The sequence below is a fragment of the Vicia villosa genome, linkage group LG5, assembly GCF_029867415.1.
Source record: "Vicia villosa cultivar HV-30 ecotype Madison, WI linkage group LG5, Vvil1.0, whole genome shotgun sequence".
NCBI lineage: Eukaryota > Viridiplantae > Streptophyta > Magnoliopsida > Fabales > Fabaceae > Vicia > Vicia villosa.
Window position 1 is genome coordinate 8,813,528 of NC_081184.1, and position 144,179 is coordinate 8,957,706.

Here is a 144,179-nt window from a genome sequence, read left to right on the forward strand (position 1 = left end):
AGCTTTGAAACAAATCTTTAGAGAATCCAATCTTCAATGTGTTGCTTGATTCACAAATAACAAAACAAATCTTCTAGAACAGTAGTAACTGATCATTTAGAAATAGAAACAATCACAGGTTGCAATGTCGTAGCAACATGTTACGACATCTTGTTGAGCTTTATGTTTTACCAAAATGCGATCAAGAAACCAAAACCTAACAATCTCCCCCTTTGGTAATATTTTGGCCAAAACAATCTCTGCACAAAACATCCAAAAAGCAAACTAGGAGAGATACACAATCAACATTATTTCAAATATTCATCTTCATAATGATAATTCACAATAAAAAGCAATCAGAGTTATACGCAAATAATCAAAGTTATACATAGTTAGCCCATGCAGAGAGACCCAGCCTAACATGTAACACCCCATAATTTCAGTTTATTAATTTAATTTGGATTTAAATTAAATAATTGGAATTTTAGTATTTTATTTGGATTTAATTGGAAAATGATGGAGTAAGAGCTATTGGGCTTATGGTGTGATGTTAGTAAAAGAGGGGTGTTATTGGTTAGGCCTTTTTACTAAGTTGTATTCATTTTATTTTATTTTTCATAAAATAAGAAAAGGAACCATTTGGGGAGAGAAAGGAAGAACACGTGAAAAGGGCAAGAGAAGAGAAAGAGGCAAGAACGTGAAACCGGAAGGAGAGCATTCAAGAAATTCATAGAGCTAAGGGGGGACTCTTCCTTTTAGTATCTATTATGTGGTCTTAGGTAATAGGTAGATTGATGTATGGTTTGATTCAATTAGACATTGGGATTGTTAGGTTAGGGTGTTCTAATTTGGATTGAATTGATGATAATTGTGTGAACTATTTGGTTAATAATGAGTTTAAAAGATGTTTTGTGGTGTATGATTGAATGTATGATGATTATATGCCTGTATGTGATTCTTGGGGTCGATTTTGGTCTGAAACTAGGTGGAATCGCAGGGTCTGTCGCAGACCTGAGAATTGCTGAAATCGCAGGTCTGCTGAGCGGAGGGGGTCCGCTAAGCGGAGGTCCCAATGTAGTTCGCTTCTGTTTGACGTCGCTAGAGGTCCGCTGAGCGGAGTTCCGAAGGAATTCGCTTCTGCCTTGCGTCGCTGAGCGAACCTTGTTGAACGAGAATTTTTCTAAAACTTAAAATAGCGTATCTTTTGATCCGTGAATCCTTTCTTAGTGCCGTTTCGGGCGTTGTGCAAGTAATTAAATGTTTTATATGATGAATGATGAATATGGGCAGTAGCCGACTTTATTTCTTTAAAACTCGATTTAATTTCTTGATGAGAATTGAACATTGTGTGCATATGAGATAGGTGTGACAATGTATTTGATGTGATGATGAATTGGTTGAGATTATTATTATGATTTTGATGAATGCATGATTATTTGAATGATGTTGAAAACATGTACATACTTATTCGGTGATGTGGTGTTGAGATGAATTGTTCATCGTGATTCGGTGATGTTTTTAAGTATGTTATGTGTGTTTCATTCATTCATATGCATTTGATGTTGGATCCCGGTGATGTTTGGATCGTTGGTGGACATATTTCCCATTGTGCGGAAATTGTGTCGGTGGGCCGTATCTCGATGAGGCGTAGATCGGTTAGGTGGATTGATTCCACGGTTTATTGGTACCACATGCATAGTGTCAGTTGTGTCATATGCATTTCGTTATAACATGATTGTGTGAATTTTTGTGTTATGTGTTGTAATCTATCATTGTGTGAACTAATGAATAAAAGATGTGAATCTGAATATGTATAATTGGGTGAACGGTATATTATGATGCTTGTTGCTTATGAATTGCATAATATTTACTAACTGCGAATGAGACTCACCCTTACATGTTGTCATTTTCAGATTGAGGAGTAGCGGCATTAGTGCTCGGTGCGGATGACTCGTAGAGTTTATCCGTTTATGCTGGGTCGTGTCGGTCATGCTCTGATCTGTAACACTGGGGAACGATAGTTTTAGAGTTTTTATGAGATTACTCCATTTTATTTGGTGTTGGATTATATTTCCTTTTGGTTGTATTTGATGATGTTTCGTATTCCGCTGTGATAAACATGATTATGTTTTGGTGAACCGTTTCCTAATGAAGCATGACTTGACCATGGTTGGTTTATTTATTTTAAATAATTGTGGCACCCTTATGTTTATGTTTTTACTCTGATATATTTATTTAATTTGTCGCGGGGTTTAGAATGGTGTTACAATAGTGGTATCAGAGCATAGTCGGTCGTTTGAGTCAGAGTCTTAGTGTCAGTTAATCCCTCGTATGCGAATAGTGTAAGGTTGACACTATCGATACTTCTTGCTCTAATAAATATTGTTTTATATTTAGCAGAACAATGGCCGGAAGAGGAGGAAGAAACGACGATGCAATTGTTGAGGCTCTGAGCATGATTGCTGGTGTACTGGGAGGGAATGCCAATGGAGCTGGTATTGGTGCTGACAGGCAGCTGAACAGTTTTCAGAGGAACAATCCTCCGTTGTTCAAGGGCACGCATGATCCTGAAGGTGCTCAGAAGTGGCTTAAGGAGATCGAGAGGATTTTCAAAGTCATCGATTATGCTGAGAACCTGAAAGTGAGGTATGGTACTCATATGTTGTCTGAAGAGGCTGATGACTGGTGGATGGCTACCAGGGCTGAATTGGATGCTGATGGTGTAGCTATTTCCTGGGCTGTGTTTAAGAGAGTTTCTGAGGAGGTATTTTCCTGAAGACGTTTGGGGCAGGAAAGAAATTGAATTTTTGGAGCTGACACAGGGTAACATGACAGTATCAGAGTATGCTTCGAAATTTGTTTAGTTGGCGAAGTACTACGTTCACTTCAACAATGACGAGGCTAATGAATTCTCAAAGTGTATCAAGTTTGAGAATGGTCTTCGTGATGAGATCAAGCAACGAATCAGGTATCAGAGGATTCAGCGATTTATTGATTTGGTGGACTGTAGTAGGATCTTCGAAGAGGATAACCTTAAGCTGAAGTCATCTCACTCTCGCGAGTTAGTTGACAAGAAAGGTAAGAAGCCTATGGATAGAGGTAAGCCATATGGTAGAGGAAATCCTAGAGCTGGGGATTGGAAGAGGCCTAGTGGGGGAGATTCTGGTGCTCCCGTTAGGTGCTATAATTGTGGTGAGACCGGGCATAGAAGGAATGAGTGCAAGAGTGGAGAGAAGAAGTGCTTCAAGTGTGGTAAGGAGGGTCATATTGCTTCTGATTGTAGGATGAAGATCATGACTTGCTACAATTGCGGCGAAGAGGGTCACATCAGTCCACACTGCACTAAACCGAAGAAGGAACAGACTGGTGGGAAGGTCTTTGCTTTGTCTGGGTCAGAGACTACTCCGGAAGATCGTCTGATTAAAGGTACGTGTTTTATCCATGACACACCTTTAGTTGCCATTATTGATACTGGAGCGACTCATTCGTTCATTTCATTGGATTGTGCTAAACGATTGGGATTAGAAATATTTGTTATTCATGGAAGTATGATTATTGACACTCCTGCGTCGGGTTCAGTAACTACTTCTTCTGCTTGTTTGAATTGTCCTATTGACATATTTGGTAGAAAGTTTGGAATGGACTTAGTGTGCCTTCCTCTTGAACAACTTGACGTCATTTTGGGGATGAACTGATTACAATTTAATCGAGTTCATATCAATTATTTTACGAAGACGATTATCTTTCCTGAAGAGGTTAGTGTTGAGGATTTGACTATGTCGGTCAAACAGATGAATTTGGCTGTCAATGATGGAGAGGTAGTATTTATGTTGTGCTCTTCAATGGAAGTAAAAGGGGCAATAATAATGGTGAACTACGAGTAGTGAATGAGTATCTGAAAATATTTCCAGAAGATTTTAGTGAGTTGCCACCTGAGAGAGAAGTGGAGTTTGCTATAGAATTGATTCCTGGAACTAGTCCTGTGTCGATGGCACCGTATCGCATGTCGGCATCGGAATTGGCTGAACTGAAGAAACAATTAGAGGAATTGTTGGAAAAGAAGTTTATTCGTCCTAGTGTGTCACCGTGGGGTGCGTCGGTACTGTTGGTTAAGAAGAAAGAAGGTTCAATGAGACTATGTGTTGATTATAGACAACTGAACAAGGTGACAATCAAGAATCGATACCCTTTGCCGAGGATTGACGATTTGATGGATCAGTTGGTTGGAGCTTGTGTGTTTAGCAAGATTGATCTGAGGTCTGGATATCACCAAATTCGTGTGAAGACGGAAGATATCAGAAGACGGCATTCCGAACGAGGTATGGACATTATGAATATTCTGTTATGCCATTTGGTGTTGCTAATGCGCTTGGTGTTTTCATGGATTATATGAACAGGATATTTCACCCGTATCTTGACAAGTTCGTGGTAGTGTTCATTGATGACATTCTGATTTACTCGAAGAGTGATGAAGAACATGCAGATCATTTAAGAATGGTATTGAAGTTATTGAAGGAGAAGAAGTTGTATGCAAAATTGTCCAAGTGTGAATTCTTGTTAGAGGAAGTAAGTTTTCTTGGCCATGTAATTTTGAAGAATGGTATCACGGTAGATCCAACGAAGGTGGAGGCGGCATCTCAGTGGGAGACGCTGAAGAATGCTTCAGAGATTCGTAGTTTTCTTGGTTTGGCAGGTTACTATAGAAAGTTCATTGAAGGATTTTCGAAGTTGGCATTACCAATGACTAAGTTAACAAGGAAAGGACAAGTATTTGTATGGGATTCCGAATGTGAAAAAGGTTTTCAAGAATTGAAGAAGAGATTGACAAATGCTCCAATCTTAAATTTGCCTAATCCAGCGAAGTCTTTCAATGTGTACTGTGATGCTTCACTGATAGGTTTAGGTGGTGTTTTGATGCAAGATAAGCAGGTAGTGGCCTATGCTTCAAGACAGTTGAAAATTCATGAAAGGAATTATCCGACTCATGATTTGGAATTGGCGGCTGTGGTGTTTGTGTTGAAGCTGTGGAGACATTATCTTTATGGTTCTCGATTTGAGGTATTCAGCGATCATAAGAGTCTGAAGTATCTCTTCAATCAGAAGGAACTTAATATGAGACAGAGAAGATGGTTAGAATTTTTGAAGGACTATGATATCGGTTTGAATTACCATCCTGGTAAAGCAAATGTTGTTGCTGATGCATTAAGTAGGAAGTCATTGCATATGTCTATGCTAATGGTGCGAGAATTGGATTTAATTGAGCGATTCCGAGACTTGAGTTTAGTATGCGAAAGTACTTCTAATAGTGTTAAGTTGGGGATGTTGAAGTTAACTAATAGTATCCTTGAGGAAATTAGAAACGGACAGAAATCTGACGTTGGCTTGGTAGATAAGTTGACATTGATTAACCAAGGTCGAGGAGGTGAATTCCGAGTCTATGAGAATGGCGTTGTGAGGTTTGGAGACCGAGTGTGTGTGTACCTGATGTTGCTAGGATCAGAAAGAGTATTCTGGAAGAAGGACACCGAAGTGGATTAAGCATTCATCCTGGTGCTACCAAGATGTATCATGATTTGAAGAAGTTATTTTGGTGGCCTGGAATGAAGAAGGAAATTGCTGAGTTTGTTTATGCTTGTTTAATTTGTCAGAAGTCGAAAATTGAGCATCAGAAGCCGTCTGGATTGATGGAACCGTTGTTTGTTCCTAATTGGAAGTGGGATGGAATTTCTATGGACTTTGTATCTGGTTTACCTAGAACGGTCAAGAATTATGATTCTATTTGGGTTATTGTAGACCGGTTGACGAAATCTGCTCACTTTATTCCAATAAGAATGGATTACCCGATGGAGAAGTTGCCTCAGTTGTATGTTGAGAAGATAGTGAGTTTGCATGGTGTTCCGGCTAGTATTGTGTCAGATAGAGACCCAGGGTTTACTTCTAATTTTTGGACAGGATTGCAAGAAGCCTTAGGTACTAAGTTGAGGTTAAGTTCTGCTTATCATCCGCAGACAGATGGTCAGACGGAGAGAACGATTCAATCGTTAAAGGATTTGTTACGAGCTTGTGTATTGGAAAAAGGCGGTGCTTGGGATATTTATTTCCATGTTCCAACAGATTATCAAAGTCCACCATAGTTTTGCATAGAACTTCCAGTTCCTCATGTGGAATAGAAAAAGTCTTCGGGGGATGATATCCATATTTGTGTTGAACAAGATGTGCAGAAGACACTTTTTGTTGAGTATTTGAGGATGAAAGCATGAATATACTCTGAGATTCAGTTTAGAAACTAGGGTTTATGCAACAATGAGAAAGAGAGATGAACGAAAGAGACAATAAATGAAGAGAGAGAATGTAAAGAGATGAATTGTTATGAAGATGAGTTTATATAGAAACGGATTTGAAATGAAATGCAGTATGTGTTTAAACAAATATGATTACAAAAAAAACATAGAATCAATTGCATTTAATGAGAAATGACGTTAGGAGAGATAACATAATATTTGAAATGATTTGCACAGTTACCTAGGGCAGCGTCTCCTCAACTGCACGCATACTTGTCCAAATAGAGTATCTGGAAAGCTGGTGACAGCTGTTTTGCTTTAAAAGAAATTCTGAATCAACTTAGATAATGAAACGTCAGTAATAACAGAATCAGAACTTCTTATAAGAAGATAAAACAAAATCTTTTCAGAACTAATCCATACGTCAGAACTTCTCATCTTCTCATTCTGGGCATAAGTCCATACTGATATTTTCTACATAGTTTGAAATTCTAGAACTTTCAAATAGATGTGAAAAGGGATGTCCCAACACAAAAGAAACACAATGTCAAGACAGATGTTAAGACATTATATGCTGACAGAATACTTTTACCAAAACAATAAATTATGCATAAGTAAATTGCAGAAGGTTAAAGACATAGTCAATTGTTAACCCAGTTCAGTTCAACTCATCTATTCTGGGGGTTACCAAGCCAAGAAGGAAATTCATTATGATACTATTATTTCAAAGCTAAACAACCCTAGTTTACAACTTATCACCTAATCAGTATCTTATACAACTTCTATCTAGGGCACCCCTAGAAATGAGATTTTCCTCTCACTTCCCTCAATCATACCCCTGTGATTGTCAACAACAGTAACAATTGATAAAAGACATACTTCCAATTACACATATTACACTCTTACTTAAAAGCTCAAAGGTAAATCACAATGAACAATGAACAACCAGTCAAACTCTATGCATCAAAACATACATGAGTGACATACAAAAATAATACTCTATAAAGACTCCCAAAACCCTAAGTCTCTTGCAACAATAATTCTTCTTACTTTTCTTCAATGTCTTCTTAGGTTTAGTTTCCTCCTTTTATAAGTTAGTAAAACCATTGGGCTTGAATATTAAATCTGGCTATAACCTTTTGCAGAATCAAATCAGATCTTATCAAATTTAATCAAATATTCAAATACAAGGAAAAAGTTTTTGACATCCAATCAAGCAAATAAAATCTTTTGTTATCTCTTCAGCTTTGAAACAAATCTTCAGAGAATCCAATCTTCAATGTGTTGCTTGATTCACAAATAACAAAACAAATCGTCTAGAACAGTAGTAACTGATCATTTAGAAATAGAAACAATCACAGGTTGCAATGTCGTAGCAACATGTTACGACATCTTGTTGAGCTTTATGTTTTACCAAAATGCAATCAAGAAACCAAAACCTAACAATCTCCCCCTTTGGTAATATTTTGGCCAAAACAATCTCTGCACAAAACATCCAAAAAGCAAACTAGGAGAGATACACAATCAACATTATTTCAAATATTTATCTTCATAATGATAATTCACAATAAAAAGCAATCAGAGTTATACGCAAATAATCAAAGTTATACATAGTTAGCCCACGCAGAGAGACCCAGCCTAACATGTAACACCCCATAATTTCAGTTTATTAATTTAATTTGGATTTAAATTAAATAATTGGAATTTTAGTATTTTATTTGGATTTAATTGGAAAATGATGGAGTAAGAGCTATTGGGCTTATGGTGTGATGTTAGTAAAAGAGGGGTGTTATTGGTTAGGCCTTTTTACTAAGTTGTATTCATTTTATTTTATTTTTCATAAAATAAGAAAAGGAACCATTTGGGGAGAGAAAGGAAGAACACGTGAAAAGGGCAAGAGAAGAGAAAGAGGCAAGAACGTGAAACCGGAAGGAGAGCATTCAAGAAATTCATAGAGGTAAGGGGGGACTCTTCCTTTTAGTATCTATTATGTGGTCTTAGGTAATAGGTAGATTGATGTATGGTTTGATTCAATTAGACATTGGGATTGTTAGGTTAGGGTGTTCTAATTTGGATTGAATTGATGATAATTGTGTGAACTATTTGGTTAATAATGAGTTTAAATGATGTTTTGTGGTGTATTATTGAATGTATGATGATTATATGCCTGTATGTGATTCTTGGGGTCGATTTTGGTCTGAAACTAGGTGGAATCGCAGGGTCTGTCGCAGACCTGAGAATTGCTGAAATCGCAGGTCTGCTGAGCGGAGGGGGTCCGCTGAGCGGAGGTCCCAATGTAGTTCGCTTCTGTTTGACGTCGCTAGAGGTCCGCTGAGCGGAGGTCCGAAGAAATTCGCTTCTGCCTTGCGTCGCTGAGCGAACCTTGTTGAACGAGAATTTTTCTAAAACTTAAAATAGCGTATCTTTTGATCCGTGAATCCTTTCTTAGTGCCGTTTCGGGCGTTGTGCAAGTAATTAAATGTTTTATATGATGAATGATGAATATGGGCAGTAGCCGACTTTATTTCTTTAAAACTCGATTTAATTACTTGATGAGAATTGAACATTGTGTGCATATGAGATAGGTGTGACAATGTATTTGATGTGATGATGAATTGGTTGAGATTATTATTATGATTTTGATGAATGCATGATTATTTGAATGATGTTGAAAACATGTACATACTTATTCGGTGATGTGGTGTTGAGATGAATTGTTCATCGTGATTCGGTGATGTTTTTAAGTATGTTATGTGTGTTTCATTCATTCATATGCATTTGATGTTGGATCCCGGTGATGTTTGGATCGTTGGTGGACATATTTCCCATTGTGCGGAAATTGTGTCGGGGGGCCGTATCTCGATGAGGCGTAGATCGGTTAGGTGGATTGATTCCACGGTTTATTGGTACCACATGCATAGTGTCATATGTGTCATATGCATTTCGTCGTAACATGATTGTGTGAATTTCTGTGTTATGTGTTGTAATCTATCATTGTGTGAACTAATGAATAAAAGATGTGAATCTGAATATGTATAATTGGGTGAACGGTATATTATGATGCTTGTTGCTGATGAATTAAATAATATTTACTAACTGCGAATGAGACTCACCCTTACATGTTGTCATTTTCAGATTGAGGAGTAGCGGCATTAGTGCTCGGTGCGGATGACTCGTAGAGTTTATCCGTTTATGTTGGGTCGTGTCGGTCATGCTCTGATCTGTAACACTGGGGAACGATAGTTTTAGAGTTTTTATGAGATTACTCCATTTTATTTGGTGTTGGATTATATTTCCTTTTGGTTGTATTTGAAGATGTTTCGTATTCCGCTGTGATAAACATGATTATGTTTTGGTGAACCGTTTCCTAATGAAGCATGACTTGACCATGGTTGGTTTATTTATTTTAAATAATTGTGGCACCCTTGTGTTTATGTTTTTACTCTGATATATTTATTTAATTTGCCGCGGGGTTTAGAAGGGTGTTACATCACACACACGTCACCAGAGATTATAACTCCTTCAAACTCCAAAAATTTATAGAGACCAAATGTTAGGTAGGACATCCTGTCTAACATCACAAAACCAGTAACACAAAATACACACACTATGATCCCCCTATCACAGTAATCTCTCTGTCTCATGGAATAAAAACTCCCTCTCAAGGGAACATCCAAATAATCACGAATTTTCCAAGTTCACACATATCAGCAGTAGCAACAGAAGCAGTTCAGATCAAGCATGGCAGACTATCATGCTCCCCCTAAATAGTTGCATATATAGAAAACAACTATAAAGATAACAACCAAAGTCCCGTCAACATGATGACAACACTTTTTACTCCTAAGAGACTAACACTTTACTCTCCTTTTTAGCTAAAAATTAACAAAAATATAGTAAATGTACAGATAACGTTGGAAGCACACATAAATTTATGGAAACACATAATCATTTATGGAAGAACAAATCTCTTGATCATCTTCAGGTGGTCTTCCACCTTTTACCCCTATTAAAAATCCTTATGCCATGATTGATGCTGTCACATGTTTTAGAAGTGTTTACATTGAACTCCCATGCCACCACCTTAGAATATGTCTTCTTTAAATCAACCCTTTTATCTTGCAGAGATCCTTTGTTCCATCTTGTAATAAAAACAACTAACTTATGCTCATCATGCATCATAAAATATATGAAAGATACAGTATTTGTTGTATTCCTCCACACCTATAATTGCTATAATTCCTCAATAGTGTAAGTTCTTACCTCACTACTTATGTTCTCAAATTGAGTTTCCTATAAGGTTTTAGTAAACATAACAGTCAGTCGTTCCTTAGTGTCTACATCCTCTAGAGTAGCAGCCTTTCCTTCAAGAGGATTCTTGGTGAAGGTGATTATGACTGTCAGAGTTATTGTTTCAGCTATGTTTAATGAAATATTTGATCTCATTCAAATTTTCACAGTGTGATGTTATGACATCCTGCTTGAATTTATGTTCCTTCAACATATGTTTCATCCACACTAGTTAAGAGCAACTTCTTCTTGTTTCACCATATTCAGCTTCAACAGTACACCAAGAGACACATATTTTCATCTTATTGAACCACGAAATCAGATTGTTTCTCAAAGAGAAACATCCATCAGCACTACTATCCCACTTTGCATTGCAAAAAAATTTCAACATGAATTTTGTGCTTGGAGAGTAAAGCACACCACAAAAACTTGTTCCAATGATAGCATTCAAGATTTTCTTTTCTTATATGAATTTTATATTTCCTCATTTAATTCAGTGATGTCCCCTTCATTAAAGTGACTTGTAATGATTTCCTTGAATTGTTATGTCTGAACTCTAACAGAGATACCTGAAGTTACTTGAGAGTTATCTGATTCAATACTTATGAATTCACAAATTACATATCTCCCTACCTCATTAGTCTGCACAGAAGATGTTCCAACATTGTCTTTGACCTCTATCTCTTTTTCAATGTTTAAATCATCAATCACCACACTTATGGGTTCCATTGTAACTCTAGTTCTAGAGTTAAACACTATAAGCTTTGTTGTTTAAAGAGTAACCAAGAAATATACCTTTATCACTTATGGGATCCATTTTATCCTTTTTATCTTTTTCAGTCAAGATATAGCATTTACTTCCAAAGATATGAAAGTCTTTGACTATGGGTTTCCTTCCTTTCCATAACTCATAAAGAGTTACCTAAGTACCTACCTTTAAAGTAACCCTATTATGAATATAGCATGCAGTATTCATAGCATCAGCCCAAAAATGTAAAGGCAATTGCTCAAAATGAAGCATGGCTCTAGCTGATTCCTGTATAACCCTAGTCTTTTGCTCAACAATTCCATCTTGCTGAGAATTGATGGAAAAAGAAAATTCATGATCGATATCTTCATAAGCACAAAATTAAAAGAATTTTGTATTCTCAAACTATTTGTCATGGTCACTTCTAACCTTGACAATCACATTATTTTTCTCCTTTTGAATACTTTGCACATATCTTTGAAGACTTCAAATGTGTCTGAATTTTCTCCGAGAAAGTTCACCCATGTAAACCCAGAAAAATCATTTATAACCACATAGACAGACCTCTTTCCACCCAAGCTTTCTATCTGCATTGGTCCCATTAAATCCATATGAAGAAGTTCCAACACTTTGGAAGTAGTCTGATGTTGCAACATTGGATGTGACATATCGGTTTGCTTCCTAATCTTACACTCACCACAGAATTTCTTATCCTCAATCTTGAGTTCTGTAATTCCTCTAATAGCGCCTTCAGATATGACTTCCTTCATTCTTCTGAGATTAAGGTATCCAAGCTTCTTGTATCATGGTTTTACTTCATCCTCTTTGGTTATTAAATATGTGGAAGAATAGGCAGTTATTCGAGGTTCCCGCGGATAACAGTTCTTTAGACCTTATACCCGTCATCAGAATAGCATCTTTATCATCTTTGACTAAACATCCTGACTTTGAGAAACTGAATAACAATCCTTGGTCACATAGTTGACTAATGTTGATAATATTAGCAGTTAGTCCCTTCATAAGAAGAACATCTTCTAGACTAGGAGAGCCAACACACATCAACTTTGCAACTCCTTTAATTTCACCTTTAATTCCATCACCAAATCTGACAGAACCTATGGGCTGAGATCTTATATCCACCAACAATTTATGAAACCATGTCATACGTCTATAGCATCCACTTTTAAATCACCCGTCTTCTTTAGTTGAGGTGCTCAAAGAAATGTGAGCTATAAGGTTAACATCCATATCTTTGACACTTCTCTTTTTACTCACTTGATTAGCCTTGGAATGGTTTGGAGGTTTTTGAGCTCCATACAATTTGTAACAAAAAGGCTTTATATGGCCATACTCACCATATTAATGACATCTCTAAGTTTATGATTCATCTTTGGTTGAAGTTACATCATGTCTGCCAGGATGTTGTAACGTGTGGTTGGACATGGTGATCATCATCTTCTTTTTAGAAGGAAAAAAATTTTCTACAGACCTTTTCTTTTGTTGATTATCAAATGGATAGGTAACTATTGTATCTTCAGCCTCTTTCATCATATCAGTTCTAATTTTCATCCTTCTCAAGGAATTTGTCATGTTGCCAAGCTTGAAATTTAAGAGAGTTACCTCACTTTTAGGGATATCAATGGGGCGGGTCGGGGACGGTTATTACCTTCCCAAACTCAAACCTGAATCCCCAAACAATCTCTGTTCTCCACCCTAAATCTAAACGGGGATGGAGAATTAAAACCCAAACTCGACTCAAATGGGTTGGGGTTGGGTTTGGGTATCCTTCCCCGCCACCATCCATTTAGTGAAATCAATTTTTTAATAGAAATACTTATTTTTTACAAAATTAAATTACTTTATAAATAATAAAATGAAACATTTTCAAAAAAATTCATACAAACATTTCAAATATTTTAAATAATAAATACAAATCAAATTATCAAAACTTTGGCCAGGTATTTAATATTCTAAATTATAAAAAATATATAATAATATACACGATGAAATAAACGGGGTGGGTTTTGGGTGGGTACTAGTATCCCCATTACCCGTTGTAATCGGGGAAAACTCAAACCCAAATCCAAACCCAGTCAAAGCGGGTTTTCCCCCATCAACTTCGGATCGGGTTCGAGTTGGTACTCGCTGGTACGAGTTTTGTTGTCATGCTTACTCACTTTGAAGATGAGAGATAGTACATAGAAATTTCTTCTTTTCATTCTCCAATTCAGCTATGATCTTACTCTGGTTTTCTTTTGTCTTAAGACCTTCTTCACACCTCTCACAAGTATCCTTGTAGAACACATCCAGATCTTTATAGAGGACATTTTCATCACAAGACTGTACTTCATCTGCCTATCTTCCAGATAGATTAGTCACATGTTTGACTGTCTCGGTGTTAGGTTCATCTTTTGACTCATCATCATCATACCAAGATATAGAAAAGCCATTTTCTATTTATTGATGAAGGTGGGATATTTCGTCCTAATGTGACCAAAACCTTCACACTCAAAACATTGAATGTCTTAGCTTTGACTGGACTTCTCTATAGTTCTGGTATCTTTCTGAGAATCATAGCTATTATTGATGTCAAATTAGATGTTCTTGACATTTGATCTTCCCCTCCTGTCCAATCTCTTCAAAATTATATTGAATTGCTTACTGAGTATCACAATGGTATTTGACAATCCTTCCTAAAATATCCAAATCACCCTGACCCTCCTCATCTTTAGTATTGGAGATAAAATCTATGCTTTTGTTCTTCTTTTTAGATTTTTCACTAATAGCCAATTCAAATGTTTGAAGTGACCCAACAAGTTAATCAACTCTCATGTTGTTGATGTCTTGAGCTTCTTCAATAGATGTTCCTAACAATCTTTTCTTTTGACATTTTCTCCCCCAAGGAACCGGGAGAATTTTCTATTTCAAGAACATTCATGTGAAATCCTAAATGCTCTCATCATCTTTCATCTTTAGATTCTCAAATCTGGCAGTGAGAAGTTGAAGTCTTGACATCTTTACTTTAGACGTGCCTTGAGGATTTCCCAAACATCTTTAGAAATAGTACAAGTATTAATAAACCTGAAAACATTCTTGTCCACTCTATTGAATAGAGCATTCAAGGCTTTGGAATTTCCAAGAGCTAATTCATATTCCTCTTTGGACCATTCATCTAGCTTCAAAGACTCATTCACATCTTTGTCCTTCACAACAGGATGATTCCATCCTTTCAAAGTAGCCTTCGAAGATTTGTTGTCCATGGATTTCAAAAAGGATATCATTCTAACCTTACAATAGTCATAGTTTTCACCATCTAACAGAAGTGGTGTGTCATTATATCCTCCTTCCTTGTCCATAGTACCAGAAAGTATCTTCCATAAAGCTCACCCAAAAATAGAACAAGGTTTCTGCTCTGATGCCAATTGAAATTCTGACACTTTCAAATGGATGTCAAAACTGATGTTCCAACACCAAAACACAATGTCAAGACAGAAGTTAAGACATCATCTGCTGACAGAATACTTTGACCAAAACAATAAATTATGCAAAAGTAAATTGCAGAAGATAAAAGATACAATCAATTGTTAACGTAGTTCAGTGCAACTCACCTACTTTAGGGGGCGACCAAGGCATGAAGGAAATTCACTATCATAGTATTAGTTCAAAGCACTACTACAAAAAGCGCTTCTAACGTCGGACGCAAAATGCATTTTACCTCGGCAAAAGAATCAAGATAACGAAGGGTGTCATGAAAAGTAATGATTTAACACCTCAATTTTCAAAACACTGAGATAAAGGTTCATTGTGGCATGAGTTTGAACCCCAATTTATGCACTTTTATTATTTACAAAAACTAGCGTCTTTTTATCTCGGTTTATCATAAAAATTTGATGGGTCATTAGTTTTTGTTTAATAAATTTAGTTACAGAGTTTACTATAATATTACATTTTTTAATAGAACTCGTTACAGTGTTTAAAAATAATGTTAAATTAATTGTCCATAAAGATAATATGTTGGATCTTCAATTCCTTGATATTTTGGGAAACTCTTTCATGTAAGGATTGTGCATGTATTTGTTTCTAGTGAAAAAAAGGGTAAGATAATTAAAATCTAAAAATATTTTTGGTACAAATAAAAATTTAATAGAATAAACCTTGAACCCAAATGATTTTCTACTATTGCAATCCATCGAAGAGAACTTTTCTAAGTTTTCTTAGGATTCATATATTTCATTTAGATTTCTAAATTCGTAAGAGAACTTATATAATAGACGTCCCTTAGGTTTCACGTGGATCACTAATGGTGAATTCTTGACCGCTGATAACCATTCCCGGTGTCCCTGACTTAACTTTCTATCACTTATACTCTCTTTGGTTTTTCCTTTTCCCCCGTTGTTCCTTGATATTCCACAGGGTTTTCACCACCTGATGCTCAAGCCCCACTTTATTCTTCCTTGTTCTTTTAAGTTTTTGGACAACAATCCAATTTCTATTGGCAATTGGAATCCACTTGATCAGGGGAATTGACGATGCCATGATCTTTCTCTCCACCTGGTTCCCTGGTTGTATGCTCCATGCTCACTTGAGAGTATCCCCACAACTAACCACGACATGATCAAACTTGCCACAGGAGAGGCATAGTTGGTGTAAACCTTCGTACTCGACTTTGTAGTATTTTTCTGATATAAAACATGGCTAAGAGGCTTTAGACGCCACAATTTAAATAATTTATTATATAAAATATTGTCTTTTAAGATTTTATGACTTTTATTATATTAAAATATATAAAAATAAAATTTTTATTATTTAATATCAAAATTATTCATATAACTTCTAACAAATAAAGTTTAAAATAAGTTATACTATTTTAAAGAAATTTTCACATAAATTACTTCTAGTGTAGGTGTGTGGTCTAGTAATGAAATGTTTTGGTTCTGAGAGTGTGATCCTTTTAAGGTCTCATGTTCAAATCTTGTTAGGTAAAAATTGCTTATTAAAAACATAAAAATAAATAAAATTATATAAAACAAAACAAAGATCCTTCAAATATCCTTTTTATATTAAAAATTTTAAAGAAATTTTCATATAAATTACTTTTAAAAGCATAGAATAAAATCATTTGTAACAAAATAAAGATACTTTAAATATATTTTTTAATAGTCAAAATTTATCTAAGACTTCACTAACTCTTCTCTCATGTTAAAATCTAAGCATCCCGCTCATGAGAATCTTTGGAACTATTTTTGGCTGGAAACTGATTCTTCGACGATTGTGAAAGCTTTCAAATCTCCCCTTTTGGTTCCTTGGCTTATACGGAATAGATGGATTAATTGTATAAATTTAGTTTCTAATTGGAACTTTTTAGTCTCTCATATATATAGGGAAGGCAACAGCCGTGCTGATGCGTTTGCTAACTTAGGCCTTAGTTTAACTGGTATTACTTACTATTCTTCCATTCCGGCTAGTATTCAAGCCGATTTTGTTAAGAATCGGCTCGGTTTGCCATTCTACAGATTTATTGCCTCTTGATAGGGTTTTGGTTGATGTCCCCCTATCGTTTTGTATCAATTTTCGTTTCTATCAATATAATCTCATTTAAAAAAAAAAAAAATCTAAGCATCCTTTTCAAAATCGACATAATATGTTGAAATTTAAAACTATTTTGATATTGAGTCATGGACAAAACTAGGACACACAAGTGAAAAAAGTTTGGCTTCATAAGTCATATCATACATTAAAATCAAATTTGAAAAAGTTTGACTTCATAATTACAACTGTCACATAGAAGAAGAAATGGCCACTATCTCAAAACTCAAGCATCATGCATATATATCTCTTCTTTAGGATATTTTTCATGAATCATATCTTTAATTCAATGAAAAATAAATTGCCGATTCCATGAATCATATAAAATATTTTCAATACTATCCAAATACTTGCTTTTAATTAGCAGTATTTATTACTTTCTTTTTTTTCTTTTTCTTTTAAGTAAAATTATTTATTTCCAGAAAAAGTATTCTATAAATACTCCCCCCTTTAAATTAGTAAAATTGGGTAATTTTCGACTGAATTGGAAGTTTTTCTTTTTTGAATTTTCCTTGTGCATTTTGTCCCATTATAGGTCTCTATACAATTGTGCCAAAAGTTTTTTGTCCATATACAATGTTATATACAATTTTAATTTTTCCATCGACATAAAAAAAGTGAAAATTACATATATATATATATATATATATATATATATATATATATATATATATATCTTTTAATTCTAAACAATTCTTATTAATTCTCAAATTGATCTTCTTTTATTTTTATGGAAATTTCAAGCCACAAATATATTTTATTTAATAATTGTTATAAAGAAAATTAATCAGATGGTTGAATATAGGTGTGAAGTATTTCAAATTGAATCTATTAAATTTCATCAAATTTACATATCCACATATTCAAATTTCTAATAATAGTTGGAACAAGATCGCATGATTTAATATGTTACACATTTTAATTTTTATATTTTAACTTAAAATATTAAATTTAAATTTAAATTATTTAATCTTGATGGAACGGTGACTATTATCTTAAATATGTGAATGCATGTTTTTTTGACAGAAAAATTCAGTTAAGTATTAATTATAATGGATTTGTTAGCAAATATTGTTTTTAAAATTAGTTTTATTTTTCTAAATATATTCATAATATTATACTTTATTTTATATTTATTATCATGAAATCATTTATATTAATAAACGGAAAAATTTGTTTGAAAATAAAATTAAAAATATCTTTCAATTTCTTATTATAAATAAAATAAATATCTTTCAATTTATTATAAAATAACAAAAACAAAAATCTATATCTTTTCTATGTACTTTCTCCTAGTTTTGTCCATGTTCTCAATTCCACATATTTTCAAAACCCTTTGTTTCTCTCTCTAAATCTTTGGTAAGCCTCAACTTTTCTTGTTCAATATCTGCATTTGCATGTGCCTTTTTCTTGTTTTTGAATCTACAATTATAATGAAATCTGAGTTTTTTTTATGTTCTAATTTGCATGCAGATGGTTTATTCTTACCAATATTATATATTATTTCTCAGCATGTAAGGTCCACAAATTTTTGTGATATTATCACCTTGATATATTTGTTTTTTCTTCAAATTTTGTCCAATTTTTCTTCTTAATATTGATATTATATCTACAAATTGTTGTTGCAACTGCAGTTTTGGTGGCAATGTAAAAAAAATTAGGGTTCTTTGGATTAATTGTTCCCCTTTTTATTTTATTTTTTTGTATATTGTCTTTGTTGTAAATTTAGGGTTCTTTAGGTGATTTATGTAAATTGTAATGTTGGCATTTGGAACTTACATTTTGAAAATATTTTTGATTCATTACTTATTTTTCGACTTCTGGAATCGGATCGAACTTTTGTATATTAACATTTTGATTACCTGTTTGCTAATTTGCAGAAATTTTTGAAGAAGCTTTAAATTTGTTGGTAGCAAATAGGAAATTGTTTCTGCTACTATGGTAGATGTCATTAAAAAACATGATGAGAATGAAGGAGATGACTTATATACGGAAGATGGAACGTTGGACATTCGCAAAAGACCTGCCAACAAGAAAAAGACGGGAAATTGGAAAGCATGCAGCTTTATTCTCGGTATTGATTGATATATCTGAAACACTGACGTGTTGACACTGATAATAATTTGAAAAAGAGTTAGAATGGTTGAATGTAAATGTAATGTAACCACGTGTCTGTGACACCAACCGACTATGAACACTGAACACGTCTTCAATCTGAAGTTTTCTGCTACTACCTAGAATTTGATGATTGCTAAAAGGTTGAAATGAAAAATTGTTGTTGCAGGAAATGAATGTTCTGAAAGATTGGCTTACTATGGCATGAGTACAAACTTGGTGAACTATCTTCATGACCAATTCGGACAAAATAACGCAACTGCTGCAAAAAACGTCAACACATGGTCCGGGACATGTTATATCACACCATTGCTTGGAGCCTTTTTGGCTGATTCGTACTTGGGAAGATACTGGACAATTGCTAGTTTTTCGTGTATCTATGTCATTGTAAGTTCATTTTGAATTTCATTTTTCTTAAAAGTTCATTCGGTTTGAACTGCGTTTGAAATTTTCATTTTGATCATTTGTGTACTTTGCAGGGAATGGCGCTTTTAACGTTTTCTGCAATTGCGCCTGGATTGAAGCCACCATGTGATGCTGATGGTTGCCATCCTACAGGAGGACAAACTGCAGCCCTCTTTATAGCACTCTACTTGATTGCTCTTGGAACCGGCGGCATCAAACCATGTGTTTCATCTTTTGGTGCTGACCAATTTGACGATAACGACGAGGCTGAGAAGAAAAAGAAAAGTTCTTTTTTCAATTGGTTTTACTTCGCAATCAATATTGGCGCGCTCATTGCCTCGTCGGTGTTGGTTTGGATTCAGATGAATGTGGGATGGGGATGGGGCTTCGGAGTACCTGCAGTTGCAATGGTTATCGCGATTATATTTTTCTTCATCGGAAGTCAATGGTATAGACTTCAAATACCTGGTGGAAGTCCCATTACAAGGATTTGTCAAGTTTTAGTTGCGTCATTTAGGAAACACGGGCTAAAAGTTCCAGATGAAAAGTCTCTTTACGAGACTGCGGATGCAGAGTCTAATATCAAAGGCAGCCGCAAACTTGAACATACAGATGAATTGAAGTAAGATATCAAACTATGTTTACATCTATTTTTTGTGATGAGGATTATTAGTGCAGTATAAAAGATGTCTTCAAATTCTATTCAGATTCATTCATCAACTCTAAAGTTTGCTTTACAATCTTAACATATTACACATTGCAGGTGTTTGGATAAGGCAGCGGTAGTGACAGAATCCGACCAGACTAAAGACGTTCCGAGTCCATGGAGGCTTTGCACCGTAACGCAGGTTGAGGAGCTCAAATCGGTTATCCGAATACTTCCCGTTTGGGCATCACTGATAGCCTTCGCAACAGTCTACAGTCAAATGGGAACAATGTTTGTGTTACAAGGCAACACAATGGATCAACACATTGGCCCTAAGTTCGAAATTCCATCGGCATCCCTCTCCCTTTTCGACACTCTAAGTGTCATCTTCTGGGCTCCAGTCTACGACCGCATCATTGTCCCCTTTGCAAGAAAGTACACCGGCCATGAACACGGATTCACACAACTTCAACGTATAGGAATCGGCCTAGTCATCTCCATCTTCTCCATGATTGTGGCCGGCATTCTAGAAGTCGTCCGTCTTGACATAGTTCGAAAAAACAACTACTACGAACTCAAAACCATCCCCATGTCGATCTTCTGGCAAGTACCGCAGTATTTCCTCATTGGTGCAGCCGAAGTCTTCACAAATATCGGTCAAATGGAGTTCTTTTACGGCGAGTCACCTGATGCAATGAGAAGTTTGTTATCTGCGCTTTCACTAACAACTAATGCATTGGGAAATTATGTGAGTACATTGCTTGTTATTATTGTGACTAAAGTTACTACGAGAAATGGAAATGTTGGTTGGATACCAGATAATATGAATAGGGGTCATCTCGATTATTTCTACTGGCTTTTAACCATTCTTAGTATGGCCAACTTCATTGTATATCTATGGATTGCCAAGAGGTATACATACAAAAAAGTGTCAAGAAATACTGATTGAGGAGTTGAAGCTTTGATTGAAAAATAAAGTATTGAGATTTAATAAACAGTACATATGATTAAATCTCAGATGTTTATGATATGGTGTCTCATTTTAGTCTCTTTTAAGCTTAAGGTGGATTTTGTAGTCTATGATTAAGATCCTAACAATTGAACAGTTGAAATATGTTGTGTTGATCTTTTGGTTCATCTGTACAATCCTTGTCAGTCAATCTTAAATTGTATAACTGTTTGGAAAATATTTGTCTAGTTAATGCCTTTAGAGATTTTTATTGATAGCTTAATGAAATTTTCTAAAAATTATTTTGAAAAATGAACACCAAAGTTTAGCATGAAATTTCTAGTGCCTGTTTGTAGAAAAATTGGAGTTTTTAAGATAGTCTTGTTGCTTTGCTTGCTACTGAGATTCATTTTGAGGAAGCATAATGTAAAATTTAATAAAATTTCAAAAACTACATATAAAAACAACAGACATATTAAAAAATCACAACCTGTCTAAAAATATTTCTCTTTTGCTAACTAACAAGTATTTAACATGAATTGGTCCCAAAGGAGAAGACTGCAGTTGGAATTTGGTTTGAGAAGTTCAGTGATCTACGGGGAGGGTCAGTGCTACATGAAAATATTAAGCCTTGCATGTTGGAACTACGGGTAGTAGTTGGGTCAGTTACTTTAGTTTCTGTAAGTGATGTCTTGAGCTGAGCTACGGCACGAAACGGGTCCGGTAGAGCTCTGTAAACAAGATCTGTTATGTGGTGACAAAGTGAAGAGCTCTGTAAACAAGATCTGTTATGTGGTGACAAAGTGAAGAATAATTGAGACCTTCAAGAATTGGACAACAATAATTGAGAATCAAACTGAAAGGAAAATTAAGAGATTTAGTTCAAACAATAGTCTTGAATTCTGTTTTGATTTTTTCAGTGATAATTGCATGAAGGTAGAAATTACTCGGCATAAATCAGTACACTCCAGCATTAATCATGAAAATGCCAGAAGTCTGGTCTTGACATCCTCCCACCTATGACAGACTTAAAGTGTTTGGTTGTGTTGCCTACGCACACATAAGGCAAGACAAGTTGGAACCCAAGGCCTTGAAGTGCACGTTCATAGAGTATCCAGAAGGTGTCAAAGACTATAAGATGTAGTGTTTGGAAGTTGGACATAGGAAATTTCATTGTAACCAAATTTGTTATGAATCTTTGATCAAAGCACAATTGTTCAAACACTTTAATATCAAAACAATTAGAACTTTAACAATAAAGACTTAAAGAACATAAGAGAGACGAGAAATTATAGCCATTTTCTTTTTGTTGATGAATATTTAATTACCACATTACAATCTTGAAACACTATGTATAGTTTTATTTACAAGGTTACAAAGCTAATACAATATGTATAGTTTTATTTACAAGGTGACAAAGCTAATACAATATGATATCGACATTAAAGAATCTATACAAAATATATGCTATTCATCACTAACTAGACTTAACTAACCTTTCTAAGAATAATAAACAATTAAAAGGTTAAAAAACAGAAATTAACAGGTCATCATAATTGACTGAACCAGTCTAAACAAACAGAAACTACAAAAAATCAATGAAAGTGCATGGACAACCTAACTAAACACTTAGCTTGAATATCAATGTCAACTTAACCAAACATCTCCATATGGCTCTATTATTCTTTCCATTAGAATACTAGAACACCCACTCTTAACACTTCTTTTCTTATTTGATAAAATTCAAATAAAAGTGTGTGATAAAAAGAGTTCTAGAGAGAGTGGCTAACTCTTCGCTCCAATTCTATGAATGTGTTCTAGCACATGTCCAATCGCTCCAATTCTATGAACGTGTTCTAGCACATGTCCAATCGCTCCAGTTCTATGAACGTGTTCTAGCACATGTCCAATAGGAGCCTCTCTCGCAGTTTATTGGTTTGTAGACCTGAAAGAAAATTAAAGATCGAATGGCTTAGTAATAGAAAACCACTATGAGGAAAACGAGAAGCTTAGCAAATAATAAAATCATCGGTCAATCTTTAGACAATCTAAAAGCAATTATATAAATCAGTTTAAGAAAAGTTTAAGCAAAAACAAGAGAAACTGCGCAAACATTATAGAAACTGGGAAACTAGTATGTAAGGCTTTAAATTGTGACTGCTGTCACAATTGGTAATTACAAATCTTCGACATTGTAGAAAACTGTGGATAAATGACATTGATGTGGCGCAATTGCGATTGTTGTAATGCAGTAGCAGAAGTCTCAAAACCCTTGACTTCTGTAATGGACAACGGTTCTTTCTCTTCAATATTATTGTTTAGCCAGTTTTAAGAACACAAATTAACTGCAGCTAATAACAAAATTTCAAATAAATAAAAAATCAATAAATAGGTGCATTACCTGGACTTGTAAAACCTGCTGCCAACGAATCCAGTCCAGTTGCAGTAGAGATGAAGTTGATCGAAACAATGTATGCATTAAGCAACATGCTCATATACTCAACATCAAGGGTGCAGGTTTCTCTTAAGCAGTTCTGAGATTGCCAGGATTGTTTGCATTTTGAACGAATTCTCTGAAAACATGGCTGGTCTCCATCTGCAAATTCTGTTGAAGCATACTTTTCATTTTGTTGATCAAGTATCCTGCTTTCTTAATCTTATTCCCCTTAAAGCATTAGGGTTAGGACTTGAAAACGACAATTTTTACCCAGAAAGTCTTTCAAGTTATTCATATCTACTAGTATTTTCTTCTTTTCTCTCTTTGTATGAAATCATCCGTGGGCTCTACTTGAGGAGAGACCTTGACAGCGCATTCATTTTCATGACTGCCAACAACAGCATTCCTATCTGGTGCACGAAATTGGTCTGTTTTTCCACAGAATGGTTCGTCGTATATGAGATAAATCGCTGTCTTCTTCACAGCGAAACCATTCCCGAAAATGACAACAATCTCCACTTTGTCGCCAGGTTTCAAACTTGATACCACTCTCTGCCACTCCTCACTTTCAAAAGAGGATAACCCCTCTCTCTTATAGAACTGAATGGTGGTTTTTGTGTGATTAATCACCAACACATATTTAAGGCCATATGCTGTTATGTCATATGGGCTTGAAGAATAGACAATGCACATAATTGTCTTCAAACTACGTTTTCCACTTGAGGGACTTCAAAAATTACAGAAGAGCCTTTTGAATTGAAAGTTAACCAATCTGGGTAGTTATCATCAGGGAGCAAAAATCTATCACATCCATCGACTGTCGAATTCTGTAAAAAGTGAAAATTGAAAATAGGCTCAAAAGTTTATTTAACAACATATTCATACCACCATATTATTTATCTAAATAATCAAATGTAAAATATCCGTCATTAGATGAATAATTGTAAGTGTCAAAAAAATTATGATCTTTTGACTACCAGAAAAAGTTCCACAGTAGTGATATTTTACAGGGGGAAATCATTTCTCAATTATTTTGAGAGTGAGAGAGAGAGAGTAAAACCTGTAAGATCCTCTCTTTCAGAATGTTGGTAATTAGGCAATTCATTCCTATTTGAATTATAAGAGATTTCATGGAATTTCTTGATGTTGAAACATGCACTTGACCTGGACATTCAATTAACAATGAAGTCTTTAAATCTGATACTTGTGATGTAGTTTCAATTGAGTGTTCCAATTTCATAGAATTTGTTGCACTTAAAGCATTTAAAATTCTTGTTTTGTCTTGTGAAAGTTGAAACTCGGATCCACACTCTAGCCAAAGGGTTTGAAGCTTTGGAATGGAAATGGTAATAGACGATAGATCGTGGGAACTGCTTAATGAACCTTAAGAAATAAGTGATGACATGCCAGTAGTTGTTTGATCCGGCGGTGAGAGATTATTTATTGGTGACGTCCAAGACGGAAGCACATCACGTGAGAATCCTTTGTATCCGCACAAAGAAATATATCCAATGCTTTTTGACCTTACTACTGAAAAAGGCACTTTTGTTATAGTTGTGTTATTTGCCATCAGAGTGGTTAAAGATTCCATCTGTTCAAAATCTTCTTCCAACTTGTCAAGCATTAAACATCCAGATAGAATGAGAGTTTTCAGGGATTTCAGCGTATAGATGTTCCTTGGAAGATTACGAAGGCTAATACAGTCTTTCAAATTTATCAAAAGAACTTTATTGAGATGTTCAACGCTATCAGATACCTCACACAACCTAGGACAATCTAGTACTAGCTTTTCAAGATTAGGCAAGTATGAAAAGTCAGGGGTCTGTGTCAGATAATTAGAATGACTAAGATTGAGGATTTTCAGCTTCTCCATCATCTACAAGTACAGAAATCTTTTAGAGAACTTAAATGGATAAAAAGCATAAAAAGATAAATGGAAGCAATTACAATGTATCACCAATCTTGAGAGAGGCAAGTAAAATATTTATATGGGTGCAGAGACAACTTTTCAATACCAATATACGTTGGTTTAGTATTACTTGTTCTTTCAATATATTCCATGTATGAGCATTTTACATAGAATTTCACAATTCCGAATAGGGCGCACTTTCTCTTAAGTGCACTTTAGATGCAATACTTAGCTTAAATTCCATTCATAATAATGAAAAGTGAAAACAACTTAAAAATAGTACCTGCATCTCTTTCCACACAAATTTGACATCGCTATTTTCTAACTCAAGGGAAATTAAATTTCTTTGATAAAAGTTTGAAGGTATGCATTTTAAAAGAAATCCTTTCCAATACAGCCACCTCAAATTTCTTGAAAGATATTTAAAATCTCCATCAAGTTGTACACCAGAAAGTTGAAGCAATCTGAGTTTCTTCATATTCTCAAATGCCTTGGTACTAAAACATTGCACTAAGACTTGGCAGCTTCAAAATCAGTCCCTCAACATCAACTGTTCCCTGTGAAATATAATGGACCAAAAAGTAAAACATGTTACAGAGAAGCACAATCATTTGTGTAAAACTAAAAGATGCAATACAACGCAGATAAATAAAACTTGAGATGATTAAAATAATTGTTTCTAGGAACTAGGAAGCACAAAACAATCCATAATCAAACTAATATTCAAAGTTTTTGTGCTAGACGGCCACAAATGAATGTTGAGTACAAACTCAAAAATGTTTTTTTTCTTCTCTAAGCTTATGATATTTTAACTTTTTATTTTCTTATTTACCTAAAAAAACAATTTAATCTAGAACTATAAAAAAAGTATATAAAATTCTTACGGTATGTTCGGATAATACATCAAGCACATCCTCGTGAAACCACAACCTACTACCCGAATGATTTCTCTTTCCATATCTCTCAGCAAATCATGCATGCCAAGCTTATTCTTATCATCAACCGTTACAAGGCTTCGCTCAATAAGGATACGTATTCCAATTTCTGCGAAAAGTCCACAACCATTTAATATATGAATAACATCATGTTGGTCCATCCCAATAAAGAAATAAGCTATGTCAAGAAATATTTCTTTCTCTGTATCATCATTTAAACCATCATAGCTTATTTTTAACTTCTTGTATACTTGATCATTGGGAATTCTTTTGAGTTTCTCCAATACACAATTCCACTCTAATACCTCTCGATCAAATAAATAGAACCCAAAAATTTCAAGAGCTAGCGGCAATCCCCCGGAATACTTAACTACATTTCTTGAAATTTCAGAAAAATCTTCTTTAGGGTATATGCTTATCTCTTGTTGTGATGATTATTCTACTCCCAAAAGTAAACCATTCACGACTTCCACACAAAGCATTTAGTTGGTCTAGTTTATTTACATCATCAAGTATTCTTTTATGACGGAGTCTTTCCTTAGATTTTCCAAACTCAATGCTTTGTTCTTGGTTGATTCTTGGAAAATATCATGCATGAGTCGTTCTTGTAAATATGTTGGTCCAGTAACTTGCTCCCAGACCTCTAACATTTGCAAGAAAACTTCTACCTTCAAAATTGCGGCCAATTTTATTGTAAATGACTTTTGCAATGGTGGTTTTACCAATTCCCCCCATCCCCACATCCCCATAAGTAGAACATCATTTGATTGTTGAGATTCTAGAAGTTGGATCATATCTTGCACTCGAGATTCTAATCCAACCGGATTATCAGCAATGAACAAGTCTGTCTTGTCAAGCAAACGTGTAACATTTGCAACAATACTCTTGACAATCTCACATTCATCTCTACAAAAAAAACATTGGTACATTTACCCACATTAGGATTTATGTATCATAAATAATTACATATGTATGTACGTTAAATTTACAAGGGGAAATTGAGTAAGAAATGTATTGTTGGGTGTCTTTATGTGTAAACTGGATCGCATCAAAAAGGTGCAATTAGATTGAAAGTATTGACCAAAGAAGTTAATTGTGTATGCAATTATCATTCAGAATAGGCAGCATGGCAAGAAAAATAAGATTTCAATAAAAATTTCAGGTTTCACTATTATTATGTCACATCTTAAGCAAACAAGAAAAGATTCACCTGTCACAAATGTTAAGAAGTGTGGTTGGGCCTAACTCAACCCTACAAAACCGGCTTGTAGGGTGAGGATTGCCCTCACTTATAAGGACATGTCCAGGCCATATATTGTCCGATGTGGGACTCTTAACAACAAATGTCAACTCAAAGCATAAAATAAACTAATTAACTGGCTATGAATCACGGGTACAAACATGGAACAAGAAACAATACTGACACGTAGATACCGATAAAGATTGAAGAAAATCAAAGTAATTGAATGTAATCACATGTGTAAGTGTAATGTTTGTGTCAAACACCGGACACGCTTTAAGACAAAATGTTGGTGCCTCATGAAGAGCATTAAAATAAAAAGCAACAATAAGCTGGAATTTAGTACAACAAACCCTGAAAGGCCAGCAGCCTCATGAAGAGCCGTTCTCCATCCTTGTTCCATACACAACTCCTCCGACGCCGAAAATCTGTTCAAAAGACTTTGAAAAGCTTTACCAAACTCCCCCGTTTGCCTCCGAAGACATGGATGATTTGAGATTTGGTGGAAGGAAAATATAATTGTTTGATTTTCAGATCTGGCTGAGCTAGGGTTTTAAGAGTTTACCTTCTCTACATATTTGTCACGTGTTATCGTATCAGTCTCACAAGTTGCGTCATTAGAGGGTATACATGTAAAAGGTTGGTAGTCGAGCATCTATACTATTCATTTTTGGATTCTTCGATGAATTTATTGAGCCACGTCATTTTGAAATAGTGATTGATTTCATTTTTATTTTTACTAGTAAAGGACCCGTGCGCCCGCACGGGTCACGTAAAGTCGGTATAAATATTAAATACATTTAATATGGTTATGGTTAAAGAATTTTATTAAAATATATAATAATTAAGCAAAAAAATTCTTCAATAATGATTAGCATATCCATATTAATTTAATGTATCAATTTGTATTTGTTTTCAATGATGATATTAATGTTGGATAAAAATTCAAATAATATTAGAAATAATTAATTATTATTGTTGATTACAAATTTAACTATAAAAAAATAAAGTTCTTTAAAAAAACAATCAAATAAATAAATATGTAGATACTGTAGTAATTATGTACTATTGTGAAATAGCGGGTCACGTAAAGTCGGTATAAATAAAGAATAAAAATCATATATTTATGGTTAAAGAATTATATAAAATAATATATTAATTAAGATAAACAATTTCTTCAATGATAATTATCAAATCAATATAAATTTAATTAGTATTTTTAAATTGTTTTTTGCTATAAATATAAAGTCATGTTAGGTAGACTAACATGTTTAATAATCTATGAAATCAAATAATTAAATATTTGTATTACATTATATAATAAATATAAATCAATATATTTTTTCCCACCCAATAAAAAATTTTGAGTTATATATTATGGTGTGAAATTAATTATTACTATTAAAAAGAGATGATTATATTTAGTTCTGCATGTACAGAAAAAGGCATTTCAACAGTTTCCAAAAACTTGTGCACGTTTACCTACTAAAAGGAAGTCCAACAGGTAATGGGACTTTGAGTATATATAGTAGTAACGACACAGTAGTTTTCAACACTTCAAGTACCAAATCCTGAAACCTAATCCGTAAGTGGGAAGAAAAATGGGTAGCTTCTCCCAAGTTGCAAAAGCTTGCAGGTCGTTGATCATTTTTTTCTGTAATCCAATCTCTTTTTTTCGTTTGTTTTCTATGAAATGAAACTTTTGTTCATGATTGTTTCTGATTATGTAGATCTATGAAATTTGTTGTGGTTCAAGACCCTCTCCAACGATTGGCGATTAAACGGAGGATGAAGCAAAGATCGAAGATGCTGCGGATGAGGTTGAAGATGAAGAAAGAACGGATTACCAAGTTGTGCACTGAGTGGGCTTTGCATGTGGTGGAGGGTGTTGCATGCGCCTGGGAAAGGGGAAGTAAGATTCAGAACATAGCAGGGGTGTGGCAGAATGAGATGCTTGGAATCAGGTGGTCGGGAAAGCATCAGGAATTGAGGGCTGGTTTGAGGTTTGCTGTACTTGAAGACGTCGAATTTGTAACTCATGTTCTGGGAAGTGTTGGACTGGAGATAAACCCCAGAATGATAGAAATATCCAATTCAGTGTATATTGGGAAGATTGTCTTTTAAAATGAAAGGTATAAGAATCTTATTATCCGATTTTCGAAAAGGCATGATATTAGGTTATATGAATTTAATTAAAATTTAAGCATTAAGTCTGTGTTTGTTGTTTGAATGACAGTGAATGGATGATATGGACAGAGTTGGTGAAGAAGCTGAAAAGAATGGTTAGTAATATCTTTTACATGTTAAATTCTTTGTTTATTATTCTGTATGTTTCTGGAAATTAGTTGAAATTATGATTCTGTTGTATTGCAGGTTTAAAGAAGATGTATTGTTGGGGTATTGATGGCTATGGTGAATGAAGGAGTGCAAAGTTTTGGAAGAACAGTAGATTGTTTTGAATGATGTTGCTGGGTTTTTTTTTTGTTTTAGTTGTATGTGGTTTAATGTTATGTTTCAGACTTTTTATGTTTGTTATTCATAGTTTCTCTTTGGATTGAAACAGTTAATGTTTTCATGGCTACTTTATAATTGCAATATAATACTGGTATGCTTTGCAACAATGTGTGAAAATCAAATGGATGAGCATGGTTTAAATTTAGTGTTATGTACTCCTGTTAGTATAATTTGGTTATGTTTAATATTTTACTGATTTTTCAACATAAACTTCAAGTTAATAGGAGAATGGGGAATATATATATATATATATATATATATATATATATATATATATATATATATATATATGTTGAAATATGCACATAAGCATATCAATATGTGTAAGAAATCTTGAAACATGAATTATAGTTCAGTTAAGTATGTATACAAAAAGATATATAAATTCCCAATGTTTTTGAAACATATTAGTAAGTGTTGAAAAATAATAATAACAGCTTGTTTAAATCTATTTTCGTAGAATATTAAAATTAGTGGGATCAATAAGCAAAGTAATATTATAAACTATAAATTTCATATTATATTGAGTAATTGATTTTTATTTATTAGGTGAGTGGGAAAAAAACAACTTGACAACTTTTGTTAGTAAAAGATATTCTAAAGTGTATTTAATAATTTTAAAAGAATTATATATGGAGTATTTATCAACTAATATTTGCATAAATTTTAAATTATGAATAATATATATGTTGATAAATGCACATAAGGATGTCAATATGTGTAAGAAATATTGTAACATGAATTATAACTGAGTTAAGTATGTATACGAAAAGATATATAAATTCCTATTGTTTTTGAAATATATTACAAAGTGTTGAAAAATAATAATAATAGGTTGTTTAAATTTATTTCCATAGGATATTAAAATTAGTGGGATGAATAAGCTAAATAATATTATAAAATATTATTTTCATATTCTATTGAGTAATTGATTTATAATTAATAGGTGAGTGGGAAAAAACATCTTGACAATAATTATATATGGAGTATTTATCAACTAATATTTGCATAAATTTTAAATTATGATAACATATGTTTGATTTATTAAATGTGATGAAAAAAAGTAATATTTGAAATAAAGAAGGATTGATAAAAAATATTTATTGTTCCTAAAAAGTGGATTTTAATTAAAAGTTAGAATATAAATAAAAAATATATAATGTTTGTATTTTAAAACGCGGGAAAAATTAGAAAAGAGTAAGTAATAAAAACAAACAAAGGAAATCTAAATAAAAAAATCGTGTACTGCATGGAATTGGTAAAGCTTAAAAAAAGTGTATGCATGTATGTTTGAAGTTAACAGATAGAGATAACTTAAATGCCTTTTTTTTCGTTAGACTACAAAGTGTTGTTTCCAAATGGTTTAGTAAATGCTTTGGTTACACGGTGGGTCATAGGTAACAGTCATGATTGATTGAGATAGGGGTCATTTACTGAATAAGTCTAGGGAAAAGGAAAAGGAAGCGTGCAAAGTTGAGTTACAATATATTTTGGACTGCTTACATTACACAATTTCTCTCGTTCTCATTCCGGTCTTTAGGAAAAAACTGACATCACTTCTGGAGATAGCAACAGACGACGATGAGGCTTGGAAGAAAGCCAACGTATGGGTGGTTATCAGATGAGGAAGAAGAAGTCATCAGGTTAGATACATGAATTCCTATTTAATTTATTTGTTTTGGCATAAAGTTCATGTGCGATCTAGTTAGGTTTTAGGGTTTTTTTGATTTCTGATGCATGCTAAAATAGATTTGTTTAATTAATAGAAAATGATGTGAATGGAGTTTATTGTTTAATATTTCCCAGATCAGGTCTTCGTAACATTGTGGGGGATCAACTTGTATTGAATGTTTATTTGCCTGATTGTGTTAATCTATAAAGTATAAGTGTTTTATTCTGGGCCAATAGTATGGTCTTATATATATTTTAAAGTTGTTAATCTTTCAAATATTCGTTGTCTATGGTATACTTGCGTTATTATTCCGTATTTGGCATTCATAATGTCCTCATGCAACTATAATTGTTCTTTCAGTGAGGAGGCAGCAATGAACGAAATTCAAAAACTCGTAGATGAGGTTGAAGATGGTTCAGTAAAACAATCATCTGTCAAGTCGGTTAGAAAGGGTAAAGCAAATTCTAAGAAATCTGTTAGATTTGCAGAAACTTGCAAGAATGCCCCTGCAGTTGTTCCAAATGTCAACAATACTGTTGTTCCTATGAGTAGTGTTAAGCTTGAAGAAGATGATGTCCCCCTTGTCTCTGCGAACGATAATGTACAGACTAACAAAAAAACTGAGAAGTCCAAAACTGTTGTTGATAAAACAGTTGGGAAGAAAGCAACTGAAGTTGAGAAGAGGACTAATAGCAAAAATCTGGGAAGGACTGCCAACAAAAGAGCTGTTACAGATGGGAGTGAGAAGAGCACAATGAAACTTGCAAAGAAGGGGAAAAATCTTTCAAATGTTAGGATAAGAATGTGGGGAGGAAAGCCAACATACTGCTGGGATATTGCTATAAAGAATTCAAGAGTAAAAAAGGATAATGTCCAGGTAAGCATACTGAAAATCTACCTCATATTTTAATACTTTGCAGATCTCAAGTGTTTATTCAATGAATATTTGTGTTGTTGCAGCATTTCCCTAAGCAGATAGCAATAGACTGCTTGGCAAGTAATCAGAAGGAGGTAACTATTAGAGATTGTGATTTGTATCAACAATTCAAGTGTACTGTGATGACGACATACCGCAACGGGGCTCCGAGTCCGTCTGAGAAATACATGACTAAAGGATGGTACGCCTATGTGAAGACCAAGGGGTTCAAGAAAGGCGACACACTGACTTGTCAGTTGGCGAGACATGGCACTTTCATTTATGTTACAATGAAGAAGAAATGATGGGGCTGTTGAATGGTGGTGGAAGAAACTTGCTTTTTTTTTCTGTTGTTGAATTAGTTTCAAAGACCAAAACCTTTGAATTTTGTGTATTTGGTGGTGACTTTTATAACTTATCTGAACAATGTTGTTTGATGAACCTATGGGTTGGTACTTTTGCTTTAATGTTGAATGACTTTATCAAGACTACTTTCCTGGCCTGGGAAATTTTGAATGGTTATATGTTTTGCAAATCTTAATGTTCTACATACTTCATAGTTGCTCCTTTACATTGGCCATCATGATTGGCTCATGTGTGCTAGAATAGTTTATTTACATGCATTATAAAAGTTAACTAAATATAATAGTTATAAAGTTAATATGAAATGTTTTTTTAAGAAATTTTGTTTGATAAACAATTTACCATGTTAAAACCAAATTACAGTTTATAAAGAATACATATTATACAATCAACTTAGATATATAGCAACTTCAATTTAAGTAGCCAAACATATTTATTAAATGTATGGAAGGAAATATAGTATCATGGATATTTAAAGGTCTGATTTGTAACATCTATGAACTACTAAAAAAATTAATATAATTACTTTTTGTTGTTAAAACTCGTTTACCTAACATCCTGGATATTTGTACATATAAAATATGTAGGCCCATCAGTGTTGTCTGGCCCAATTATAAGGGGTATCACTATCTATATATATATAGAAATTATTGTCATAGTGCATCAGAATATTGTCTTATAAAATTTAATTCTGATATGGTGAAGTGGGGAGTTCCATTTGTCCCTTCTCCATCAAGCAGGGGAGTATACTTTGCATGCATGTTGTAATAAAATAAATGGATTCCCCTGTTTTCTCATCTCTTTGCTTAATAGCAGTGTTATTCTTTAAAATATATGTTTCAGTGATCCTGAGAGAGACAGTCTTGAATGGGCGCGTAACATTAACAAAGAGTTTGAGGAAGAGCAGGAAAAGATGTTTGAAACACTCATAAAAGATGGGTTTCTTACTGAAGCTGAATGCATGGCTAATCACACCGGGGAGGTAAAGTGGAAATCTAATGTCACAGAAGCGAATATGCGAGGCCAAAATGCTCTGGTAAGTTCAAAACCCAGTTAAATCCACTGCCGTATATAGATCTATATATATCGTGGGTTAATAAGTAGAAAGTTATAATGCAGAATATTCCAATGGAAATATCAAGGACATGTTTTCGTAAAGACCAAAATGCAATAAGGATGGTAGATCTTATTGATGGAAAGGGATATCACTGTCGTATTCTTAGGGCTGGCAGGAATGAGTATGAGAAACATATTGGAGTTGGATGGTACGATTTTGCAAAGTTAAAAAATCTTCAAGTTGGAGATTTCATAGAATTCTCCATGATTCCATTTTCAGATCTGATGTTTGTGTACTTGGGGAAAAAAGTAGCTGATTAGGATGTAAAGATGTTACTTGTAGCTTTAAATTTGTTGTTGATGGTACTTAGATTGTAATCACAGATGGCTGTGTAATGGATTTAAATAATGGTTATCAACATGAATATTTGCCTTTGCTAATCTTTTAATTGATGAAGTTCTGTAATCATTGATATTATGGCAGCTATCATTCATCGTCATTCTTCAATCCAGTTATACAGATGAAAATAAATTATCAGTATGCAAAGGTGATATCAAATCTTTCATTCATGACAGTTAATAAGTTGTTTAAGTTGTAACCTAATTTTAGGCAACTGAGCACAAAATATATACCAATAACAACAGGTCCATAAATATTGCAAAAACATATAGACTACACATTTTCAAACACTTCTTTGAAGACAACATTTGTTGTGGTGGTCAATGGAAGTTTCTCCTTATCATGGATCAAGATTTTAAGGCCTTTTCTGCTCTTTACTCTTGAAACTGCAACATATAACTGGCCATGGCTGAATACGCTCCTCGGCAAATATATGCCAACATGATCCAAAGACTGACCTTGAGATTTATTAATAGTCATAGCATAACAGACCGTTATAGGAAACTGTCTTCGTGTCATCCTGAATGGCCATGGCGTCTGCGTTGGAGTAATGTCCATTCGTTCAATATAAATGATACCACCGATGTTCTTGCCTGAAATGATTTTAGCTTCGATAACATGATCAGCCAATCTTGTAACGATTAGACGTGTTCCATTGCATAAGCCTTCTGCTTGATCAATATTCCTGAGCAGCATGATTGGAGTATTTACTTTCAATCTGATCCTATGATTAGGAAGTCCCGACGTTCTCAATCCATTCAGAAACTCAGGAGTTAAAACATCAAAACATTCATTGCCATCACCATCATGCGTGTCGACTGAATCAGAGCTTAGGTATTCCTTTTCATCCCTTGAAAATGGAGTGACTTTATATTATGATCTGTTAAAGATGGAAGTGAAAAATAGTCGGATAAATGTTCACAAAAAATTTAATATTACCTGGAAGATTGTCTAATACATAGTGATTTATTTCATCTACTGTCTCAATTGTTCCAGCCAATATTGCCCTTGACTGCAGAAAAGCTACATTATTGAATTTAGCTTCAAAATTTGGATAAGTGTTTTCGAATATGGCTCGAAGGGGATCATCAAAATTAGATATCAAAATATCTGCTGGGATATCAATATCAGCATAGCCATCATTAGGTTCTGCTAGTTTTCCATCTCCAACTTTTAATATCCAATTTGAAAACCGTTCTAACTCGGATGCTGATGTGGTCGTCCCAGATTGCTGAAGCCTCATGTTTTTTGTAAGTTTCAAAACCTTACAATGATCCCAAATGTATGATGAATTGATAGTTGCATGAATTATATCTGAACGGCTGCCTCTTGGAATAACCGGTAGAATCTGTCTGAAATCCCCACCAAACACAATTACCTTCCCACCAAATATTTTATCAGATGACCTGGTTCCACCCATGATATCTCTGAGTGTTTTATCCAAAGCTTCAAAACAAAATTTGTGACACATGGGAGCTTCATCCCAAATAATCAATTTTGATAGTTTTAGCATGTCACCCCTGTCACTACCCTTGTTAATGTCGCATGTCGAAGATTCAAGTGTGGGAATCGGAATTTTAAATTTAGAATGTGTCGTTCGACCATCGGGGAGCAAAAGGGATGCAATACCTGAAGAGGCAACTGTCAAGCATATTTGTCTTCTTGATCTTATGTAGGAAGCTAATGTTCTCCACATGTATGTTTTGCCTGTACCGCCGTATCCATACAAAAAGAATACGCCTCCGTTCTGGGTATCAACAGCCGTCAAGATTTGTTTGAATACATCTCTTTGTTCATCTGAAATAAAATCAACATATAATTTAGATGCTTCATATTAGAAATATAAGTTTCTAAGTAATATGAAATTCTCCTGCCTAATTGATGTTAACTACTATTTACACCTGTGAGGTTATTATACAGCGTATTAAACTGTTGAAGTTGTCCAGCAGGATCGTAGTTTCTCTCTTCGTAAATTAAATTATTTCCAAGCTCCTCAATTATGTAACCATGTGGTTTTGGCATTCCAGGAAAATCACTTAAACTCTTTCTACTTCGTCGAAGAAGTTTTTCAATTTCAATCAACGTCAGATTGAGAATTTCTTGATTTGTTAGTTGCAGACCTGTTAATAAAAAGAATAAAGAAATAGTTGGTAAATATTGGAAAATATCTTCAAATTAGCTGTAATTAATTATTCTGATCACAATTGAAAATATACCTCTGTTGTTTGCAATCCTTTGCTGAGAATACAGAATTCCATCAGATAACAAATGTTGAGTAATACTTCATACATGCTTAGGCCTATTAATGCTACTTGACAATAACATGTGAACACAAAGTAATCTCAAATAATGTCCAGAACCCCAATGAAATGCTTCTGTTATTGCAGATATGAATTCTCGATCATCCCCAATAAATCCCATAGCAAAACATGCATCACGGAAAGTATCGTACTTAACATTGTTTACTGTCTTGATTTCATCATAGCTTTTCGGTCCTTTGACATGTGTTAGCATCATCCTTAGATAGTACAACTCCCCAGTAGTTGGAGGAACCCAAATTAGTCTTCCAATTGTGTATCCCTTTTGTCTGGGTTTCCACTCTCTCTTTTTCTTAACGTATACAAACTTTGAAACAAAATTGCTATACGTTAGTTGGCGCGCTTCGTCGTATTTCTTGTTTGCTTCAAACCAAGAAGTAAACATCGACTCAGTAACGCTCGGTTTATCAAGGACTTTGGTAATAGGACTGACATCAGTATAAAAAACAGAATTTTGCCCCTCACCATGAAAGTGAAGTCTTTCTACAGCTGGCTTTCTTCCATGAATGGAAAAACCATAAATTCTCCAAGCAGCTTCACTTGGAGAAACGTACCTACAATCAATATTCTGCTTTATTTCATCAACGGCTTCATGTTGCGAAACAGATCTATCTTCATTCATGACAATTGCAGCAGTTATTCTGTCGTATCCTTTGTTGATGTATTTAAACAAATATTTGACGGATGTGCTTTGATTGCACCATTCCATATTAATATGAGCTCTGTACTTCAACAATAACTTTTAATTGTAAGGAACAACAAATCTGTTATCAATCTCAATTCCATTCTTAGAAACTGTGTGTCCGTTGTCCCTTCGTCTATAAACTGGATATCCATCTTGATCAACGATCGTATCACGTCTGAATTCTTTAAGGAAGTATTTAGAACATTTTCCTTCCTTCATACACGTAGAATTACGAAAAGCATTTCCGCAAGGTCCGTGTATCATGTGAGATTTGACCAACTTATATATGTTAGACGCTGGCCTAAGGATCTAGAGGGGGGGTGAATAGATCCAACACAGTTTTTCCGGGATTTTTACAGACTATAGCGAAAGCGGTTCTGAATCGACTTGCGTCTATTCCGGACCGCTATTGCAAAGGGTTATATGTGTTACAAAACCACAAGATATTCGAAATTCCGGATAAGGAGATATGCTATCGAGTCAATACGTGTCACAACTGAATATCAATTAACTTCTAGATTGACAAACTTTGATTTACAATGCAGTAAGGTGAATTAAGCAAATAGACAAACACTTGGTGACAATATTCAAATTGATGCTAATTCAAGATGTGGTGAATTGTGATGTTTATGCAGAACTTTTAATTCACAATTTTAACACTTGAATCATTGATCAATTTAGCAATTATACCAATTATGAACAGAATGTAAATGAAAAAGTAAAAGCGACAAGAACACGATATTTGTTTAGGCAGTTCGTCGATCGTCCTCGCTACGACTACGTCTGCCCCCAATTCCAAATTGAAATTGGGTAATCTTTCATTAATGTTGAAAGTAGTATATACAAAGAAGATAACAAAGCGATAAACGATAAACCAATTATGTCGATCCTTTGAATCTTCTTCCCCCTTAATCTTGAACAAGATCAAGGTTATCCAAGAGCTTCACTTTGATTCCCTTCTGCAGTGTCTTGATTCCTTGAACTCTCCGTTCCTCAATCGTTACACTCAGCCGAATCCTCAACGAACGCCTCTTGATAAAAACCCCCAAGAACCACCCGTCGTGGAGGACAAAACCCGCAGATTTTATTCACCAACAAACCCCACAAACCTTCACCCACTAGGAATCTTCAATTCCGTTCCATGGACGTTATCGAACTCATCACTAACCCGCAACGCAAGAATGATTATGTGTAATTGTGTTGGAGATGATGAAGAACGAAGATGAGAAGCGTTTGTGTATCTTTCAGTCGTTGGTGTTGTTGAATAATTAACATGGAATGATATATATAGTTGCTGGTATGTTGGAGCAGAGAAAACATATAATTTGGGAAGTTTTCAGCAATTAGGTTGACCTACTTTAGTGCTTAGGTCGACCTAACAGAAGCAGAGTTGAAGTTGTCCCAGTTAGGTTGATCTGTTAGGTTGGCCTAAAATCTGTTAGGTTGACCTGCTGAAGGTTTAGGTCGACCTAAAGTCAGTTAGGTTGACCTGTTGAAGGTTTAGGTCGACCTAAATGCAGTTGTTTCCAGTTAGGTCGACCTGTTGAAGGTTTAGGTCGACCTAAAGTCAGTTGAAATGCATTTTTGTGACTTTTCTTCAGTTTAGGTCGACCTAGGAGTGTGGGTAGGTCGACCTAACAGTGACATCTGTAAATCCCTTCAGTTTAGGTCGACCTAGGAGTGTGGGTAGGTCGACCTAACAGTGACCTTGTCAGTTTTGCTGAGTTTGCTCTAGTTTTGAGTCGACCTAGGGCTTTGCTTGGTCGACCTAACAGATGCAATACCATTTTCTGAGTGATTTGAGCTTCATAATCTTCCATTGTCTTGAGTCATTCATTTATGCTTTTGTATTTGGTTGCTTGTGATGTTTGCCATGAATCAAAAACTCATTTGTGAGTGTATGCTTGTTCTTACAAACTCCCCCTTTTTGATGATGGCAAACATTTGATTAAATGACGAAAGCTCCCCCGGTCTTGTATGCGTAAGCTCCCCCGTACTAAGCTCCCCCGTACTAAGCTCCCCCGTACTCTCAACTCATCTCCCCCTTTGTCAACATCAAAAAGAAAGAAACCAGGAGAATAGTAGAAGAGAATAACAAAATAATCTAAACAAAACAATGTCTTACATAACACAATAGTAAAGAAATAGAGCATAATATCCAAACATATTTAAAGGTACAAACCAAGCTTAAGTTCAAGTAATAAAAGACATAATAACATGACAGAAATGAGATGCAATGCAATGAAATGAACTAATGCAATACTCGCTAACGTTTGCCCAAACATGTTAGATGTATGCTTATGTCCAAACATGATATGTTATGAGTAATGATGAACAACATATACATGTAAATGAGATAGGTGGAGAAGCATATAAGAAGTCACTATAAACATGTTAATTGATAGCATATTATAGTATCAATGATATTTTTGGAAGTGAACAACAAACATGTTACCACTTTCTCAATTGTAGGTATCTCGTCATCATTTCGTATAATGAAGTATATTCCTCTAGTCAATGTGGAATGATGCTTGATTTGATGATGAACTACCTTCATACTGAAAGAGATGTTAGCTTGAGCATAATCAATATATATATAAAGTAAAGGAATAAAATTAAGAAAACAAACGCATTTAGCTCAAAATTAGAGATATCTAATATCCCTAATTCCCTATGAATGTTGAAGGACTGCTCCGTTGCAAGAGGTTTGGTGAAGATGTCAGCTAGTTGCTTCTTGCTCTTCAAGTTTATGGCACTTGTGTTGTCGCACATGATAGGTATACGATCAAGCTTAATACCAAAGTCAAGAAGTTGTTGCTTGAGCCATAATATCTGCGCACAGCAGCTTCCGGCAGCTACATATTCTGCCTCAGCAGTAGATAATGCAACCGATACTTGTTTCTTGCTATGCCAACTTATCAATGAATTTGAGAATAGATGACATGTTCCACTGGTTCTCTTTCTATCGGATTTGCAGCCAGCAAAATCTGAGTCGGAGAATCCTACCAAATGACACTCATTTCCCTTCGGATACCATAGGCCATATGTAGGAGTTCCACGTAGATGTCGCAGAATTCTTTTGACAACTTTTAAGTGAGATTTCTTTGGACAAGATTGATATCTTTCTCATCTTTGTCTAGGTTAGTATTTGTTGCCATAGGTGTGTCAATCTCCTTCGCTTCACTCATTCCAAATCTTTTGAGCAGCTCCATGAGACTCATCTCAAATTCACTCTGCATAAGCTTCGAAAATTCTTTGACAAGTTTTGCATTAGTCGACCCAAATATAATATCATCTACATAAACTTGGACTAAGAGTACATCTTTATCATTTCTTTTAATAAAGAGAGTAGTATCAACTTTACCCCTAGAGTACCCTTGGCTAAGAAGAAATTTGCTCAAACGTTCGTACCAAGCCCGAGGGGCTTGTTTAAGACCGTATAGAGCACGTTTCAGCTTATAAACATGATTTGGATGCATGTAATTCTCAAAGCCGGGTGGCTGAGCAACATAGACTTCTTCATTTATATAGCCATTTAGAAAGGCACTTTTAACATCCATTTGGAATAGTTTGAAGTCTTTAGAACACGCATAAGCAAGTAAGAGACGAATAGCTTCGAGACGTGCTACAGGAGCGTATGTCTCTTCATAATCAATACCTTCCTCTTGATTATAACCTTGGGCAACTAATCTAGCTTTGTTTCTAGTAATAACGCCGTTTTCATCAAGTTTGTTACAAAAAACCCATCTAGTGCCTATTACTTGATGATCTCCCGGATGAGGGACTAAGTCCCAAACATCATTCCGTTTAAATTGGTTTAATTCTTCTTGCATGGCCATTAGCCAATGCTCATCAAGTAATGCATCCTTAGCGTTTTTCGGCTCAACTTGTGAAACAAAAGCAAAATGATGACAGAAGTTACTTATCTTTGAGCCTGTTGTAACGCCCCTTGAGATGTCTCCTATTATATTGTCAATTGGATGGTCTTTCACATTTGTCCAGGCCTTGGGAAGTTCTTCATTGTTTGAGATGCTTTCTCTTTCATTTTCATAGTGAGACTCATCTTTCTCTCTCTCAGCATCTTTCTTTACAATACTTTCATTCTCGTCTTCCTTATCCTTGACAATGTCTTCAGTGGACGGACCTGCACCATTAAATGAAAGACCTTTCTCGACATATTTTGCATAAGATTCATCAAAAGACACGTGTACTGACTCTTCTACTATAAGTAATCTCTTATTATATATCAGATATGCTTTGCTAGATTGTGAGTAACCAAGGAATATGCCCTCATCAGCTTTAGCATGTAGATGTTGTTTACTCTTAAGCCCTTAAACATAATGTCTCTTTTCTTAGTATGTTCTATTGTGCAGCCAGAATTTGTAAACATTACTTTAAAATCTTTGTCACACAATTGACTTATACTTAAAAGATTATGTTTAAGACCTTCTACTAGCAGCACATCAGTTATAGTAGTGGTAGAAGGGTTACCTACACTTCCTTTACCAAGTATGGATCCCCGATTGTTATCTCCATAGGTGACATACCCCTTTTTCTTTGCTTGAAACTCAACGAAAAGAGATAGGTCTCCAGTCATGTGTCTTGAACATCCGCTATCAAGGAACCACAACCTTTCGGCAATGTCAAGACACTTTTCCTGCAAGATTAATTTAAAGAGGGAGGTCCCCAATTTTCATTGGGTCCTTGGTAGTGAGTACACAATTTGTTGCACTTAGGCAACCATTGAAATACTCCTTTAGGAACTAAAATTCTCCTAAATTTGCATTTTTCAATGGTATGTTCCTTTTTGCAACAATAATGACAGGTAATATGATGAGAATATGGAGTTTTGCTAGTTGATACTTTTGGTACAAAAGTGTATTTACTATATAAAGGAGTATACGATCTTTTGCCTTTGTCGGAATGTTTTGCTCCATTTTTCTTTAGATATTTGTTGTATCTTCGCACAAACAGTCCCATTTCCTCATCATCGGAGTCTTCGTCATCACTTGTGTCACTATCCTTTGGCTCTCGTTTTGAGGTCTTGGAGCTCGAAGCTTTTAGAGCTATTGACTTCTTCTCTACCTCTTTCTCCATGTTCTTTTCTTTCTTTGTCCTTTTCTCATGCATGTCAAGGCATTTAAGATGCTGTTCATGTTCCTCTAGTTTACCAAAAAGAGTGGTAATGTCTAAAGTGTTGAGATCATTTGCTTCCTTAATTGCTGTAACTTTGGGTTGCCATTCCCTGTTCAAACACCTTAAGATTTTGTTAGTAGCAACTGCATTGGAAACAGGTCTATCAAGAGAATTTAATCGATTTTTCAGGTGAACGAATCTTTTCTGCATACTTTCGATGGTTTCACCATCTTCCATGTGAAAAAGTTCGAACTCTTGAGTTAGCGTATTGATCCTAGCTAGTTTGACATCATCCGTTCCCTCGTGGGCAACTTGCAATGTGTCCCACATAGCTTTAGCTGATCTACAATGGGAAACGCGATAGTATTCATCAACTCCTAGAGCTGAGATTAGAATGTTTCTCACTTTCCAATCGTATGCATATTTCTTTTCATCTTCAGCATTCCAAGTATCTTCTGGTTTTGGAACAACTGCACCAGCTGCATTTGTCATGGTGATCTGGAATGGACCATTGACAATAGCTGTCCAGATGTTCCTATCAATTGCATTGATATGGACACACATACAATCCTTCCAATAGCCGTAGTTTTCGCCGTTGAAAACTGGAGCTCTATTATGAGCCCCTTTAGGTCCGGAAGCCATCTTTCCAATAAGTGTTTCACGTAGCACGGAATAAACCAGAGCTCTGATACCACTTGTTAGACGCTGGCCTAAGGATCTAGAGGGGGGTGAATAGATCCAACACAGTTTTTCCGGGATTTTTACAGACTATATCGAAAGCGGTTCTGAATCGACTTGCGTCTATTCCGGACCGCTATTGCAAAGGGTTATATGTGTTACAAAACCACAAGATATTCGAAATTCCGGATAAGGAGATATGCTATCGAGTCAATACGTGTCACAACTGAATATCAATTAACTTCTAGATTGACAAACTTTGATTTACAATGCAGTAAGGTGAATTAAGCAAATAGACAAACACTTGGTGACAATATTCAAATTGATGCTAATTCAAGATGTGGTGAATTGTGATGTTTATGCAGAACTTTTAATTCACAATTTTAACACTTGAATCATTGATCAATTTAGCAATTATACCAATTATGAACAGAATGTAAATGAAAAAGTAAAAGCGACAAGAACACGATATTTGTTTAGGCAGTTCGTCGATCGTCCTCGCTACGACTACGTCTGCCCCCAATTCCAAATTGAAATTGGGTAATCTTTCATTAATGTTGAAAGTAGTATATACAAAGAAGATAACAAAGCGATAAACGATAAACCAATTATGTCGATCCTTTGAATCTTCTTCCCCCTTAATCTTGAACAAGATCAAGGTTATCCAAGAGCTTCACTTTGATTCCCTTCTGCAGTGTCTTGATTCCTTGAACTCCCCGTTCCTCAATCGTTACACTCAGCCGAATCCTCAACGAACGCCTCTTGATAAAAACCCCCAAGAACCACCCGTCGTGGAGGACAAAACCCGCAGATTTTATTCACCAACAAACCCCACAAACCTTCACCCACTAGGAATCTTCAATTCCGTTCCATGGACGTTATCGAACTCATCACTAACCCGCAACGCAAGAATGATTATGTGTAATTGTGTTGGAGATGATGAAGAACGAAGATGAGAAGCGTTTGTGTATCTTTCAGTCGTTGGTGTTGTTGAATAATTAACATGGAATGATATATATAGTTGCTGGTATGTTGGAGCAGAGAAAACACATAATTTGGGAAGTTTTCAGCAATTAGGTTGACCTACTTTAGTGCTTAGGTCGACCTAACAGAAGCAGAGTTGAAGTTGTCCCAGTTAGGTTGACCTGTTAGGTTGGCCTAAAATCTGTTAGGTTGACCTGCTGAAGGTTTAGGTCGACCTAAAGTCAGTTAGGTTGACCTGTTGAAGGTTTAGGTCGACCTAAATGCAGTTGTTTCCAGTTAGGTCGACCTGTTGAAGGTTTAGGTCGACCTAAAGTCAGTTGAAATTCATTTTTGTGACTTTTCTTCAGTTTAGGTCGACCTAGGAGTGTGGGTAGGTCGACCTAACAGTGACATCTGTAAATCCCTTCAGTTTAGGTCGACCTAGGAGTGTGGGTAGGTCGACCTAACAGTGACCTTGTCAGTTTTGCTGAGTTTGCTCTAGTTTTGAGTCGACCTAGGGCTTTGCTTGGTCGACCTAACAGATGCAATACCATTTTCTGAGTGATTTGAGCTTCATAATCTTCCATTGTCTTGAGTCATTCATTTATGCTTTTGTATTTGGTTGCTTGTGATGTTTGCCATGAATCAAAAACTCATTTGTGAGTGTATGCTTGTTCTTACAAACTCCCCCTTTTTGATGATGGCAAACATTTGATTAAATGACGAAAGCTCCCCCGGTCTTGTATGCGTAAGCTCCCCCGTACTAAGCTCCCCCGTACTAAGCTCCCCCGTACTCTCAACTCATCTCCCCCTTTGTCAACATCAAAAAGAAAGAAACCAGGAGAATAGTAGAAGAGAATAACAAAATAATCTAAACAAAATAATGTCTTACATAACACAATAGTAAAGAAATAGAGCATAATATCCAAACATATTTAAAGGTACAAACCAAGCTTAAGTTCAAGTAATAAAAGACATAATAACATGACAGAAATGAGATGCAATGCAATGAAATGAACTAATGCAATACTCGCTAACGTTTGCCCAAACATGTTAGATGTATGCTTATGTCCAAACATGATATGTTATGAGTAATGATGAACAACATATACATGTAAATGAGATAGGTGGAGAAGCATATAAGAAGTCACTATAAACATGTTAATTGATAGCATATTATAGTATCAATGATATTTTTGGAAGTGAACAACAAACATGTTACCACTTTCTCAATTGTAGGTATCTCGTCATCATTTCGTATAATGAAGTATATTCCTCTAGTCAATGTGGAATGATGCTTGATTTGATGATGAACTACCTTCATACTGAAAGAGATGTTAGCTTGAGCATAATCAATATATATATATAAAGTAAAGGAATAAAATTAAGAAAACAAACGCATTTAGCTCAAAATTAGAGATATCTAATATCCCTAATTCCCTATGAATGTTGAAGGACTGCTCCGTTGCAAGAGGTTTGGTGAAGATGTCAGCTAGTTGCTTCTTGCTCTTCAAGTTTATGGCACTTGTGTTGTCGCACATGATAGGTATACGATCAAGCTTAATACCAAAGTCAAGAAGTTGTTGCTTGAGCCATAATATCTGCGCACAGCAGCTTCCGGCAGCTACATATTCTGCCTCAGCAGTAGATAATGCAACCGATACTTGTTTCTTGCTATGCCAACTTATCAATGAATTTGAGAATAGATGACATGTTCCACTGGTGCTCTTTCTATCGGATTTGCAGCCAGCAAAATCTGAGTCGGAGAATCCTACCAAATGACACTCATTTCCCTTCGGATACCATAGGCCATATGTAGGAGTTCCACGTAGATGTCGCAGAATTCTTTTGACAACTTTTAAGTGAGATTTCTTTGGACAAGATTGATATCTTTCTCATCTTTGTCTAGGTTAGTATTTGTTGCCATAGGTGTGTCAATCTCCTTCGCTTCACTCATTCCAAATCTTTTGAGCAGCTCCATGAGACTCATCTCAAATTCACTCTGCATAAGCTTCGAAAATTCTTTGACAAGTTTTGCATTAGTCGACCCAAATATAATATCATCTACATAAACTTGGACTAAGAGTACATCTTTATCATTTCTTTTAATAAAGAGAGTAGTATCAACTTTACCCCTAGAGTACCCTTGGCTAAGAAGAAATTTGCTCAAACGTTCGTACCAAGCCCGAGGGGCTTGTTTAAGACCGTATAGAGCACGTTTCAGCTTATAAACATGATTTGGATGCATGTAATTCTCAAAGCCGGGTGGCTGAGCAACATAGACTTCTTCATTTATATAGCCATTTAGAAAGGCACTTTTAACATCCATTTGGAATAGTTTGAAGTCTTTAGAACACGCATAAGCAAGTAAGAGACGAATAGCTTCGAGACGTGCTACAGGAGCGTATGTCTCTTCATAATCAATACCTTCCTCTTGATTATAACCTTGGGCAACTAATCTAGCTTTGTTTCTAGTAATAACGCCGTTTTCATCAAGTTTGTTACAAAAAACCCATCTAGTGCCTATTACTTGATGATCTCCCGGATGAGGGACTAAGTCCCAAACATCATTCCGTTTAAATTGGTTTAATTCTTCTTGCATGGCCATTAGCCAATGCTCATCAAGTAATGCATCCTTAGCGTTTTTCGGATCAACTTGTGAAACAAAAGCAAAATGATGACAGAAGTTACTTATCTTTGAGCCTGTTGTAACGCCCCTTGAGATGTCTCCTATTATATTGTCAATTGGATGGTCTTTCACATTTGTCCAGGCCTTGGGAAGTTCTTCATTGTTTGAGATGCTTTCTCTTTCATTTTCATAGTGAGACTCATCTTTCTCTCTCTCAGCATCTTTCTTTACAATACTTTCATTCTCGTCTTCCTTATCCTTGACAATGTCTTCAGTGGACGGACCTGCACCATTAAATGAAAGACCTTTCTCGACATATTTTGCATAAGATTCATCAAAAGACACGTGTACTGACTCTTCTACTATAAGTAATCTCTTATTATATATCAGATATGCTTTGCTAGATTGTGAGTAACCAAGGAATATGCCCTCATCAGCTTTAGCATGTAGATGTTGTTTACTCTTAAGCCCTTAAACATAATGTCTCTTTTCTTAGTATGTTCTATTGTGCAGCCAGAATTTGTAAACATTACTTTAAAATCTTTGTCACACAATTGACTTATACTTAAAAGATTATGTTTAAGACCTTCTACTAGCAGCACATCAGTTATAGTAGTGGTAGAAGGGTTACCTACACTTCCTTTACCAAGTATGGATCCCCGATTGTTATCTCCATAGGTGACATACCCCTTTTTCTTTGCTTGAAACTCAACGAAAAGAGATAGGTCTCCAGTCATGTGTCTTGAACATCCGCTATCAAGGAACCACAACCTTTCGGCAATGTCAAGACACTTTTCCTGCAAGATTAATTTAAAGAGGGAGGTCCCCAATTTTCATTGGGTCCTTGGTAGTGAGTACACAATTTGTTGCACTTAGGCAACCATTGAAATACTCCTTTAGGAACTAAAATTCTCCTAAATTTGCATTTTTCAATGGTATGTTCCTTTTTGCAACAATAATGACAGGTAATATGATGAGAATATGGAGTTTTGCTAGTTGATACTTTTGGTACAAAAGTGTATTTACTATATAAAGGAGTATACGATCTTTTGCCTTTGTCGGAATGTTTTGCTCCATTTTTCTTTAGATATTTGTTGTATCTTCGCACAAACAGTCCCATTTCCTCATCATCGGAGTCTTCGTCATCACTTGTGTCACTATCCTTTGGCTCTCGTTTTGAGGTCTTGGAGCTCGAAGCTTTTAGAGCTATTGACTTCTTCTCTACCTCTTTCTCCATGTTCTTTTCTTTCTTTGTCCTTTTCTCATGCATGTCAAGGCATTTAAGATGCTGTTCATGTTCCTCTAGTTTACCAAAAAGAGTGGTAATGTCTAAAGTGTTGAGATCATTTGCTTCCTTAATTGCTGTAACTTTGGGTTGCCATTCCCTGTTCAAACACCTTAAGATTTTGTTAGTAGCAACTGCATTGGAAACAGGTCTATCAAGAGAATTTAATCGATTTTTCAGGTGAACGAATCTTTTCTGCATACTTTCGATGGTTTCACCATCTTCCATGTGAAAAAGTTCGAACTCTTGAGTTAGCGTATTGATCCTAGCTAGTTTGACATCATCCGTTCCCTCGTGGGCAACTTGCAATGTGTCCCACATAGCTTTAGCTGATCTACAATGGGAAACGCGATAGTATTCATCAACTCCTAGAGCTGAGATTAGAATGTTTCTCACTTTCCAATCGTATGCATATTTCTTTTCATCTTCAGCATTCCAAGTATCTTCTGGTTTTGGAACAACTGCACCAGCTGCATTTGTCATGGTGATCTGGAATGGACCATTGACAATAGCTGTCCAGATGTTCCTATCAATTGCATTGATATGGACACACATACAATCCTTCCAATAGCCGTAGTTTTCGCCGTTGAAAACTGGAGCTCTATTATGAGCCCCTTTAGGTCCGGAAGCCATCTTTCCAATAAGTGTTTCACGTAGCACGGAATAAACCAGAGCTCTGATACCACTTGTTAGACGCTGGCCTAAGGATCTAGAGGGGGGGTGAATAGATCCAACACAGTTTTTCCGGGATTTTTACAGACTATATCGAAAGCGGTTCTGAATCGACTTGCGTCTATTCCGGACCGCTATTGCAAAGGGTTATATGTGTTACAAAACCACAAGATATTCGAAATTCCGGATAAGGAGATATGCTATCGAGTCAATACGTGTCACAACTGAATATCAATTAACTTCTAGATTGACAAACTTTGATTTACAATGCAGTAAGGTGAATTAAGCAAATAGACAAACACTTGGTGACAATATTCAAATTGATGCTAATTCAAGATGTGGTGAATTGTGATGTTTATGCAGAACTTTTAATTCACAATTTTAACACTTGAATCATTGATCAATTTAGCAATTATACCAATTATGAACAGAATGTAAATGAAAAAGTAAAAGCGACAAGAACACGATATTTGTTTAGGCAGTTCGTCGATCGTCCTCGCTACGACTACGTCTGCCCCCAATTCCAAATTGAAATTGGGTAATCTTTCATTAATGTTGAAAGTAGTATATACAAAGAAGATAACAAAGCGATAAACGATAAACCAATTATGTCGATCCTTTGAATCTTCTTCCCCCTTAATCTTGAACAAGATCAAGGTTATCCAAGAGCTTCACTTTGATTCCCTTCTGCAGTGTCTTGATTCCTTGAACTCCCCGTTCCTCAATCGTTACACTCAGCCGAATCCTCAACGAACGCCTCTTGATAAAAACCCCCAAGAACCACCCGTCGTGGAGGACAAAACCCGCAGATTTTATTCACCAACAAACCCCACAAACCTTCACCCACTAGGAATCTTCAATTCCGTTCCATGGACGTTATCGAACTCATCACTAACCCGCAACGCAAGAATGATTATGTGTAATTGTGTTGGAGATGATGAAGAACGAAGATGAGAAGCGTTTGTGTATCTTTCAGTCGTTGGTGTTGTTGAATAATTAACATGGAATGATATATATAGTTGCTGGTATGTTGGAGCAGAGAAAACACATAATTTGGGAAGTTTTCAGCAATTAGGTTGACCTACTTTAGTGCTTAGGTCGACCTAACAGAAGCAGAGTTGAAGTTGTCCCAGTTAGGTTGACCTGTTAGGTTGGCCTAAAATCTGTTAGGTTGACCTGCTGAAGGTTTAGGTCGACCTAAAGTCAGTTAGGTTGACCTGTTGAAGGTTTAGGTCGACCTAAATGCAGTTGTTTCCAGTTAGGTCGACCTGTTGAAGGTTTAGGTCGACCTAAAGTCAGTTGAAATTCATTTTTGTGACTTTTCTTCAGTTTAGGTCGACCTAGGAGTGTGGGTAGGTCGACCTAACAGTGACATCTGTAAATCCCTTCAGTTTAGGTCGACCTAGGAGTGTGGGTAGGTCGACCTAACAGTGACCTTGTCAGTTTTGCTGAGTTTGCTCTAGTTTTGAGTCGACCTAGGGCTTTGCTTGGTCGACCTAACAGATGCAATACCATTTTCTGAGTGATTTGAGCTTCATAATCTTCCATTGTCTTGAGTCATTCATTTATGCTTTTGTATTTGGTTGCTTGTGATGTTTGCCATGAATCAAAAACTCATTTGTGAGTGTATGCTTGTTCTTACAATATAACTCTTCGTCAGTGTCTTTGTTTGGTATTTCTGCTGATATGATACGATCAATGTTAGCGGGTGTTGGATACTTGCTCGACGGATGAAGGAAAATTAATACGTGCGCATGGGGCAGACCTCTTTTTTGGAACTCAATTGTGTACATATCTACAAATATAAAATTAAGATATTGGTTTATAACATGACATTCAAAATGAATAAGGAAATTAAATTAATCAAAGTTATAAATTACTTACACGCAAGAACCTTTCCCATGATACTCTTTTTAGTCAAATCGGACAGCAACGAATCAAATTTCAATTTGAAGATTCTTGTTATGAGATCCGGACGATCGGACGCTTTCAGTTTTGCAGAACTTAATACGCGTTGTATTTCCAGCCAATTGGGATTACATGTGAATGTAATAAACAAATCAGGAAATCCAACATAACTACAAATTGCCATGCCATCGAAGTATAACTGATCCATAAATCTACGGCTTCCAACATACGACGAAGGTAGGACAACTCTTTTCCCTGTAGCTGCACCACGTGTATGTCCATTTGTCCTAGCATCTGCAAGATGATCATACTTCCCTACTCGTAGTTTTGACTGATTCTTTCTTAACCATCGAAGTCTCTCAGATTCCATCATTGTAAAACCATCTACCAAAAACTGCTGAAATAACCTCCTTGACCTGAGAATTGTCTGTGCCTCGTTTTTTCTTGACTGAATCCTAAAGGCGAACCACTCTCTGATTGTAAGTCTGTTTCTTTTGGTTGCATCCTCCCATGGAACATCGTCAATTTCCGATACCGTAGTCGTTGTTTCTACATTACGAACCGTTGTAGATCCTTTATTGCGATGCCGTATGTTTGGTCTGTAACCATCTTCGCCGTAAGGGAAAAGTAAAGGATATTGAAAATCCAAATAAGACGTGTGATATTCATCTATTCTCTGAAGTTGGCCACATTGTTTTTGCATTATAAATCCCTTTTTCTGCAGTATCAACATCACCAACAATGAGAGCAGCAACTTCTGAAACTGTTGGTTGATTATATATTCTTCCATCATTTTGACGATCAGAAATGAGACGGAGTTTTAGATCTGCAACATTGCCTTCAGAAAGTCTATCCCTTGTCATCTTAAAAGACTGAGCATGAACATTATGTTCATATAACATTGAAGACAACTTTTCAACTATATTAATATCAACTCCGTCCCTTTTTCTGCAAAACATCCAACGTATAAAGTTCAGATTGTTGAGAATTGCAACAACAAAATAATAAACAGTGTTGAAACAAAGATATCTAAAGTAAAAACCTGAAAATATCAAATCTATTCTGAACTTCATGTTCAGTATCGAATATATAGAGTTGGGCAAAACGGGCCTTTTCACCTGCCAAAGGTAACATGCTACCTATACGATGACATGTTTGACCTTGAATACGATAGTTAGGGGGACCTCTACCATTATTAAATCTGTTGTCCATTTTAGCACCTGGAGAAGTAAATGCGAACATCATATTGTAAAGACGAATTTGTTGTTGGAATATTTTTGATTCACTTTTGTTTTGGTCAAACAACAGGCTCTGCAATACGGGTGGAGGTTCTCTCAACAAAGGTATTTGAACCTTTCCTTCTCCACAACACATTGAGAACTTAAGATTAGCAGAATGTCGAGACTTATTTTTTCTCTCCATATACCACATATTTGCACCACATTGCTGACACTCACATGATGGGTCACCTAAATCGTAGTATTCTCCTAAACGAAAATGTACAGTTTTAAGGTAAAATACATATTACATCATGATTTCTGAAAGAAAGAAACATTTGAATACAATAAAATACAACCTGATCTTTGAACATCTATTTCTTCAATGTCAGTGTCAAAACCTACGTCATGCTCGTCCATTGAATAGTTAGAAACTGAACTGCATGCTACAACAACATAGTAAAAATGAGTTCGCAAATATTATGTTATTATATATTCGTGAAATGTATGAACATTCAATATCGGTTAATAATCCATCACAATAAAGTTACTTACCATCTGAAGAATTACCGGAACCTTCATCACCTTCACTGTCATCTTGGAAAAGTTCATTGGTGTTGGAATCTGGATTTGGTGTATGGCTTGAAGATGCTGTCGCACCGCTCATAAACTCGTTATCAAATCTCCTTCCGAGGTTAACTCCTAAATTGTTAATGTTCTTTACAGAAACAACTCTTAGGCGATTTTTTGCTAATGAACTTGGCAATATATTCAAAGTTGATATACTGTGAGTTTTCTGCTTTGTATTTCGATCAGTTATGCTGGAACTTGGAATATTTGGAGAAATAGAAGATAGTGGTAATCTGATATGCGAAGATATAGCATCAGCAGGGGGTTGAGTTTGATATGCATTTTCTTTGTTCATTGACGCCAATCGCTTGGCTCTCTTAGCTCCAAGAACACGCTTTCTATGCTGTCTAGCATCAAATTGCCTTTTTCTTCTGATAACATTCATGAAGTGATCATGCTCATCACTTTGTTTCTTTTCCATGATTTTTTACTTTGAAGTTACAATCATTAGGCAAAATATGGCTGAATATGGAGGCAAGCAGGAAATATATGGACAAAGACTCCCTCCAAACTTTTGTATATGGAGGGAAGTAGCTGAATATGAAAAGTTTATTATAATTAATATTTTATGCAGTTCAAAATATTGTGACTTAATCATTAAATAAGCAAATAATTAATGCACCAAGCAACCATAATTGCATGAAGCATGCTCAAATAAGATAAAAATGTAGTGCAAGTTACAGGTTATATGTTAGGTAGGTATGATGGTTGACATCATGCTGGTATAGTTTTCAAGAGTCACATTAAAAAACTTGGTAAACACACTTCGTTATGTTTTATTTAAATAATGCATGCAGTTTGCAAATCAAGTTGATGAATTAAAAATTTTTGCCTTAGAGGAATTTGTTGAAAAAGCAATTTTAAAGCCAAGGGTTTTAAATTTATGATGATTGAGAAGTCAGTAATGAACTTCTACTGCAAGACATTACTGTAAATATCATTGCCAAAATTATGGTTTATTGAAAAAATACTGTGCAAATCAGAACGATTCTGATATACAATTTAAAAATTAATTTTCAGTTGCAGGTAAGAAGAAATATCAAGTAGGATGGTTAATTCTAACTTTTTTTCCAATTCATATGGATCGTTTGTATAATCGGGCAATATATCATGCACTATTAAACACAAACAACAGTTAATATATTTAGCATTGGAAGAATTTAAATACTACAATAAACCATTGCTACGGAGAAATTATAAGAAAACCAAAATGATAATTGATATTTGATATCATATAACAAAATGATAATTGATATTTAATCCATGGATCATAACTCGTGTCTCTTGTCCCAAAACATTAAAACAACAGTCAAGAAAAGATCACAAAATAACAATAATGATGGCACATAAAATGATTCAGGTGGAGTCTTCATGCATCAGATTCAATCTTAACTTTCTTTGCAAGCTTTGTTCCTGAGAGCTGAGTAGTACCATACGCTTGTAATTCAGAATCTACAGCATCAAGATTAACGGGACTTCCTTTGGATGGAGTATTGGTCACAACTTTATCAGGATCATTTTCTCCATATGCAGACAACGACTCCTGAAAGGAAAAAAAATTAACAGTAAGTATAAAGAAATTAATGTAATTAACAGGCTAAAGTTCAATCAACATTAACATACAATGGATTCATCGACACGATCAACAACTGGGTTTTGGTTTAAAGATTTGCTATCTCCCTGCAGATCAGAGATTGAGAAGAAGATTAAGATACAAATATTGATAAAAGACATATGTAGATGTTCAAACAAAAATTTACATACTTCATCAGTAATATAATCTTTCTCAATTTCCTTTACAAATTCTTCATCATAAGAAAGTTTCCAAGCAGATGCTTGGCCAAATGTTGGCTGAACTTTAGCCCTAAACGCCATCTTTTTACCAAGAAGCATGTCAAGTTCATATGGATATATCATTGGGTCGTCGTCACCTTCCTACACATTAAATTTAATCTAAGTACTTCATTTTATACAAATAAATATTAAAATAGGTAATGAATTAAAATGAACCTCAAGCATTGCTTTATAAATACTATCAGCAGACTTTCCAATAATGTCGGCACAGTCAGTGTCCCAGAACACAAAGCGAAATTTGGAATCACCATCAACTACATATATGTCAACTCGATACCTTTTTACATAAATGCATAGGAAAATACTATTAGAACACTACAAATATTGAAAAATGGCAAATGAATTAATCTGATTAAAAATTGAAAAATACAACCTTGGTATGGCATGTTCTACATTCTGTCCACATGAACATTTGTATGGATTGTTCACATCAGATGCCTTTAAAGAACATTTAGTACACCCATAATAAAACCAACCGTGTTTTGAGACAAAAAACCTTTGAGTTGTTCCAACAGTAACGCATAACATGTCCTAAGATACAATAAGTTGAATATAAAAAAATGCAACACTCTAACACAAAATCATCTGTATAAAATAATATTGATCTTACTATTTGAAATTTTTCATAACCATGTACCTGTTTCACCTTGCAAAGTTCACTGAGAGATATACACTTGGCCTTATGAACGAAACTTTCAACTGGGGTGAATTGAGAGGCACCAGACCAAAGAGACATTCCCTTCGAGGACTGCGAAGGCTTTTCAGTCTGCTCATTTGACGGTAACCTGAAACATTGAACCAAAAATGAATGTAAATGATGACAAATTTTAAAGGAGCTTATTATACTTTAAGAATATAACAATTTGTGTATACTTTGATAAATACTCAGTTATCTCTGGAATGTCTTCGTTAATAAGCAACTTAGATCCACTCCATTCATTTGAGACTGAAATAGACCAAAATTAGAGTATCAAATTTATTACAGACAGATATCACATTTGAATAATAGGAGATTATTGTTACAAACCTTGTGATTCCTTTATCATTGCATGAGTTAGTATTATTACAATAGCACCACTGTTTTTTCGTCGTGGTAGAAGTCCAAAATTTTTGTTCCGTAACTCTCCCATAATGTGCAGTTAACAATGACACCTCTGCAGAAATAAACATAAAAAGATCAATAAGATAATAATGATGGCACACAGTTGTAATATTTGAATTCAGATAATTTACTTCAAGTCTTTAAGACTCAATGAAACAAATGACTTTTTTCCAGAATTGTTGTATTGAAAATTGTTGATTTCCTGAACCACACCAATGATATCTACAAAACAGAGTGAAAGAGTAAGTTAAAATCAACTTCTGTAATAATAAAAAAAATTGTAGTATGAAGAAATCAAATGACCCAATATATTTACCTTCAAGTCGGTTCATCTCACAATTGCCTCCAAGAATATCAGTAAAGTCTTTGAAAAAAAATCTTTTGGGAGGAAGGTTCTGAATATCAACTTCCTTGACAGTTGTACCACCAATAAACACAAACTTCTTGTCGTGATCACAAAGCTTCCACTGAAAATCGTTATCATAAACAGTTCCATTGTTGATTATGCAAGACATGTTTTCGCGTATTCGTGCTTTCCATTTTGGTGTGTTGTCAGAACGAATCAAAACTTGTATCCTATCACCCTGATGATGACAAACAACAACAATATCATAACTGAAAAATATAATAAGCTAATAAACGATTTGACAGAATACAAAGCATTACCGATACGTCCATTATAACCATCTCCAGATGCTCCTTACCCTTGTTGTTGATAACACTCCAAAAATCAACAACTCGAACGACCAATCTCCATGTTTCTTTTGAATCGTTGACATCCTTAATGGGGGAAAAATTTCGGCTCATATTCTGTTGAGAAAAATAATGGAAGTAACAGAAAAATATCAGTAAGGTTGAATGGAGAAAAAAAATGGAAATGGGGAAGGTGAAGAGAAACCCTACCGCTCCACTGTTGTTTGAAAAAAGGGAATAGGAAGATGGAACAGTTTACACATGTAATGGCAAGAGTTTATACGAAAATATATAGACATAGGGAGAAATAATGAAAAGGTAGGCTTTATTTAATATGTATGTTCCAATGCAATAACAATATAGAACGTAGTGCAGGTTTTTACATATTCCAATACTGAACTTTTGCATTAAATAAACTGTTGGAATGTAATCATGATTAAATGTAAAATTACGCTCAGGGGTATGCAAAACCATGTTTAATTGTTTATCATTAGGGTAATTAAGGGAAATTGGTGGTAATTCATTTTTATATATTAAAATAGATTTCAATGGTGCAATTTTAAATAATTTATATTAAATTTTACAACTTTATTTTATATATAAATTAGTAACTAACCCGTGCATTCGCATGGATTCTCGTATGGGACGCGCATTCATTCATTTCAAATGTATAATTGATATTCTAAAATATAGTATTCAAAATTATGTAAGGTTTATATTTGTTAATATAAGAAATAAAATGTAGTAAAACTAAAAAAATATATAATATAAGATATATATTTTTTAAAAGCAGTTATGATATAGAATTTTCCAAAATATTTTTTTCTAATGTGCCGTTTTTTTTCCATGAAGAGCTTGTTTGTAACACCTAACATATTTTTGAACAAGGCCATTTATTCGATGTCATCTGCATTTTAATTGGTCTTGCAGCTTTTCTCGCGACTGCCCATGATATTCATTATAATTATCGGTGATTCTTAACAAAAAACTGTCAGCTTTTTTATCAACTCCAACAATAGCATCCTTTGAAATATTGAGCCATGATTGCATATGAAGTGTATCCTCTTCCCTTGTGAATACCTCTTGAGGTTTTTTTTAACGAAACACCTTTGTTCTTTTTCACTTGTAATATTTTCAATGCCAACTTGGGTTAAAAATTGTGGAACTTGACCTTCGGACATAAACTCATTCGGTGTTTCGAGTTCATGGTGAGAAAAATTCATTCCATGAGTATTTATTTGAGGTCTAAAATATATATTTGGGTTGTTTGGTGACGGAAAAAATACGTTAGAGTTTGTTGGCAGCGAGGAAAGTTGAGAATTTTGAGGAATAGGATTTTGATAATTTTGCATGAGATGGAACATATATTGTTGAAAAGTATATTGATTTGGATCCATTTGACCTTAACAATAATAATTTGAAGTAAGAAGGTAAAAATTTGGATAAAATATATGATCATTTGAAGGCTAATAAGATAAAATTGTGTGTGAGAGAGAGAATAGCAAATTTGAATTTACAATTTTTCATTTCATTATGTTAATTTATAGGCAAATAAATTATTAAAGGAAAAAAGAAAGACAGTGTCGTTAGGCAACGGCTATGTGTTTTTATTTTTTTTATTCAATAGTATTGTTGCATTGTATTGCAACGTTCACCAGCTTGGCGAACTCCAACGGCACAGTTTTTATTTTTTTATATACATATTTGTTCTCTAAAGTTATTTAAATTAAGAAAATATTCTTCTTCTTTTATTGCTAAAAATATAATCTCTCTCCTCTCCTATATTTCTGTTTACTATATAAAAATATAAAACTGTCATTTTATCTCTAATACATGTTATTTAAAATAGGAAAATATCTTTTATTTTCTATTAAAATTTTTCTTTTCTCTCATCCTCCTTTATTAATATTTTTCTTTTCTCTCATCCTCCTTTATTAATATTTACAATGCAAAAATACAATTTTGTTCATAGCACAAGTTATTTAAAATACAAAAAATACACTTATATTTTCTACAAAAAATATTCTCCCCTTCTCTCTCATCCTCTATTAATATTTACATTTATAAAGAGTATCGTAGTAAATTTTACTTTATTTTATTTGTTTTGTCTATTGTTCATCAAACATCGTACAAGACAAAAAATTATCAAATACTTTAAAAGTTTGTATTGTACTATTATGTCCAGGACATACTCTTTTACAAATCAAACACACCCTTAGTCCCACATATATAGAGAGGACATATATATTTGTCTCCATTTTTCCCAGCATGGAGCGTAAAGAATGGTTGGATGCAGATCAACCTTTTAGATGAAAGAATGGTATGCATGTGTATGAAACATGTAGTAGGCTAACATAGGTCATTAGTAATTGGCATTCCTTTATTGATTGGGTTATTATTCATAGACCATTGGCTAATGCAAAAAAATTTCTCCTCAAATCTTTGTTATCAACTTTGAAGCGATGATTGTTGATGTAAAAATCAGTAAGGCGGACTCAAGAATTTGAGCAATTAAGAGGAATTATTTGTTGAGAACACGTGTTGATGAGGATTCATTTTAGGTTGGTGTGGAGTGGGAGTAGGTGTCATGTGGAACATCTTTTTCTTAATTAAGAATTCACTAAGGCACTTATACCAAGCTCTAAGGGCTTGTTTGAGATCATATAATCCTCATTTTAGTTTGAAAATAAAGTTGAGATTCTCATGGTTCTTAAAATTAGATGGTTGAAATACATACACTTCTTCGTTTATATAGTTGCTAAGGAATATGGACTTAAAGTCTATCTAATACAGTTTAAAATCAAGGGAGCATGTGAATGCCAAAAGGAGTCGAATCGCTTCGTGACGGCCTATAGGAGCATATGTCTCCTCATAGTCAATCCCTTCAGCCTCGTTGTATCTCTTTTCCATTAGCTTTACTTTATTTATGGTCATTATGCCATGTTCATCAAGCTTGTTCTTAAAAACCTATATAGTGCCTATGATAGTTTTGTTTTGAGGACGCGAGACAAGATCCCATACATCATTTATTTTAAATTGATTGAACTCTTCTTACATGTAATAACCCATCACACAATTAATTCAAGAATCTTTTTTCATAATTAATTTTGAAGAATAAGGGCATGTAGGGCAAAAATCATGTACTTTATAATATTACTTTAGTATTTTGGATGATTTATTTTAAGGGAAATTGCATTAACCTCTTTAAAAATATACATTAATTTTCTCTAAAGTTTATCCAGATGACATTGACATATTATCTAATTTTTAATAGGTTTAAATATGTTTTTTATTCCTATAAATAAATTTAATTTAATTTTAGTTTTTATAAAAAAAATTGAAAAATGATTTTCTTAAAAAAAAAATTTATCCACACTTTTGGTTCCTCTTGTTAAAACTATAGTTAAATAAAAATCATCGCTAAAATCGTCATTAATTCTATCGCTAAGTTGTAAAAAACGCCGGTAAGGTGTAGTAGGGATCAAAAGTGTAGGTGAAAATTTTTAGACTTAATTAGTCCTGGAGTCCCTTAACTTAATTTAAAGTTTCACTTTGATCATTTATTTAATAAACGTTACGTTTTAGTCCTTAAAAACTATTTCGTTAGCCAATTTAGTCCATTATATTAACTTCTAACTTTAAATGTCTTAGATGAGACAATATTGTTGAGTATCCACCGTAGACTTTATTATTTTCTTTATTTTAACCCTTTGATCTTTTTAACAAATTGTAAATCCTTGGATTTTGAGAGTCTATTAATTATAACAATATGCTATCAGCACCTAATATTTTTTTACCTATCTTTATCTTTTTCCCTCTTCTTCATCTTTATCTTTATCACCATCTTGATTCATCTTCATCTAGATTCCAAAAAATTTTAGAAAAATAATAAAAATCAAAACTTTATTATACCAAAATAAAATCCCAATTTATTTAGTCCACCTTCAATCCACCTTTACCATAAAAATTTCTTTAGTTCATCTTCACTTCACCAAATATATGATGTGGGCATTGGTAATGATTATAGAGTAATGAATGTGACCAAGTTCTTTATTGACACAAAAGAAAACTTATCCAATACATGAGAACTAGCCAAAGGAACGTGATTTATAATTTTCATTGCCACAATCGGACCATTATATTTGACACCCTCATCATTCAGACCATAACAAGATTCATCCCCCTCTACATCTCCCTATAAACATAGAAACTCTAATTCGAATACGAACTCAAATCACATTCCAACATATCTTGAATTGTGACCTAAAAGTATTATAGAACAAAACGTAGATCTGAACAAAAAATAATTGAACTAAGAGTAGGAAAAGAATATTAGGATTGTTTGTGAGCAATAATATAACAAAATGAAGAAAAATAGTGAGCAAAACTTACCAAAACATAATTGAACTAAACGTACATCTCAACATGACTTATCTTGAAATCCTAATAGCAAACACAATAGTGGATCGGTTTGAGTTAAATTGGATATGTCTCTACAAATATTATGGATTTAATTATTAGATGGAAAACAAATTAAATTTTTTGGGGTTTAATTTTAATTTTTTCGGGCTTAAGACTAATGTGATGATGAAGGAGTAGGGGGAGAAGATGAAGTTATATCAAGATTATACTGATAGTTCATTATTCTATTTAGTAGGCTATCAATTTCTAACTATGTGATTTTTGTCTTGGGACACCATGTGTGATCCTGTTTCTACTGGAGGTAGAAACATGATCAACCTGACTTTGTGGAACAGGGCAACTATAGGCAAAATGTTATGGAATCTATGTGCTAAATCAGACAAGTTATGGATAAAATGGATCCATATACTACTTCAAAGGCAGGGACTATACTAGTTATATTCCTCCCCAACAATGCTTTTGGACTTTGAAATCTATGTTCAAGTTTGGAGTGGAGCTAAGGATGGCAGAGGCTTGGAGAGAAGCTACCCTACACCAGAAGTATCACACCAGGAGAATGTATAAAAGTCTGCAGGGGGTCAAACCTAATGTCCACTGGAGAAAAATCTTCTTTGGAGATGGAGCTCGACTTAGGGCAATTTTTATTCTTTGGCTGGCTTGCAGGAACCGTTTAATGACAAAGGATCGTTTGACAAAGACTGGAGTTTATGAAAGCTGTCAACACCTATTTTTTGAATGCAGGACCACTAGTAACATTTAGGCACAAATTCTACAGTGGCTGAAGATAAAGCATATACCGCATGATGGGCACTTGGAGCTGGAATGGATAAGTCAAAATGTGAGCAGAAAGAACAACCAGAGTAAAGTGCTGCAGATTGCCATTGCAGAAATGGTGTATTCAACTTGGACTGTTAGAAACCAGAAGATTTTCAATGTTGGCACCACTATGGATTTAACTAGCCAAGTTATTATCCAAAACATCAGGTGGAGGATTAGTGGAAACGCGAAATTGACAGCCTATTGCAACATCCTTGAAAATTAGTTGACTTGTCTGAGTCTGTAGTATTATTGTAGTCTTTTGGATGCCTGAATCATTTGATCGGCTTATGTACTAAACGATTTTTTTGAAATAAAATTATTCTTATTTGCTCCAAAAAAAAAAAAATCTATGGTGTACACTCTACAATATTGTTTCACCTAATATATTTAAAGTTAATGGAATGGACTAAATTAGCTAACGGAATAGTTTTTAAGGTACTAAAACATAACATTTATTAAATAAAGGAGCAAAGTGAAACCTTAAATTAAGTTAAGGGATTAAAAAAAGTATTAAGCCAAATTTTAAGAAAACAATTCTATAAAAAAAAATTAAGAAACTTAAAGTGAAATATAAAATATTTAGGAAGAACACAAGTATATTTAACCATTTAGGTATAGATGATATTTACTTATACAATTATTTTAATTTATTAGTTAACAAAAAAGTCATTAGTATATATAAATTTAAAGAGAAAATTAGTGTAATACTCCTATATTTTAAAACCAGAGGGAGGGAGTGTTACTCTCATTTTGATTTTGAAAAGGTGAATGTAACTTAAGATAAGAATATTTGCTGAATTGTATACAAAGCAACCGAAGAGTATTCAAAATCCGAAGATCGATACATTCCAAAAGCCTCCCTATCTACTACAACTACTGAAAACTAACAACAATTTCTTCCTTCAATTTATGAAATCACAAATCATCCATGTCTTCCTCTGAAAATCTATGGAACGTTGATTGGGATGCTGATCTCGATGGTACGAAATTCTCCAAGTACACCACTCGTCACTGGGATGATGATCATGAATATAATTCTAACATATTCAGAAATCACGACGTGTTCTTGAGTTTCAGAGGCGAAGACACTCGCGCATCATTCACTTCGCATCTCTCCGCGTCTCTTCAAAACGCCGGAATTAACGTTTTCAAGGACGATCAATCACTTCAAAGAGGAGATCACATCTCATCCGCACTACTTCGAGGGATTTACGGTTCTAGAATTTCTGTTATTGTGTTCTCCAGAAACTACGCTGGTTCGCGATGGTGTCTTCAAGAGTTGGTTAGAATAATGGAGTGTAAGAGAAATGTTGATCACGTGGTACTGCCTGTGTTCTACGGTGTTGATCCGTCGGAAGTTCGTCGTCAAACCGGTGAGTTTGGAAAAGCTTTTGGAAAGAGTGCTTTTGAATTGGACGAATACATGAAGCAAAGTTGGAGAAATGCGCTTCGTGAGGCTGGTGGCATTGCAGGATTTGATGTCCAAAATTACAGGTAAATCCTTCTTTGCATTTTAAAGCTTTGTTGACTAATAGCTTTTCCTATCTTGTATAACATTTATCAAGCTTACACACACACTCATCCAACAATAATTTTCTTACTCAAAATTCCCCTCTACTTTTGACTCAATCATACATAGCTAATTACTTTAAACATAAACACATAGATATACATACATATCACATGTGTATATATGTAAGTGAATCATTTCTGTTTTTTTAATAGGAATGAAAATGAGGTTATCAAGGAGATTGTTAAAAAGGTTATACACATACTTGACATATCAGACTTGTTCGTTGTTGATAATCCGGTTGGAGTTGAATCTCGAGTGCAAGATATGATCCAACTTTTAGAAACTCAACAATCAAATGACGTTAAACTACTAGGGATATGGGGGATGGGTGGAATCGGTAAAACCACCATTGCAAAAGCTATTTACAATAAAATTGGCCGCGATTTTGAAGGTAGGAGCTTTCTTGCAAATATTAGGGAGGTTTGGGAGCAAGTTCGTGGACAAATATCTTTACAGGAACAACTTATGCACGATATTTTCAAAAAAACAACGAAGATACAAAACATTGGATCAGGACAATCTATACTAAAGAGAAGATTATGTGGAAAAAGAGTATTACTTGTACTTGATGATGTGAATGAACTAGACCAAGTATATGCTTTGTGTGGAAGTTGTAAATGGTTTGCTCCAGGGAGTAGAATAATCATCACAACCAGAGATAAACATATACTTAGAGGGGATAGAGTTAACAAAATATCCACAATGAAAGAAATGGATGAAAGTGAATCTCTTGAGCTTTTTAGTTGGCATGCATTCAAGCAAACGAGTCCCAAAGAAGATTTTTATGAAATTTCCAAATATGTAGTTAAGTATTCTGGGGGGTTGCCGCTAGCTCTGGAAGTCCTTGGGTCTTATTTGTTTGATAGAGAAGTATCTGAGTGGATTTGGGTATTGGAGAAACTCAAAAGAATTCCCAATGATCAAGTACATAAAAAGTTAAAAATAAGCTACGATGGTTTAAATGATCATACAGAGAAAGAAATATTCCTTGACATCGCCTGCTTCTTTATTGGGATGGATCGAAATGATGTTATACATATATTAAACGGTTGTGAATTTTTCGCAGAAATTGGAGTACGCATTCTTGTCGAGCGAAGCCTTGTAACTGTTGATGATAAGAACAAACTTCGCATGCATGATTTACTGCGGGATATGGCAAGAGAAATCATTCGTAAGAAATCACCAAAGAGGCCTGAGAAGCGTAGTAGGTTGTGGTTTCATGAGGATGTGCTTTATGTTTTGTCAAAACATAATGTAAGAACTTCTTATGCTTAGTAACAAATGATTGGTTTAATCACAAGTTTTTATCTGCCTTGTATCTTTTTGTTTTACTTTTTTGCTACATAGCATTTTTACTTATTGGTTCATCATATCTCATAGGGAAGAAAAGTTGTTGAGGGACTGGCTTTGAAGCTGCCAGGTCATAGTACAAAATGTTTTAGTACCAAAGCATTTAAAGACATGGAAGAACTCAGATTGCTTCAACTTTCTGGTGCACAACTTGATGGAGATTTTAAATATCTTTCAAGAAATTTGAGATGGTTGCACTGGAATGGATTTCCTTTATCATGCATACCTTCAAATTTCTACCAAAGAAATTTAGTTTCCATTGAGTTAGAAAACAGCAATATCAAACTTGTGTGGAAAGAGATGCAGGTATTCATTGAGTTCAATTTTTTGTATATGGTTTTCACTATAAGTTAGAAAAAAGATAAAGAACTAACTCACATTGTTATTGCTCATGTTTATCTTTTTATGCTTTATCCGTAAATTCTCTGTAACATTTATGTTCTTGCAGAGGATGGAGAAGCTGAAAATTCTCAATCTTAGTCATTCACATTATCTGACTCAGACCCCCGACTTTTCAAACTTACCTAATCTTGAAAAACTAATACTCAAAGATTGTCCAAGGTTGTCTGAGGTTTCCCATAGCATTGGACATCTCAAGAAAGTTCTTCTGATAAATTTGAAAGACTGTATTCGTCTTTGTAACCTTCCAAGAAACATCTATACGTTGAAATCTCTGAAAACTCTCATTCTATCTGGATGTTTAAAGATTAACAAGTTGGAAGAGGACTTGGAACAAATGGAATCTCTAACCGCTCTGATTGCAGATAACACTACTATAACAAAAGTGCCCTTTTCCGTTGTAAGGTCAAAAAACATTGGATATATTTCTTTGTGTGGATACAAAGGATTCTCCCGCGACGTGTTTCCTTCTATCATTTGGTCTTGGATGTCACCGACAAATAACCTCTCACCCAATGTCATGTCGTCCCTTGTTTCAATAAATGCATCAAATAGTATTTCCCACAATCTATCATCTATTTCCAGAGTCCTTCCTAAGCTTCAAAGTCTTTGGCTGGAGTGTGAATCGGATCTTCAACTATCACAAGATGCAGCAATAATTTTGAATGCTTTAAGTGCAACAAGTTCTAAGGAATTGGAATCAACTGCAACTACATCACAAGTACTAGATGTAAAGACTTTTTCATTAATTGAATGTCGCAGTCAAGTGCAAGTTTCAACAACAAAAACTTCCATGAAATCTCTTTTAATTCAAATGGGAATGAGTTGCATAATCACCAATCTTCTAAAAGAGAAGATCTTACAGGTTTCACTCTCTTTCTGTCTCTTGCGTGTGTCTAATTGTTTTGTTTTTTGTATAAACAATATTATGAGAAAAATTCATATAAAACCAAGCAATGCAATTGTATGTACTTATTTATTGAATAATTGATAAGATGATATTAATATATTGTTCAATCAAATTTTGAGTCTGTCTTTACTATTTACAGAATTTGTCTGTCGAAGGGTGTGGTAGTTTTTTGCTCCCCGGTGATAACTACCCAGATTGGTTAACTTTCAATTCCGAAGGTTCTTCGGTAACTTTTGAAGTCCCTCAAGTGGAAGACAATAATTTGAAGTCAGTGATGTGCGTTGTCCATTCTTCAAGCCCAGACAATGTTACATCATATGGCCTTAAAAATGTGTTGGTAATAAATTACACAAAGACCACCATTCAACTCTATAAGACAGAGGCGTTATCGTCCTTTGAAAACGAGGAGTGGCAGAGACTAGTATCAACTATGGAAGCTGGTGACAAAGTGGAGATTGCTGTTGTTTTTGAGAAGAATTTCTTTGTGATGAAGACTGCAGTTTATCTCATATATGATGAACTAATAGGCCAAAAATTGGAGCGATGTCATGCACTAGATAAGAATGTTCTTGTTAGTAGTGGTGATGAAAATGAATGCACTGCCAAGAGGATTTCTCCTCAAGTAGAGTCCGCAGATGATTTTAAACAAGAACAGAAAAGAAGAAAACTTGAATGAAGCGTGGTATTGCTGGTTGTGGAGATTGATGAATTATAGTTTCCGACAGTGGATAACACTCAGAGTTGTCGCATCAATGTCATTTATCCACAACATTCTTCAATATCAAAGATCAGACATAATTGCGAGTTATGACTGCAGCCATAGTTAAGACCTAGCGTTATGGTCTTAAATTGATCCATACACACGGTGTGTGCTCGTGTTTTTTTTATTAAACTTTACTTATAGTTGGACACAGATCCATCAAGCTCCCAAAGAGTCTTAGCATGCACATCATTATCGTCCACTTCATTTTCGTCATGACGCTGAAAACTACTGAATTTATTTTCTTATGATCCGTATAAATGCTTCTAGATTCTCAGAAGATTGATTCTGAAGATTTTATTACGATACATTTATGGTTTTCCTCATACACTTAGCCATTCAATCTCAATTTTCTTTCAGGTCTCCAAATCATTATACTGAGAACATGGGTGCTAGAACACATTCATAGAAATGGAATGATGAAAAGTGCTTATAAAAGTGTTCAAAAGAGAGTGATAGAAAGAGTGTTGCTTGCTAGCAATTTTTCGTGGAAAGAATAACAGTGACATATCGATGTTTGACTTAAACAGAAAATGATATTCAAGATTAGTGTTTAATTAGGTTATCCACGCACATCTGATTTCTGTTTAACATAATAATGGATTCAGCTAGCAACTAGCAACTAACAATTTCAATCAAGTTTTCTTCTTTTCTGTTTTTGTTTAAAATCATCTGTAGGCTCTACTAGAAGAGAAACCGTCTTGGCAGCGCATTCATTTTCATCACCACTACCAACAAGAACATCCTTATCTAGTGCACAACATTGCTCCATTTGTTTGCCTATTGATTTGTCATATATGAGATAAATTGCTGTCTTCGTCACAATGAAACCGTTGTCAAAAACAACAACAATCTCCACTTTGTCACCAGGTTCCATATTTGATACCACTCTCTGCCACTCCTCATTTTCAAAGGAGGCAAACGCGTCTCTCTTATAGAGCTGAATGGTGGTCTTCATGTGATTTATCACCAACACATTTTTAAGGCCATCCGATGTTATGTTATCTGAGCTTGATGAATAGACAAAGCACATCATTGTCTTCAAGTTATGCCCTTTCACTTGCGGTACTATAAAAATTACAGAAGAACCTTCGGAATTGAAAGTTAACCAATCTGGATAACTATCACCAGGGAGCAAGCAACCACCACACGCATTGACAGCCATATTCTGTAAAAAGTGAAAATAGCCTCAGAATTTTATAGGAAATTCTCTCTTTTAATATTGTATATATAAAATTATAACAATAGATACATGCAAGGGAAGGGAGGGAGAGAGAGAGACCTGTAAGATGCTTTCTTTCAGAATATTGGCAGTTTGGCAATTCGTTCCCATTCGAATTAGAAGAGACTTCATGGATTTTTTTGTTGTAGAAATGTGCACTTGACCACAATATTCAATTAATGTAGAAGTCTTCACCGCTGATACTTGTGATGTAGTTGCAGATGATTCCGATTCCTTAGAATTAGTTGCACTTAAAGCATCTAAAATTGCATCTCGTGAAAGTTGAAGTTCTGAGCCGCACTCTACCAAAAGACTTAGAACCTTTGTAAGGACATCAGAAATAGATGATAGACTGCGGGAACTACTTCTTGACGCATCTAAAGAAACAAGAGATGACATGCTAGCAGGTGTTTGAACTAAGGATGAGAGGTTATTTGTTGGTGACATCCAAGACTGAATGATAGAAGGAATTACTTCGCGTGAGTATCCTTTATAGCCACACAGAGAAATATATCCAATGTTTTTTGACCTGGCTATTGAAAACGGCACTTTTGTTATTGCGGTGTTATGTGCAATCAGAGTGGATAAAGATTCCATTTGTTCCAAATCCTCTTCCAATTTGTCAATCATTAAACACCCAGAAAGAATAAGAGTTTTTAGCGATTTCAACGTATAGATGGTTCTTGGAAGGTTAGAAAGGCTAATACAGTCTTTCAAATTTATCAGAAGTACTTTGTGAAGATGTCCAATGGTATCGGAAACCTCAGGCAACCTTGGACAATCTTTGAGTATTAGCTTTTCAAGATTAGGCATGTTGGAAAAGTCCGGAGTCTCTGTCAGATAGTGAGAATGACTAAGATTGAGAATTTTTAGATTCTCCAACCCCTGCATGAAAAAATACACTAAATATATGAATAGAACTCATTTGACAGGCTAGTCTCCTAAAAAATTCGTGTTGATTCACACTTGTTGTAAATCTTCGCACCATCGTCCAAATTTGAAATGCCAAATTATAAAAGCATTTTTATGATCACAAGTCACAACCATTTCATAGTAAATCTGAGATTTTATAAAGCACGAAACTTTGGATAAGGTATAAAAAATAAGTTTATATAATACAAAAAGTTAAACTGAAAAATTAATACATGCATCTCTTTCTTCAAAAATTTGATATTGCTATTTTCTAACTCAATGGAAACTAAGTTTCTCTGATAAAAATTTCTAGGTATGCATGTAAAAGGAAATCCGTTCCAACACAACCATCTCAAGTTTCTTGAAAGATATTGAAAATCTCCATCAAGTTGTACACCAGCAAGTTGAAGCAATCTAAGATTCTTCATGTTCTCAAATGCTTTGGTACTAAAACATTTTGCATTAGGTGTCAACTTCAAAACTAGCCCCTCAATGGCTTGAGTTCCCTGTGAAATATAACAAATAAAAAATAAAATATAAGATAGATAAAAAAAATTGTGATGAAAACGATGAAACCAATCATTTTTACTAGGAATTGGAAGCCCATAAGTCATAACAATAATCAACCAATCTCATATTCAAAGCTTTTATGATAATCAACATAATAGATGAATACTGGCGGCTAGCTCATTAATATATGTTTGTTTCACATCTTTTACGCTTTAGATATTTTAAATCCAGAATAAAAGAAAAAGTATATGAAGTTCTTACAGTTTGTTCTGACAATACATCCACAACATCCTCGTGAAACCATAACCTGCTACGCTTCTCAAGTTTCTTCGGTGATATCTCACGAATGATTTCTCTTCCCATATCTCGTATCAAATCATGCATTTCAAGTTTGTTTTTACCATCCACTCTTACAAGGCTTCGCTCAACAAGAACACTTATTCCAATTTCTGCAAAAAGTCCACAACCATTTAATATATGCATAACATCATTTTTGTCCATCCCAATAAAGAAAAAAGCTATGTCAAGGAATATATCCCTCTCGGTATCATCATTTAAACCATTGTAGCTTATTTTCAACTTCTTTTGTACTTGATCATTGGGAATTCTCTTGAGTTTCTCCAATACACACTCCCACTCTGTGACCCCTCTATCAAACAAATAGGACCCAAGGACTTCCAGGGCTAATGGCAATCCCCCACAATATTTGACAACATTTTTGGAAATTTCAGCAAAATTTTCTCTAGGACTCACTTTCTTGAATGCATGCCAACTAAAAAGCTCAATTGACTCACTTTCATCCATTTCTTTCATTATGTATACTTGGTTAACTCGATTCCCTCTAATTATTTGCTTATCTCTAGTTGTGACGATTATTCTACTCCCTGAACCAAACCATTTACGACTTCCACACAAAGCTTTGAGTTGGTCCAATTTACTCACGTCGTCAAGTACAAGAAGTATTCTTTTATGACATAGTCTTTCCCTTAATGCAGATTTTCCTGATTCAATATTTTGTATCTTGGTTGTAGTTTCTTTGAAGATATCATACAAAATACGCTCTTGTAAATACATTGGTCCAAAATCTTGCTCCCAAACTTCCCTAATATTTGCAAGGAAGCACCTAGCTTCAAAATTGCGGCCAACTTTATTGTAAATGGATTTTGCAATAGTGATTTTACCAATGCCTCCCATACCCCACATCCCTAATAGCAGAACATCATTTGAAAATGGGGTGTCTAGTAGTTGAATCATATCTAGCACTCGAGATTCGACTCCCACTGGATGATCAGCAACAAACAAGTCTGTCTTGTCAAGTAAATGTGTAACTTTTTCAACAATGTCCTTGATATCCTCACCTTCGTTCCTAAAAAAATGAACCGACAAAAAGTTGCATATTTATCTATTATGCATATTTACATGTGCTATGTGTCTGTGGAAGTTGAATTGGTTACAAAAACAGGCAATGAGTTCTGTAAGAGTTGTCTAGCAAATAAAAACTTAAGATGTCAACTATATGTTACTACATATTAAGCAAACAGGGAATGATTCTTTCATGTGCACAACATCAAAAGGTCAAAACTCAAAGATGTATGCATGGATCTTCCACTACCTCTAGCTATTTAATTCCTCTCCATCTGATCTACTCTACTAACCACTGGATCTACAGGTCTTCTGACACATGTGAATACGTTTAATTTTTTAAATTATTATCGGTGTCGAATGTGTGGTGTCTCTGACTAAAGACTTTTGTATATGACTAGAAGAATATTATAAACATAATAATTGAAGAGTTTGAAAACAGCAAATAATTGTTAAATGACCTGTAATTCGAGACTACAAACCCTGCAATGCGACCTAACTTAACAAGAGCATTTTTCCAGTCTATAGCCTCATACTCATTTTCGTCATGATTGTTCAAAAGATTTCGAAACACTTTTCCAACTTCACCAGTTTGATTCCGAACTTCCGAGGGATCTACATGGTAGAATACAGGCAGTACCGCCTCACATCGATACTCCATAATTTCCACCAGCTCTCGCATACACCATTGGGAACCTGCATAGTTTTTGGAAAATACAACGACGGCAATACTAGAATCTTTAATTCCTCGCAGTAACGATGTCGAGATGAATTTTCCTCTTTGAAGCGATTGATCGTCCATGAAGACGATGAATCCGGCGTTTTGAAGAGAAGCATAGAGATGTGAAGTGAAGGATGCACGAGTATCTTTGCCTCTGAAACTCAAGAACACGTCGTATTTTCTTCTTCTGGATTCAAGAAATAATGACATATCTGGTAGATGCATTCTAGGAAAATCCATTAAACTTCATCCACTACTTTGTAACAAAATCTCAATATCAGCCAATGCATATTTTGTCACATTAGATTTTAGCCTAAATTCCCAAAGATCGTTTTTATGTCTTTAGTTTTTAATAACACTCTTGTGTTGACTCTGCCCATTGATTTTAAAAAATAAAATAATACTATAAAATATGTAGATTAAAAAGGGACAAAATTTGTATGGTGAATAAGCTTAAAAAGAATATATTCTATAAATTTAAAAATGAAGAACATATCTAGTGTTAGAAGAGAGTTTCTCATAATTGAGTCAGCACAGAGTTTTACAATAAATCTTCTTCACTAACATAAAATTTTAAATTACATTTAACTCGTTACAACATTTAATTAAGGGCGAGAAATGGGCATGTCCACTCCGTTTAGACCTGCTCTATAAAAACCTGCGAAAAAATAGAATGAGTGGGGTGGGCATATTTGAGAGTGCGGATTTAAAATCTTGCCTCGTCCTGCAAAAAAAAATAGGATAGGGCTGAAAAGGCCCGTGGACATTGAATTTTTTAGGCTTAAAAACAGTAAAATTTTACAAAAAAATTTATGCACACAAAAGTCCAAAAAAACGGAACGGAGCGTGGCGGACACATTAAAGAGAGCGGAGCGGACCTAAAACCTTATCCCGCCCCACTAAAAAGTGAAGGCAAAACGGACTTATCCCGCAAGTCGGACCCGTTTTGTCACCCCCTACATTTAACTCTAAAACTATAAATTTAAATATAATTTTAATCTCTGTAAATCTATCATGCTTTATTTAACTCATCACAACATTAAGCTCTAAAAGTATAAATTTAAATATATTTTAATCTCTATATATCATGTCTTTCTTTCTGCTTTTGACATTTTTTATTTATTTCTTACAAATTTTCAACTTTTTCATTTTTTCTAATTTTCTTTTGTTTTAACCACTGTAAAATATATTTATGTTAAAATTTATTTTTGTATTATTTATTTTAATGTTTCTTTTAAAAGAAAAAAAATAAAAATCCTAACTATTACCAAGATCAATTTTATTATGGACATATTTTTATAATGACTTAAGCAAAAATATATTTAAGTCCAAAAAATATAATTATACAATGAACAATACATTTATTTTAATATTTCTTAAATATTTGATTATTTAAATTAAAAAAGAAATATAATTATACAATGGATAATATATACAAAGAAACATAAGACCCATATTTCTCTCCACAAGAAGATGATTGCTCTCAAAACCATATTTCTCCCTTCTTTCTATCTTTCTACCAACACCTCCACTTTTACTACTCTGCACCACCCTCACAGCACAGCAAGAAGAAGTTCTGTGTTTCTGTGTCTCTGCAGCCCCACCAACAACTCCAATGATGAATCTGATAGTAATTCAAAGCCTGAAGGTGATGTTCAAAGCCAAGAGTTATTGGCTCAAATTGCAATGATTCAGACACAAAAAGTTCGTCTTACGGATTTTTTGGATGAGAGATCTGAATATTTGACACAGTTTGGTGAAGAAGCTAAGGCTGAGATTGATAAGATTGGTGAAGATGCTCTTCAAGGATTGGATGAAGCTAGTGATAGAGTATGTACTATGTATGCACTTTTCACTTTTTACTTTTCAATTTGTTTACAATGTTAAGATTTAACATATGTGTTAGTATCGTATCTGACTATGTTTAGAATTATGTCTGATATTCGTGTCTATGTCAATGTTTTATAGTTAACTTAATAACATGTTTGTGTTAGTAGTAACATATTTGTGTTAGTATCGTGTATGATATTTGTATCTATGGCAACCTATATGTGTTAGTATCATGTCAGATATTCGTGATTGTCAATGTTTTATAGTTAACTTAATAACATATTTGTGTTACTATTGTGTTTGACATCCGTATTCGTGTCAACATATTTGTGTTAGTATTGTGTCTTTTATTCGTGTTTGTGTCATTGTTTTATAGTTAACTTAATAATATATTTCTGTTACTTAATTGTATGATGTCTTACGTTTTATTAGTGTCAACATATCAGTGTTTGTTAGTATCATGTTTGATATTTGTGGCCGTCAATGTTTTATAGTTAACTTAATATATTTGTTTTACTATCCTGTTTGACATTTGTATCCGTGTCAACATATCAGTGTTAATATTTGGTCTGGTATTCGTGTCTGTGTCAATGTTTTATAGTTAAGTTAATAACATATTTGTGTTAGTATCCGTATCAATGTCAATACATATGTGATAGTATTGTGTCTGATGATATTTGTGTCTGTGTCGATGTTTCATAGTTAACTTAATAATTCTACAGATAACGGCAAACATAGAAAGTCAGATGCTAGCATTTGAGGAATTTAATGAACTAAACAAACAAGAGATTGAGGAGAGTGAAAGCAAAGTAATGGAAATCGAAGGTCAAATGGAAGTTGACAGAAATGAAGGAATGTTCTTCAAGAGCTTAGGACAGAAAGGGTCTAATGTTGATAAAGCAAAAGCTAAACAAGAAGTGGAAAAAATGAAAGATGAAACAAAAGAGAAAAATGGAAGAAAAACAATGAAAAATGTTTCCTTATTCTTCATTGGACTTTTGACTTATGGAATAGTTGGTTCTATTAATTTCTCATCTTTAAGTAGTACTGATTGGAAAAGAGTTGTAGTTCTTGGTGCTATTCTTGTGGCTTTGTTTTCTCAGTTCATTTATGAACAAAATAAAGATAACAATCAGAAAGATGATGAACAATGAAGAGGAAGAAAAGAAAGAACTCAAGCATGTCTTCTATTTTTTGTATCAGATTAGAAGTTTTAGTTTCTGAGGAAAATTATTTGTAAATGTTTAATCTTATAAATATCACAGACACTTCTCGACTTTGATACAATACCAACCGATATGGTTAGTAATCAGTGTCGAAATACATTCATGAAATTTCCGGCAATAATTATAGCGAATACTTAAACAAATAGCAAAGTAAATGACATATGAGTTTTCTTGATGATTAAGGAATAATATGCATTTTCTTGAAGGTAAATTGTATGCAAGAAGGAAAGATATGAGCTTCTCATACCATTTTCTGTTGGCTTGCTTGAGGTCATATAATGATTTTATGAGTTTCCAGACTTGGTTAGGTTTGGAAAGGGTGGTGTCAGGCGGAGTGGCTATATATACATCTTCTTGAGTGAATGGTGGAGTGATATTCGGTTCAACTTTGATGGAGGAATTGAGAAATTCAGGGTTCTATGCAAGAAGAATTTGTGTGGCTTTAGTTGGATAGATTTTCCAATTATTGGTGGGGGAGGTATGGTTTGTGTAAAAAGGGATTAAATGTTCATATAATGAGATATCTTTTGACATATCATACAATGTATTATATGAATAGAAAGGTGTCCTAGCATCAAATTCCAAATAGATGTTTGAGGGATATGATGGTTTTGAAGAGCAGTCTTTGTGGTATTGGCAAGTTTGAGGCCATGTAAAGTATGAGTTGGATATCCATCATCCTCAAGGACTTCAAATTCTATAAATAACAATGATTAAGTGTGAATTTTTTTTGTGTAGTTTAAAGAGTGGCATAGCTTTGACGCATAAATTAAATTAAGTTTGAACTCATCTGAATATCAGACATTTGTGATATAAAGATAACGATAAAATTGAACATTACCAGCATGATTCACTTGTATTTAATGTAATATTTTTAGTTATACACATCCAAACAACTAAGTATTTAATGTAATATTTTTAAAGTTATGAATTGGAGCTTTAAGATAGAAGTGTGTTTTCTATGATTTCACTGTGGAAACAAACAAACACTTAATATGGTTATTTCTTCTTTAAAAAACAAATAATAATTTTATTAAAATTTTAAAAGAAAATTTGTTTTATTTTTCTTTTTGGACAAATGGATAATTTGTTCTTGATAATTAGAAAAGTACTTTGTGTTGTTCTTTTTGAAAGAAAAATAATATATTACTTTAACATCTCAAAGTCTTAACACTTCACTCAAATAGATATTCATTCAAAAAGTATATTCACTAATTCAAGACTTATAACTTTGATCCCAACTATAAACACCCTTTGAGATAAAAACATTGTTAAATTTAAATTACTACATGAATTTATTACATTTATTTAAAAAATATATAACTCAGGAAAAAATGGTGTTAATGAGGGCCTAATTAAAGACTAAAAATAGATACTAACAAGACACTCCAATGTAATAAATTTAGAGAATGAAACCTCATAGTTATCATAAATAAACATGAGCTTCAATTCAGATTAAGAAGAATGATGAGTTTATTGTTGTTCAAAGTAAAATTATAATTGACTATCCAAATTTACACAACGATTTCTTTTCCGCCAACCATGGCTAAATTTTATGTGCCAATTCTTTTGAGTCATCTTTCAAATTTTGTGGTCTAAGATTGGAAAATTGTGATCATTCTTAGTCTTTTGGCTGACATATATATTAGGACTTTAGAGACACTCTCGACCACCAGATTTGCAATTCTTTCTTGTCAAATTAGCCCAATCCCATGTAACATCACCCACATTTACACAATATGAGCATCACACAAACCAATTTTATGTGTATATCCTCTCACCAAATTTTCATAGGAATTCCTAAACAAGCATTTGCATTTGTTAGTGGACATAGACTTCTGTGAAGCATCATCATAATTGAGCTTAATATAATTGTTTCTTAGACAATAACAGAGAACATGTTTGATCTCTAGTTCTAATAACCTATTGTCGTTTTGCACACAGTTACCTTTTTAGATTTCATTCACAAGATTCATGATTGTTTCCGTTGGATTATTAGGTCGCTGAAAACCTTCTTCAAAAATTGCTTTGTTCATAGTATAAAGAACGAGTCTAATACACACATGTGTTGCATAAAGGCAACCGCAAATCACGTGAACTAATCTCTCTTCAATACTTGACACTAGTTGCAATCAACATAGAGTGTAGGGTTTCACTTGTGGTGACAAGAGTTTGTCAAAAGTCTTTCATGTAACATATATCAAGTAAGTATTTGGATCTGATGGGGGAATCTCAATTTCCAAATTATATCCCAATTTGTATATGTATCACCAATATTCGGTTAAGAAGAAAGATAAATATATGTATTACCCGATATGGAACATTTTAACCTTGTGGGTCGTCTTTGTGTCTCCCTATATAAATCCTCTTTTGTAATTTTTTTCAACTCAATACAAGTAAGGGTGGGAATTTTAATATACTACATATGAAAGTAAGGGATATAGTTATACACTAATTGACACAAGGTAATTCTTCTGGCCAAACTCAAGCGGTAATATTTTTTGCCACTTGCAGGTTGTTGCACCTGCTCAGTAATATGCTCAAATGTGTTTCTAGAGCTTCTACCATGTATAATGTTTTCCCTAAGATACTTGTCAATGATGTAGCCTTCTATGAAACATGTGTGTTGCATGATCTCATGCTGAATTTGGGAATTTGTATTGGCTGGGAAATAAATTTGAGTCTTCTCTAAATTAATTTTCCCCCGAGACATGACAAAATTGATTAAAATAGTATTTGATAAAAAAATTTGCTCTATAGTGACCTCTGCAAAAAGAAGAAGGTCATATGTGAAAAGAAGGTGAAAATTCGGAGTCATTCATGCCTTATACCTACATGCTTCCAACAACCTGCATTAACTTGATCAGCAATAATATACGACTAGAATTTATGCAAATAAAAAAAATAAAGAGATACGGATCACCTTGAAGAATACTTATTGAGGGAGTAAAACTATTAAGTTTGTCCCTGTTCCACAAAATTTTAAAATACAAAGAAGAAATACAATGATGACTTAAATTAATTAATTATTTAGGAAAATTTTAGTCCTTGAGACATCGAATGACAAACTTATAATTCAATATGTCATAGGTTTTCTCCAAATCATTTTTTATTAACATAAACACCTTCTAACTCTTCATTACAAGAACCATCTCCTGGTATATAACAATATTATGATGAATATTTCTCTCAGGAATTAAGATAAACAAATGTTGCAAATTGATATTATTAGGCAAAGGCTTCACATGATTCACCATAGTTTTAGTAACAAGTTTATAAATCAAACTCCAGAGTCTCAAGGTAATTATTATAAACATAGTCAAACCTATTTTGAAGAGGTTTTCATAAAAGTAGTCATACCATTTAACGATGAGACTAATTCTCCCCCTACGTTCATTCAGTTTTCATGCATCCAAGACCTAAATTTATCATGCATAAGATAAGTCGCTTCGAATTTAGGCTCCCCCTACAGTGTAGAAGTAATGGAATGATGTCAGATTAGATATGAAGAAAAACTCTAGCAAACTCTTTCAAAAAGTTAAGTCCCCACTCAACATTGTAGAGGACCTGATCAAAAATTTTGAAAATACAATCTTCTTCCCTCTAATTGAGGTCCTTTTCAAGTGGACTTAGAACCCGCAATGGTCATCTCTGTTGAAAATAATAATCCAAGTGTGAGTTTGAGTTTCACATTGATTATAAATGTGGAGACTTGCGCATTTATAAGTGGGAGAACTCATACACCTATCACCTTAAGATTTAGGTGAATATGTGGTGTCTTTCTCACATGTGTGTTGCTCTTGGCCCAATATTAAATGTTCCTCCTTATGAACTAACACATGGTATCATGAACTCTTGGTTCGTAGGTGTCCCGTTGAAATCAAAATGTCCAGAAAGAGGTAATACAAGTGTATGTGGACAAAAAGGAGTTTCCACTTGACCTAGAGCACTTAAGGTGGAGCATTCATTATGTGTAAATGCTCTTTCTCATAAACTAACAACCTCGATCACGTGACAGTCATCAATTTAACTGTCAAACTCTATACATCTAAAATGTTCTCTTGTGCACTGTTATTTTGCTATGTTGGCCTATAATTCTATTAAAATCGGCCAACATATTAGCAAATCATTTCTTAATCTACTTTTGCGTCTCTACTACCATAAAAATTTATTATTAAACTATTAAATGTAAATGATACATAAAGGTAATTTAATAATAACTTAAATCATACTCATTTTCTATAATATCATTGACATATGCAATGAATTCTTAGAAAAAGAAAAGAAGTGTTATAAACATTTATACTAGTGGATGTCCATCTCTCTTCTTATTCTTCATCTTCCTATTCCACTTTAATGTACTTAATTTTCTACATTCCTTGGGTCCTATAAATAAGACTCATGTTACAATGTAAAGTTCACCCTTGAGAAGAATATAATACAATGTTGCTTGTTCTCTTCTCTTCCTATCTTTTGATCTCTATATAGTTTCATTTAGTTGAGGACCCATCTTATTGCGATGTGGTAGAGAAATTGGAACATACACCGCACATCCAAAAATTCTTAGATGGGAAATATTAGGTTCTTTACCAAAAACTAATTGTAAAGGGGAAGAGGTGTGGTAACCCGTTGGCCTGATGCGAATTAATGTTGCAGCATGCAAAATTGCATGTCCCCAAGCAGAAATTGGGAGCTTGCATCTCATAATCAGTGGTCTTGCAATTAATTTTATTCGTTTAATAAATGATTCTGCAAGTCCATTTTGTGTATGAACATGTGCTACTGGGTGTTCAATGTCAATCCCAATAGACATACAATACTCATTAAATGCTTGAGATGAAAATTCTGCAGCATTATCAAGACGAATTTTCTTGACAGGATAATCGGGGAAATGAGCTCTTATTCGAATCAATTGAGCTAGCAATCTCGCAAACGCCTGGTTACGAGTTGACAACAGACAAACATGTGACCATCTAGTTGATGCATCAATTAAAAGCATAAAATATCTAAATGGTCCACATGATGGGTGTATTGGCCCACAAATATCACCATGTATACGCTCTAAAAAACTGATAGATTCATTTCCAATATTTGTTGGTGATGGCCGAATTATCAACTTCCCCTGTGAGCAAGAGCTGCATGAGAACTTATTCAATTGAGTAATTTCCCTACTCATTAATTGATGACCGCATGAATTTTCAATTATTTTTCGCATCATTATATAACCGGGATGGCCCAACCGGTCATGCCAAATTAGAAATTTATCATTATTTGTAAACTTCTGGTTTACAGTTGCATGTGCTTCAGTTGTACTAATATAAGTGTAGTACAGGCCAGAGGATAAAGCCGATAGCTTTTCCATTACACATTTTGTGTCTGAATTGTGTTTTGTAATACACAGATGTTCAATCCCTCCATCATCTCCTGTTTCAATATGGTATCCATTTAGGCGGATATCTTTGAAACTTAATAAATTTCTATGGGACTTGGGGGAATATAATGCATTATCAATATGCAATATTGTTCCACCACGTAACAACATATGGGCTCTTCCAAAGCCTTCAATTATTTTTGAGGTGCCAGAAATAGTACTGACATCAGTTTTTCGATTCACTAAATTAGAGAAATATCTTTTATGCTTGAGAATTGTGTGGGTTGTTGCACTGTCAGCAAGGCATATATCTTCATTACTGGAGCTAGCGTCCATATTCATTCTAAGAACAATAATAATATTTTTTTAACAATAAGTTATAAGCGCACATTAAAACCACAAATTATTTAAATAGTAAATTATGTAAACAAACAAGTAGAAAACACACTTTATTATTATTAGAAAATAAAATTCAAAACATCCATAAAACATAAAAAGAAAACTTCCACAAATTTTATTTCTTGACGCTTCCATCTCCAATAAGGTGATCAATTTTTCCATCTGGATCAGCAAAGAAGTCACCAATATCTAAATGGGTAACATCCATATTACCGTAATCTTGATCATCATCTTCATTAGCAAAGTGAGTCTCGATCCTTTCCTTTTTATTTTTCAGTGATTTTTGATAAAGATCAACAAGGTGTTTTGGAGTACGACAAGTGCGACTCCAGTGACCTTTTCACAAAGTCACTCCCAAGCAGAATTTTTAATCAACTAGTACACAAGATTGGTCTTCATCGAAGAAATGATTGTTCAACTGAGGGGGAGAAATGAAAGGATATTGTACTCTTTTTCCTTCACTAGATTTTTTTTCCCACTGGGTTTTTTCTAGTAAGGTTTTAACGAGGCATATCCTCAATGGACATCCAAGGGGGAGTGTTATAAACATTTATACTAGTGGATGTCCATCTCTCTTCTTATTCTTCATCTTCCTATTCCACTTTAATGTACTTAATTTTCTACATTCCTTGGGTCCTATAAATAAGACTCATGTTACAATGTAAAGTTCACCCTTGAGAAGAATATAATACAATGTTGCTTGTTCTCTTCTCTTCCTATCTTTTGATCTCTATATAGTTTCATTTAGTTTATAACAAGAAGGAAGTAATTAAGAAAGTTATTAGTTATGTTAAAACAAATTGATGAATTAATCACAAATAAAATGTCACAAATTTAAAATTACAATTAAATGTTTATGCACAACAATCAACTTAGATAATTTAACTCAACAAATATGTTTTATAATTTTAATAGAACAATGTTGTGAATGTGAACAAACCCTCTAACACATTATTTTATCTAAATCAAATGATATTCATTAGTAAGACTTACATACGAAATTGTAAGCTTGTCCAACTTAACAACATTGATCAATTAAATTCAAGTTTTATAAATTTTAACATATTCTAATTTTTTTTTCTATTGTCAAAAAAAAAACATATTCTAATTTTTAAAGTATTTTTCACTTTATTTTAAGAAAAAGTAGTAAACTTTACGTTTATTTAGATTTTTTTGCAGCATTTATCTAATAAAAACTATTAAGTACAATATTTAATTAAATCACGTCATAATATCATGTCTTAAATATTTTCATAAATATTTATGTGATAATTTAAATGAATTTTTGTTTAATTTTTTATAGTATTGATATATACAATTAAAGTTTTTTTTTTAAATTGTAACTCAAAAGTTACATTAGTAAAAAGTTATTCAAAGAGTAGTTCGAAAATAAATTGTAAATTAGATAAAAATTATTTTCCGTCAATAAAATGTATATTAGTTAAATCTATTAATATTTAAAATCACCAGAGATTTTTCCCTAATAAATAAATTTATTATAATTTGATATTTCAACCAATAATTCTTTTTTTAATGTAAATAGATAACTTGTTTGTTAATTCATTGAATATAAATTCATGTTTTTATTATCTCATAATAATTCTCAACAACTTCACCTTCAAGAAACACACACTTCAACAGTATCTTCAATCTTCAACCTCTTCAAGATTCAAACTTTGATTCCAATTTGCGATTTCAACAACACCCAGAAACGGTTTCAACTCAATCAATCAATCTTTTCACCATTTCAAAATCTGGGTCACCATGAATATCAAGAGCAAAGAAGATTTCTGGATGTTTTACATGAACCATCATTCAAAGCCTTCAACAAGGAAATGGCACTTCATAGGCACACTTTTGAGCATAATCTTGTTTCTATGTTCAATAATCTTCACTTGCTGGTTCTTGTGTCTTGTTCCTTTGTCTGCTTATGGATTTTCTATGTATAGTCATTTGTTCATTGAAGGGTGTTTTCCTGTGACTGTTGGGTACCCCTTTTGGTCTCTTTATTGTGATTTTAAGCTGTTTTGGTTTATGATTACTGGAAAGATGGACAGAGAGATGAAAAGACTTGGAAAGAGACCTGTGTTGCAACTCTACTGATTTTTTTTGTAAGTTCTCTACTTTGATTTTAGTTGAGATTCTTATGTTCATTTTCTTGAGTTTTCTATAACAATTTCTAGGATAAGAAGTGATACAGAATATGACTAATTCTATTTTGTTCTTGTAGGGGCAATATATGGGCAGTTTTGGACAATAATATTTGCTACTGGTGAAGATTATTCTTTGTATTTAGATACCAATCTTTGATGAAAGGCTACATGATGATATAAAAAATAATCATGCTGGTGATATATTGATATGATATATAGTATAGATACACATTCAAAGCACTTAGATATTGTTTCAATTGTTGGCTGTAACTATAATGTTTTTGATCATGAAAGTTTGTTGCTAACTTGTGTGGTTAATGGTTACAAATTGTGAAAAATTTAGTCACAGATGTGTTTGTTAATCATTTTAATGTGTTGGTAAATCATAGATGTATCTGATAATCATTTTAAATTTCATCCATTTAAGGTCTTGCTTTCTTAGTTTGTTGTAACTTGTAATGATTTTAAAAACTTTCATAATTCCTTTTTAAAAAAATTTTAATAATTCCTTTTAAAAAAATACTTTCATATACTACCCTAAATTTCTGATGTTCCTGTTTTGATCATTTCCGCATGGAAAAGTTATACCATAACTTAGAAAACTGGAAATAAATCAAAGCTATATATTATGATAAATAACTATTCTGTTATAAAAATGCCAAAAACACTAGTCCAGTTCTACATTTCAGTATCTGATTACACTACATATTAAGGGAAAAATCCCATCATCACGGTCTCATTCACTGTGTTGCAACCCTTAACTATTTGTTAAGCTTGAACAAAACCTTATAAAATATCCACTTTGATTACGTGATCAAAACTCACTGCGGCACCCAGGTGTAACTCAATTTGATGTATAATTCACATTTTTCAGAGCTCAGAGATGCCTAGAGCACGAAACAAAATGATCGCTATTAGTCATTGTTCCTTGAAAATGATGGCAATGGCACTGCACCTTGTGGACGAAGGATGACAAGCACGCCAAACATCCCAAGCATTGGAAGAACAAGAAGCCACTTCAACAATTTATAGTAGTGCATATGGAATGTAAGTGAGAATTCGTCGGAGAAATATAGTCCGTTTTTGTCAACCATCTCAACCAAAACTGTTCCTGTGGTCCTTACTCCCACAGTTGGCAGCTTAATTCGATGTTTACCAGGTTGAGAATAGGTCTGGTTCTGCTTTATTGTTCTATCTCCTTGATAATTACCAGGGACAAGCAAGGTTGTCTGATGAGTTCACAGCATGAAAAGAAAAGGAAAAAAATCATAAACGAAGTGCTAGATAGAAGAATAAGTTATCTAAAGCAATTTGGTTGAGAACTTACAGTGACATGGTATGGTCCTTGATGACCAGATGGGTATCTGTAATTATCTACAATTTCAATTTCCACCCAAAAGCTCTTGCCTTCCTCATCACGGAATGCCCTAGAAGGATGAGTAATGTAAATGCCTTGACGACCGTATCGAGTTGCAACATTATTTCTTCCTTGGTTAGGCAATCTCCATGCCTAAGACATGGTATAAAGCAATTAAGCAAAAGACGAAAGTTTAAATGATTTAAACTGACTCTGAAAAATACCCTACCTTGAGGGGATGGTGAGGAGAGGGAGTTGAGAAGCAGAAGACATTGCCATTCATTGTTGAGACAATCAGATCAAGATCATCCCCACCATCGACATTGTCTGCCAAAACCATGCTATATCTGCATAAAAACTGATACGTTCATATAACTTCTAGAAGATTCGATGGAAAGAAAATTCATGAATGAGAAACAACACTGTTAGATATTAGAGAATTTCTTACGAAGTTTCACCAATGTCAACAACATCAGCACAGCCTGTAGGTCCATCAATGAGGTACAAATAACCATCAAACGAAGCAGTAACAATAGTCAACCCCTTCTTCTTTTCCTTTTGTTTACTTAAATCAACTAGAAGAACTTGATTCATCACTCTTCCGTGAGTTATAAACGGATACCGTCCAATAGATGATCCATCCCTTCCATCAAGAACATGAATCTTCCCAGATAGTGTTGGCACAACAAGCTCAGTATGGCCATCCCCGTCGATATCACCAATAGTTGGAGCCTGTGGAAAATTATTTAGATGAAGTTGACAAGTCAATTTTTAAAGAGGAAAACAGCTGAATGGCTGCTTATCAGTAATAGAGTAGCTTACTAATATGCCTTTGATTTTATCTTTCTATTTTGTTATGCTGAGCTGTCAGCTTGTTAGTGATGTGCTGTTAGTTTGTTATACGCCTCACACCTTTTCTGTTTTGTATCACATGGCTATATATATATATATAGTAGTCTCTTGTATTATTGTTACTCACTGAATACAATGAGAGTTTCTTTTCATTCTCTCTCTTTACCTAATTCTATCATGGTATCTTGAGCGTGAAATTTTTTTTCGATCCATGGAACCTCTTTTCCCTTCCTCTCAGGTGAAGCTATCTCACCTGATTTCTGTTAAGCTAGACGACAAAAACTTCAAACAGTGGAAGCAGCAGATTGATGGCGTCGTCCGCCACCGTCTCCCTCAGATCCTGCATCTCACAGTGCGTTTCTTGAGTGGGAGCAACAGGATGCTCTCATCTGCACCTGGCTTCTCTCTACCATCTCCGACGCTCTTCTTCCCAAGCTAGTTGACTGCAAGCACGCGTGGCATGTGTGGACAGAAGTTCATCGCTACTTTGATGTTCTTCTCTCCACCAAGGCGCGTCAACTTCGTTCGGAGCTCCGGCGACTTACGAAAGGTTCGCTAACGATTGCTGAGCTTATGACGCGTTCGCGTGAAATCAGTGAGTCACTAACCTCCATCGGCGATCCTGTTCCTCTCCGTAACCTAATTGAGATTGTTCTTGATTCGTTACCTGAGGAGTATGATTCCATTGTTGCCGCTGTTAACAGCAAAGATGACGTTAGCTCCTTGGAAGAATTGGAATCTTCCTTGCTTGCTCATGAGTCGCGATTGGAGAAGCATCGCAAAGCTGCGATTACTGAACCAGCGACGGCGACAGTCAACCTCACTCAGACTACCTCTTCTCCTGCTCCGGTCGCTTCTGATCAAGTCGTCTCAGAGGCCTTTCCTCAAGGAACGAGTCACGTTACTGCTAATGCTGATAGTCATTCTTATAGTGCTCGTGGTGGTCGTTCTGGTCGCGGTGGTGGTCGTTTTGGCCGTGGTGGAGGTCGCTTTGGGAAATCACCGTGTCAGATCTGTCACAAACCTGGTCACGATGCCTCAGTGTGCTACTATCGTTATGCAAATTCTGGTGGTGCTAGTTATTCACATCAGCGCGCTCCTTTCAATCCGTTTCTTGTGGCTCCTCGTGCTGTTTACCCTGTGCAACTTGCTTATCCTTCTCCTAGAGCTGCACCTCCTAGATCCTCTGCTCCACAAGCTTTTTATGCAGGCACTGAAGCCAGCAGTGCAAATCAGTGGTGGTATCCTGACTCAGGGGCTTCTCATCATGTCACTCCTGATGCTTCTAATGTGTCTGACTCTTCCTCCGTGCCTGGAACTGAACAAGTCTTCATAGGTAACGGCCAAGGTTTGTCCATTAACTCTGTAGGATCTATGTCTTTTCCCTTACCTCACAAACCTCACCTATCTCTCACACTTAGAAATCTCTTACATGTCCCTCACATCACCAAAAACCTTATGAGTGTGAGCAAATTTGCTCAAGATAATGCTGTTTTCTTTGAATTTCATCCTAAGTTTTGTGTTGTCAAATCTCAGGCTACTTCTGAAGTCTTACTCAGTGGTCTTGTTGGTGCTGATGGCCTCTATAAATTCCCCAATCCAGCTGCTCCTCCAGTGTCCAAGTCTCCTTCCTCTTCTAGTTCTAGCCATAGTTATCCTACTACATACAATTGTAATACTTCCTATAGGACAGATTCTATAGATTCTATATCTCAATGTACTAAATCTGTTTCCAATCATACTATAGATCATTTATCTCCTTGTAATGAATCTTACAATCATAATGTTACAAGCTCCTTTTTCAATCCTTCTCTGAATTCTGCTACTGTTAGTACATTATCACCTTCTTCACATTCTAATACTGCTAACTCTATTGCATCAAATAAATATGTGCTTTGGCATACTAGGCTGGGACACCCCAACCATCATGCTCTCACTGAAATTTCTAAACTATGTAATCTGTCTTTTCCATCTAAACCACCTACTGAATTATGTCATGCTTGCTGCATTGGCAAGTCACATAGACTACATTCCTCCTTATCTACCACAGTTTACTCTCATCCTTTTGAGCTGGTTGTTTGTGATCTCTGGGGCCCTGCCCCTATGCAATCTTCCAGTGGTTATACCTATTTTCTTACATGTATTGATGCCTTTTCTAGGTTTGTTTGGGTCTTTCCTCTCAAACTTAAGTCTGACACCATGACTCAATTCCTTCAGTTTAAGAAAATGGTTGAACTTCAGTTCAACTGTCCCATTAAATGTGTTCAAACTGATGGGGGAGGTGAATTCAGACCTCTCACCAAATATCTCACAGACCTAGGAATTGTTCACAGATTCACCTGTCCCCATACACATCACCAAAATGGCCTTGTTGAACGTAAACACAGACACATTGTTGAAACTGGTCTTACCCTTCTTGCTCAGTCCACTCTTCCCTTAAAATTCTGGGATCATGCCTTTGTCACAGCTGCATATCTTATCAACAGAATTCCCACTCCTATTCTTGACAATGTCTCACCCTATTTTAAACTGCTTCACAAAAATCCTGACTATACTACTCTTAAAGTCTTTGGATGTGCATGCTACCCTTTCCTTCGTCCCTATAACTCTCACAAGCTTGACTTTAGGTCTCAATTGTGCATTTTCCTAGGGTACTCTACCTCTCACAAAGGCTACAAATGCCTTGCTTCAGATGGTCGCATCTTCATTTCCAAGGATGTTGTTTTCAATGAAGCAAACTTTCCTTATTCCACCTTATTTTCTTCCTCTAAATCTTCCTCTCTTCCTAACTCTGCATCATCTCTCTCTCCCTCTCCTAGTTTTCCTCCTGTTCCCTTTGCTCCCTCTACCCCTACTCTGTCTTCCTCAAATTCTGCTTTTCCACAACATAACAGTCCCACTGTACCTCATATTTCTCCCTTATCTTCTCCCTCTTCCTCTGCTGCCCCATCTAACACCTATTCTCTTTCTGGTCAGCAGTCCATTCCCCAACCCCTAACTGCCATTCCTATTATCTCTTCCCCTTCTCCCTCTCCTGCTCTTATTCTATCTGATCTAGCTGAAGCTAGCACCCTTTCTCCCTCTTCTTCACATTCCTCCTCCTCTGTTGGCCTTTCTCCCAGCCCTAGCCCTGTTTCTACTTCTGCTGCCACACCCTTACCTTTACCTTCAATTCATCCTCAAAACGTTCACCCTATGCAAACTAGAGCCAAAAGAGGAATCACCCTCCCTAGACTTCACCCTACTCTTCTTTTAGCCCACCTTGAACCTACATCTGTTGAGCAAGCCTTGGCTGCTCCTAACTGGTTTCAGGCCATGAAGGAAGAACATCAGGCACTGCTGAAAAATCAGACCTGGACCTTGGTGAAAGCTCCTGCTGGAAGGAAGCCTATTGGCTGCAAATGGGTGTTCAGGATTAAGGAGAATCCTGATGGTTCCATAAATAGGCATAAAGCCAGGTTAGTGGCTAAGGGTTTCCATCAAAAGGCTGGCAGTGACTTTCAAGAGACTTTTTCTCCTGTTATTAAACCTGTTACTGTAAGAATTGTTCTTTCTATTGTTGTTACAAACAGGTGGCCATTGCAGCAAATTGATGTTAACAATGCCTTTCTCAATGGCATTCTTGAAGAAGAAGTTTTTATGCAACAGCCCCCTGGTTTTGAAGCTGCTGACAGAACTCTTGTTTGCAAGTTAAATAAGGCTATTTATGGTTTAAAACAGGCTCCTAGGGCCTGGTTTAATAAGCTCAAAAGTGCCTTAATTCATCTTGGTTTCTCTGCCAGTAGATGTGATCCTAGCCTGTTTTTGTTGCATCAAGGCAAACTTCAGATTCTAATTCTGGTTTATGTTGATGATATCATCATCACAGGCAATTCTGCTCCATTTATAGCTTCCTTGATAAAGCATCTCAATGATAAATTCTCTCTTAAGCAGCTGGGTCAGCTTGATTACTTTCTTGGGATTCAAGTGACTCACCTCTCCAATGGTTCTCTTCTCCTATCTCAGACTAAATATATTACAGACTTGCTTTCAAGGCTCAATATGCTAAATGACAATGGCATGCCTACCCCTATGGTCTCTAGTAGCAAACTGTCCAAGATTGGGTCTGCACCTGTTGATGACCCTACTCAGTTTAGGTCTGTGGTTGGTGCTCTTCAATATGCTACATTAACTAGGCCTGAGATTTCTTTTTCAGTCAACAAGGTTTGTCAGTTTCTGTCTAATCCTTTAGAGGACCATTGGAAGGCTGTTAAACGAATTTTAAGATACCTCAGTGGTACTCTCCACCATGGCCTCCTTATTCAGTCAGCCCCTGTTCAGCAGCCAATGCAGTTGCTAGGGTTCTGTGATGCAGACTGGGCATCAGACCCTGATGACCGACGCTCCACTTCAGGGGCTTGTATATACCTTGGTCCTAATATTGTTTCTTGGTGGTCTAAGAAGCAACAGCTTGTTGCAAGGTCCAGTGCTGAAGCCGAATATCGAAGTATGGCTCAGCTAGCTGCTGAACTCATTTGGATTCAGTCCTTACTTAAGGAACTCCATTGTTCTTCTCAAGTTCCTAAGGTACTGTGTGATAACTTAAGCACAGTTACATTGGCTCACAATCCCATTCTCCACAACAGGACTAAGCATATGGAGCTTGATATCTTCTTCCTGCGGGAGAAGGTACTCAGTAAAAGTCTGACTGTTGTTCATGTACCAGCTCAAGACCAATGGGCTGACATTCTCACTAAGCCTCTCTCTGCTGCCAAGTTTGTTCCTCTTCGTTCCAAGTTGCGTGTGTGTGATAAAGCTGCTTTGACAAGTCTGCCATCAGCTTCTAAGGGGGACTAATAGAGTAGCTTACTAATATGCCTTTGATTTTATCTTTCTATTTTGTTATGCTGAGCTGTCAGCTTGTTAGTGATGTGCTGTTAGTTTGTTATACGCCTCACACCTTTTCTGTTTTGTATCACATGGCTATATATATAGTAGTCTCTTGTATTATTGTTACTCACTGAATACAATGAGAGTTTCTTTTCATTCTCTCTCTTTACCTAATTCTATCAATCAGAGGATAGGTTGTACAAGCTATGCATTCGGAGCAGCGGTACAAAGGAATAGTTAGTACAAGTTGCACAAACAATTTGTTAAGAATTGTAACAGTTTTGCAAACTAATCACATACTGAAACTTGACTGACAAATCCGGTGGTCCCACAGTGCAATAATTCAATCCCGGTCCTCTAATCAAATTCTCTCAAATTATAGTCTCTTATTTATAACAGTATTGCTTTACTAAACTTTTCCTAATATTTGCATATTCTCTTAAGCAAAAGACTCAAAGTTGAAGCTACTGAGTTCCATATTAAAAAGCCCTTAGTTTGTAGAATCCCTAAACCCACATAGCAAAAGTTATTGTAGTAGGTGTAGTAGAGCATTTGAGAGATCTTATTTGGGTTTATCTCATAACATGAGCAATTGAGTACACATAAATGTTTGCTAACAATTCTCAATTCATGTTTATAAACGTCTAAAGATAGATTATAAAAATAGCTTATATTACAGTTTATACCCTCGTTTTCTCTTGAATCGTAAAAATGGCTAATACATCCATACTTACTAAATATATTACTTCCTTCACTGTTACTATTCCTCATTTTCTCTTAAATTATATGAAGTAAACAGTTTAATATGTTATATAGAGCGATATTTCACGTAAGCATTCTATCATCAGAAACAGAGGAGTCCAAGTCTTAACAATTTGGGAACAGAATTAAAAATGTAAAACTTAAACCGACAGCCGAAAGGAATGTATCGAGACCATGATCGGAAATGATTGACCATGCAAAAGGGTAATTTTTTTCCTATCAGAAATCTGATGGCACATGAGAAACATAAAGCTAAAACTACGCAAGTCCTAGCTTACTTTCATTACTCTTCACTTTTTAATCTAAAAGTCACATATTCTTCCTTTTCACTAGTATACATTATAGTCTCATACTTCTCCGCCCATCCTACAATTATCTTAGTTGAGAGCAACACATTGGATGTGACAAGGCTTGAAAGTGTGTTTATAAGTAAAAGGCTTCCTTCATCTTACAAACCGATTTTGTACGGCTGACTTAGGTTCAACTCAAATTCCAAGATGATATTAGAGTCTCCTAAATTCAGAGGCCACTCGCAATCAGGGTCACTCGGGTTACACTATAGACGCCAACTCCTGGGCGTAAGGGAAGGTATGCGGAGAATATCACTTTGATGTAATTTGGCTTGAAAAGGTGTTCATAAATGAAAAAGTCGATTTGTACTATTGAGTTAAGTCTACCCCAAATTCTAAGATATCCCATCCATCAAACCAACCCAAATTTAAAATGCTATTAAATACATACGTTGTCCACCCCACGATCAATAATCAGCAAGACAGCACAAAAGGCATGCAATCATGCTTTATTCATTGGCACGCTAAGGAAGATTGAGATAGTACATTACATGTGGAATAAGACTCTTCAGATGCTTTTCCCATATCAAATCTCCTTTGGGGGTCCATACAACAACATTTCCATGTGTATCAGCCGTAACTAGCTCAATTTTCCCATCATCATTAACATCAGCTGCAACAACACCTCCTTGAATCTCGGCCATTTCAAGAGGGAACTTTTCTCTAATTTTACCTATTTGAGAAATAAATTAAAAAAAAAAAAACTATTAGCATTTGATAAACCAAGGAAAATATATACACAAACGCACACTATGAATCCAAAGCTTCCGTTCAACTAATAAATGAGAACAATGCTAAAATAATAGCAAGCGCCACCCATGAAATTGAATCATATTTGGCAACCACTAATTATGCTAATAAAAAATCTCAAAATTAAGATTTCAGAGCCAAAACATGTCCACCCTTATAGTGCAAAACTTTACTGTCAAGAAACTGCAATAAAACAAAGCAGAAAGAAGCAAAAATAAAATTCTAATAGGATCACAGAAAAGAAACACTTCTAGTTTGGATTGATAATAAGGAAACTTGTGAAAGAATCCTCTGTACAAAATAAATTAAAACAGTAAATTGTAATGGATGAAGATGAATCTCCTTGTAAGATGAAGAAAGGTAAATGATACTCCACAATAAGAGTCTCCCCTCTGACATTGGAACCACCTCAACACTCAGCCCCGTGATTTCCACAATACACTCATCATGCTCTCTCTTTCTCTCTCTCTCCTCCTCCCTCTCTCTTTCTCATTGTAAAAGATGCAGCTGCTATAATGGAAAAATGCTGCAACCGTAGCAACTATGGCAAACAGTGGCTGAAAAGCCAGATTTCCCAACAATTTAAGTTTTTGAACCAATTTCCATTTGGGGGGAGAATCTCTGAATTCTCTTGCAATGTTTTGCTTCAGAAACAATAGGTTTGTAATTGAAACCCTTCTTCAGTTATTCACGTAAAGAAGTTGTCAGTGTTTCAAACTATGTTGCCTTACCTGGCAACCCAATGCTGGCTGGCATCATAACCGTTACCACTTACCAGCCAACACTGGCATTCTCTGGCTGCCAACCCATTGCTTACAGGGTCTTTGTCCTAGTCTTTCTATTTCCTTCACTTCAATGTTCTCTTCTTGTCCTATGTTTTGATCTCTCTTTTTAACTTACACTTCACAGCTCAAATTCTTCTAATTTTTACCTAATGTGTTCAGTTTTTTCTATTAAATTGCATTACATTTCTTTCTTCCGTTATTCCATTTCTGTTTATAATTGCATTTGCTGATAGGTTGATGGGGATTGATATTAAACAGACTTATAATTACGAACAATAAAGCATAGACACTCCTCAGTTTAGGCATATCATGCACGCATCGAACACCAATTCCCGAACAAGACCGCTAAAATGGTCTTTCCTTGGACACACCTCCGACACTTAGGATACAACTACATTGAGAACAGGCACTCCTACATATATTTTTTTCTTAAAAAATTAGAAGTAATACAATAGTATTTTTGGGTGGGGTGCGTCTGGCAATTGCTATAGTACAATGCAAAAGCAACACGTTAGAGACACAATAGCAAGCTACTGCGGTGGATTCTCTCCCTCAAGAAATAAATTTAGTATCGTAAGAACCATTGGCCCACATATCAAATACTATCCTAATAAGAAGAGATATTAAACTAATAAGAAGAGATGCTACACTTGATACAATAATATTTTAGTTAGGCATTATAAAAATTCCCGTCTTCCTGCATGGACATGTTTTTCTCTTCTCCATACTTCATCTTTCTTTCCAGTTCCCCCTTTCTAGTTTCCCTTTTGTGATCTTTTATTTCATCTGATATGATCTTTACCTTCATTCCCTTTTGGTGTCATCTTGATCTCAGTTTAATTTTTTTATGAATGATGCTTATATATCCGGGTCGATGTCATATAACATAAGTAAATTGGTGTGTATGTGCCATATCTAGCATTTGTGCATGTGCTTCGTACGTCTCAAATGTCTTTAATTCCGTTTTAAATTTTTAAGTATTTACATAGTTTGAATCCTTGATATAGCAACCATCCTGCTATACCATTTCTGGGGAGTGGTTATCTGGGATTGACAACTAGGAAATCAATAATAAACCAAAGTCCCGGAGAAAATCAATGAAGACAGCATAGAAGCATATAAAAAAAAAACATTTTAAATACAAGAGGGTAGTAGAGAAGCAGGCTCCAAGCATTACCATGATGATCTAACACATAGAATAGGCCATAAGAAGTTCCAACAAGAATGTCTAGATACCCATCACCATCCAAATCTACAACAGTAGGAGAAGAATATATGAATGCTCGGAAGTTTGCTGTATCCGTACTCATATCAAGCTCTGCAGTCCACTTGACTTGTTTCGTATCCAGATCAAAAACAACAATACCACCGGCAACATATTTCCCAATGTCAATGTCACCCAGTTCTTTCTTATGCTCCTGGTTGTCATAATACCTGTCAGCTTAAACATTGCTAATTACCACCAGACCACTAAATAAACAAGTATTCATTTGTTAAGTATCGACTATACCAATATAAGAAAATCAATCAATGTCAAAAATCATATTGCACTGATTGCCAGGAATTTGATGACAGAAACGAAGAAAAAAAACCAATGCAATAAAAACATTTCAAAAACAGGCTTAACAAAAACTCAGCCAAATGCAAAGTACAAAGATGATTGAATGAATTTATTTTAAATAAAATACTACCCCAACCGATCTTACAAAAATAATTGGGTAAGATCTTAGTTACGATCTTATGTTTTACAATCTTACCCACCTAACAACCGAAGTCTAACTCATTATTAATAGATGTATGTAGGCATATAGGTTGAAGGTCCATTAACATGTACAGCTATTATGTCCACTAAATTTAATTTTATATACAAACGTGAAGTTTTAAGTTTTTGATAATGACAAAAGAAAAATAATGAATGTAGGTGACATCATTTAAAAAGTTTGAGCTTCTGAACTTATTTTTACTGTATTATCTACACTCACAAATACAATCTCTCTTCTGAGTTTCATCCCATCAGATGATGGTTCACTTTCCTAAAATAAAAAAGGTAAACCATGAAGCACATACTGATTAAATGACAACAGAAAAGACGCACAGCTAGTCAGCTGCCGTTATATTCACATAACTATGAGTTCCAATCACAGAATTGTTATGATTAAGAAAGCAAATAAAAACAACATAAACGAAAATTTAAAAACAAAGTGTAAGGATAGACTCACTCATGGTCAAAGAAATAAGAAACACCAACAACCATTTCCATTACACCATCATTGTCAATATCTGCAATGACCTGACAAAGCCAAGAAAAAAATTACAATGAAAAGCCAAAGTTTTGTATATACTCTCTCCAGTACTTCAACAAATGCAGAATTAGTAAACTGTGTATTAGTAAGTAAAAAAGGTGTAGGGGGAACTAACAGGAGTGCACAAGATGTGTGAGTCAACATTCACGTAATCCTCTAATTTCTCATGTTTCACTTCAGTCCATTCTTCATCACCCCATAGCGATTCATCAACATAATCATCATAATCATAGCTGTACTCATCGGCCAACTCATCACTATTGCGGAATAATTCGAAAGACGAATCAGCATCTGCTTCCAGTCCTTCCTCATTTTCCACAGTTGCAGCAACGCCTTCCTTACCTTTGGATTCAGAATCACTTTGTTCAGCTCCTTTTACATTGTTATCTTCCAGCAGACGCCTCCCAGTGCTGGTTTTGTTATCTGCACTGACAGTCTCCACAGAACCAGCATTTACAGTTGAATTATCTGCACTGACACTCTCCACAGAACCAGCATTTACAGTTGAATTATCTGCACTGACAGTCTCCACAGAACCAGCATTTACAGTTGAATTATCTGCACTGACAGTCTCCACAGAACCAGCATTCACATTTGAATTATCAACAATTGTTGGCATCTTAATACTCTCCTCTGATTGGCCTCCATTTATTTTCTTTTCAGGCTCGGGATTAGACACAGTTTTTGTGTCAGGGTGACTTTCTGTTGATGTGGCAGCTGAGGAATTGACTTCGTGTTTGCTTCCATTTGTTTCTACAAGAAGAATTATCACCCCAAAGATAAAATTAGATTAGATAAAAATACAGTTCACATATTTAAGGATCTTTAAGCTATGTCTATATCCAACAACTATCTAAGAAGTAAGTGCATAAGAAACTTACCGGACATTGATTTTGCAATAGTGGCTTCTTGGACAAGTTGTTCATCGTGAACATCTGGATGGGTGCGGTCCGCTGGATCAGCATTCAAACCCACATACCAATTTTTAAGCACTTTCCTACGTGGGACCTCAAGCTTTTCTGACATGATATAACCGGAAACCCTAAAATGAAAAATTATTATAACAACCTTAATAAAAGCACATCATAGCAACGGATAATTTGTAAATGGAAGAAAAATTCAGAAACTATGCATAAAACACACCTGAAAAATAGCACTTCACCATTGTAGGTTGCCAAAGCAATTTCTCTCACCCCATCTTTGTCTATGTCATATAGAAGTGGACTAGAATGCACAGTTGATTGATGGAAAGCAGGCCAGCCTGAAAAACCAAGCAGAATAATATTTTGAATAAAGTCAAATCAAACGAGTGATATCACAATAAAGGACAGGTAGTGATCATAATTCATAAGTATTTGCAATGATTAGGTAAATCTTAAAAACCCATTTACATAAGTCCTTTTCAGACCATCCATTCATAACAATATAATATACTGTCATTCTTTAGGCTTCCATACAGAATTATAGATAAGAGCGTCTTCTCCTCAAAGATTGGGATTCTTAGACATTGCTCATTGAAATCTCTTCTAAAACTTCCAAGCTCATTCAACTATCCAGGTATGTTAAGAATGGGATCCTTCATTCTTGTTGAATACAAATGGCGGCTACGGAACTTGTCAATATCCATGACTCGAATCCCCAATATCAGAGCTCTTAAACCAAATAATAGAAAATGGTATTTTAATTAAAAGATGTAGCAGAAAAGATCCCTTATAACAGTAAAGTTTGCAGAACTTCCAGGGTCTACACCTCCCAATGTCCAGAAGCCCTAACTCTCTCTATTGACATGATGCCCTGTCTCTAATTCCTTACTCTTCGTTATATATATCATAATGTAACCCTTTAAATACATCACATCCTAACAGTACAAGGAGCAACTCTCCTTATGTGGTTATATCATACTTTTATGCCAAACTTTACATGACTAATATCTAACCCAGTAAGAGAGAAGAGTTGTATTTAAGCAATCAGAAACCAACCTAAAACTTTGTCAAATCACATACATGAATCAACAATATAAGGGCACCAATGCTAGGTTATTACCCATGTGTGAAACACTATGTAGCTCAAGTATAGCTTAATAAGCAAGAGCCATTACAATAGTTTACAAAAACGGTGCAAATAAGAATAGGCTACATTTGGGACAGGGGATCATTTTTAAGTCATTTGCTTCTCTCTGGACATAAAACACCAGATTGTAACATAGAAATCACCAGATTGTAACATAGCATTCGTCTTAACTATCTTCTAAACTCCAATTCCTTCTCTTATGGCCTGATGAATTCTCTCCAGTCTAAACCCCTTCAACTACTCTTAAGCCTACCCCTATACAATAATCAGCCAAAATTTAACTGCAATAAAAGCACTACAAATATCATTTGGAAAAGAAACATATATCTTACAGTTCATACACGTATCTTATCCCAAAAAATGAAACAGCAAAATTTGACGACCATTTTACCTGGCATTTTGTCCCCGTCGGTACCTTCTAGAACTTCAAGATAGTGTACAAACGAGGGAACCACTATTTCAAGCTTCCCATCACTGCCAAAACAAAATTGCAGACGTTTAGTTTAATGACACCAGAAAGCAAGAACTACCCAAGGTTAAGCACACAAATCAAAAAACCATTTAATCAACGTACATCTGTATCATCAAATATCAATACACCCTTAACTTTATTATCAATTGTTTTACAAATTCTCGTTTTTTAAATGCCAATAGCATCAATATTCCAAGACTGGAAAACAAAGCTCAACTATATCTTAAATTTCTAAAACACTCATTGTTTCGAATCAAAGATACAACAACAACAACCACCAAATCTTTCCCCACTAAGTGGAGTCAGCTACATGGATCAACTTTCGCCATAATGTTGTATCCAAAACCATGCTTCAATCCAAATCGTTTAATCCAGCCTATGTTAGCTTTGCTATATTGTGTTAATTAGTCAACATCCAACATAAAACTTTATGGAATCTCTATGACATGTTTCAAAACAAAGATAAAACCTTAAAACTATCAAAATAGGTCCAGCACAGCCCATACACACATTCATGCAAATCAAAACAATTAAATTACATCACCAATCAAAGGAAGGAACAGCACAAAAATCTCTCTCTCACACACACATATAATTTGTGCATTACCTGTTAATATCAGCAATCAAGGGGTTTGCATAGATGCTGGAACTAACTTCAGTTTGCCATCTAAGCTCTAAATTCACAGGACATTTCGAATTCACCAAAGCATCCTCGTCTCTAAACCACATAACAAAAATCAATCAAACCAGCATCAAAAAAATATATATCAAAACCTAAATGAATGAAATCAAAGTATACATTTCAGGGTAACCAAGGGCATCATCGGAGGCTTCACGTTCCCGGAACGTATTCTTCTTGGAAACCTCGGAGAACACGAACGAGAAGGTGCAGAGTAGAAGAAGAAAAAGAAGAAGCTTCATGTGAATAAAATTGGGATTGGGTAGAGTGAATCGAGGAATTGAGGATTGGTTTGGAAGATCAATTCGGCATTGTATGATGGAGTGAAAAACCCTAGCTAGGTTTTGTTATTGACTCTTGGATCTGTGGATAGAGTGGGTTCAGTGAAGATGGTGGTGGTGTTGTGTGGATTTACAGTTTCAAAAGAAAGGGGACGACGCCAATTGGACTCAAAAATCAAAATTGTCCTTTTTTTTTTTTTACATTATACAATGAAAGAAAAGTATTTTATTATTGAATTTTTTTTATTCGTCTTAATAACTTTTTGTTTTATCCATTTTACTCTCTTCTCTTTTAAAGATTAATTTGATTTTTTTTTATTTATAATGTTAATCGTTAGTCAAAAGTCAAATTAAATTGTCGTACGGCGTTGATGTGGAAATTAGGGATTAATATGGAAAAAAAATAAGTTGATTTGCACATTAAGTGAAGTTAAAATTCAATATGATCAACTCATTTTGTGAAACTTTGAAGGTGAAATTGTAATTGAAAGTTGAAATAAGTGAAGGAGACAACAATTGAAAACGAAATTGTAGGTGCATACGCCATTAAGGAACATTTGTTGCATACGGTTAGTATCAGTTATTTGTTATTTATTTTCGATTTTGGGGTTTTAAATGTTATATGGTGTTTTTTGCTGTCGAAAAATATGTTATATGGTGTTTTTGTAGAAATGAACTTTTATTTGGTGTTACGATTTTAGGATTTTTCACGGTTACGTTGTGTTCATGCATCAATGAAATGTTAAGGTTTTTTGGTGTTACGATGTGAGGCTTTCAATGTAATATTGTGTTCATGCATCAATGAAATGTTAGAGTTTTGTATTTTATAATTTTAGATATGCCAATGTTATCTTATGTTCATGCATCAAAGAAATGTTATTTTTTTCTAGTGCTAGGATTGTAGGGTTTCACCCTTTTTTTTAGTTTTAAATTTTCTAGACTTAAGTAAAAATGAATGAATATTTGAATTTGAAAATTCATCATGAATGATGTACATAGAGAGAAAGATTAAAAGTGGGTTCAATAAAGATGGTGTTGTTGTGTGGATTTACAATTTCAAAGCGGTGTCAAAAGAATAGGAATAACGATGATTAGATTTAAAATTGTCTCTACAATGGGAGAAAAAATATTTTATTATTAATTATTTTAATTTTTGTTCGAAGGATAATATTTTTAAAAAAATAAGATTCCCCATTGTCATAGTTTTCTACATGTACGCAATTTGGATTAAAAATTTTTTTTTTTAATTTAAGTTAAAAAATAAAAATTAATAATAAATAAAGTCTATCTAGATTAGTTAGCATGAGAGTGGTGATTCCTAAAGGAAGCTTCACAAAAAATCGATATGTCACATCATTATGAGCTTCATGTTTTGTTAGATAATCACCACAAACATTCGCCTCTTAAAGACTATAAAATACTTGAACTCGTCATTTCCTAAAGAGAAACTCTTTAATATTGTGAAGAATTGTGTCGTAGTGAAGCTAAACATTAACAGACTCTGAGATAAGTTTGATAGTAAAGTTGGAGTCAAAATAACACGTCAAATATTTGATATCAAGTTCTCAAGTCATACGCAAACCATAATATAGTGTCATCAGCTCAGCATGAAGGATATTGGAATAACCTATATTACATGCAAAACCGTGGACTCAAGCACCATCAGCATTTAAAATCAATCCATCAAAATCTAAGAAGCTAGGATAACCGAAGCTACTGCCATCAATTTTCAAAATCATATTAGTATTTTTGTGTGCATTCCACGTGCTCGTTAAATGAGATAGATTATGCTTGAGAAAATATTTATCTTTAAGAGATTAGCATAATTCGTTGAAATCCATTTCAAAGTAAATGAAGATACTACTTCTTTCACCCCAACTATCATCATGCAGGCAAAAAGATAAGGTCACCATCAATGTCATATTCAATTGTATAAACTATCCCCTTAGAAGAATTTAAGTTACAAACATCTTTAGATCATCCATGAAAACTTAGCTTTGTGATTTTATAATCCTGAGTTCGAATCACCCCAAAATTGGTAGTAAAATCCCCAACAATACCACTTTGATTAATAAAAATTCACAATTTCCAAAATAAATAAATAAATTAAAAGAAAAAAGTAGCCATCCAAGAATGGAAGACTTGCTACTACTAGTTAAATTAATATTCACATGCTGTGATAATTCTAAACAATGTAATGGAAGTTGATTCTAACAAAAACAACAGCTACCATTTGAATAAATTTGTAATCACTAAATAAAAATAAAATTGATAATATACAATAATATCCTAAACCTAACCCTATTGATCTGGACAAATAAATACCAGAAGCATACACCAAAAGGTACATATCATTATGTTTTCACCTCATCTCCTACACTACAAATATCATCTCATTCTCCATCCACTGAAATAAGTCGCAGCGAATCACCTTCGCTTTGCAGCATTACCATGCTGATGCTGATTTGCTTTACTATCAGTTTTGATCCTGTCCGCATACATGGGAAGGCGAATTATCTCATTTATTTCATTCAACAAGTCTTCTTCTGTGATGTTGTCTTTTATGCTTCGCATCACCTGTAATAAATTAAGTAAATGGTTGAAACAAAGTACAAATTAAGAGAGATGTGAGTGATTAAAAGATGGGAGTTAGTATTGGACCTTTCTGTAAGTATTAAACTCATTTGGAGTTGATTTATCTGTCCTAATTCGCAAGAATATCCATTCCAGGTTATCAAAATCCCAAGTACACTCGATTATCTTTCCCGAATAAAGTGAGGGCTCCGAACCATCTGCATATTTAACGTTATCAGAAAGCAATTGAAACTAAAACAAAACAAACTAGTATTAACTGTGGACTTAAAAACAAAGTTGGACGGATAAAAAATAAAATGAACTTCGTCTGACCTGGGAAAGCAACCTTATTCCCATCCATGAGTTTCTTCTTTCCTCGCTCATTCACAAAAAGTAGCTCCCGCTCACCTTCGACCTGCCAATAGAAACAGCTACAAATTAATAGCAGTGTCGATAGCAAACAACTGAGGAAGTAATATCAGAATTCCCAACACAATTGAAAAGAAGGTGATGATAACCTCAAACAGAAAGTCAACTGAATTTAAATTAGCGTATTTCCACTTTAAGAGTCCTTCATGAGTACGTGGTACATAAGGATCATCCCAACCCTGGTAAGTAATATAATCAGTAACAAACTTCATGAATCCAAAACAAAAGGAAAAGAATAACATTACAAGTTAACAAGGATTTGCAAGTAAAAGGAATAGAGCAGGAAGCAGAGGCAGTCTATGTACATTGGTTTTTTTCCTTCCAAATCCTTGACCAGACTCGTATCAATATTGAGACACAAAGATTTAATCTCTATTGATTGTTGCGTAGATCCCATTTTAGGAGGCAATCAACAGATTCAAAAGATAAGATCCCCAAAAAGGGAACAACAAGCAAGGATACAATAACTGTGTGACTTGCTAGTTTGGCACATAAAAGAAAGCCTCATTCTAGTGTCTAGTACACTTGAAAGTGACCACTGATCATCGATTACCATTTACAACCCACCTGAAATATGAGACCATCTGCCTCATGTGAAAGTCTTTTGATGAATTCCTTTAAAAGCTTTGTGACAGTAGAAAGCAACCAAAAATCTTTCCTCCTCACCTAAACATTTCAAAAATACCAACAGTTAGCAAAAAGAGAAAAAACGAGGCTTCATGTATTCTGTGATCAATTTAAGGTTCAAGATGCATGCCCTGAATGGTTCCAGATCATATCTATAGTAAGGATTTCTGCTCTGGTATATATGTTGTCGTTCATGATTCCTAGGTTCAATCACTTCTTTCTCAAGCATCTTCCATCTTTCACAGAAGGGTCGCTGCACCAAGTTTGATACGAAAATTAATTAGTATACACAGCTACCAAGTATACACAGCATTATTTTGCAGAATAACTTCTAAACCAAACCTCTATTATTGAAACATGGTTGATTGCCATAAGATCATATATAAGGTATCTTCTCTCCTGCTTATTTGAATCTGGCAAAGTATCAATAACCATTTCACCGTCAAGTAATGTGAAATGGTGGGTCTTCTCACCCAAACCCTTGGAAACAAAAAATAACAAATTCTCAGTCTTGGCAAATTTATAACATAATAATACAATTTGTCTCTCTAAACTGCACACTGATTTCATATTATAGTATGATTACAATCAAGAAGCTTATTATGAGCCAAAGTAACTAACTTACAGCCTTATCCCTAGCTAATTTACATTACTCATCATAACTACAGTACATCATCAAAATTACACATGCTGTATATAACACTACCACGCCAGACAAAGCTTTTATCTAATAGGATGGATTCTATATGAGAATATAAATTTAAATAAAGCATGTGTAACAGTTTGTAAAAGATATATGCAGTTTCTAGAGAACTTACCAACTTGGAGTTGGTTACAGCTGTTCTTAACAAACTATTACTATTACATATGCTTTACTTAATAAATTGAAAAAACATTCAGTCCAAAAATGGCTAGAGAACTTTCTGGAGAAAGAATCGTGTTTTCCCAGGGATGGCTGGGGTGATTTGGCTAGGTACAAAAATTCAAGGTTAACATAAACAGAGCTGAAAACTGCAAAATGTAGCAAGGACTTGCAAGAATAGAGGCATGGTGAGAAAGAAAAATGTCAGACTTTACAGCAGTAAAAGTCATCAACAATGTGAAAATAGTATTTTGGAACTGCATTGCTCATAATACATGGTAGAATATAGAGACAGAGTTTACTGCGAGCTAATCATTAACTAACCACCAGATCACTAGATAATGTAAAGTAACTATCATAATTATGGCTGATAATGGTATTTAAAATTTACATATGTTGCAAAATCTACTTATGTTTAATAAAGCAGCATACATACATCATTCAAACTCCTGCAAGGAAACCTCATTTGGACCCTTCGACAATTAAAACTTCTATCAATCAAGTAACACCCATCCATTGTTATTAACATCATATACCGTGTACCATCAGCTTTCCATGTTGCATAATAATAACGCTGTCGTAATAACTGCAAATTATCCCTGCATACCAACATAACAAAATTTAACATAGATACATTGACAAAAATGTCGAATTAATTAGGGACAATGTTTTGAAAACAACATAACAGTAAACTTACAAAACAGCGAATGTGCAATAATAAGTAAAATCAATAATTTAATATCTGACTTTTATCATAATTATCTTTAAAGTCATGCCCATGAATAGTTGTAATGGACTGAAAGTATAAGATTCTTCACACTATCGCTGCATAACAATTAATCTCTAAACTTAATACTTCCCATTTTATGTAACTAGTGGAGGTAAAAAAAAACGAGATGTGTTGGAAGAACACATGGGCAAAAACTTTTGTATTAGTTAACTTTTAAATATGAGGAAATCTTACTACAATTATGAAAAAAATAAAAATGCGCTACAACTACAAGTTCAAATTCAGACTCTGAACCTGATTCATTTGAAGGGAGTCATATGATTGTTTGACAGTAACTGCACCCCCTCTCTCCTATACAAACCCTGCCCCCACACCCCTTTCAAAAGGTTTTGCAAAGGATGTTTTGTAAAATGACTACTGATTCTAGGCGAGCAATTAGAATCTGATCATCCAAGGACAAGGCCTAGGTGAAATGGTTTGTAGTTGCAACTACAAAGATCGTACAGAATATGAAAAAACGATCATATTGAGATGATGCCTGAATTCCCTGTAACCGCAGGGAGGTGTCTAAAAAATTGTTCCCTTACCTCATATTTGTTACATGCAACTACAAGATAGGGATTAGAAGTAAGTTAATGATAAAAATCTAGCCTTGTTGTAGATAAAATATTAAGCTAAATAGGATTGAGATTGACAATAAGAAAATGCACATAACCAACACATTACAAAGCACAATAGTTTGAGTCAATGCATAACAATAACACAAAGGAACAATAAGGTTGGCGTAGTGGTTAGGGTGGAGGAATTAAAGAGTGGAGCGAGAGAGGGTAATCCCCAACATAGTACTAACATTTACCATTAAAAGATACAACACAATGCAATGCGTGTGGTGGCAAAAGAAATAGCAACCCCGTGTTAAACGTACGATTAATTAAATTAATATAATAGATTAAAAGTTTTAATGGCTCAAATAAATAGAACCTGTTGAGAGAAACTGGGTGTGAACCTGGAAACTGTGTATGTCCTCTGGCCTGCATACTAGAAGTTAGTGAACTGGCAATGACAAGCATTAGAGGTCCATAAAGCACGTGAATCATGAAAAGAAATAGGGAAAAGAAAGGTGTGATCTGTGAACAGCTTTTAAAAAAACCAATGGTATTTCCATAAAAGTAATTTAGAATACAGAATTACAAAAGACTGTACTGAATCTGGTTTATTTGATTAACAATCTAAATAAATAATGGCCAATAAAAACCCCAGCCCTGCATCTAAGTCAATACATTTACAGTACAAATGAAGCATCGTGAAATTAGAAAGAGTTATGCATACAGATTTTCCACAAATCACACATGGTAAAACGTCTCACGCAGATCTAAAATTCAACATGAAAAAAAGTCCATCGCAATATATGTCACTGTTGAAAGTACTCTATTTTCAGAGTATGTTTATATTTTATTCCAATGATTTAGTGCTCCTTTTTGGGGAGAATACATAAAGGCACTCCACAAATTAAAGATTGATTTTATAAAATAAAATAGAATGCAATAACATAAAAACAATTAGTATCCAGGCTTATAATGAGTAAATTATTCAACAGTCACATAACCAAATTTACTAAAAATGGGAAATAGAAAACTATAAACACATATGAAAAAAATCAAGTAATCAGGTTATGAGTAGTACCATATTACTCCAAATAGTAGGAAGAGGAAAACCTCTCAAAAGAAAGATACTAAAAGAATTCTTGATTTTGAAAACATAAAACGACTAGTCCAAGCATGACAAATGAAAGGTATGATAGTGTAATGTAACAAACAAAAGGATCGGATAAAATGGTTGTAAAAACTAGTAGAATATACACCATCAATTCCTTTGTTGTAATATAATATTAGTGGGAAAAAAACGGAAATATGCAATGGCATAGTTAAAATTTATAATTCATAATTTTAAAAACAAGTTCTCAAATCTTAAGAGTAAACCTATGCATGAAAATAGGAAGATTTACCCCAACACCCAATCTAAGTGTTTGATAACAGAACTGTCGAAATGCATCTTGCTGATCACTGGGTATCTCATCTCCTAAAACATCATCATTCGTCATCTGAGTGCCAGTCTCAATGTTCTCCTAAGATAGACATAAATAAAAAATAGGATTTACACTAAATTCCTTTAGAAAATAGAAGTGGCAAAAATATCAAAATTCACTAATAATATTATCCACACCTGCAAATCAGGGCCTGGTACTCCATCATCATCATCGTCTGGAACTGCTTCACCATTGAGATCAAGTTCAGAAGACCTTTTCCATTCTGGAGTAGGAGGACAAACTACCATCTCGGGTTTTTTTTCATGATAAAATGTGTACAATGCATCAATATAATCAGGTTTATAGATTCCTGGAGGGCGCGCTTCAGAAAAAATTTTAATTGCCTACAAATTGAGAAAAAAGGTCTATTAATTGAATTAGAAGAATGCCTTAAACAGGCCAAAAGCGTGATTAAGAGAGCTACTATAACAAGGTGACTCCAAAACTGACCTGTGTAACAGACATTGACATAGCACGCATTAGATAGTGGATAATCATGTATCCGGTACGGTTATGCCCGTGTGTACAGTGAACAAGTATATACTTCTTTGACTGCTTTTGGCGTGACAAAAATTGTATAACCTGAAAATAAAAGTAAGAATATTGTTAAAAATTAATAATCACGGTAACCCTTGCGCCTTTGAAGAGAGCAATTTGGCAGACTAGATTATTTGAGAGACATTTGGATTTGGTTTCTATTTGGCATAGAGCAGAGTATTGCTTCCTTGATGTTTTCTTATTTACAATGAATGCTAAGAAACAGAAATAGAAACTAAATTCTTCAAAATTACTCCCTTCGTCCCACAACGAGTGACCCAGTTGACAATTACGCACATAATAGAGTAAAATGTACAAATGAAAGAGTGAGAAGAATGCTTTTAATAAAGCATCCCTTATTAAGTATTGGTGGTGTTGAAAATAGTAGTAATTGCAGGGTACAGTTGGAAAAAATAATAATGCCTTGTAAAAAGAAAAGGGTCATTTATTTTGGGACAACCTTTTTTCACAAATGGGTCACTCATTGTGGAACGGAGGGAGAATTATGCATGGCTAAATAGTATCAAAGAAAAACAAACCTCATAGACAAACTGATTCACGGATAAATTATCAGGTACAGAACCACGCCCCCTGCATTGAATCTAAACAAAAACAATGATCTCCAAATATATTAACAAGAAAGAGATGTCAAGTTTTAAAGGAAGTTGTAAAATATTGAGATGATGGATTAAATATGACTACTACAAACCTTAACATGCTTGATACCCTCTTTTTTTAAATCTGTCACTGGGTAGTATCGAGAGGTGTTTGTCAAATCAATCACCAGACCAAGCTGCAAATCAAGAGAATAAAATGTAAAAAGCAATAAATTCTATGTATACAAGTATTTTTGTAGGATATAGAACATTCAGTCTCTCTTTTTTAGGATTAGGTCTACTTACTTTCCTCCCTAAAACTCTCTGTTGATGTATCACTTGTTTAAATGAGTATCTTTTACCAGGAAAAATGCAGTCATTGAAAGATTCACCAAGAGGGACTTTAGAAGGTATCATACAACAAATTTCCTGGCCAGATGCAGGGCAATCTAACCAACCTGTATGAAAAGAATAAAGTAATACGTAAGTTTTTTCATTCATGTGTACAACAATAGTAATATGTGACCAAATGACAAATGTATTCCAATAATCTCAAACATAGCAAGTAAATTATAACAGCTTTGAATCTGAAATGCATAAGTAAATCTATTAGCTAACAGTGACTACCAACTGAACAATCGCTAGCTGACTCAATACCAATTGAATCAGCGCATGGCAGAGGCTTCAAAGAAACGAAGGCAAAGTGTTAATACTCTAATATTCCCCGTCAAACTCAAGGTAGCTGAAACATAGAAAAATAAACCAAGACCCTAACTTTGTCATACAATTAATAAAACCTTGGATCTAAAAAAGTCTTCGAGAGAATCAACTAGCTATTACTTGGTTGATCAAGCATAAATAAGTCAACCTGCTATATAAATCCCTAATATAGCTATAAGATTGCGTCTTGAGGCAGATTCTGTCAAGTTAACCAAATCAGTTAACGTGCTATTTAGAGCCCTAAAATGGTGATTGGTCATGACTTGTCTGACCAACCACCATTTTAAAATTTTCATGCACCATCTACTCTCGAGTCATGACCCCCACTAGCGTGAAACCTTGAAACGCTTCAGGCAGTGCCACTCCTGTGCCTAGAGATCTTGTCGCCCAAACCCAATTCACTCTCAGTCACACGTGGAAAGCTTCTACTGCGTGTGAAGTTTGTGCACTATCTTACATTCCATTGATATGTGATTACTAGGTCAGGGACTCTAATCACTTAATCAAGAAAGCTGAGGACATTCCTACTGAGGGTAAAGGGAAATGATCAAGTGTAGAGTGACAACTGGTCTCATTGCTTTGGCAATCTATTGAACCTAAGTTGTTGTCCACTTCCGTTTTATGATATTCGAAGAAAGTTCCACAAGTGTAATCCAATGATGTGCACAGAGATAGTATGACTCTTTCTACAATCTTGTCACTCTTCAAATGACATCATGATGTGCCCACATACTTGAATTGAACAAAAATCACCATTAAAGAGACCTAGTATATCCTTTAGATGGCTTTTGTGCCTCATGACCTTCATAAAAACCAGTGATAAACTCAGATGTTCCTGATGTAAACAATCTCATTAACAGTTCTTAAGAGGTTGTTCTTCTGATATGAACTTTGTCCTAACCAGATTCCTCCACATTCATCTCTATTCTGACTAATCATGGAGGTTACAGCTATGAGGGGGACAGAGAATATTGAAGGCTAATCTGACTAATCATGGATTTTTGGATCTAGCGTTTCTAATCACATAACCATTAACTCTACTCTTATCTCCATGTTTCCTAGGTTTAAAGGAGGATAACATGGTAGTTTGAAGGCTAATTTCAGTTAGCTGGTGCTCCCTTGTAAAGTTCAAATATTTCAGATACTATTCTAATGAAAGAACTCAAATAGCATAAGTTAGTTACCCGTTAACAATATTATTCACATTTTCATAATATCATATGAAGTTTCATCAATACATATCAAATCCACTTCAAATATAGGTCAATTATAGCATTGTATTAAGAAACATCATATTCCTATCACATTGTTGACTATCACTGGCAACAAGGAGACCATGGAAAGAAACACTTACCTGGAGGAAGCCTACTTGTATCATATGATTTAGGGTTTTTTGTATGAAATTGTTGATCATATCGAGGTGATTGTGATCGATTCACAGGTCTATCATCTGGACGTTCCCTTTTCAAGCGTCTCTTTCTTTCCTCACGCTCCTAAAAAAAAGAAACAACAATGTAGGACTTGTGTTAATGAAAAGACAAGTAAGGGCAATATACAGATTGAAACTCTAATTACTAATGAAACTCACGTATATATTTGTTAGCCAAAAAGAATCATCGTTTCAAAAGTCAAAAATCAAAATTGCTTGACACATTCAATTTAACAGTCAACACTAAAACTTGGATAGAATTCAACGTTAATCATACATCATGCATTTTTCTTTTGTTGCTACTTGCATAGAAATGAAACATTCAAAACAGCTTAAACCATCCACTCATTAAAATAACAAGTTAGAATTAGATAGGTGTTAAACTACAATACAACACGAACGTGTGCTATCAATTCCTAAGAAAGTCTCAGAATGGATTATTGTTTATCGACATAGCCACAAAGCTCCAATTGCATGGGCTAACATGGTTTTTAAGGCATAAAATGTGGATTCAATTCCTTTACCCACTACAACTCTTAAAAAACTATAATTCCATAATGTCACATCCACTCATTTAACTGTGGAAGTCCCAACCTCACAAGTCATAACTAAATAACGAGAAACTAGAACCCAGAACCGTGGCCAACATTTGGGGCATGTTTGGATGGGCTTATTTTAGCTTCTCTACAGGCATAAGTTTTTGAGTCACTGTTTGGGAGACTTAATCAAAATATTTTATATCATTTTTCATAAATTTTTTTGAACTTACTTTTATAAATTCTTCAAGATATAACAACTTATAACATATATAAGAACAATTTAAATTTATTTTTTCTTTTGTCTTAAAAATAGCTTATGTAATCTTATTCATAAGCGCTTATTCCAATAAGCACTTGCGCCATAAGCTGGAAATAAGATGTTTATCCAAACAGAAACCAGAAAAGAACCAGAAAAAAGGAAACGAGAAATAGTACCCGGCGTGCTATAGCAGCTCCACTTTCTACATGGTCCTCAGGTGCACTATACTCTTGAACATGATGTATCTTCTCTTCATAAACATCTTCATCTTCCTCCTCCGGTACCGGAGACGCATTCAAATCCATAGCAACTATCATCAAGCATCGAAAAACATTCACTCACGCAAGCGCCACAATAAAAATCCGAAAAAACACCAGTTCACCTCCTATCACATAACAACTATCCTTTCGTGTCTGCATAATTCAAACAAGTTCAATCAATTCTAACAAACGAGCTACACAATAAAATAGTTGATTCCTAAATACCAAAACGCTAATCATTTTTTTTATGAACGTGAATAATGAAGAACGAAAATCACTCTTTCAGTCGCGTAATCAAAACCTACTCGAACTTCGCGTAGCGTGGGAAGAATCGAAACGAAAAATTCAAATTGAGGAAAAGTAAGAGCGTGGAAAAGTCGCGATTTCACGAACCTGTGAGAGGGAATCGAGTATGAAATGGAGGAATTGGAGAATTCGTGATCGAGAAGGTGGAGAATGAGCGCTACGATGGAGTTCGTGGGGAAACCCTAGAGAGAGGAAGAGTGAGGTTTGTTTGTTGGGGTTAGATAGAGAAAGAGAGAAGAAGTGAGCTTTGTTGGTGTTGGCTTATTATTTTCATTATTTTGTTTTTATTAACTAAAACAATTGAAAGGAAAAAAAAGGAGAGAGAGAAAGAGAGAAGGAACAGTGCAAACATCAAAGATTGTTACTCGATAGACCTATGTTATCCTTCTTACACCTCTCTAACACAATATATTTATCAAAGATCCAAATCCGCATAATCCATTTAAACGGTTGAAAATTTGAGTTGATTGGACTCGAGTGTCATCCGATATTTTTGGTGCGAGTTTAGATAGTGTAAAATTCGCATCTAACCGTATTCATTGTCATCCCTACTAGTTTCTCCCTAATTCTATGAAGATTTAAAAGTGTTTCTTTTGCATTGTAAAAGTTAACTTTTATGTGCACCAAATTAATCATTATTAATGGTTTGTATTTAGGACCGACTATATTGTTCATCGGCCGACCATTATCTGGAAGTTGTAATCCTTCCAAAACTTTCTCAACGCAAGAGAACTATTTTATAAATAAGTATGTGTGATCCAAACTCAAGAACCACATCGAGATCCATTCAAAAATCGGTGATGGACACAAATTTTACATTTCATCAACCGATATGAATTTTAACAAAACGGCTCAAAGTGGTTAACGAATTCTCGCTAACTCACAGGGTAGGTTGTTTGATTTTTGGCCAAGTGGTTTTTCTCAATTTCACAATTTTGGCTTGATCCTTTTCATGCTTTCACACAATTCAACAAAGTGCCTCATTAAACATAATAAGGCCGAGATAAAACAATAATTGAGGTCTCCTACATGTGGTAAACAGTGGAAAGTCTCCTCAGATTTAAGCTATGAACTAAAGTGATTCAAGAGTTTAAAAAATTGCAACAGAATGCATGACATGTTATTTGCACATATTACAGGTTTCATAGTCCTGTTAAGTTATATAAAGCGATTAAAGCATGTACCTTGCTTTTCGTACATCTTTTCAACTCATATCGTTACCATACAAATTGCATGCTTCCCTATAAACTTATGGGAGCCAACTCTTGTTCCTTTAAGTTACTCAACTTAGAACAAACAAATGTTTTAAACAAAATTTGAAATCACATTATACTACTAAAAATATTAATATTAACAAATTAAATAAAATAAAAATGATATGCATTAAATATATAAACCACTAATTTATGGTGTACCAAAATATGTTCTAAAATTTCAAATTTTATTACCAAATCCTCGTCCTTAAAAGAATGGACAAAATGACGAAAGTACAAAATAAACATCAACATAAGTTCAGAAAATACAACCATAACAACATATTAATATAAAAACATAAAAATAACCCATCAACTCAAATCATCATCTAATCGTCATCACTAGATTCTGTCACTTCGAAAATGGTCTCTCCACTATCATCATCACCACATACACCCTCCGGATGAACCAGCATGCCCTTAGGCCAATTAGCATGATCCAGGAAAGCAGCACGAGTACAAATATTGTGAGCACATGTTGGGTCACGAATCTGAAGTTGAAGCTGCTGCATAGAATCATGCATGAACATGAAGGCTCTCTGATTAGCCTCAAGCGTGTCCCAGGAGTAAGAACAAGCAGTTCCCTGGTCGAATGGTTGGTGAGCAGGAGGAGCTTGAGGACTTCTGACCCTCTCTTTCCTTGGTACATAATGTCTCTTGATGTATAGGTCATTCACCTCGCCCCCAATAGTCCCAAGCATTGTGTGGGGAAGTGACACATCAGCCTACCTACATAACCCCATGATCAGCCCTGGAAATGTTAGAGTGTCTAGAGTACGGTTACCCAAATGATGATCGCTTGAAATAGTCATTTTGATCTCATTAGCCATGATTTGTTGCGATATCCTCGACAACGGCGTCATTTTGTTTAGAATATTATTCAGTAGGTATTTGCTTTATCGTATCCACATGGATTGAAGTGATATTATCGTTGCTCTACAGTTTACAATATTTTAAGTGAGGGTATCGATTGATTTTGGTTTGATGAAAGTAACATTCATAAAAGTTTGTAGCAATGAGTAAAGTGTATAAAGATTAATGTTTTAAAAGGCATATCAAAACTAGATTCCATCAACCTATTTTGCATGTATTCGATCAATCAAGCATGTGAACTTCATTTATAATCAATATAACCACATATCACTCATCTATATCGCTCACGTCTGAGACGGTATTTTGATTTCTACTGTATTGTTTAATTGGTGATATCTTAACCTAATAAACAACATAAATAACATTTATGAACCGATACAAGGTGAATATCAAACTCCACTTCTATGTCTAGACTTGGTCTTTGATAGACAATAAAATTTGACCAAGACATAAAAGATGTATATCACAATCTTTTAAATCACAAATATTCAATAAAAGCAAATATTATCTATCATCTATATTGATTAATATGTTCACACACAGAAAATTAAAAGAAATACATACAACTTAAGATTGCTTATATCTAATCTTAATACAAAAGAGTTTAGTTATCCATTGACATGGTAGCTTACTTGACAAGAGAAGGAGAAAGTTTCACAAACATCATGTCGAAAATAGAAGATTGATGCTCCAAGTTGTTTATTCTAAGTACCTCTGGTTTTTTCAAGTGTTTTTTATCAAAAAATAAGTGTATAACGACAAAATATAGGAGTTTGAAAAAGTAGACCGCGCTAAGCCCCATTAGGGCGCGCTTAGCGTGGGTACGAATATATTTAAGTTAAACCGCCACAATCCTCGCTTAGCCCAGAAAAAGGGTGCTAAGCGAACTTCAAATTGCACAAATCCATTGAAAATGCATCTTGAAGCTTGTTATTTTGCCTTTGAGTGCCCAGAGCTTCAATCATGAAAGAAAACCTACAAAATAAATTGAAATTGATCAAACTACAAGATATTTATAAGAATAAGCTGAAAGTCAATTATCCACATTAAAGTTAGGGTTTTGTCATAAAAATTCAATAAAACCAAATGAAAAGGGCCACAAAAAACTATTGAATATAAACCTAATTTGACCCTTAACTTTCTCTAAAATAAATAGTCTCACAAAACTTATGCAACTATGTAAGCTAAAATAAGTCATTGCAAAAAATATTTAATCTCATTGGTCTTTTAATTTTGGGCTAAATACATGTTACCCCCTTCAAAGTGAGCGACATTTGATTTATCCCCTGTATAAAAATTGATTTCACCCTTGTATTGTAAAGATTTTATTTATATGGCCCCTTTGCTGACCAAACAGGACAAGAAATCTTCATATTTGCTAAGTAAGCCATCAAGATTAGGGGTGTACATGGGTTGGGTCAACCCACTAAAAAAATCCATAAAAGGGGGTTGGGTCGGGTAATTGGGTGGATATGGGTTTAAAAACTCATTAAAAACATTGGATTTCGAGTAAAATGAGACCTAATCCAAAAAAACTCACTAATCAAATATTTATTTCAACAATTTAAATGATTTTGATGAATAATAACTTAGTTGTTGCAATTTTATTCTCTTGAATATTTACTATTTTAGTGAATTATAATTTTAACTACTTTTGGATATTTCACTCTTTGGTTATTTTGATGTTAATACGAATTTATATCATGTAAGTTTAGTTTGTTGTTAGTATTTTATAAAAAAAATTACTAGTTGATGTTATCATCTATTATTTTATGATGCTAAGAAATAGTAAAATAGGTTATCTAATTTTTTATAAGAAGATAAAAAATATGGAATGTTATCTAATTTTTTTTAAGAAGATAAAAAATATTGAATAATTTTTATGAAAAAAATATGATACTCATCATCTAGTCATTTAATATTAAGAAAACAAAAAAATTATTTGGGCAACCCACTATCCAACACAACCTAACCTGAAAAATTAGTGGGTTTGCCCAAACTGGTCCATTAATGTGGCGGGTGGTTATTTTACCTCACCCAAATCGGAGTGTCCTATATGGATTAGGTATTGGATTTGACCAAAACCAACTTAAACTGGTCCATATACACCCTTAATCAAGATGGCTTTTTATTCATTTTTTTTTATTTATTTAAGTAAACATGTAGTTAGCAAAGATTGTGCTTTAACCCCCGTAAAAAATTTGGCTTCCCGAATTCCATTGTTTCTCACAGTTTCTATCGAAGGAAATAAGGAACAATAGATCTGCAAATTCAAAGTGGGTGGGTAAGGCAATAATGAACAAAACGTAAACTTCTGAGATAGTGAGAAAGGCAAAGTTGATTGTAAAGAATGTTATTGAAGGAGATGTTTTTAAGCAAAATGCAAATTTATGGAGGTACGAAGTTGAGTTAACAAAGATTAATGTTATGGATATTGTTAAGATCAATATTGAGTGACCAAACTCATCAATACAATCCAGGTTTGGATCATTATACTTTTTTTTTTATGGTTGTAAGAAGGATTTCATACATGATTGTAGACTATATATTGGAGTTGATGGTTGCCATCTAAACACAAAATATGGTGGAAAACTTCTTATAGTTGTGAGTAGGGACCCCAATGACCAATATTTCCCATTGGCTTTTGAGCTTGTTGAAACATAAACAAAGGAAAGTTGGAGGTGGTTTCTGCAATTATTAATGGAAGATATTAGACAAGATGAAAGATATGTTTTCATTTCAGATCAATAATATGTATGTTTTTTATTATGTTTGAATTTCAAAAGTATGAGTTTGATTGTGTTTGAATCTCAAAGTTAGAGGTGTTTTAATCTGAATTTGTTTATCTTTTACAAGGATCAGTGGATGTGTTTGAAGAAATGTTTGAGAGAATTGAGCATAGGTCATACCTCAGACATTTGTAAGCAAATTTTAAGAAGAAGTTTGGAGGTGACACACTTATAAGGGATTAGATAATGGGAGTTGTGACTGTGTCTGAACCAAAAGTGCACGGTTGTGACAAGTAGTCAAAATATCAAACTCACAGAGAGATGTATGTTTACTAAATTTTACTCCAAATCTGTTTATCCAAAGTGTTCGAAAAAGAGTTTGTTTGATACATTTTGAAAATAAAAATTAGCAAATGATAATAATAATAGGACATGGGTTTCTGAGTGGGACTTTATACTCACCCTAATGACTTGTCCATATTCAATTACGAAATTTATTTGAGAGTTTTCATAGAAAGCTAGATAAAAGTGTGTGTCACCATCTTCCGTGGCATGCACAATTTATGTGTTGATCTCAAAACAGCCAAACGACTTTCTCAGTAGAAAGCGAGTCGCCTTGTCAGGGTGAGTGCCTCACTACTCTACTATTTAGTAATCTAATTTCCAATGTAGAATCATTACCTTTTAATACATGATCCACATTTATGTTGTCTTTGCTTTCGCAACCAACATAGACATATGAATTGTAACTTGGATTCTAAAATAAAAAAAAGGCACTTAGAGCTGTTGTTTTCAGAATACATAGCAGATAAATCCATTGGGGGTTGTCATGAGATAAGCTCTTACAACCCATTGTCCGTAAGGGACTACTCACACATGGCAAGGTAAACAACAACAATAAAGTAATTTAGAAACATTACAAGATAAATAATTGTAAGCAAGTAAAAGCAATAGAAAGTTGAAATAAAAATTAAGGCAAGATTACAATATCAAAAGCACAACGAAATTACAAGAGAGTAGCAAGAACTTATGCTAAGAACTAAAAAAAATAAAAATTGTAATGTATGATGGTAGTAGAAGTTATGATTTCTCTTGATGCCTAAGCCTTTATTTATATTAATCCAAGGCTTAAGTCACTCATAATTGACACTAATTTCTAGCTTAATTGTCATTAATCACTAGTTATCGATGCTACGAAGGTTACGGATGATGAAAGGGTACAAAAACCGCCTAAAAATCAAAAGTTCGTAACTGCCTGAGGATTGACATGAGTTGTGTCAAGAAACATGGTTGGTTGTGTCAGCCTTAGTTTGCTTGTATGAAGGTGGCTCAAAGAGGCCAGCACAGCCTGTGTCATGGGACATGACCGGGTTGTGTTAGTTGTGGAAAATTTGTATGGGAAACGCCTTTTTCATGCGATCTTTGCCCTTTCTCGTCTCGATTCGATCTATTGACCTCTTATTACCTGAAAAACATGAAAGGAAGACAAAAATGCATAAAATAGAACTAAAACGATGCAAACACTCATGAAATTAGAAATAAAATAAGTAAGAAACACGAGGCCTTTACCACTTATCAAATACCCCCAAACTTAAACTGTTGTTTATCCTCCAACAACAAACTTGCTTAGAAAGAATTATGATGATGCAGTTTTGTTTCTTCAAAAGCTCAAAAAAATGAAGTTGTTTGATTCTCATGCATGGTCTGTCATTTAGATCGGCTAAGACTTAAGTTCCCATATACTTACTTACACCAAAAGCATTACCAGAACACAAATCCATAAAACAAATACCGTCAAAATTTTCCTACTTTGGTCACCTCTCTAGATATTCTTTAGACTTAAGTCTCTTTTTGATCTTCTTCCCTTTTCATTTGGATAATCAAATTAAGGCATTTTGGATTTATGATAACCATCACATACATACAAGATCGATCGAGGATTTTTATTTGGTACACCACATAAGCAAACATGTTTATTCTCTTTTTGTTCGACGTTGGAGTTCAACCACCATTTGGTTGATTAACGGGGTGAGTGTTGCACAATTTAATGAGTGTAATTGCCTTTTACCGCGAGAGATTTTCTTTTCTTTTTCTTTTTTTAATTTTAGGGTGTTTATTTTTTCTTAATCGATCAAGCGTATTATGAACCTAAATTATGCCAAACTATCGAAATCAACTATTCATGAAATACTTCTCAATATCGGATCACTATGGTACTGTTGCAAATTGTGATTATATTTTAAAAGTTTAAATATTTTTATAAATATGAGAAAATATATTTTAATATTAATAATAACAATTATTATTATTAACAATTATTATTATTTATTTTATTTATGATTAGTAACGGTTTGGTTTGACTTAGTCAAATCATTAACTCTTTTCTCTCTTTCTCTCATATATATAACAACTCTTTTACTTACATAAGGGTGAACGAACATATAGAAAATAACAGGGACATCTTTGGTCTTCTAAAAAAAATTATTTCTGGTCACATCTTTCGGTCATCTTAAAGATGATTTCTTGTTGTTCTGTTGCCTCAGAGTCTTATTGAGAATCTGGGAAGAACCTGTTGAATCCTGGGAGATTTGCGCTTATGAGGCGGATAAATCCTTAAGGACAGTGTTCTTACACGCCTCAGGTTTATCTAATTGTTTATTATTTTGTAGGTTTAATCATTGTTATTACAAGAAAAGAGGATTGAATTATGGAGGTGACTAACTTTTACAACAGGTACAAAATACATGCTAATCTCGTAACCTATTTAGGAAACTAAGGATGTTCGGGTAATACTCATCTTATTAATTTTTTACAGGCCCTAAAACCTAGCAAATCCTCATTACGATCATGTATACTTTCTCAACAATTTTTCAAAATTAAGAGCTCTTTAGTATAAGAGAAAAAAATAAGATTCAATTTTTGGGATTTTCAACAATGGTACATGCAAATTATTCAACAAAATTATCCTAACAACACAAAAACAAGCAACAAACATATTAAACAAAAAATGCGGAAAATAAGGGAAATACCCCCATAACTTAAACCGGAAATTGGCCTCAAGGTTTCTATTCAAGTAGGGAGAGATAGAGAGAAACTCAAAAACACCTCATTGAGGAGGCGGGAAGCGCAACAAATAAGAATGATGGAAATGTTTTTTTGTTTTTTTATTTTTGCCTTCTTTCTTTTGAGTTTTTCTTTGAGTTTATCAGGACTCGAGCATCATTTGCTAAGAGGCAATGACCTCAACCCATTTTGATACATGTCTAAAACTAATTTGATACATAATCAAAAATTGAGTCCCAAATTAGGGATTAAAGGCTTGTACAATGTTGTTATATCATGACGGCTGCAACCACAAACATATAACAACAATAGCTCGTATTTTTCCTACTAAGTGAGATCAGCTACCTGAATAGACTTTCACATAATGTTCTATCCAAACCAGCTTTCACCATATTAAGAATTTAATATTAGGCACATTGAATTCGAAATGCAAATTAATTTAACTAAGAACCAAAAAGTCTTGAGAAGTGATACCACGCAAAACAGTATGCAAGCTTCAATTGCGAATGAAATCAGTGATGAGAAGTTTCTCATCACTTGTATAACATTAGGGTGTCTCACCCTCCCAATAACTTTTATCTTATATTATAATTCCTCAAACCTTAAACTTCCATCATCCCTTTCAATCAGCAACCAAACATCCATCGTCGTCCCCACCGGAACTATCCATTTCCCAACACCAACAGCCGTATATATAACCCTAATCTTACTCTTTCTCACCATATAAGCAGAACCCCTCAACAAATCTGCCAACACCATCAGCCATCCTCGATGCAATTTGGATCTTTTGGAAGATTTAGGCAATTCAGATCACTATCAACTCAGATGGCAAAAGTCTTATGGAAAGCATCAATTAAGGGAAGTATCGTTGCGAGTCAGAAGAGAAATGGGTTCAAAAGGCGGAACAAAAGATTGGGGAGATAATGAGGTTGCAACTAACATGCAGATTGAGATAGACGGAGAGAGAGGAACATTGCGTCGCATAAAAAGACAATGGAAGATAGAACACACATGAATTTCAATTGAAGAAAATCTAGGAAACCCTAAGAGGCTTCAAGTACTGGACCATTAACCATATCCTGAGACCCATAGTAGTGAAGACATATGTTGGCAAAAAAAGCCATTTGAAAAAAAATGTTTTGTTTGAATAGTGGGCCAAAGCCTAGCCAGGACTGCCATTTTGAGTAATAAATTGGGTCCTTTTGTTTAAAAAAAATTGAAATTTCTCTCATACTCCATAACATGTGAATGTCAAATTGGTAATTATTATATTTCAAAATTTGCTAATTGGTCTTTATATTTAAAAAAAAAATTAAAATCGATCCTATTTTTTTTTTAATTTACAAATTAACCCTTATTAATTTTTAAAATTAACAAATTGCTCCTTTAAAATTTCAAAAAATGCAAATCAATATCTATTTTTCAAATTTAAAATTTGGTCAAAAAATTTAACAAGAAAAAAATTTTATACTCTATTGAAACAAAATAATTTGAAAATAAATGAGTTCCAATTAAATTATTTGATTTACTTAAAATTTTAAATTTCTTAAATTTTTTAATTATCTCATCCAAACACACTTTAAAAATAAAAATATATTATATATTCTATTTTAAAATAGACATATTATCATTTTGTGCTTAAATATATGATGTAGAACGTAATCATTTGAATTTGAAATACAATAATTAATTATATGAACGAGGTTAGATTGATGACTCAAAATATACTCTCTTAAAAAAATTGGAGTCAAAATATAATTTATTGATTTACATAAGATTTTAATAAACATTTGGTTCATTGACACAATGTTTTTTTTTGTTTTTTTTTTTATGTTTTTTTAAATATGTTAAGACGCTTGAAAGTTTACATATTTATTGATTTACATGAGGATTTTAATATATAGTATTCATGGTCACAATATCATGTAAAGACATGCTTGAAAGTTAATCAAATCAAAGATTCGAATCAAATTAAATATTTTAATATTGTATAAAAAAAATTAATATATTTTTAATATTTTAATATTGTATAAAAAAAGTAAACATGATATTAATTTTATAAAATTGTTATAAAATAAAGAGAAGAGAAAAAAATAAAATAATTTTCTATTATTTTATCGATATAATTTTATAAGGAGATTGATCATATAGACAATATTCAAATAATATAATCAATACAAATTATTAAAAATAAGGATTAAAATTATTATGAAACAATTTTTTTTATTGTAGGTTAATATTGATAATCCTGTTATGAAATTAACAAAAATAATATAGAGATGAAGTAGAGAAAGTAAGAGAGAAAGTGGTGTTCTATTATCTTCTTCAAGAAGTATTATTTACATTGCAAAGTGGACCTTATTTATAGGACATTAGGAAGGTGAAAAATCATAACCTTACTATACCACTTAATAGGGAATATGAAGATGAAAGATTAGAATACATATGGACATCCACAATAATATTTATTCATAACACTCCCCCTTGGATGTCCATTGAGGATATGTCTCGTTAAAACCTTACTAAAAAAACCCAGTGGGAAAAATTCTAGTGAAGGAAAAAGAGTACAATATCCTTTGAATATGAATTGCCTCGTTAAAAACCTTACCAGGAAAACCCAGTGGGACAAAACCATGGTGAAGGGAAAAAGAGTGCAAAACATATGTTTTTCTCCCCCTCATGCATACATTTATATGTGTGAGGATATTCTTTGTAGTTGCTGCTTAAAATGTCTTCTTCGAAGTGACTTCATGTAGTGCTAATAGTTATGCAGGATTTTATGAAGTTGTTGCCATGATTTGTTTTATAGATCTCCATGAAATGATTGTACCATCACATGTAAATAAATAGCCTCTTTCTGATCTACCATTGTCTGAATCTGACAAGTAACCTGTATCTCTAAGATAACGAAGTATATGTTTGACCGCTTTCCAATTTCTTCGTGTAGGTGAATAATTCTATCTTGCTAATAGATTGACCGCAAATGATATATCATGATGTGTATATTTAGCAACGTGCATTAGTACTCCAATTGCACTAAGATATGGTACTTCAGGACCAAGCAATTTTTTATCCTCTTCTCGAGGCCTTAAAAGATCTTTCTCCATATCTAATGATCTAACAAGCATAATTGAGTAGGCAATATGTGACATTTGTCCATATATAATCATTTCAACATTTTTCTATATAGCCTTCTTGATGTACAAATATTCTTTTGTCCACATGCTCAATTTGCAAACCTAGACATATTTTGTCTTTTCTAGGTCCTTCATCTCAAACTCTTTATTTAAGCAATTTATAGCTTTTGGAATCTCTTCAGGAGTTCCAATAATACTTATGTCATCCACATAGACAACTATTATTGCAAATATTTTTCCACATCATTTTATGAAAATACAAGGACAAATTGAGTTATTAGTATATTCATCATTTAGTAAATATTCACTGAGGCGATTATATCACATGCATCCAGATTGTTTTAGCCCATAAAGAGACTTGTTCAATTTGATGTAGCAGTTTTCTCGAGATCCACAATTACGTGCCTTTGGTATATTGAACCCTTCAGGGAGTTTCACGTAAATGTCACTATTGAGTGAACCATATAAATAAGATGTCATTACATCCATCATGTTCAAATTAAGCCCTTCATGTGTTACAAGGCTAATTAATTATCAAAAATCGATTGAATCCACTACAAGTGAATATGTTTTATCAAAATCAATCTTAGGTCTTTGTGAAAATCATTGAGCAATAAATAAAACTTCATATCATTCTTATTTTTCTTTTGCACAAAAACTCATTTATATCCAATTAGTTTCACACCTTGAGGTGGTCGGACTACAGGTCCAAAAGTGAGTCACTTGTAAAGTGAGTCACTTATAAAGTGAGTTTAATTCTTCTTCAATTGAGTATATTTATTTTGGCCAATTCTCACTTAGTCTACAATTTTTAATAGACTTTGACTCATGATCCTCGTTATCGTTGATCACTTTTACCGCTATATTATATACAAAGATATTGTCAATATTGACTTTATTTGGTTATCTCAATTTCGGTTCCATTCCATTTCATCCATGACATAATTTATCGAGATCTCTTTATTTCATATTTCAAGTACTTGATTTGTTCTTCTGGAACTGAAAATTAAATTAGGTCAAAGTGCTCTTAGCATTTTCATATCCTCACTTGGGTCATCTTTAGTTTCTTTTCTTAGTAGAGGACTTTTAACATTGGAACCGACTTTCATACCACGCTTCAGGCGCAACAATAACTCATTTGCCATATTATATTATCCAATAAGAGAACCCACTTTGAGTGGAGTATTACCAGCTAATAATTTATTTCATAAACTTTGCAAATGAATAATATTTTGAACTTTTTGTTCATATTGATTTGTACGAGGATCAAGACAACAATTTATTTTAACTTGTTCATTTGAACTTCTTGTTCATGATTTCAGCTGTTCATTTCCCTCCCCCCTAATATTGGGAAAATTAATTTATCAAGTGATAATCAGCCTACTGGGCTGCAATCAAGTATTTGATTATTTTCTCAAATTATATCCTCAAAATTGAGATTCATATTAATTATATTTTTCCAATATTCTTTCATGACTCATCTTAATGTATTATATTGGAGCAATTGGAATATACACAACACATCCAAATGTTCACTTAGATGAGAGATATTAGAATAAATTAGGGAGGACTAAGATATAGTAGCTTGTCGGCTTAATGCGTATAAATATCTTAATATCATACATTGAGTGTTTCAAATATATAATTTAGAATTGATAATCTCATAAGTATCAACCATATAATTAACTTTAGACGTCTAAAGAATGGATCTTCGAGTCCATTTTCTTTTTATGAACATATATTACATGATATTCAATATCAATTTTAATAATATATGTGATACTTATACAGGAATTTCTAAAAAATCCAGAAAACCAGATTTTGTCTAATTAGTTGAGAAAATAGTTTCACAAACTTCTGGTTGTGAGTAGAGACATATGCATGATAGTTTAGTCGATGCAACAATTAATGTCATAAAAACGCAATTTCTCAAATTTTTATTTTCCTTTAGAAACACACAAATATTGACTGGATTGAAGAAACTTCGGGTTCTTCAATACAAATTATTCGCATCATATTATATCCGAAATGACCCAACCGGTTTTACCAACAACACATTTAAGTGTAATTTGTAAACTACTGGTTTACAATGACATGTGCTTAAATTGTACTGATATAAGTGTAGTACAAGCCCGAGGAAAAAGCTGATAGCTTTTCTATTATACATTTTATGTCCAAATTCATTTGTGTAATACAGAGATATTCAATACCTCCCATATAATTCAAAACCAATATAATAGTATCTCATGATTAAACACTTTAATCATACATATGCATATGAACATATTATCATATAATTATCAAAAAATTATCCTTTGAAAAATTAAACATATTTAGTCATACAAAATCATATTACTAAAATTATATCATCATATAATTAATTTGTTTTACTATCCTTCAGGGATGATTGATAAGTTCTTCAGGAACTATATAAATAATTTGTTTTGCTATCCTTCAGGGATGCTTGATAAGTTCTTCAAGAACTATATTAATAATTTGTCTTGCTATCCTTCAGGGATGTTTGATAAGTTCTTCAGAAACAATATAAATAATCTGTTATAAACAATGATCTAAAAAATATAATCATCTTTCTAGGATGCATTAAAATTATGTGTGTCATTCTTCTAGAATGACAATCTTTTAATGAGCATATTACAAGTTATAAAATTTTAGATCGATAAATCAAAAAATCTTTATGAAATCCTTTTGGGATATTTTAGTATTCTTCCTGCAATCCTTCTAGGATGTATGGAAATTATAATTGATATTATCCTAATCAAATAACATACAATAGCTTGAAACTAAATCAAATAAAGAAAAACATACCTGAGAGCTTCGTGCTGATAACGTGTTATGAAATTAGCAAAAATAATATAGAGATGAAGTAGAGAAAGTAAGAGAGAAAGTGGTGTTCTATTATCTTCTTCAAGAAGTATTATTTACATTGCAAAGTGGACCTTATTTATAGGACATTAGGAAGGTGAAAAATCATAACTTTACTATACCACTTAATAGAGAATATGAAGATGAAAGATTAGAATACATATGGACATCCACAATAATATTTATTCATAACAAATCCGATATTATAATAAACAAAGTTGAAGAAAAAAAAGTCAATTAAAGTCTATAACATTATTGATGATAATTGTCAATCTAACTTAAAATAAATAAATCAAATAGTCGGTTAAAAATCACTATTAATAATTTAAAAAATCATAAATTTATGAAATTAAATATATTTAGCCGTTTTTTCATTTGTTAAAAAATTCGATTTCATTTGAACCCTTGATTCGATTTTGATTTGAACCCTTGATACGTTACAATTTGAGTAGTTTATAAACCCCCAAACCCTTTTTTCTAAAACCCTAACGCTCCTCTCTGCTCTCATTCTCTTCATTCGGTAACCTTCTTCTCTTTCGTTTCTCATATCGTCGATTCATAGTTTATTCATTGCGTTACACATGTGATTGATTGCATATGATAATTAGATGTTGATTTGTTTTTGTTACCGGTGATTTGTTATTCTATTGAAATCTATCTGCAATTTATGAATAAGTAGTTTTTATTTAGGGTTTTGTATCGGGATCATACTTATGTATTGTTTTCTTTGTTGGATTGGGAATTTGTGAATAAGTAGTTTTCATCTAGGGTTTTGTATTGGGATCATACTTATGTATTGTTTTCTTGATTTGTTATTCTATTTGTTAACAAGTACTTTTCATATAGGGTTTTGTATTGTCATATCTATCTCGTCGATTCATAGTTTATTGTGTTACATATGTGGTTTGGTTGCATATGATATGTAGATGTTGGTTTGTTTTTTGTTTCTTGTGATTTGTTATTCTATTGAAATCTAGCTTGAATTTGTGAATATCTTGGTTTGTTATTCTATTACACAATATAGGGTTTTGTATCGTTTTCTTCGTTGAAATCCTGAACTGTTTGGTTGGTGTGTTGTTGATAGTACTGTTTTTTTTCTTAATTTACTTTTCTTTCAGTTTTTTGGAACTGGGAATCATACCTTAGTATTGTTTTCTTTATTATGCTAGATCTATCGGTCATTGTGCTGTTGTGCTGTTGATAGTAGTGCTTTTTTTCTTAATTTATTTTTGGAACTGGGATCATACTTATTGTTTTCTTTGTTGAATTGGCAGATATTTTTTGTTGTTTTAAGTAGGACAAATGGGAAAAGAGAAGGTTCATATTAACATTGTGGTCATTGGCCATGTCGACTCTGGGAAGTCAACTACCACCGGTCACTTGATCTACAAGCTTGGTGGAATTGACAAGCGTGTGATTGAGAGGTTTGAGAAAGAAGCTGCTGAGATGAACAAGCGTTCATTCAAGTATGCTTGGGTGCTTGACAAGCTCAAGGCTGAAAGGGAAAGAGGTATCACTATTGATATTGCTTTGTGGAAGTTTGAGACTACTAAGTACTACTGCACTGTCATTGATGCTCCCGGCCATAGGGATTTCATTAAGAATATGATCACCGGGACATCTCAAGCTGATTGTGCTGTTCTCATCATTGATTCCACTACTGGTGGTTTTGAGGCTGGTATTTCAAAGGATGGACAGACCCGTGAACATGCTCTCCTCGCTTTCACTCTTGGTGTCAAGCAAATGATTTGTTGCTGCAATAAGGTATTTGATTTGATTCTTGTATTGTATCCTTTTTAAGATGCATCTTGTATTGTTTTTTTTTTTTTGTAATTTATAATTATTTCATGTGAGTAGTACTCATATGTTGCTATCTTGGACAGATGGATGCCACTACGCCCAAGTACTCCAAGGGTAGGTACGATGAAATTGTCAAGGAAGTTGCATCCTATTTGAAGAAGGTTGGCTACAACCCAGACAAAATCCCTTTTGTTCCCATCTCTGGTTTTGAGGGAGATAACATGATTGAGCGTTCTACAAATCTTGACTGGTACAAGGGTCCAACCCTTCTTGAGGCCCTTGACAATGTCAACGAGCCTAAGAGGCCATCAGACAAACCCCTTCGATTACCTCTTCAGGATGTCTACAAGATTGGAGGAATTGGAACTGTGCCCGTGGGACGTGTTGAAACCGGTACTATAAAACCTGGAATGGTGGTCACTTTTGGGCCAACTGGACTGCAAACTGAAGTCAAGTCTGTGGAGATGCACCATGAAGCTCTCGCAGAAGCCCTTCCCGGTGACAATGTCGGATTTAATGTTAAGAATGTTGCTGTAAAGGATCTCAAGCGTGGGTACGTTGCCTCAAACTCCAAGGATGACCCAGCTAAGGAGGCCGCCAATTTTACATCTCAAGTGATCATCATGAATCACCCTGGTCAGATTGGAAATGGCTATGCCCCTGTTCTTGACTGCCACACCTCCCACATTGCTGTCAAGTTTGCTGAGCTGGTTACCAAGATTGACCGACGTTCTGGCAAAGAGATTGAGAAGGAGCCCAAGTTCTTAAAGAATGGTGATGCTGGTATTATTAAGATGGTTCCAACCAAGCCCATGGTGGTTGAGACTTTCTCTCAATATCCACCACTTGGCCGTTTTGCTGTCAGAGACATGCGCCAAACTGTGGCTGTTGGGGTCATCAAGGCTGTGGAGAAGAAGGAACCCACCGGAGCAGCTAATAAGATAAAGAAGAAATGAACTGGGGTGTTTTACTGTCATGATTATAAATGGTCTGTTCTTAGTACTTTTAGTGTTTGTCTAGTTAATTTGTTTTTTAGATTAAGTGTGAAGTCTGCACCGTCATCTCGAAGCTCTTGTTCTCAGAACTGGGTTCTAGATCGCCGGTGGCAGGGTTATTTCTTTTGTGTTTATGCTTTAATTTTGTGTCTTCTGTGAACAATTGGAATTTTTAAGCAGCAAGTTTCTGGACCTAGTGATTTTATTTTGGAATTTATTATGTGTTTATTTATTGTTGTTATGTTTTTGATGGGGAATGTGTGAGTGTTTTACAAGTAATCATCTTTGCTAGATGCAAATGTTATGTTTGCATCTGTTATCCTAATGTAATCATGTTCATATTATTATTGAATAAGGTTCAAATCACTTGCATTGGCACTGCTCTGGTTTTTGGTTTAACTAGTTGAAGTGGTAAATTCCAGTTGTTTTTTATTACCTTAAATAATAGAACTAAATGAAATATACATACAGCAAATATAATTTAAAACAGAACTTTAAGTTATCTTAATGTCCTCCTTTGAACTCAATTCATTTGAAACTTTCGATATTCAATTTTTTCTCCTTTTTTATTAGTATTTTAGATGCTAAGTCAATTAACATTAAAAATGAATTATCTAAAATTGACAATAAGTTAAATTTAAGATTAGGAGAATTTGTCTTTTAGGTAAAGGAAGGTTAGACGATGAAAAAGAGAGTAATAAATAAATGTGAGTTAAATCTTTCTAAGTCTATTTAGGTTATGAGAATCGTGAAGATGTTAGATTCAACTAAAACTCACTAAACTCGAACAATTTGGTATTTTACTCCCTTTCTCAATTGAAGTGCCAATAGTTGAAGTTGTTATTGATGCAAAATCACGTTTAAAAAAAATGGTGTATGTGTGAATTGAACATTCACCTTGTCTGTGTCTTTGAGATATATGAATAGAATGACATGCCATTTGGACTCAATAATGTAGGTGTTATCTTGAATCCAGTGACTTCCTACACAGATAAATCAAACCAAATGTGCATTTAGCTAACATATTGTTATTTCTTAGATTTTCTGCTGCACAACAAGAAAATTGATTACTATAGGGAACCAAGCAACAAAATGCCTTCAATCAGATCAAAGTGGCTATGGAGAATCCATAATTACTCATGCCATCAGTGCCATGTAAATTACTCAAGTTTTACATTGTTGTCAAGGATGAGTCAATAGACTGCTTGCAAGCACACGGTGCCAGTGACGGAATAAAAAGAGTTATGTAATACCATGGTTGAATCTTGAATAATATTGAGACTAGATATACACTTATTAAAGAATTATATTTTATCTCTATTTTATGCTTGTATCAAACTTAAATATCAAAGTATTATTTTAGAATATAATAATAACAAAAGCGATTTCCGGTGCGATTTTCGATCGAAGCCATTTCCGTTTGAGGTGTTTTCCGGCTGCTCTTTGACAACAATATCTAAGACTTAGACTCTCAACACTCTCTGTAATGGTTTAAACTCCTATCCTTTCAGTTAGGGACCATTACGGGGAGGAGTTAGGGTTTTCAATTATTAGATATTGGTTTGGAATGGAACGAGGTCAGCCGAAGAAAAAGGTGGCGATGACCCCACCGACGAGGGTTCGCGTGTTCACGCCAGCACCAAACTCGGGGAGTGGTATGGAAGCAAAAGTAATAATGAAACAACAGATGAACCAAGGGAAAATTACTGGTTGTAGTAAATGACCAAGAAGAAAATTACTCGCGTGTTCATCTGTCTCTAATTATATGGATCTCATTGCCAATATTTGGAGACAAGAAGAAACCGGTAAGCCTATGTACAAGGTTTAGAGGAAGCTTCAAAAGCTCAAGCCTGAATTGAATAAAATGAACAGATGCATGACTGAAGGTGTGAGGAAACTTCAGGACAGTAGGAATAACTTGGAGCAAGCCCAAAATCTACTGGTAGGGGACATTCTCAAGTCTGAGTATTGCAAATATGTCAAATACTGGACTGAGGAAATCATTAGAAATTCTGAGATTGAAGAAAAATTTATGCAGCAAAAATCTAAGATGAATTGGATTAACCTATGAGATGAGAATAATGCTTATTTGTTTGCTAATCTTAGAGCAAAAAATAAGCAAACTTTTATCAAACTTTTATTACTTGCTGCACTACCCTCTATAAGATCATCTCTAAAATCCTCACTACTAGACTTAGCAAAGTATCAATGTAGTGGTGGATGATAGTCAAACTACCTTCCTCCCAGGTAAAACCATTCATGACAATATTATAATGGCACATGAGTTGCGTAAAAGATATAATAAAAAAGATGTATCTCCTATGTATAGTTTACAACTTGATGTCAAAAAAGCTTATGATATTGTGAGTGGATAGATTTGGAGAAGATTTTGAAAGAGATAAAATTTTCCTACTAAATTCATTCAATGGATCATGATTGCAGGAAGCACTGTTTCTTATAGGTATATGTTCAATGGTTAAATAAGTGGCATTTTGAAAGCAAAGGGAGGTTTGAGATAAGGAGATCCAATCTCCCTTATCTTCTTTGTGCTGATTATGGAATACTTGCACAGAACCATGGCCAACTTGTAAAATAGTCCTGACTTTAATTACCACCCCAAATGTGCCAAGCTGAGGATAACCAACATATGCTTTGTAGATGAGTTGCTGCTATTTGCAGGAGGTGATGAGACCTTTGTGTATCTTATAATGGATGCTTTCAAGCATTTCTCGGAATCCACTGGTCTGAAAGCAAACCATGCAAAATACAAGGTTTACTTTGGAGAGACAAATTATTAGGACCAGCAGATGATCTTAAAGACCACATGATTTGTTGAAGGTAAGCTACCTTTCAAATATCTTGGACAAGATGGTAGCTAAAATAAATCATTGGACAACAAATCTTGGGTTGGTTACAATAGAAGAATTTCCAACTAGGATATAGAGAGTAAATGGCTGATCAGTGAAATTGCAAAGCTTAGCGTTGAGGTTTGTTGAATATGATAATTGGGGAGGCAACTTACCACATTTTATTAAATATTTCTTTTAATAGTAACCACTTTTTACATAAAAGAGAAAATAATTGTACTCATAAAATTTAAAAATCAGATTTAATTAACATTTTATTCTTTAAAATTAAAACAAAATTAATTCTATAAAATTCATTTTATCAAATTATAATATAATAAAAATTTGCATGCAACCACGCGGGCTTCAAACTAAGTTAATATATTAATATATAAATGAAAAACAATTAGTAATTCTAGAGATTAACCTGTATTCTATGCATGTGAGACTAATAGTTTCCCAAAAAGAGAGAAAAAATAAGCACCAAAACAAAAAACATGTATATACTATTTTGTACCTATTAAAAGACAATGAAATGTTAAAGCACAACATTTATTTTCAAATGTTCAAGTTTTGTGTTCAGACTCATCATCTGATTTTTCAGTTGGCCTAAGAGTACAATATTGACAAGAAATATTAGGAGGTTTCAAATGCAAGCATTGACCAATCTTTTTCTCTAGCCAAGCAAGTCTTCTTTCAAGACTCAAGACACCAATATGCAAAATCCGAATGTCATTATCATATGCAACTCTAGCAAATGCCCGAAGCAAAATGTAATAATCAGCATGAGCAACATAGGACAGGGCACCTTTATCCTTCTTTCGAACATAGTGAACATAATCAAGTTTTTTCGGCTTGACATTGGGTGGCATGTAACAAAATCGGTTTTCCTCCATGTCTATTTTCAACTGTTTAATAAAGGCTTCTCCATCCGGCAAACTCTTGGAGGAATTATCATCACTTGAACTTCCCGGAAAGTCATCTGCAACACAACCGCCATTGTCATGAGAGGGTTCGTTGAAACATTCTCTTCTCTTTTCATTTTTAGGTGTCTCTTTGACACATCCTTCATTTCTCAACCCCGAGCCATTAAAAGAAGAACTGTCTTGCTTTCCAGATTGTGATGATTCAGTATTCTGAAAGAAAAATATATATAACATCAATGTAAATTTATTTTGCCAAGCAACTTTCATAATGTAGCTGGCCAGCAAAAAAAGGAACACCCATAAACTAGACATAATATATATAGGAGATAGACCTAAGTAAAAAATTTAAAAATGCTGAACATAATTATCAAAGATGATGGAAAGAAAATTTTCAACCTACACGGTTTGAATCTAACTCACCCTACAAACCAACTGCTTCATTGACACACCCCAAGAAAGACTAGAAAGAATTGCAACTAATTCCAAGATATTATAACTATAAATGTCTATGCATGCCTATGGAATAATTCATTCAAATCTTAAATTACCTCTTCATTCTGATAGTGTTCCCATAGTTTTTCGATCATATTTTTTTCTTCACAGGATGGTTCTACTCCAGCAAACACAACATCCTTACAGTATTTGAGATATGCAAGTAAGTCCTTAGAATACTCTATAAAAAAAAACAAGGATGTTATGTTATATAGTTAGTTGAATATTGTCACTTGTCGAAAATAGGAAGAAAGAGAATATAAGTTCACATAATATAGATTCAACAAGATAATACTGCAAGCAAACAAACTTTACCACTGCTGTCTGCAATCTCATTATATGTTGCGTGAAGGTGTTGGAGAAGCCCAGCACAATCCAAATCGTGTTTTCGATGTTCTGCTGGATTTTTGGCTGAATCTTTGGCACTACCATTATGAGATAAACTTTTCTCCCAGTCTCCATAACCATTAATGTTATACAAAATCCTTATTGCTACAACCAGAACCGAGACAACACAAACATGAGTAGGTAGTCTAAAATAATCCTTGGATAACGATAGCCACAAATCTGGAGGCATCGACCATTCATAAATGCGACATGCATATGGAAGAATCTTTTCAACAGGAAGAGATAACTTTTCAAGATAACGATAAGCTAATGCATAAAAGTTAACAGGAGGTAACTCCAAGCCTATAAACTGGGCAATTGACGAGGCATGTGACTCTAGTTTATAAACAGAAAGAGCTCGCTTTGGCCTGAACATATAACTTGAACTGATAGGACATGCAATTGATGGATGTTTCATACGCTTTTCAATTTCAACAAAAGCAGATAAATATGGAAGCCTCCCTTCACGTGCCCACTTAATTATGTCTGATGGCATGATGGCTTCCCTGGCAATATGACATGCCAAATATGAAACAACAATGGTGCTAACTAGTGGAATCCTATTCTTTAAAGACCTAAACCATATAAACACAGCTCGCTGACCATACATATTGTGAGGTTCTGATCTGTATTTACCACGTGTGTTATAATCTTCTGGTTCTCCTGAGAACAAGAAAGCAAGAAATTTACAAATTACAATCTGCACTTGAAAATAAGTCAGACATCTTCTAGGTGCGTTAAAAAAAAAACTACATTAGACATTTGATTAACAAGAAAAATCAGGGCAAATTTCAAGTTCATCCTCTCATCATATTGTTCTTACCATAAATAAGGGCACAAATCCAAGCTTACTTAATAAACACCAGCGTAAGTTGCCCCTAATCAGATCCAAAAACAATGCAATAGAAACAATGCAATAAAATAAAAACCTCACATGTACAATGCAATAAAAACCTCTAATGAACAAGACCATATCGCCACATATGTTGCAAGCAAATAAACAAAATAAACAATTGGAAAATCATGTTCCATCAATCCAAAACAAGAATATTATTAAAAACACATTGAGAAATTGATTTATTCACACAAAAACAAGGGATACACGTATTGTAGTGTAAATCCCAAAATATACTCGGCAATACAAAACTTCATATTATTACCTTCTTTCTGCGTCTCAGAGTCATCAAGTACTTTATTAGCCCAGTCTTCATCGAAAACACCAGTCTTGGCGATAAATCTCAACCAAATAGGTCCAACCAAGCCACATATCAAAGGTGTAACCTTAAACTCCTTCACCAGAGCTTCACATTGAAGCTCAACCATAATCTGTAACCCGAACACATACCGATACCTTATCTCATTGTGGTAATCTTCGGAGCTTGGAACATTCGAGCCTCCAAAATCGGCAGGAGTTGAGGGATTAAACGAAGACTGAGGTAGGTCAACATTCTCTTGTTTTACTTTAACCGGGGGATCAGTTAACCGAAGGCTGGAAAGTAAGGTGGATTGGGATAATGGGTTATAATGTGAGATTGGTAGAACATCAATTGCTTCGGAATGAGCAGGTGCTCGGCGTTGGTGACTGGCCTGGTAGATACCACCAACGGCTTCTTCCTCTTCGGCACCATTGTCAAAAGCATCGTGATTTTGTTCTCCGCAGCTAATGCAGAAGAAGAAGCCATCTGATTCGAAAGGTTCTCCCACAAAGTTACAGGATCCACAAGTCACTACACGGAGATCATCCATGTTCTGAGCCTGTATACGTTGGGGTTAGAGTCAGACATGGTGCAATAATATAACATTTATAAGAATATTAGAGATGCAATTAGCATGAATAACCTAAGCAAACTCGATTAGAGATGATGAACAAGTTTTTACATGATGAAAACTAACAGAAAAAGGGAACAGAGGTTGCAGTAGGGGTGTGCATGGATAATAAACCAAACCAAATTAAAACATATATATGGATCATTACCTTGTAGCAACTTTAAGTTCACAAATCACAATTTCAGGTTTGAGAACAATGCCTTTCACCTAACTCTCAATATTCTCCACCATATTCTCTTACTCTATAAAGGTTTTCTCTCGCACATCATCTATACATCAAAGTACTCATTCCAATCATTAATAATACTCCAGTCAAAATTGAAACACAAGGTCTTGTTTGCTAAATCCAATGTATCGTAATCAGAAGTCAACCTTACATAGGCCTCCTTGGTGCCATCAGGGCTGCAACAGATTCACAATTCAAGTTTAGAAATCTCATATATATCTACATCAATTAAACAAACTGTACAAAAAAGTGCACTTATGTAATCTCCTACAATTAGTAGGGTAAGCCATTGATGATAACATTGCACAGAACTAGTAGTAAAGTTTAAACATAAACCTTCTCTGGTTATCAATGTAAAAGAAAACAGCTACATGTCATATGAAATGGGAAAATGTGACTCAAATCTCAAAACTAAGAACAGAGTAAGCACATAGATGGTGGGGGGATTTTAAAGAATACTGCTACTATTAATCAAATAAACTGTTTCAAACGACAATTAACTATAACAAGAGCAACATTCATGTATAAATTAATATGTTCACAACACTAAAAAATTTCCTTCACCGGCTGACTCAACAACAGCAACATGAGCATAAATTAAATGCATAAACCAAACTCAGTTACTCCCCACCACAAAAAACAAAGAGACTAAACAGAGTTAAAAACAAAAAGAGATTATGGAAATCATTGTTCACAAACATATATTTTGCTCATTACAATGGCTGTAGAGCCAAACGAAAATAACCTGTTATCTCTTAATTTTAGCACATCACACATAATTGCAAAAAACAGAAAAATAAGACAGGAGTTGATCATCTATACTCATGTCCACTTACATAAACTCCTGCATGCTTTTATTCTAACCTCAAGGGTCCAGTGATAATTCATCACATCTCAATATAATATTAAGTCATAGAAAACAAGCACCACTTATTTATAATTCATTATGAATCCTAAACTACAACACTTTTATACTAATTCATTATGAATCCTAAACTACAACACTTTTATACTAAACATGTTTTTATAAATGACGGCCTTGAAAATAGTTGAAAATAGGGAATGTATTCCAAATATTCCTTTAAGCAAACGGATAAAAAAAAAAGGTATCTTCCTAGCCATTCACAGTTTCATCAGTTTCCATTCACAGTTGAAGCATTTTCTACATCACCAAACAAAATTACAAACTTCAAACTCATGCAGTTAATTCTTCCCGTTCATTCAAACCAACATTCTGCAAGGAGTGAGAAAAAGGAAAAAGAACTTACAGAATATCGGAGATACAGCGGCGGCGATGACAAGTCTGAATTCCGTTTCGTGGCTACTGTGTGTGACAGCCGGTGAAGGTGGTGATGGTGATTGAGTTTGAATGATTTTGAGAATTAGGGTTTGCGAAAGATAGAATCAATTTTGTCATCCCAATTATTAGTAGATGTTAATTTATAAATAATTAAAATTAAATTAAGAAAGCTAAAACGGTTTTATTATATAAAAAGTTAAATAACAATAGTTTAATAGTTTAAAAAATTGTATATTTTTAACGATGGATTTTTTTTAGAGTCTATTTTTAATTATTTTAATTATAAATTATTATTATTATTATTATTATAAAATATATTATTTTAAATATTTTATGTTATATTTATGTCGTTAAATATTTTCTAAAAAATATAAGATATAGCGTAATTAATTAAATGTAATTTAAAAACATTTATGAGAAAATATAACAAATTTTTTATGAAAAATATTTATCTTAATGTATAATTAAAATTATTTAGTCAAATATTTAATTTTAATTAATTATAGTGACTATTAATTTATAAAATTAAAAAAAATAGTTTAAGAGTTAAAAATATATAATAATAATAATAATAATAAGAGTTATAAAAGTTGTAAATTCTTTAGAGAATGTTAATTGAAACTCCACCATCAGCCTCCACTATCGCAACTGATTGGTCTATATACAACATCTCCATGAATGTAAATTTGACACGACATCCTTTTGTGTCATCTATCTCCTTTTGGACATCATTTGGGTCAACTCCCAAATAGGTCATCATCATCTTTATTGTCTTAGGTCTACTGCATATGGAGTAGTTTAATAATCTTCTCATGATAGAAAGATATATGAGGGATGGCACATTATCAAGTGCGATGAACATCTCATCAATTAAAAGATGAAAAGATGAAGTCTCTACACCTGATCTCTCTACAAAAGCAGCCAATAAACCATGGTTAATATAACCACACCCAGTCCTGTATAAATCTTGCATCCCATATGCATGCATGACATTCTCAAAACTATGGTTCATCAAGCCGTGACAAATTTGCAATCTTCCTATCATGGTTGGTACATTTCAATGTATCACAGTACTGTAAAAAAACATCATTGTCAAAAAGTTAAAATCATATATCATATAATACAAATGTTGAAAAAAATAATTAAAGATTTATGTTACCTCTCAATCGTACACATGCATAGTAGCATGGTATGGGTACAAAGGAAGAAGTGACAGGTCTATGGGGCCTCTTGAAAAACGTCAAGAACGACAACAGAAAGTTCACCAACATGGACTCATGGGGGCATAAGAGGAAGCAACAGGAGACTCATTTCTCAAGAAGAACGAGGGATTACAATATACCATTACATCCCAATAATTTGGGCTTCGTTCACATGCTATTGGATATGATTTTCTTACAAGGAAGCATTTGGCCTTTCTCCATTCTCGTCCTCCCATTTTTCGTGCTACTAGATATGATTTCCTCTAACAATGCATTATTGGATATGGTTTAACCATGAGGGTATTGGGTGAAAAATACAAGGAACAATCTAGTATATATGTTACACACTATGAAGGAACTAGCAAAAAAAGTAACAACAAAATTAAATACATGGAAAGGGAAAGAAAGTCAAGGGGCAAACAAAACAAGGGAGAAAGAAGGGGACCAGCCTCGAGTATCAGGTGTACATCATGCATTTGAAAACTTCTAGTTACATATTGCTATCAGGTCTTACATATTGCTATCTTAGATGATTGTGGCACAAATCATAGAGAGTCTTTGGGTAAAAGGATTCGAGGGGGGAGAGAAAAGGATGTCAGTATATCCATTTATATAAAATTCAATTATTCAGTTGTAATGATATTGTATGCTATTTGTCTATGTTGTCAACACCATGCTATATCACCGCTATAGCGAAATAGAATGGCAGGTAAGGGTTCGGCGCGACGATATTGGTCTGCAAGCTGCAGTCGACAAAAGCGGTTGCAGTGGCCGCTAATCGCAGCCGCTAGTGCATCCTCTATTAGAATTTTGGGGATAAATTCTTCAAATTCTTTTTTCTAACTGTGGTTTTTTAAGGGCATAAATTTGAATCTGACCCATTTGAAGAGTAACATTATGTTCTTGCCCTCAAAATAACCGTTCTTCTCTTCTTCTTCTTACTATTAATTCAATTTTGTTTTATTCTTCTTCTCTCCTTAAAATTTATAACTCTATACTTTAGATTCTTTAACTATTAAGTATGCCGATCTCTTTCATTTTATGTATTTTAGAGTATTTATGTTTACTTTGTACACTGGTTTTTAGTCTTTGCAATTGCAGTTATCCCGCTATCCGCTTTATAGCATTTTACGGGGTTGGTGCTAGGCAACGTTATCCAAGATTAACAAAGTTATCCCTTGCTAAATACAAAACTCATAAAAAACCAACTATGACGTATCCGTATCTCACATGGGTAACAAACTAATTCTCTCCCTAAATATAAATTTAATAAAAACCATCTATGACGTATACGACATTACAACTCAATTCCAGCCAAATCAAATTATAAGAGGACATAGATTTGAACCTGCAACATCATAATTATTCATCTTTAAAAGATAGATTGAAAAAAAAAGTCCGTTTTTATTTATTTATTTTCTTAATATATAGATGCAAGTTAAGTATCCCAATTGCTGAGAAAGAATTCTTTTTCAGAACCCAAAAGATAATAATTCTTTGTGCAAGAAAATCAAGTATGGCATCTCATGTCATAGATTATTTTCATACTTAGTAAAATACATTTGGATTCCATTTTATATGTGAGGCATTTCCAAATAATTGATTCATATATTTTTTACCAGTATAAAAGTGAATATTAAAAAGAACTTTACAATCAGATGGAAATGATCAAGGGTTTTAAAAAACATTGTCAAGAGTTGATAATATCATAATCAGATTAACATGTTGAAGGGTTTTCCTTACAGTATAAAATAAATCATGCAATCCATGTGAGAATGTGTATACTGCACAGTACCATGACTTCAAGCCACTGATGTATGTTTTAACCAACTAAACCGACATAGATTATTGTCCTCAATTGCAAAAACAAACCAGGTGCAAATAAAACCACACTACTCTCAACTCAGAGAGTGTTCTTCTCTTTATTCTGGTTTTCCCTTTGAGAGTTATCACCGCCTAAAGAAGACGCATCTTGTTGATTGTTTTTATCACTGGGAGGTATACTAGCTTCTTCAATGGTTTCCACTTGTATACTCTTTTGCTTGTCATTATTTTGAGGATTACTAGCTTCAGCAATATTGGTCACAATGGGGGTAGAATCCATCAGACTAGCTGCTATAGCCGCCTTTAGATCCTCATCTTCCATGTCCGAAAACAGTTCAGCTTCCTCGCGTGAAAGAAACTGATTCGAATAGTGTTGCCTTTCCTCAACTCTTTCTTGTTGTGGAGCCTGCTGTACTGAGTTACAAGATTTAGTTATTCTCTCAGCATCTTCAGGTAAAAGCCACTGGCCGAAACCGTTGGAAGCTTCAGCCGAAGAGATGGGAAACTCTTTTGGAAAATTTCCTCTCACCAGGAATATGCTCCATCCAGAGCCTTTCAAAGAGTCGAGATAGGCTGCAAGGTAAAACTTGGAAAGGTGCTGTGGAGCTGCGTAGAGACTGTCAAAGTTATACCACTCTCCATTCACTTTGCGGATACAAAACCAATGATCTTGCAAATGACAAATGAAGGCATTTTCCAGCTCAGGATCAACCTGGGCCGGTTCGGCAACTGGAGAATCAAGAGGAATGACTTGTAGGTCCCACACCTCCAAAGCCTTTTGTAAAACCTACAAGAAAGGCTTTGCACAATTAAGTTAACTCATAAAATTGCATTGAATCAAAAGTCCAATAATGCCTACCAAAAAAATATTAATAACATGAAAATATACAAAACAGTGATGGAACTTGGATTTAGAATCCAGAGGCTAGATAATGTATCAGCTGTGTTGAAAATAAGATTAGCATTCATACATTTATTGTATAGATCAGTTATTTCGTATTGTATCTTATAAATAGAGATAAATTTTATGTAATTATTCTACTCATTTATTGATTTAAGCCCCTAAAAAGAGACACGGTGTTGTGTAGTAGACAGTTTCACAATATTGTGTATGTGTGTCTCTTATTCAACATGGTATCTATAGATCCTAAAGTGAGGCAACCCTTAATCGTGTTTAATTGGTGAATCCACTGTCTATTGGTGTCAAACAATTTTCAAAGACTGTTATCTTTAAAGTTTTTGCTCTCCGCTATCATGGCACCAAATTACAATTGTTCCATTCCTTGCCACCGAAATTTCTTTTATTTTTCAGGGAAAACCTTAATCCATTGCCTGTGTAATCTCTCGACCTACAGAACCCCAAAAACTCCGGCTGCAAATACTATTTAACAAACCCTCTCTCACAGTCTTTCTCCACCTATCTACCACGCCTCCTCCACGTGTCACCGACAATCATAGCACATACAAGACAATCATAGCACATACAAGCACGTTTGGTAACCTTCTGATGAGCTTTTCTGAAGTCATAGTCGCATCCATACCCTGGTTACAGATCTCCATATTTTTCACGAACCATGAGTACCTAGATTTCAGTGCAAACAACCCCTTATCTGTCTTTTTTTGGACATAATTTACTCTGGATGCTTCCAAGATTGAGATGATTGTTTTCACCTACTTTGTCATTTCTCCCCAAGGTTAACGAAATAGTGGAAGTATGGTTGAATTTCCCTAGAACTGTGGTTGGACCTAACAGTCTTACAAAACCAGCTTGTAAAGTGAAGATTGCCTCCCACATAAACATATGTCCAGGCCATATATGTCTCGTATATTGTTTGATGAGGAACTCTTAACACATACCCTCATGCCCAATTCAATTGGGCTTTGTGCACGGATATAAATGATAGGTGGCCTAATAGCGGAAACTTGATACCAGGTGGCCCAATAGATCTTGAGTAAGGTTCTAATACCATCTTAGAATTGTGGTTGAACCTAACTCAAGCTTACAAAATCGTCTTATAACATGAAGATTGTTCCAACTTATAAACATGTGTTCATACCATATATCATAAGGTGTGGAAATTTTAACAGATTGCCTTCCAATCTTCTTTTGGGACTCTTATTTTGTGCATGCCTGACAAGGTGGGGACGACAATGATAATCTAGATTATACGACTATCTAGATAATCCAATTCACCATAGCAAGATGACTTATAGGATGAAGCTTGATTTTAGGCATAGAACCATAAACATATGTTTTCCCTTCCACGTCTCCATCTTTTATTCATTTGAGCTCGGCTTATTTTTCCTTCTTAAAAGATGAACATTGGTTATTGGATTATAATATGCCATTACATCCCAATAATTTGGGCTTCGTTCACATGATTTCCTTACAAGGAAGCATCTGGCCTTTCTCTAGCTCTCCTCCCATTTTTCGTGCTACTAGATATGATTCCCTCTAACGATGCATCAAATTCTTCAGGGCCTTACTCCTGCTCTCCTCTTATTTCTAGGGTTTGACATAATGATACAAATTCCCCAATTACAAAGATATAACAAAATCTTTTGGGTCTGCACCTCCTAGCCAAATGCCCCAAATCTCTCATAAAATCCCTTATTGTTATCCGTCATCAAGCGAAATCGACCCATACTCCTCAAAGAGTAGGACCACTATAGAGGCCATGTCTGATAAATGGCCATCGAAAAAGGAAAAAGGAAAAAAATAGTAGGTTTCAAAGATCACCCAATGGTAACAAGGTAGAGGGATATAGTCATAGATATTTACCACTATAGAGGCCATGTCTGATAAATGGCCATCGGAACCCTATGATGACTGAACAACGAAAAAAGTGTTTGATCTTTGGCATGCTATTCAAGGTTCACTCGTCAGAGAGCTACTAGGCAATAGTACTCAAGGAGGAATTAGGTTGCTATTTTGTAACCTAAGGATTGATGTCTAACCCATGAAGAGAAAGGAGTATCCGAGTATGAACAAGAATCTGCTTACCATACAGTATGTTAGTTTAAATCCCTATTGGTACCAAGCCCAGCCCAAATCCCCAGCCATAATGCTAGTAGGATAGTCCGGCATCGTTGTTTGTTTTAGTAGGTCTCATTTATTTGGTGGCCCTAAATGTTATATAGATACTTCAAATATTCTGACGCACTAGACATTTTCATATTGCACATGTACATCATGTATTTGGAAACTTCTAGTTAAATACTGCTATCAGGTGTTTGATATTTTGGAATGTTGGAAACACAAAGCTATCTTAGATGATTGTGACACAAATCATAGAGATTAAACAACTCAATGTACAAACTCAGCATCAAAGACAGATGGCATAAACCAGCCAGGGCTTAGATGATCATAACACAAATCGTAGAGATTAAGCAACTCAATGTACAAACAAAGCAATAAAGACAAAAGGCATACGGGAGAAGTCACAAGAAACATATGGGTCATGCTGCAGTTTTAAAAGACTGGTGCACATCCCTTCTTTGCTTAATTTTTTCGGTAGAAGTCCATGCCAATGGCTTGGCTTGTTTCAGTTTTTCAAGAAAAAAATAACTTTTGTAAAGAAAAGCAACACTTTAAAAATTTGTAGGCTGTTTTTTTAAGTTTTTATATTTGAGAGAAAAAACATGATTTTTGATTATACTACAAAGTTACCATAGTAGCTTCTAAAAATTATAACAACCTTTTAAAAAGAAAACAAAATTTTATAATTCTAACCAAACCAATAATAGCTTCTGCTTTACAAAATATAAATCACTTAACACAATATTAAATACTTTTTTCAAAAGCTTAGCAAATGGGCCCTTAATGGTATGTATGAGTAAATTATTTCTTGTATTATAAACATTGAAAGGTATATGGAATATATACAGAATTCCTATATTATTTAATGAAATAGAAATTATGTTGTTCTAACTGCATATCTCTAGAATTAAAAAGATTTTCCAAATCGTGGCAGATATGAGATTTCCCACTTTAAGTTTGGGTAAAAGGATTCGAGGGGGAAGGGAAAAGGATGTCAGTATATCCATTTATATAAAACTCAATTATTCAGTTGTAACGATATTGTATGCTATTTGTCTATGCTGTCAATAGCAAGCTATATCACCGTTACAGCAAAATAGCATGGCGGGGTAGGTATCGGCGCGGTGATATTGGTCTGCAAGCCACAGACGACAAAAGCAGTTGTAGTGGTCGCTAATTGCGGCCCCAAACCGATATCGCAGCTGCTATTGCGTCCTCTATTAGAATTTTGGGGATAAATTCCTCAAATTCTTTTTTCTAACTGTTGTTTTTTAAGGGTATAAATTTCAATCCTATCCCCTTGAAGAATAAAGTTATGTTCTTGATTCTCTTAAATAATCGTTCTTTTATAACTCTATACTTTAGATTCTTTTAACTATTAAGTATGTGATCTCTTTCATTTTGTGTATTTTTTAGTATTTATGTTTACTTTGTACACTGCTTTTTATCCCGCTATCCGCTATATAGCATTTTAGGGGGTTGGTGATACGCAACGCTACCCAAGCCTAACAACGTAGCTATTTGTTTAATAGTGCCACTACAAAACGAGTGAAAACAAAAATGGGTAACAAACCAGTTCCCTTACTAAACAAATACTATAACAACCATAACTATTTATGAAGTATAATGCATTATAACTGAACTCCAGCCAAACCAAAATGCATTTTCAAACTAATGCCACAATCAGACTTTGTTTATTGTTAGTATTGACCATTAGCCACACATACACTAGAGAGTCAAAAACAATTTTTTTCTGAAAAGAAGCCTGCCAATTGTTTCGATTTCATTGAAATTTGAACACCCCAAACAACAAGAAAATTTCAAAATAAAAGAAAAAACATCACACTCAATCATGCCATGAATTTAAGCTGTTTTCGAAACTCACCTTTAACTCACCGACACAAAAGAAAGGAGAGACAGCTAAATAACACCCGACTTAATAAAACGTTACCATTTAATTGACGTAATATTCCCACTATAAAATTTAAAAAAACATTAGACTAAATAAAATGTCAAATAAAACTAGCAGTGTGTGTGAAGTGCTACTGCCTAAAGCTCAATGAATCATTGCTCAAGCTATATCCTATTTTAAACATAATTATTTGGTTTTAATTCCAATGAATGCATGCAAACAGTGCCAATTACAAAGCGCGAGAAAACAAAAGAGATCCGTATCTCGCATGGATAACTAACTATTTCCCTCGCTAAATACAAAACTCATAAAAACCAACTATGACGTATGCGTATCTCACATGGGTAACTAAATAATTCTCACTAAATACAAATTTCATAAAAACCATCTTTGACGTTTACGACGTTACGATTTCAGCCAAATCAAAACACAGTCTCACACTAACACAAACGACACAATGAGATATGTTTGTATTAGCCATGCACATACACAGCAAGAGAATCAAAAACAATATTCCTCGACAAAAACAAAACTTACGGCCTGTTTCCATTCATTACAACCCAAACAAACAACACCGAAGTTTCAAAACAAGAAAAAGATAACAGTATCATACCATGAATTTTAGTTGTTGACTTGTTTCCAGAACTCAACTTTAATTTCATCACACAAAAGAAAGGCAATGGACAGGAATGCAAAAGCATCACTTTAGAAATAAGTAATCCCAGAAGGTTGGCGCCACACACCCTATCTATCATTTGCATCACACCTCAATAATTTATTAATAAAGATTGGGTCACGCATGACAAATATAACTACGTACATTCTGTTTAAATAATAAAAGTTGTCAAATAGCTACTATAGTTGTGCTAGAGCTCTAGCACCATGCAAGCAGAACTTGAAAAAACTTCAATTTTCCCCTGCAATTGACAACACCTTAAAATAATGAAAAGTTTAAGTTAACTAACTGCTCTCAAGAACCCATCAGGGTTCCTAAAAACCTTAAAGTTTAAAGAGACCTTGCATAGTTACTTACAAAATTACACACCATCAACATGGCCATTCATCCGCAGTTTTGAACTCATGATTTTGAAGGATGCAACAACATCCAAACTTTATCCCACTAAGTAGGATCAGCTACATGGATCAATTTTTGTCATAATGTTCTATCCAGGACCATGTTTCAATCCAAATCATTAATCTCAAAATCTTTCTTAATAACTTCTCTATAGTCTTTCTAGGTCTTCCTCTTCCATTATAGCAAAATAGCACGGTGGGGTAGGTTTCGGCGCGACGATATTGCTCTGTAAGCTGCAGACGAAAAAAACAGTGGTAGCGGCCGCTAATTGTGGCCCCAAACCTATAAGTTTTATTAACACAAATTATATAAACTGCCCCGGAAATATGGGCCTATTAGCAAAAACAACATCATGAGTTTTAATATTTCTTTTGCTAACTTTGGTGAGGTTATAACTACAGCTGAAATTTGACTATGTTTTAGATGAAAAATAGGTCCTGATTTTCCTCCCTGCTAATAAAGATATATATGTTCATCACACCTAATCTCAAAACTCAGAAACTCTAGCAGGACAAGTCTAACACGATAAAAAATTCAAATTAAAAACCCGTTCTAGTCTCATTGGACCTTTGATGTTTAAGCCTTGTAGGCTTGATAACCAGATAAAAAATAGAACCACCAATTGCGACAACAATATATAACTCGAGCATAAATTCAAGTTCAGGGTTCTAGCATGGTCACAAGGTCCTGGTCTCAGCAGAACCTTTACATGTAAAATTCCAACATGCCTCCTCGAAGCTCTAACATTCACAAAA

General features: G+C 34.3%; 12 protein-coding genes, 1 long non-coding RNA gene and 2 pseudogenes across 17 annotated transcripts; 6 read left to right on the forward strand and 9 right to left on the reverse strand.

The window, feature by feature from the left end:
• Window positions 1-18,117: 18,117 nt before the first annotated feature.
• LOC131601294 (protein NRT1/ PTR FAMILY 8.1-like) lies at window positions 18,118-21,259 on the forward strand. 3 transcript variants are annotated; one of them, XM_058873077.1, is made up of 6 exons: window positions 18,175-18,243; window positions 18,358-18,398; window positions 18,765-18,958; window positions 19,169-19,386; window positions 19,479-20,026; window positions 20,168-21,259. In XM_058873077.1, exons 3-6 carry the CDS (start codon window positions 18,823-18,825, stop codon window positions 20,997-20,999), a joined length of 1,734 nt encoding a protein of 577 aa, XP_058729060.1. In that variant the 5' UTR covers window positions 18,175-18,243; window positions 18,358-18,398; window positions 18,765-18,822; the 3' UTR covers window positions 21,000-21,259. The 3 variants fall into 3 exon arrangements, with proteins under 3 accessions (XP_058729059.1, XP_058729060.1, XP_058729061.1); XM_058873076.1 differs by lacking the exon at window positions 18,358-18,398 and having other exon boundaries at window positions 18,118-18,243; window positions 20,168-21,258; XM_058873078.1 differs by lacking the exons at window positions 18,175-18,243; window positions 18,358-18,398 and adding an exon at window positions 18,511-18,531.
• A 316-nt stretch (window positions 21,260-21,575) lies between these two features.
• Window positions 21,576-28,137, reverse strand: LOC131601292 (disease resistance protein RUN1-like; annotated as a pseudogene).
• On the forward strand, window positions 28,039-30,185 carry LOC131601296 (uncharacterized). The gene is made up of 5 exons (XR_009283609.1): window positions 28,039-28,159; window positions 28,960-29,156; window positions 29,251-29,652; window positions 29,757-29,802; window positions 29,894-30,185. It is a non-coding gene; the product is annotated as an uncharacterized LOC131601296 (long non-coding RNA).
• Window positions 30,186-34,714: 4,529 nt separating this feature from the next.
• LOC131604154 (uncharacterized) lies at window positions 34,715-37,468 on the reverse strand. Its single transcript, XM_058876622.1, has 5 exons — window positions 36,731-37,468; window positions 36,658-36,679; window positions 36,343-36,561; window positions 35,381-36,238; window positions 34,715-35,307 (listed from the first exon to the last, which is right to left on the reverse strand). Exons 1-5 carry the CDS (start codon window positions 37,466-37,468, stop codon window positions 34,715-34,717), a joined length of 2,430 nt encoding a protein of 809 aa, XP_058732605.1.
• Window positions 37,469-55,186: 17,718 nt separating this feature from the next.
• LOC131604155 (replication protein A 70 kDa DNA-binding subunit A-like) lies at window positions 55,187-56,325 on the reverse strand. Its single transcript, XM_058876623.1, has 5 exons — window positions 56,185-56,325; window positions 55,835-56,102; window positions 55,650-55,740; window positions 55,492-55,570; window positions 55,187-55,201 (listed from the first exon to the last, which is right to left on the reverse strand). Exons 1-5 carry the CDS (start codon window positions 56,323-56,325, stop codon window positions 55,187-55,189), a joined length of 594 nt encoding a protein of 197 aa, XP_058732606.1.
• Window positions 56,326-62,221: 5,896 nt separating this feature from the next.
• On the forward strand, window positions 62,222-66,693 carry LOC131601295 (disease resistance protein RUN1-like). Its single transcript, XM_058873079.1, has 5 exons — window positions 62,222-62,946; window positions 63,178-64,279; window positions 64,406-64,681; window positions 64,824-65,639; window positions 65,824-66,693. The coding sequence occupies exons 1-5, from the start codon at window positions 62,381-62,383 to the stop codon at window positions 66,358-66,360; spliced, it is 3,297 nt and encodes a 1,098-aa protein (XP_058729062.1). The 5' UTR covers window positions 62,222-62,380; the 3' UTR covers window positions 66,361-66,693.
• Window positions 66,694-66,947: 254 nt separating this feature from the next.
• On the reverse strand, window positions 66,948-71,536 carry LOC131601291 (disease resistance protein RUN1-like). The gene is made up of 5 exons (XM_058873075.1): window positions 70,912-71,536; window positions 69,350-70,454; window positions 68,812-69,084; window positions 67,727-68,551; window positions 66,948-67,612 (listed from the first exon to the last, which is right to left on the reverse strand). The coding sequence occupies exons 1-5, from the start codon at window positions 71,409-71,411 to the stop codon at window positions 67,076-67,078; spliced, it is 3,240 nt and encodes a 1,079-aa protein (XP_058729058.1). The 5' UTR covers window positions 71,412-71,536; the 3' UTR covers window positions 66,948-67,075.
• A 1,076-nt stretch (window positions 71,537-72,612) lies between these two features.
• On the forward strand, window positions 72,613-74,881 carry LOC131606229 (uncharacterized). The gene is made up of 2 exons (XM_058878491.1): window positions 72,613-73,001; window positions 73,724-74,881. The coding sequence occupies exons 1-2, from the start codon at window positions 72,645-72,647 to the stop codon at window positions 74,153-74,155; spliced, it is 789 nt and encodes a 262-aa protein (XP_058734474.1). The 5' UTR covers window positions 72,613-72,644; the 3' UTR covers window positions 74,156-74,881.
• A 6,732-nt stretch (window positions 74,882-81,613) lies between these two features.
• Window positions 81,614-82,421, forward strand: LOC131601298 (uncharacterized). The gene is made up of 2 exons (XM_058873082.1): window positions 81,614-82,108; window positions 82,228-82,421. The coding sequence occupies exon 1, from the start codon at window positions 81,762-81,764 to the stop codon at window positions 82,098-82,100; it is 339 nt and encodes a 112-aa protein (XP_058729065.1). The 5' UTR covers window positions 81,614-81,761; the 3' UTR covers window positions 82,101-82,108; window positions 82,228-82,421.
• A 338-nt stretch (window positions 82,422-82,759) lies between these two features.
• LOC131601297 (protein DEFECTIVE IN EXINE FORMATION 1-like) lies at window positions 82,760-97,873 on the reverse strand. The gene is made up of 13 exons (XM_058873081.1): window positions 97,520-97,873; window positions 97,328-97,438; window positions 96,640-96,722; window positions 95,322-95,439; window positions 95,060-95,220; window positions 94,294-94,931; window positions 94,095-94,165; window positions 93,053-93,309; window positions 90,832-91,013; window positions 83,956-84,239; window positions 83,737-83,854; window positions 83,478-83,660; window positions 82,760-83,379 (listed from the first exon to the last, which is right to left on the reverse strand). Exons 1-13 carry the CDS (start codon window positions 97,639-97,641, stop codon window positions 83,065-83,067), a joined length of 2,643 nt encoding a protein of 880 aa, XP_058729064.1. The 5' UTR covers window positions 97,642-97,873; the 3' UTR covers window positions 82,760-83,064.
• Window positions 92,340-92,554, reverse strand: LOC131608299 (U2 spliceosomal RNA; annotated as a pseudogene).
• A 1,913-nt stretch (window positions 97,874-99,786) lies between the features above and the next one.
• LOC131601299 (uncharacterized) lies at window positions 99,787-109,910 on the reverse strand. Of its 2 annotated transcripts, none has more exons than XM_058873084.1 (18): window positions 109,722-109,910; window positions 109,245-109,378; window positions 108,196-108,334; window positions 106,428-106,579; window positions 106,235-106,318; window positions 106,065-106,127; window positions 105,439-105,570; window positions 105,126-105,332; window positions 104,908-105,027; window positions 103,884-103,933; window positions 102,609-102,771; window positions 101,653-101,790; window positions 101,441-101,563; window positions 101,251-101,349; window positions 100,773-100,862; window positions 100,588-100,669; window positions 100,342-100,472; window positions 99,787-100,257 (listed from the first exon to the last, which is right to left on the reverse strand). In XM_058873084.1, exons 2-18 carry the CDS (start codon window positions 109,371-109,373, stop codon window positions 100,108-100,110), a joined length of 2,052 nt encoding a protein of 683 aa, XP_058729067.1. In that variant the 5' UTR covers window positions 109,374-109,378; window positions 109,722-109,910; the 3' UTR covers window positions 99,787-100,107. The 2 variants fall into 2 exon arrangements, with proteins under 2 accessions (XP_058729067.1, XP_058729066.1); XM_058873083.1 differs by having other exon boundaries at window positions 109,245-109,481; window positions 109,722-109,909.
• Window positions 109,911-123,968: 14,058 nt separating this feature from the next.
• LOC131601300 (elongation factor 1-alpha-like) lies at window positions 123,969-126,580 on the forward strand. Its single transcript, XM_058873085.1, has 3 exons — window positions 123,969-124,092; window positions 124,847-125,336; window positions 125,456-126,580. The coding sequence occupies exons 2-3, from the start codon at window positions 124,875-124,877 to the stop codon at window positions 126,326-126,328; spliced, it is 1,335 nt and encodes a 444-aa protein (XP_058729068.1). The 5' UTR covers window positions 123,969-124,092; window positions 124,847-124,874; the 3' UTR covers window positions 126,329-126,580.
• Window positions 126,581-129,744: 3,164 nt separating this feature from the next.
• Window positions 129,745-134,494, reverse strand: LOC131601301 (TATA box-binding protein-associated factor RNA polymerase I subunit B-like). Of its 2 annotated transcripts, XM_058873087.1 has the most exons (7): window positions 134,340-134,494; window positions 132,994-133,247; window positions 132,179-132,773; window positions 131,627-131,681; window positions 130,947-131,524; window positions 130,688-130,812; window positions 129,745-130,349 (listed from the first exon to the last, which is right to left on the reverse strand). In XM_058873087.1, the coding sequence occupies exons 3-7, from the start codon at window positions 132,762-132,764 to the stop codon at window positions 129,780-129,782; spliced, it is 1,914 nt and encodes a 637-aa protein (XP_058729070.1). In that variant the 5' UTR covers window positions 132,765-132,773; window positions 132,994-133,247; window positions 134,340-134,494; the 3' UTR covers window positions 129,745-129,779. The 2 variants fall into 2 exon arrangements, with proteins under 2 accessions (XP_058729070.1, XP_058729069.1); XM_058873086.1 differs by having other exon boundaries at window positions 130,947-131,681.
• Window positions 134,495-137,232: 2,738 nt separating this feature from the next.
• Window positions 137,233-143,268, reverse strand: LOC131601303 (ataxin-3 homolog). Its single transcript, XM_058873088.1, has 2 exons — window positions 142,963-143,268; window positions 137,233-138,184 (listed from the first exon to the last, which is right to left on the reverse strand). Exons 1-2 carry the CDS (start codon window positions 142,963-142,965, stop codon window positions 137,477-137,479), a joined length of 711 nt encoding a protein of 236 aa, XP_058729071.1. The 5' UTR covers window positions 142,966-143,268; the 3' UTR covers window positions 137,233-137,476.
• Between the last annotated feature and the right edge of the window lie 911 nt (window positions 143,269-144,179).

What these genes read in the sequence shown, in the direction of transcription:
- LOC131606229 (XM_058878491.1), top strand. Translation starts at nt 72,645, where the DNA reads ATGATTGCTCTCAAAACCATATTTCTCCCTTCTTTCTATCTTTCTACC. An exon ending in TGGATGAAGCTAGTGATAGA is followed by an intron (nt 73,002 to 73,723) that starts GTATGTACTATG and finishes ATAATTCTACAG; the next exon opens with ATAACGGCAAACATAGAAAG.
- LOC131601300 (XM_058873085.1), top strand. Translation starts at nt 124,875, where the DNA reads ATGGGAAAAGAGAAGGTTCATATTAACATTGTGGTCATTGGCCATGTC. An exon ending in TGATTTGTTGCTGCAATAAG is followed by an intron (nt 125,337 to 125,455) that starts GTATTTGATTTG and finishes TATCTTGGACAG; the next exon opens with ATGGATGCCACTACGCCCAA.
- LOC131604154 (XM_058876622.1), bottom strand. Translation starts at nt 37,468, where the DNA reads ATGGAATGGTGCAATCAAAGCACATCCGTCAAATATTTGTTTAAATAC. An exon ending in GCATTAATAGGCCTAAGCAT is followed by an intron (nt 36,680 to 36,730) that starts GTATGAAGTATT and finishes CTGTATTCTCAG; the next exon opens with CAAAGGATTGCAAACAACAG. An exon ending in TGTATTAGACAATCTTCCAG is followed by an intron (nt 35,308 to 35,380) that starts GTAATATTAAAT and finishes CATAATATAAAG; the next exon opens with TCACTCCATTTTCAAGGGAT.
- LOC131601294 (XM_058873076.1), top strand. Translation starts at nt 18,823, where the DNA reads ATGGTAGATGTCATTAAAAAACATGATGAGAATGAAGGAGATGACTTA. An exon ending in AGCATGCAGCTTTATTCTCG is followed by an intron (nt 18,959 to 19,168) that starts GTATTGATTGAT and finishes TTGTTGTTGCAG; the next exon opens with GAAATGAATGTTCTGAAAGA. An exon ending in TTTCGTGTATCTATGTCATT is followed by an intron (nt 19,387 to 19,478) that starts GTAAGTTCATTT and finishes TGTACTTTGCAG; the next exon opens with GGAATGGCGCTTTTAACGTT.
- LOC131601295 (XM_058873079.1), top strand. Translation starts at nt 62,381, where the DNA reads ATGTCTTCCTCTGAAAATCTATGGAACGTTGATTGGGATGCTGATCTC. An exon ending in TTGTGTGGAAAGAGATGCAG is followed by an intron (nt 64,682 to 64,823) that starts GTATTCATTGAG and finishes ATGTTCTTGCAG; the next exon opens with AGGATGGAGAAGCTGAAAAT. An exon ending in TAAAAGAGAAGATCTTACAG is followed by an intron (nt 65,640 to 65,823) that starts GTTTCACTCTCT and finishes TACTATTTACAG; the next exon opens with AATTTGTCTGTCGAAGGGTG.
- LOC131601298 (XM_058873082.1), top strand. Translation starts at nt 81,762, where the DNA reads ATGAATATCAAGAGCAAAGAAGATTTCTGGATGTTTTACATGAACCAT.
- LOC131601291 (XM_058873075.1), bottom strand. Translation starts at nt 71,411, where the DNA reads ATGGATTTTCCTAGAATGCATCTACCAGATATGTCATTATTTCTTGAA. An exon ending in TTTGTAGTCTCGAATTACAG is followed by an intron (nt 70,455 to 70,911) that starts GTCATTTAACAA and finishes TCATTTTTTTAG; the next exon opens with GAACGAAGGTGAGGATATCA. An exon ending in TGAAAGAAAGCATCTTACAG is followed by an intron (nt 67,613 to 67,726) that starts GTCTCTCTCTCT and finishes CACTTTTTACAG; the next exon opens with AATATGGCTGTCAATGCGTG.
- LOC131601301 (XM_058873086.1), bottom strand. Translation starts at nt 132,764, where the DNA reads ATGGATGATCTCCGTGTAGTGACTTGTGGATCCTGTAACTTTGTGGGA. An exon ending in TGAGATTGCAGACAGCAGTG is followed by an intron (nt 130,813 to 130,946) that starts GTAAAGTTTGTT and finishes TTTTTTTTATAG; the next exon opens with AGTATTCTAAGGACTTACTT. An exon ending in AACACTATCAGAATGAAGAG is followed by an intron (nt 130,350 to 130,687) that starts GTAATTTAAGAT and finishes TTTTTCTTTCAG; the next exon opens with AATACTGAATCATCACAATC.
- LOC131604155 (XM_058876623.1), bottom strand. Translation starts at nt 56,325, where the DNA reads ATGAGCCGAAATTTTTCCCCCATTAAGGATGTCAACGATTCAAAAGAA. An exon ending in TGGTTATAATGGACGTATCG is followed by an intron (nt 56,103 to 56,184) that starts GTAATGCTTTGT and finishes TGTCATCATCAG; the next exon opens with GGTGATAGGATACAAGTTTT. An exon ending in TTGAGTCTTAAAGACTTGAA is followed by an intron (nt 55,571 to 55,649) that starts GTAAATTATCTG and finishes TTATTTCTGCAG; the next exon opens with AGGTGTCATTGTTAACTGCA.
- LOC131601299 (XM_058873083.1), bottom strand. Translation starts at nt 109,385, where the DNA reads ATGATAGTTGCTATGGATTTGAATGCGTCTCCGGTACCGGAGGAGGAA. An exon ending in TGTCAATGTCTGTTACACAG is followed by an intron (nt 105,333 to 105,438) that starts GTCAGTTTTGGA and finishes CTCAATTTGTAG; the next exon opens with GCAATTAAAATTTTTTCTGA. An exon ending in CTTGCAGGAGTTTGAATGAT is followed by an intron (nt 101,791 to 102,608) that starts GTATGTATGCTG and finishes TTTGTTTCCAAG; the next exon opens with GGTTTGGGTGAGAAGACCCA.
- LOC131601297 (XM_058873081.1), bottom strand. Translation starts at nt 97,641, where the DNA reads ATGAAGCTTCTTCTTTTTCTTCTTCTACTCTGCACCTTCTCGTTCGTG. An exon ending in GGTGAAGTGCTATTTTTCAG is followed by an intron (nt 95,221 to 95,321) that starts GTGTGTTTTATG and finishes TTTTCATTTTAG; the next exon opens with GGTTTCCGGTTATATCATGT. An exon ending in TATTGCAAAATCAATGTCCG is followed by an intron (nt 94,932 to 95,059) that starts GTAAGTTTCTTA and finishes TTCTTCTTGTAG; the next exon opens with AAACAAATGGAAGCAAACAC.